General features: G+C 39.3%; 6 protein-coding genes across 6 annotated transcripts; 5 read left to right on the top strand and 1 right to left on the bottom strand.

Moving 5' to 3' along the window:
* Positions 1-12,014: 12,014 nt before the first annotated feature.
* On the bottom strand, positions 12,015-46,129 carry LOC140231767 (centrosomal protein of 131 kDa-like). Its single transcript, XM_072311918.1, has 21 exons — positions 46,023-46,129; positions 39,776-40,038; positions 38,576-38,648; positions 32,384-32,468; positions 31,710-31,812; positions 30,051-30,770; positions 28,306-28,593; positions 27,205-27,400; positions 26,697-26,925; positions 24,209-24,275; positions 23,384-23,569; positions 22,718-22,843; positions 21,301-21,407; positions 20,680-20,776; positions 19,368-19,585; positions 17,664-17,889; positions 16,541-16,615; positions 15,431-15,579; positions 14,368-14,539; positions 13,419-13,615; positions 12,015-12,162 (listed from the first exon to the last, which is right to left on the bottom strand). Exons 2-21 carry the CDS (start codon positions 40,013-40,015, stop codon positions 12,027-12,029), a joined length of 3,690 nt encoding a protein of 1,229 aa, XP_072168019.1. The 5' UTR covers positions 40,016-40,038; positions 46,023-46,129; the 3' UTR covers positions 12,015-12,026.
* LOC140231679 (uncharacterized) lies at positions 32,825-33,949 on the top strand. The gene has a single exon (XM_072311833.1). It carries the CDS (start codon positions 32,825-32,827, stop codon positions 33,947-33,949), a length of 1,125 nt encoding a protein of 374 aa, XP_072167934.1.
* Positions 35,044-36,785, top strand: LOC140231678 (uncharacterized). Its single transcript, XM_072311832.1, has 2 exons — positions 35,044-35,049; positions 35,625-36,785. The coding sequence occupies exons 1-2, from the start codon at positions 35,044-35,046 to the stop codon at positions 36,783-36,785; spliced, it is 1,167 nt and encodes a 388-aa protein (XP_072167933.1).
* Positions 46,130-46,493: 364 nt separating the features above from the next.
* On the top strand, positions 46,494-74,329 carry LOC140231454 (CCR4-NOT transcription complex subunit 3-like). Its single transcript, XM_072311584.1, has 17 exons — positions 46,494-46,635; positions 52,075-52,142; positions 52,644-52,718; positions 58,123-58,212; positions 58,787-59,011; positions 59,817-59,930; positions 61,334-61,442; positions 61,978-62,150; positions 62,457-62,659; positions 63,930-64,027; positions 65,033-65,197; positions 66,741-67,015; positions 68,021-68,126; positions 69,185-69,395; positions 70,689-70,821; positions 71,673-71,798; positions 72,588-74,329. The coding sequence occupies exons 1-17, from the start codon at positions 46,611-46,613 to the stop codon at positions 72,681-72,683; spliced, it is 2,292 nt and encodes a 763-aa protein (XP_072167685.1). The 5' UTR covers positions 46,494-46,610; the 3' UTR covers positions 72,684-74,329.
* Positions 74,330-94,883: 20,554 nt separating this feature from the next.
* Positions 94,884-99,751, top strand: LOC140232042 (actin-1-like). Its single transcript, XM_072312193.1, has 4 exons — positions 94,884-95,015; positions 97,428-97,667; positions 98,534-98,780; positions 99,234-99,751. Exons 1-4 carry the CDS (start codon positions 94,890-94,892, stop codon positions 99,749-99,751), a joined length of 1,131 nt encoding a protein of 376 aa, XP_072168294.1. The 5' UTR covers positions 94,884-94,889.
* A 7,341-nt stretch (positions 99,752-107,092) lies between these two features.
* On the top strand, positions 107,093-120,338 carry LOC140231982 (mpv17-like protein). The gene is made up of 4 exons (XM_072312134.1): positions 107,093-107,508; positions 111,264-111,364; positions 115,311-115,409; positions 119,561-120,338. The coding sequence occupies exons 1-4, from the start codon at positions 107,163-107,165 to the stop codon at positions 119,582-119,584; spliced, it is 570 nt and encodes a 189-aa protein (XP_072168235.1). The 5' UTR covers positions 107,093-107,162; the 3' UTR covers positions 119,585-120,338.
* Positions 120,339-125,691: the final 5,353 nt, after the last annotated feature.

Below are 125,691 nucleotides of genomic sequence, written 5' to 3'. Positions count from 1 at the left end.
CAGTATACCATGGTCAAGGGCTCTAATCTCGGTGATAACAGGGAAGGATAATCGATGAAAGGGGAAGGAGTGACCACATAACAGACCAGTATACCATGGTCAAGGGCTCTAATCTCGGTGATAACAGGGAAGGATAATCGATGAAAGGGGAAGGAGTGACCACATAACAGACCAGTATACCATGGTCAAGGGCTCTAATCTCGGTGATAACAGGGAAGGATAATCGTTGAAAGGGGAAGGAGTGTTACACTGATTCTCGATAAACAAGATATCAATGGAAAACTCTGCCACTCTGCCACTCGGGCTTTTACAATACTTTTATACTACAGCTCGAAACCTTATCAAATGGCTACCTTATGTAGCCAAAAGTGCAAGGTTTATGAAGAATCTTTATAAAAGCTAAACTCTCTTTCCAAGATTTTAGTCATCACTGAATTCACTTGAAGAAGTTAAAAAACAAAATCTTTATCATAAGTCCATTTTACATTTTTCCTTCTTCATATTGTGTTTCTTTTTAAGAGTAAGGGCCAAAAAAAAAAAAACATTGTCGATGATGATGATTATGGTATGGAATACAATGTTTCGACGACGAAATAACTTGTTTGCCTGATAGTCTTTCAATAAATCATATATACATCCTCCATGCAGAACAGCGGAATATTAACATCGTATCTTTTTGTCGTTGTTCTCTTGGAAATCATTATCTTTTATATATAACGTGAAATTGCCTTTTCTACATACGTGTTGGAGGGCGGGGGGGGGGGGGGGGTCATCCCACGAGACCTGCACTCACGAATCATATACCGCCGACGAGTTCGACAATGAAAACACGTCCATCATACAGCTCACGAGTCATACAGCCCATGAGTTCGACACTAGGTAAAAACAGCCCACGAGTTCGACAGATACAACACGGGGGTTTAATGTGTCAGTCTCGTGGGTCTTGTTTGCTTAGTGTCGAAATCATGGGCTGTATGACTCGTGAGCTGTATGACTTGTGGGCTGTGTGACTCGTGGGCTGTATGACTCGTGAGCTGTATGACTTGTGGGCTGTGTGACTCGTGGGCTGTATGACTCGTGGGTGTCGGTCTCGTGACGTGCACCCGTGATGGGTGCTGCATTTTATACAGGTATAGTCGTGACGAAGGAAAAGCTAACGGACGTTACAGTAGTTCACTTCAATATTTTTTTTTATTTATATTCCATATTCCACATTTCATACAAGTTTTATATTCCATTTGATTTTGAAGAAAAAAAATATCTTTAACACAATGGTTAGTTTGAAACAAAATTGCACAAATGTATAAGGACGTATAATTGACGTGTAATATGAGGAACCCACTAAAAAGCAAAGCTTGGATGATGTGAGTTCCAAAAATATAATATAGGCTTTTAGTACAGTATATCAATGTAAAAAATGACGAAACATGCAAAAGTACAAAATGTCGAGAATAAAAATTTACGGAATGTACAAAGCATTGTATGTGATGATGTTCATAATTAAACTTATGGTATCAATGCTAAGAAAAGTAGCAAGTTGATCAAACAAATGAAGTCATCCGAGCGAGGTGTGATTTTGAGTATGCAGAATTTTTTCAAGTGATCACGGCAAAATGATTAAACGTAGGATTTTAGAAAATCGGCTTTAAGATTTTGCTTAAAGAAACTTAGAGAACTTGATTGCAACCGAACAGAATCTAACTCATTCCAGAAAGAAGGGTCGGTCGAAGTAATTGTCTTATGGGCTAAAACTGTACGAACAGGGGAAAATGATAGGATTCACTGTGTCTTGTAGGGTAAGTATGGATATCACCGTTTGTAACAAACATTGAGGAAAATATACAAGGAAGATCGCCAGTATTCATCTTATACATAAAAATTCCAACACGAATATTGCCTTTAGGCAAGTCCTGACGAAGAACCGTAAAAAGATCGAAAGCTTGGCATCATTCCTGCCACGAGACTCCTGAAGAAGGTGGAGACCACCGAAAATACGAGTACAATAAACTCATTCTTTATTGGCAAAGAAAATGCATTACTAGTTTATTTCTGGATTCTTCGTTATATACGTATTTAATATATATAATGTGAGAAATAGTTCCCTGGGTCCCGAACGTACGCGGTGCCGCATTGTTGGATGCATATAGTTGAAAGAAATTGGACTATATATATACTATATATAACTATATATATATATATATATAGTTGAAAGAAATTGGACTGAGGCGGGACGTTGCTCTCGATCTTAGTCTCCCTTTTATTTGTCAAGCTTTCGGCCCATCATTGGGCCTTCGTCAGGACCTGCGTGGGACTCGTGTGGTTATCGTGCATCCCAGCACCGTGTGCTCATATTCTGTATGTTGGGCTGTATTTTGTCCTGTCTGGTCATGGCCAAGTTTTCTGCTACGGATGTTTTACTGTAAGTAAAAACAGACTTACAGTAAAACACCCGTAGCAGAAAACTTGGCCATGACCAGACAGGACAAAATACAGCCCAACATACAGAATATGAGCACACGGTGCTGGGATGCACGATAACCACACGAGTCCCACGCAGGTCCTGACGAAGGCCCAATGACGGGCCGAAAGCTTGACAAATAAAAGGGAGACTAAGATCGAGAGCAACGTCCCGCCTCAGTCCAATTTCTTTCAACTACATGCATCCAACAATGCGGCACCGCGTACGTTCGGGACCCAGGGAACTATTTCTCACATTATATATATATATATATATATATATATATATATATATTGATTGATTGATTAATATAACGTTTATTTACTGAAGAATGAAATAATAATAAACATTGCCAATATAGTAAAAATAATCAATAGTTGAAGAACACTGTTGCTAAAGAACCGGCATACACACACACATACACACACAAATATTTACATATACATGTATGTATGCATATATATATATATATATATATATATATATACATATATATATATATATATAACAGAAAAAGGTTTCTGCTCGGAGTCCAAGAAAATATTGGTTCACAACAGCAGTAACTAAGAAAACAAAGTGACAGACGTTGTTTTAACGAATTTTCGCCCATAGGGCTTTGTCAAGTCAATGGCAAGCTTTATTTTGAAGATAGTATAAATCAAAATAAAAGATGCTTCGTCAGTGGTAGAGCATCCATAAAAAAAGAATACGCATATATATCAACATATGTATATGTATTACAAATTGATGCGACGAAAGCGTGTGAAAACTATACAGATTTCGGAAGATAAAAATAGAAATGCCAAATCGTAATCATAAACATAATGATAGCTCTTGCAGAGCTTAATGTTTTAGAATGGCAGAATATACGAGCATACGAATTTGATATTGCTTATGTCTTTGCATTGTATTGTCAGCAACAAAAACGAAATACTGTCGTAAAAGAATTGCACTTTCATTTGATCGTTTATATATAAAAAAGAATTAAGATCAATTGAATTGAACCATTGAGAGTCATGATGATGTTCGGTTTTATCACCTCCACCAACACCAACCATTTTTACTTTAGTGTTATTACATTACAGGGTGTAATATCCCATTCCCTAGCCCATTTTGGTCATCGTAATGTTATGATCTTGGGAAAGGAAACCCACAAAATGAACATTATGCAGGAAACATTCACATACATCCACTTTACAATCGCACACACATACGCAGGCGCATTTTTTTTTCTTACCTTTAAAATTTTGATGTTTGATAGACCCCAGCTGTGCCCTATAAATCGCCTTGTTGTCAACATTCAAATTTCAGTACAGCTGTAGTTTGTATGACGTCAACTACAGTAAATTTTCATTTTATCGACTGTGTTCCTATGAATAAGAAGTGGTAATTTATGGCGTTGTTTGGACAAATCCTATTCCACGTGACAGCTATGGCGTGAAGTGTAATTTGCACTCTAATTGCTATACACCATGAAAACGTAAATACAGTATAATGATTTTGTTTTCATCAGTACTATGACAACATAACCAGCTGAAACTTTGCCTGGTGTTGAAGATATATTGGAACTTTGCTTAAATCACCTCATCGTTAATGATTAAATCGGTGTCTTGTATTAGTGCCTTCATAAACCAATAGTTTTACAGTGCTTTATGTTATGGCTCACGTGCCAGTTCTGTACCGTATGTTGGAAGCACGCACGTGCGTCCTCGCCTAAGTAAAAAAAAAAAACAACAACAACAACAAGAAGAAACAAATTACCCTCCTCGAGGTACGGTGTATACATCATCCGGTTCGTGGGAAAGCAGTAAGAGCACATTCTTCTTACTAGCTGATGAGTGTCTCAATCGTCTCTACTACAGAGAACGACTTGAAATTTTGTGCCAAGTATTCAGCCTCCAGTATTATGTCCAATAATTTAGGGACAAGAAAAGATGACTTATATATATATATATATACATGTATTGATAATCCATCTATCAAAGCAAACAAACATAACAAACCACGCACACACACATACGCACACATAAAATAGTTATATTTACGGAAACATTCGAGTGAATGTTGTATACGTACAGAACAAGAGAATATACTGTCATGGATACGAAAAACTTCGTTCAAACGGGACAGACGGGGAGAATAGGCAGCACAACGCAAATAGGAGGAACATGAGCGGAGCAAGTAGGAGGAGGAGGGGGAGGGGTAGGGGGAGGGGGAGGGGAGGGGGTGGTGGACGAGGTATGAAAGTGGGGGCCGTTAATGAAGGAAAATGGAGGTAGAAACGCCATCATGACAACTGCAACGTTAGGGAATGCTTAATGCCTTATTTTGTCACACTTCAAGCATGATTCTTGCTGATTTCCGCATCGCATAGCTCCACTATTATTTGTGGGAGATCATAAATGTGTCGAAAGCAAAAAACCTATTTGGCCTACTTGTGACATGCCTTCGTCAAAATACTTCTGCTGCTCATGTTTAATTTGACGACTTGAGGAATGTTAGTCGACGCCGGAATTTATAAGCTAGTCAAGATAATCACAATGAGAAAATTTGCTTATGATACAACCACAAACATACAGTTGTAAGAAAAAGATTTTGGTGAGTTTAATTTTTAAAGGATTGTCAACAATTTCTAAAGATGACACAGTAAACTTGGTGTGTTATGAAGGAAATTAAAATAGTGATGGATGTACACAGTGTATACTAGTACATGCCTTCTGTGTGGACATATATCCATCTCTACTCCCTCCTACACAAGCACGTGTTTACATCCACACTAACATAAACACACTACTCCTCTCCCATACATACATACACACAAACACACATCACCAATCGAGTCTGAACCTGAACACTGTACTATTTCCTGAGACAAAAGAATTCCCCCAGTCTTACACAATGGCGAGAGAATTAGCATGTTTATTACATTGCAGTACACTGAATTGTCTTTGCAACTGTTGTTACACATACTTAAGTACTAATATACACAAACTGCAAAATAGATTATGTACAGAAATTCATATTCTGAAACTGTAGCTACATTATCAAGTACAGTGTACTGTTGCACATCCTATCACATCAGAACAAACCTATAGTACAGTACTGTACAACAGAATACAAAATGTAAAACTTTGTGTATGACACAAGGATCATAATTCATAAACACACACACAATTCATTAGGTAAGAATACATTGTTTCTGTTACAGATTTACAACAATGTTACAGCTAGCACACAAATTATAGGAGATAAAAAAGCATCGGATGAAACAGAAATGAGTCTGCTCAAGATAGGACCCTTGATTTACAACTGTGCTCCAAACATTTGTAAGCATTCTATAGCAATTACAGATTGTATCTTACTAGTAGCTGATCAACATTAGATTAAATTGATTGTGGTCACTTGTATATAAGAATACATCACTCTTCTTTGAGATTTCATGAATACTAACAACCACTGGACACCCTGGCAGGCACATTAGGAATTTGCTCTAAAATGACAGTGCTTGAAAACTCTGAAAGACACAGCATAATTTTGGTAACGAGTATCCATAATTGTACAATTCCTTTAAGGTGGTTGAATACACTAATTTCTATACACTCTTGAAATAATGGAGAGGCAGAACATTGAAATTACACCTAAACATGTACCTGAAAACTGCAAGTGCAGCGAGCAACATATAGGTAACAAGTTCAAACACAGACTTAGCATAGCTGAAAAAGATCTTACTTATCTTACAAATACTTTGTCAACACTTTGGCTGCCTTCAGTCTGCACTTAGGGTGAGTTTCTGGTCCAAGTCATATAAACTTGTGACATAATTTCTTCTGTCAGGTGTCATTCACATTGTACCAGTTTAGATTTAATGGCCTGAATTCACGAAGGTGGTATAAATGAAACCATGGTTTAAACCATGGACAAAAACCATGGAGCGCCAAGTGTCGCACGGAATATTTCGTTACGAAATTGGTCATTTCGTCGACAAAATGACCGTTTCGTTAACAAAATCATCATTTCGTGGACGAAATGTTCATTTAGTTAGAAAATGTTGTCATTTCGTTACAAAATAATCATTTCATCAACGAAATGACTGATTTCATAACGAAATATTCCATGCGACACTTGGCGCTCCATGGTTTTTGTCCATTGTTTAAACCATGGTTTCATTTGTACCACCTTCGTGAATTTGGGCTAATGAGATTCCAAAGAGTATTTCTCACTCTATTTTCAGTAAACAGTTACAGTAACATTATCCTGGACACACAGAAAATCTGAATTTTCTACAAAAAGATAAAATAGGACTTCCATCCTTAATTATTCAACAAAATGTTTGATACAATTTGCTACCTTTTAAGGACTTTATTTCAAAAATTCAAGCATATTTTTCAAGAACGAGTAAAAAGCAAGGTCTTTTGAGGTGCATGCAATTATCTTGGGACATGCCTCCTGATATCTTCTTTCACAAATTAATTCACCACTCTAAGCACAACAAAAGTTGTATAAAATATCTCTATGAAACCACATATTCATTTTTGGACATGCCTCTAGTCCAGCTAGATACTGGTCGATTTTAATCGTCCCCATTCCCCACACTAATACATGCACGTACTCCACACTCGACGCGCTGAACTACTGATCATGACACTCTGGCCCTGTATCAGAATCGGTAATTTTGTGTAATTTAGATGCCATCAACGTCCGTGGTAGGGACACTGCATGCATGCTATAAATACAGTCAGGAAGTGGACTAACATACCTCCTGAAGGCAGGACTAGTTAATGATGGGCAGTAGAGATAGATCAACCAAAGACTGGATTGTCAAAAATAATATATATATATATTTACAAACTCCCTTCTAAAAGATTATTCGCAAAAATACGTCAGATTCATTTGGAATCCATCTCAACTCGGGCCCCAGTCACATATAATCACAGATCCTCAAGGATCTACCCGGTGATCCGGGGAGATCCGGGGAGATCCGGATCCGGGATAGTTTCGACCTCATGAAGTGTCGACGAGCGTTGATGTGACTGTACACATAGTATCAACACGGCAGCTACACGGACAAGGCCGGAAGAGCGTGGCATCTACATGGACAAACACAGCATCTGCATGGATCTGCACGGATTAACACGGCAGCCACACGGCAGCCACACGGACCATCCCGGATTGCTCTGCCAACACGGCAATCCCCGGATAACGGCGGATGTTTTTGACCTCCAAAAGTTGCCGTGTTGGCCTCCCGGATGTCGCCGGATCTACACGGACATACACAGAGGTCCAAGGATGTCCAAGGTGTCAACACAGATCTCTCCCCGGATCACCCCGGATCAGATCCGAGGTGGTCCTGGGTGATCCGGGATGTCTATGTGACTGGGACATAACAGACTAGAAATGTCGCTTTGGCGACTGGTATGCCTCCGCCATAATGCATGATTTTCCCAATAGGTCTAGATAGTACATGTGGACACTGTGTGATTACATTTTCACAAAATTGGCAAAATATTGGAATGATATACAAGTTTGTCACAAATGTGTTGAATGTTCACCTTCCTTGACGTACTACGTAGGTTTAATTGGATGAATAGGAGAGCATGTATCTAGGGATTTAAGGACTTTAACTTGACTTTGACCCATTCATACATTTAGGCATTGAGTAATTTTCAAGGTACAGGTGTGGAGAAAAAGTGCAATTTCTGAATTGAATAGTAAATTGTTACCATTTTCATCTGGCCCTTGACCCTAAAATTCATAAGATAATTACTTTCAGGTAGAACATGCATAATATGTACTAAGTTTCAAGGTAACTTGAGTCACTTCCGAGATATGGAGGAAAAAGTTAGTTCAGCAATTTCACTTGATCTTTGACCTTTTGACCTTTGAGGCAAAAAGAGAAAAAAAAACTTTCCAGAGAATTTCTATTAGGTTACACACGCATACACAAAGTGTAAAAAAACAACCCTGCTGGCATTGCATAAATATGAGGGCAATAGTAAAATTTTGAAGTCTTGCACTTGACCTTTGACCCCTGGCCTTTGACCCCACGAACCCTACATTCTCTAGATAATCACTTCCAGTCAGTACATGTATATACTATGTTCCATGAAGATACCTTGAACAATTTTCCAAGGTACGGAGAAAAAAAAGAAGTTTTACTATTTTTACTTGACCTTTTGACCTTTGACCTTTGACCTCATGACCCAAACTTTCACCAGAGAATCTTAATTGGGTAATACATGTATACACTAAGTTTCAAGAAAATCTCTTCAGGCATTCAATAGATATGGTGGAAATAGTGAAATTTTATGTATTTGACCCTGACCTTTTGACCTTTGACCTTTGGCCTCATGACCCAAACTTTTACCAGAGAATCTTAATTGGGTAATACATGTATACACTAAGTTTCAAGAAAATATCTTTAGGCATTCAATAGATATGGTGGAAATAGTGAAATGTTATGTATTTGACCTTGACCTTTTGACCTTTGACCTTGAGCATGTGCACCCAAAAGTTGATAGGCACAACTTCACCCCCTAATACACATACATGCCAAGTTTCATTAGGATACCTCAACAGGTTTCGATACTTACCTTGTCCACAAAATTCATTACGGACGGACGGAAGGACGGACGGACGGACAACCCGAAAACATAATGCCTCCGGCACCACTTCGTGGCGGAGGCATAAAAATGATTCCTCACAATACTCCATTGTTCAGGGCAGAGAAAAAGTAACAGTCAGTTGGGTCACAGCTGTGTAATAATTTAAGTATCAAGGTGAATTTTCTGGGACGGTTTGAACTCTAATCAAGGTTAGTGGATCTGAGGTGCGTGGTTTGCTTCTTCCATATCAATATCTACATCAACCTTTGACAATTACTGAACTGAAACACAAAATAGATCTTTACATCGCTTACACAAAATCAAATTGAACAAACACATTGTTTATGAAATATCAGTAACAATAGAAAGCATTTACAAAAAGGTATGACCTCAAGAAAACAAAAGTAAAAAAAATGCAAATGCAAATGAACAGCAATTTTACAGAAATTTTGTGGAAATATGTATAAAAGAAGACGAAAAAAGAATTACCCGTACTAAGCAGTAACAAGTACCTAATGCTTCTGGTACTTACAGAGACATGTAGCTCATAATTGATGCTAATACATGTAGTTGATGCTGCACAAGCTTTGCTGCTGATTGAAAAGCTGACAAATGACATATTATCAGACATATGTTAAGGTGAAACAAAAGTCTGATGGTAAAGAAAGAGAGCTATTAATGGGATATCATTGATAATCCAAAGCCTTCATCATTTTAGGTTTATGTGCAAAAGCCTCTGCAGAACATGAATATTTCAGTATTTACACTTCAATCGCAATGTTACCAGGTAACCACACTTTACGGAATCCTCACGGGGACAAGACAAAGAATACACCACATCTAATAGGATTTTTATCAAATTTTGGAGAGAACGAGTCAGAGGCAATACAACTGTCCTTCCACATAGTTATGTCATAGATGGATGTATCTTGTCAAAATTCTTAATCTCTGTCATGATATCCTGGTTGAGGGTGTTACAGACCCACGCAAAGCGCTCCCTTTGGGCTAGCAACACATCTATTCATGATTTTTGTCTCATCCACTTGCAAAGATTATACAATGGGTACCATCTGTTCTGCTGCTGCATATGGCTTGGCCAATGTGGTCTCGCAAAATACATCTGTCAAATTAAACCCACTGCACATGAAAACCTGGTGGAGCCTGTACAGTGTCTATGGAGAGTGCAGAATATTGTAGGTAACAGGTTAATAGACAGATGCAGTGCATTTGTGATAACATCATTCTTGCATTATACCATGGCAATATAAAACTTTTGTTCATGTGAACAACTAGAGTAACACACGTACATCTGTATATAAAACCAGGAGATGCCGTTTTCTTTTATTCATTCATGTACAATATCATCATTGAGCTCTCCAGTTTGAACTAAATGTCCCCTAACAAATTACATCTAGTGATAAAGCATGTGTCACATTTCTAAAACTATTAACCCTAAAAAGGCCGGTGGGAGGGGGGTTGAATCACTTTCATGTGCTGAAATCAATTAATTTTAGCATAAGTATGCTTAAAATAGGTTCTGTCATAAATTTTGCAAAAAAAAAAAATGATAAAACAAAAAGTCGAAAAACAAAGAAATGCATAAAAAATTCATAAAATAATAAAATACATCAGAAATTGATTTTGATACCAGATTTTTTCGAGTACATTGTTAGAAATGCTACAAAGAATGTTATCACCAAAAAATTAAGATTCTAGGAGCTTAACTTTCTGATTTAGAGCAAAATCTATGATTTTATGCATATATTAGCATAATTGATTATTACGACGCAAATTTCCATTTCTGTTTGTATAGTTTGGCAGATTATGCCACAGGTAATGCTCATGCCAATTTTCGTGGCGATTGCGTGATCGACGGCCACAGAACATTCAAAAAAGCCCAGCCTGGTTAGGGTCAAAACTGATCAAATATGGAAGGAGAGAGAAACCACAGATTGCACAAGTTTGTTCTACTTTCATTCAATATTATCTGTGCCTTTGACGCCTCAGAATGAATCTTTTAGAATACTTAGCTAAATGACACTTTATGACGACAAGTGTGAACACATGTTACACTCACACACATTTTTTGTCCCTCGCAAAATCATCATAGGCTGTCCACTACAAATACATTACTTGCATCTTTACATACAAAATCAATGCTTAAAACTGTAAGCTTGCTGTTGCAATAACACAAAATGAACCATGTCATGTGCACGATGTACCACACTACATGTAAAAAATGCCTCAAAAATATGAAATGGAAAGGAGTGAAAAGAGAATTGCAGGTAGGATTTTCAAATGATGGGAATATTTCAAGCATGAACTGCTGCAATATACAATGAGCAAAGGACATTTGAACATTGGAGTCATCGTACAATTGTTATCAATTACAATTACTGGCCAATCAACAGCTCCATTCCATATGTCTACTCTAGAGCTCATTTTCAAAATTCTCTTGAAATAGATAACTAAAGAAGACCTTTAGCTTGCCAAGGTAAAGAAACTAACAGATTTTCATCCAGTATCGGTTAAATTTTCACACAGGAACTGCTACATATATGCAAGCACGAGAACATTTCTGATCACTATATTCCCAACAAGACATTGCAAGTAAGGATGTGACCTAATCTGGGATTGGTTCCTGATTTGTTTTTGACCAAATGCTTTTAATTCTAATGGAGGGACCTTCTCTGATTAAAAGCGCTCAATGAACATAGCACATTTAACTGTCTCTTTCTGGGGGTCAGTGTACGTCTTCCTGTGGCCAGCTACACTGATGATGAAAGGGCCTTTTCCTGATGAAAGTTATGCGAGATATTTACCAGACGTAGGCTTGTTCCTCTTGGGGATCGTTTCTTCTTTGCAAGTAGCTGATCCAAACACTGAGTTGGGGCACTTTTCTGATCAAATCTGCCCGAGACATTCTGCGAAACACAAGAGTTCATACCTCTCCTAGAATCGGCGGCTCACTTCTTCTTCACCAGCTGCTTCCGTTGCTGCTCCAGAAGGGACTCCAAGTGGTCTGCCCTCTTCAAGGCTGCTGCGTGCTGCTGCCTCAGCTGGCTCACAGACTCTTCCTTCTTGGCTATCGCCTGCTTCACCCTGGAAATTGTTGGAGGATCAATGAGCATGTTCTGTTGTGAATGGTGGACTGGTAACTTAACCAAATTCAAATCTTACAACTCCATTCATACAAAGGCTTCCCTAAAGCTTGCTAGACATAGCAACAACTAATGCATGCTAACTGGGTTCCAAGTATAGGAATGCATTTGGTGGACACAATTGAATTGTAAAGCTGATTTAATGTGTTCTTCGCAAGTGTTGTCTATGTGTTGCAGCATACTTTTATGAGCAAATGTGTTGTGTGCTCACATTCAAAGTGTCAAGATGAAAATCATTGACAAGAAAATAACGCAATTATGATTGCTCTTGATATTGAGGATGCATGTACCTGATGAGAGAATGGTCTGTTCCTTTTATCAGAGAAAATACTTTTTTTAATCATATCATGGTCTACCACCACTCCTAGGAAGTTTTATCTTGATTGTACATGACATACATCTGCATGTGTTGTTGTATCTTCTATCAATCTCATGCAATCAAAAAGGATAACAAACACCAGTAGATAAAGTGACATCATAATGAGAAGAATTGAGCCAGCATCATGTCTGTTAATATGAGAGCCTTGCAAACAATATATAAAAAAGTTTTTTTTCAATGTTTGGTCACTTGATGAAGGGCTTGCCCTCTCCCCTGACACTACCCCGGGTGTGAAGGCCCACCCCCCCCCCCCCCCCATTAAATGAAGGGAGCAGCCAAGTGTCATATTTGTCAGTGCCACAGCCTTGCAAAAGACAAATCAAGTTCTGCATCTCTCGGCAACTACTCAAGAACAACAACAGCAAAAGCAACAGCAACAACAACAGCAACTACTCAAAAACACCAACAGCAACAACAATAACAACAGACACAACAACACTTAACCTTTGCAACTGATTGACAAATTGCCCTACATTGACGTAAATAAGCACCGAATTGATCAGTGTTTTCGTAGTAGCCATGATAAAAAAAACACGGGCGTACATACCCGGGCAGGATTCAAACCTACAACCTCCTGATCACCGGACAGGCGTCATCTCCACTAGACCCCCGAGCTTTCACCCTACAGCAAGTGTTGGTTCTAATCCTTATAGCATGCAGCGGGTACTGCGTAGTTATTCAAATTCATGAAATTCTTCCAAAGAGATGTAGGGCAATTTGTCAATCAGTTGCAATGAAAACATCTCGATGGAAGAATTTCATGAGTTTGAACACTTAACCTCTCCCCGTGCTACCAGAGAGGGTGCCATCATCCTCACCTCTTGTGCACCTCCTCCATCTCCTCCTCCTTGCTCTCCTGGATGCGGGTCAGCTCCAGCTTGTGCCTCGCCCTCATCTCTGAGATCTCGTTCTTGACCCGCTTGTTCTCGTCCTCCACCGCCACCAGCCGGTCAGCGAACTCCTGCCGGATGACCTCCTCCACATTGTTGCGCTCTTTGGACAGTCGGTCGCACACCTGTGGTCACACACGAACAGACAGTGAGAGTGTGGCATGGGTCAGAGCATTCTCGGAGGCTAGGGACTGTACCTCATGTTTGTCCAAGATTTTCACTTAAACGATAAAGGATAGATATCACACTGCATTCATGGCTGATACAATTGTCCGTATTTTGCAGCACTAATTTTTCACTTACACGAGGCTCAACACTAACTTTTTTTTTTTCTCTGGTACCCCATTTGAAACACTAAAATCTTTAAATCTCAAATTTCGGTGGCCCGAAACAAAATCAAATGTTAAAGATCCATTTTGAATCTTTGTTGCCCAATCGGGCCACCAAAACATGGCATCCCCAACTCACCTTTAATGGCCCCCAGCCACCAGGTCAAAACTAATGTCGAGAACTGGCTTACATGTGAGAAAGGTATACACAAATGTGTTGGTATGTTTCCATATTATAGTACAAGGCATGCTACTCAGCCATCTCATACATCAACTAATTAGGATAGAAAGACCTTTACACAACAAGAAGTTCTGAGCGGATACATTGCAAATTATAGCTGGATCAAGTTCATATTCACAAGGAATAGCACTCTAGCATCAATTTGTTTCACACAACTTTACACCAGCATAAAATAATCTGAATAACAGGGACCAGCTACATAAAAAACAAACAAACAAACAAACAAATAAATAAATATACATTTTCACATTAAAAAAAAAAATCAATTGAGTTAAAAATTCCTTGAATAGGTTTAAAATTGTCTCACCTTACGAACTTCAGCCACTTCATGTTCCTTTTGTTTGAGCAGACCCTGTATCCTGAGGTTCTCTCCCTCCACCTCAGCCAGTTGACCCTTTAACTCATTGTGCTTCTCTTGGGTCCTCTTCTCAGAACTCTCCACTTCCCGCAGCTCGCTCTCATACTTGTCCCTGATACGTCTGGGGGAAGAAGCAGATTATCAACAGATGTATGGTCAAATTCAAATTGTTTGAAAAGAAAAAAATACTTTGACCACCATGAAATTTCAATTAAAAATACCATAAAAACAGAAATTTTTATGGGCATGCAACTTCATGAGTTCACAAATTTTGCAAGGAGCCAAGATTCATGAAAGAAAAATGCATGCAAACTCCATGAGTATTTGTCTACACAGTGCTTTGAATGCCAGTGGCGATTTGCAAAAGTTTAATTCTGCAAAAATTGGCTGTCAGCTCCAATTTGCGAAAGTTTAATGCCACAGATCTTTTTGATTTTATCGTACATATGTGTAAAATAGTCCTTCTTGTGACTAGACTATCTTGATAGGCCATGACATTCTTGGCATAATAAAAAGACAATACATAACACCTGACAAGAAAGTCTTTATAACAGTGTGGTGTCTAGCCTGCTCTTCTAATCATTCCTAAGTTGTATGACATTTTCATGTTCATATGGAAGGAAGAATAGGAACAGGAATGTGAAGTACAAGTGGAAAAAGATTAAGAAGAGGAGTAGGAAGAGTAGGAGGAGGAGGGAAAAAGGAGAGGGAAAGGAGAAGAAAAAAGAAGAAGAAGAGGAGGAGGAGGAGGAGGAGGAGATGGAGGAAGAAGGTGGAGCAGGAGTAGGGGAGGAGGAGGAAGGGGAAGGGAGAGAAGAGGGAAAGGAGAAGAGGAGGAGGAGGAAGAGATGAGGAGGAGAAAGAGGAAAGGAAAAGAAAGGTGAAAAGTAAGAGGAGGAGGAGGAGCAGGAGGAGGAAAGGAGGGGAGGATGAAAAGGAGAAGGAAAGGGATGGAGAGGACAAGGAAGAGAAGGAAAAGAAAAAGAAAAGAAGAAGAGGAAGGATCACTTACTTGATCCTATTTTCAGCTGCTCTTTCTAGTTCCTCCCTGGAAGACTGGGCATCATCCTCCAGTCTGGTGATGACCAGTTCTATCTCCTTGTCTCGATCCTTCCTCACCTGCTCTTTTAAGTCACGCTCCTTGGAAAGAAGCCATGTTTCCTGTCCAATCGGGATAGACACATACATAGCCATTATTTCGGCATTGCAATAGTAAGCAATGCACATTCATTCAATGAAAGGCGAACATTTAGGAGGAAATTACACGTCCTTTCACACACGTGTGCTTAATTCATGTTCACTCTTGTTTCTAAGCTAACAAAAGTGATCATTCTTAATTACGTCCTGACCCCAATCACACTGTTTCTAATCAGTTCTACTCATTTTCACACACATATTTTCTCCCTCAATCATATCACACTGTCTTCATTTTTTATAGATATCACAACAGCAGCTGAAAGGAAAAAGATAAATTGCCTAATATTCTTACCACACGTAATTGCAATTCTGATTACGAATTGTGTTTCTACAATATGGCTCTGACATTCAAGTGGGTCAAAAATCCGACAGCACCATACCTTGTGTTACAACTCTGTTCTTAATGCTGGCAAGGTAAATCATGCTCAAAATAAGATACCTCTCTGGCTTATTAAGAACACAAAAATGAAATTTGATTTACTAAATCTTGAAAACTACATGTACATGTAAATAGCATCAGCACATAACAAGAGGACTCCTTTTGTGCTCTGACAGATCTTTAAGAATTGTCACCCTTGAAAAAATGTATTTGCAAAATGGTAACCACTGATCTACATTTTGACAACCATGTTGGAAAAAAAAAAAGGAACCAGTGGCAATCGAACCTGTCATCTACTGTTTCCCGGGCAGTGACACTACCACCAGGCTATATACCTGGTTGCCGGCAGTGACACAATGAACTTGGAACAAATACCTGGCATATTTTTTCCCAACATGTTTGTTAATATGTAGATCAGCAGTTCTGATCTTACAAATACATTTGTACAGAGGGTGACAATTAATGATAATCTGCCATAGCACATCTTCCCCCCTCTGCACCAAGATTCTCTTGGACTCTTTTTATTTCTAGATTTAGATCACTGACCTGTTTCTTCATGTAGTTTTCCTCCCATGCCTCTTTCTCTATCCTCAGCCTCTCCTCCAAGTCTTTCACTTCAGCCTGCAATGAAATGAAATGAAAATTGAGAATACGTGAAGATTAAACCTTCTTCACATCTTGTTCTGAGGTTTCAAAACAGAAAGAAGAAATACACACAAAAGTCAATGTAAAATTCCCCAGAATATTTCCTTGTTACATTCATGAAATGGAAGTACCATGTATTGTTATATAACAGTAACCACAAGTGCACATGTGAGCATAACTCATCGCGGCAGGGAATGAAAATTATCCACGTGAAAAAAAAAAAAACCTTGAGAAACACAACTGATAACAATTTCTGATCAGTTTAAAATTGATTGTGATCAATTATGTAGATTAACATAACCAATGGTAATTGCTCACACTTAAAGACCCACATCAAATTTGCTAGATTTCTAAAACCAATACTCTTTCTGCAAAGTATTTTCTTGTACCATTATCAAATACATCGGAGTAAATTGTACACTTTCATACAGAGTGAAACTACAAATACTGACAAAGAATAAAACAAGAGACCTGGGGATCTCGCAATTCACCTTCCACACATTCTTGCAGACTATTACATGAGTACACAGCAAACTTAGGGGGCAAGGGCAGCTTTGAGGGCCTCCAAAGTCTTCAAAGTTTTCTTTCCGACGCAATTGCGATCAAAGGGAGGTAAGACAGTAACCACCTCTTGACAATGGAATGTCTGCTCATAGCAACTTCCAGGATGTTCATTCTGACTTCAAATTCTGACTTCAAATTCGCAGAGACTCCAACCCGAAGCACCTTCTGATCTGAAGATTCTCCCGCCTGGAACCCCTAGCAAACGAGAGACTCCAACTTGATGCACGCTTCCGTACCACGTACGCACCAAAGACTACAGAAGCGCACAGAGGCACCGTGATATGATTTTACTGTTTTATTTCTTGATTCATGTTTCAATTTTGCCATGTTCAACACTGTTTACTTTGTATATGATTATACTGTTTTGGAAATAAAAACATGCAAACACCAAACAAACAAGAAGAAGATGATGATGTGAAAATTGGGCCCCAAATTGAGAGAGTGTAGGAAAGGGACTTACCCTATGCCTCCTCTCCTGTTCATCTCTGGCCTTCTCATACTCCTCCTTCATGGCACTGATAGCCTTGTGGCTGTTGGATTCCATCTGCTGCTGGAGTCGGTCCATCTCCTGCCGCTGCCTCCGGGCCTGCTCGTTGATGCGGTCCTTCTCCTCCTGCACCTCGCCGTACATCCTCCGCCGCTGCTGCTGGTAGGCCGCCTCCTCCTGCTCCAGCTGTTTCTCGTACCTGCGGAGTTCGCATTGCCAATTTTGTGAACAAGTTTCTCATTCAACATGCTCTATCCAGTATTGGTAATGCTAATACAGTACTCTAGGCCGGGCTATTTAGGTAGATCATAGAGCCGGGGGGGGGGGGGGGGGGGGCCTCCCAGGCCCTCCCTCCAGATCTCGGCCGTCGACCGCGCGATCGCGACAAAAACTGGCACACACATTGCCTATGATGTAATCTAAAGTACTATGATGTTAGATTTTTGAAAAATTGTCATTTATGCTAAATTATGCTAATTTATGCATAATGATGCATGAAATCAGACAATTTGGTATAAATCACTAAATAAAGCCCAAAATGGGCACATTTTTTTGTGTAAATATTCTTGTTAGTGTCCTAAGCAAATATAAGAGAAAAAAATTGAGCCATCCAAAAAAATTTCTTAAGTATTTTATTGTTTTTTGAATTTCTTATGTATTTCTTTGTTTTTTCGACTTTATGTTTTTCATTGTTTTTTCGATGAAACTTGTCCGCGACATTGTTCTGAACGAGAAAATATGTTATTAGTTGATTTTAATCAATAAAACCCCAAAATAATCATGCTTTTATGAAATTTGACTGTAAGCACAGTTTCCATTGAAATTGTACACGAATTCATGTTTTTGAGCAATTTTTGGTCTGACATGCGAGTACATATTTATGCAAAACTTCGGAACCGCGTGCCCGGGCATCGCAAATTTGGTGTCAAAAGATGCGGGAGACTCGACAGAAAAAAGTCATGAAACGTCGCGGCGATAGCTTTTCACGTTAGCGATACATCGCGCGGAACGTCGAGGGGGGGGCCTCGGAGGCCCCCCCCCGGCCTAGTTAGGGTTAAAGGGGTACCAATTAATTGGGTACTCCACTTAATCGGGTAAAAAAATGCTCTGTTAGACTCTGCCCGATTAATTGGAAACTACTGTAGCTGTGTCTCTAGCCTTTTTCTACTCTCTCTCTCTCTCTCTCTGCTCAAAAGAGAATGAAACCCAAATACATAATATGTGAATTGAGTCAATGCAGGAACATGAGTAAAATACATCAGTGAAAGTTTGAGGAAAATTGGACAATCCATTCAAAAGATAAGAATTTTTTAGAGTTTTTGGTGCCCCTGGTGGTGAATGAGAAGACTATGAAGTTTTGTGACTCATGTATGGACAACGATAAAGAAAATTCAACACATTCTCACTTTTCTACAATTATGAAAGAGCACTTGATCTGCCTTTCAGAATACAGTAATGCCAAAAACATTCGCGGCATGAAAGTCTCATGAATTGGAGCTGACGGTCTTTTTCACGGCATGAAACTTTTGCAAACTGCTGCTGGTATTCAATGCATTGTGTAGACAAAACACTTTTGCATACATTTTACTTTTGCGATTCTTGGCTCCTCGTGAAGTTTCTGTCATGCACACAAAAATTTCTGGTCTTACAGAATTCTTAGGATACTACACCCCGTACCTTTGCTTGGCTAGTTCCCTCTCCCTGCCACAGGCAGCCTCCTTCTCCTCGGCCAGCTGCTCCCGCACCTCCTCGATGTGCTTGATGTATTTCTGTCCAGCCCGCTCCTCCGCCTGCAGCATCTCTGCCTCGTGGATCGTTTTCAGCTTCTTGATCTCAGCCTTGTGGCTGGCGATGAGGCGCTGGATCTCTGGCTCCAGGCCCTTCACCGTGATCTCCTGCAATTTCAATCATGATCATTTACTGGAAGGATAAGGCAGTGAATGAGAAACTGCTGCACTTCAGTCTACAAATGAAGAGTTTTATTGCAAAATGAGCTAAGCACGATTTTTAAACATTTAAAAGTCCATCATCAAACACAGCAAAATTAAACCTTTCCAGCAATACCTCACTTGTGACATAACAAGAAATATTCTAGAAGTTATGATTAAAAATATCCTGCATTTTCTTATTATTTTCTTTGTTTTTTAGCAGTTTTAATCACAAATATCTCAACTTAACACGAATGGAGTCAGCTCGTTTTGTGATAAAACTCTTCAAATTTGGAAGATGAAATAATGTGAGACACATCATCTTTTATTCTTTCCCTGTGCGGGTTTATCCAACCATCTCCCACGCACAAGGAGACCTTTACCTCTTGAATTCAGGTAACCATACTTGCTATCCCTAAAATTCAGTAAACAAGAATAACTGGGAGAAAATAATGCAAAACTAGGAACTTGCATCCATCACACATACTTTACTATCAGCGGGTGGTGACAAAAATATTAAAGACCACAGGGTTGAAATAAGCTTCTTCTTTCCTATCAAAGAAATAGGAATTTTCCTATTAAATGGCTACCTTTGCAGAGACTCCAACCCCAAGGATCTTCTGATCTGGAGATTCTCCTGCCTGAAACCCCTAGCAAACGGGAGACTCCAAGTTGATGTGTGCGAAGTTCCTTGTGGCCAGGGTCCAGGGCCCGCTTAAGGGCCCTGGAAGTTCTAGGGTTGTAGATGCTCTCTCGTGCTATCTAAGGCTTATTTTTCAACATATGATGGTAATAAATAAGAAATCCTTTCCAACGGGAGGCGCAGAGCCAGGGCGGGAGAAATCAAATCTCAAGTGGGAGAACGGGAGATTTTACATAAATGGGCTTTCGGCGGGAGATCTCCCGTCGAAAGTGGGAGAGTTGGAGTTCTCTGCCTTTGCTAGGCATGCAGTGTCACTTCACAGTTTGTGTTTTCTACATTTTTCATCAAAGATTCTATTTGATATCTCTGTAGCACTGCATACAAAGAACACTGTTGTTTCTTGTGTTCTCCCACATACCTTTATCTTCTTTGTTTTCTCATCGATCCATTTCTCTCGGCGCATTTTCTCTGCGGCTGCCTGCACATCTTTGATCTTGGTGAGCTCTCGTCCATGGCTGTGGCATAAACAAGAGAAACACTGCCTCATTCATTGTTTATTCCTAACATTACTCTTTAAGAAATCTAACATTTAAAGAATCAACTTCCAAGAGAAGGACAAACCGTTTTCCATAGCTTCTCAAAATATAATTCTCCACATGCCTGTAGATGCCAGGACGTGTAAATGTGCAATCACTGAGAATACATTCCAATGTATCATGTCTTCTCCAGAAATACCCAGAGTGCAAGTTTCACATTTCCCCCTCATGTGTCATAGGAGCATCATAGGGAAGAGGTATTCTAATGGCAGTAATGTCAGACTTATGTTTCTCATTAATACAGATGGCTGAACCGAAACTATTGAAAGGACTGCCTGATTTCCCTCAAACTTTACTGGTATGTTCTACTAATATTGCTGCATTAACTCAACCAACAAATATATTTCGGTATCATTACCTTTAAGTTGAGAGCTGGGATGCCCTTCCCTTGACTATGCTCAGACACATCAAATAATACTTTTTATGTGTTTGAATTGTCTCACCCTTCCTCCAAATTCTTGATTTTGGCCTGGTATTTCTTGTCCACCTGTTTCAGCTCTGTGACGACCGAATCATACTTCTCACTCAGAGCCTTTTTGTCATCTATCAACTGAAGAGGAAGACGAGAAAAAAAAGAAAGAGAAGCAACATAGTCATCAGAGTGGACAGTAGACCAATGTCCGCAGAAAAACTTTATCCTAGAGCACAATGATAGGAGATATCTTTGCAGGATTCATGGATATTCACATAAAGTATGTATTGTGAGCATTGAAACAACTTGATCAGATTCATTCCAGAATTGGCTAAGTATGGGATTTGTTTTATTTCATTATAAACTTTCTGGTGTTGCTTGGAGCTACTCTCTGGTGCCATTGCCCAAAGCTCTAAAGCCAAAACATAATTCTCTTATGCCAGCAAAATTGTCAAATTTTGCTCCAAAATGTACACGTACGCCTAAGAAATGAGTGGAATAATGCTGTAATAACAACATATTTGTTGGGTAATGACCAAAATGAGAAATATTAACAAAAAATGTTCTATCTCAGAACTTACCCGGTAGGGGTCAGTTTAACTCGGACTCGGGGACAACTCGGCCTCACTTTGATGGCAGGGCCGAGTTGTCCCTCTGGATTTTACAGTGTTGTACTATGGAAGCGCTTCTCGTTCTGGCTGGTCGCAGTTATGGGCCGAGTTAATACAACGCATGCATCAAAGAACCTCTGGTGCGTCTCCAAAAATGGACGTGCACTTATGCATAGAATAATGGCGATCACGAACTGCGTATAAATTGTCTGAAATAGGGCCGAGTTGTCCCTGAGACCAAGTTAACCTGGACCCTTCTGGAATAAAAGTCGGTGTACCGACTTTTATTTATGATTTCAAAATACTCCAAAACAACTCATCATCCCGGCAAATCGCGTCAGCCAGGTAAGTTTCTTGGTGGACTCTTTCAATGTATTGCAAGCAAATATGAAATGGTGCATATCACTCTACCATGCCAATTGCCTGGCATGACTGTCTGACGCTACTGCCTGAAGCTATTGCCTTGAGCCATTTCTGCAGTTTTTTGCACAAAGTTTTTGTTTGAAGCTATTGCCCTTTGCTAATGCCTTTTGCTATTGCCTTGGAGCTATTGCCTGGTGCTATTGCATTGGAGCTATTGCCAGTGTATCAGAGACAGGAGCTATTGCTGTAAATTAAAAGTTTTTATTTGGCTTGGAAACCACTGCAGTGAGTAATTGCCCCAGGCTTATTGCCTGGAGCTTTGCCCAGCTTTTCTCGACAAATACTACTCCCTGACACCATATATTGCTTGGCAGCACTACAGCCTTGACACTATACATTGCCTGGAAGCACTATAGCCCTGGCACTATTCCCTGAAGCTTTTTGCCTGGAACCACTTCCCGGAGCCAGGATTACCTGATCAATGAAAGAGAGATGTCTCTTGATGGTTGATTCATATTCTTCCTTCTGGAGCTGGAGTCGCTTCTTCGTCTCCTTCTCCTGTTCCTTGGCGTGTCGGACAGTCAACTCCCTCTGCTGGTTCTGCATTCACAGCGAGACAAACTCGTATAAAGGAGGTGTTGTGGCTCAGGGGATAAGAACATGGACTATCAATCTCAAGGTCCCTGTTTCAAGTCCCTTAGCTGCAAGGAGTTGTGCCCATAGGCAAGGCTCTTTATGCTCATTGCCCAGTACTCTGGAAGGGACAAAAAGTGGTTGGTCTTTTGGTTGCTTACTTACAAACATACACTGCGTCCCAGGAAGCCATGTAAAAAAAAAAAAATCATGATGAAATAATACAAAATGCGGAGATTAAGAAACTACCAGTGATGTGTATGTACTGCCCTAAGGCCAGGCACTGCAAAGGTATGGATATCCACCCCGTGCCCACACAACAAAAGTTTGCTAGGTTATTTGTTTCTTTCCACATGCCCCATCACAAACTAATATGACGGACCACACTGAACTTACTCACCCACACAAAATCATCTTCATGATAGGCTTGCAGAGTTCTTTGAAGATTACCATTAAAAGGAGAAGAATAATTCTGGCTCTAACTTTCAAAGAAGCCTCCCGACTCACCAGAGCTTTCTGCAGCATCTTGATGCTGCGTTCCTTCTCCTCAAGCTGCAGCCTCTGCGAGAGGACGGTGTTGGTGACCTCCGAGGCGGCCGCTGACGCCTCCTCCAGCTTCTGGATCTCCTCGGCGGAGGGAACCAAGGCAACGGGAGGGACGCTGCGGGATGTGGGAGCATCAACATCGATGGCCTGGTGCAAGACAAGAAGAGAGGATACATTGATAATAATCAACATTAGGTCAACTCTTTGTTTTTTTGTCTTGATGTCAGCCACTGGAGCAGTACAATCTCTATTCGTAACTTCACATGACTTATGATGTAGACTCTAGTTTCGCCATTAATGTGATTTACATAATTTATGTATGTGAATTTCACATGATGTACTGGTCTAGGCAAGTCATGGACAAGAACGGCATTGGAACTGCTTCTTCAACAGACAATTTATTGACAACCACCATCGCACGTACAACCACATCCAATGCTCGGCATCTTTTTCTTCCACTGCAACAGTCTATTTGTTTTTCAGGCTCTGTAGATTTGTTACCATGTCTTCCTACTTCAACTAATATTTGATGAATAGCATACTCATGATTAGTAAAATATCAGTCTAGTAAAGCCATTAAAAATCTTAGAATTTTGTCAAAAAGTCCGCCCTCCCTTGTCATCTATAACCTTTCAGTTCCTATTCCAATCACCGACAGAAGAACAAAATCTACAGCATGTTACAAAAGAGCTTCTGTGTGGAGGTAGGTGATAACATCATCATCAAAAACAGGATTTATCCCAGATGAAACTGCCACAGGGAATCAACACAGATTTCAGGACCAACCTGTGAATATTCGCTGACAGTATCCTGCTCTGCTTTGTCCACTTCATCCAGGAAAGACATGATGTTCCTAAAGACAAAGAAACAAAGCAACTACAAATGTTTCCTTTTTTTTCCCCTTTCATTTTACTCCAATGGTTTCAATACTCATGTCAAAGCTACTGTAAAACGAGGAATGTTCGTGTGTATTTTAAAGGGACTGTACAGTACTGGTTGAGGTGGGGATTCATGTTTTGAACATTCCTAAGTGAGATAATGAGAAACTTCTTATGAAATATGAAAGAGCATGTAATTTTAAGAAGAATTCAACATTTATTTGATGAAAATTGGTTTTCAAACGGCTGAGATATCCCAAAAAATGATAATAATAAAAGGATATCTTTGTTTCAACTTGTTTTTGGATATCTCAGCCATTTCAAAACCGATTTTCATGAAATAATCTTTTAATACCCCTTAGAATTTCATGCTCTTTGACATCTCATGGAGTGGTTTCTGAATATCTCGCAAAATGTTAAATCCTCACCTCAACCAGAACTGTACACACCCTTTAATTTCACAAATTTCACGAGAGCCAAGATTCACAAAAGTAAAATGTATGCAAAAGTTTTTGTCTACATTATATGCATTGAATGTTAGAGGCAACTCGCAAAAATTTCATGCCACGAAAAAGGCCGTCAGCTCCAATTCGCGAAGATTTCATGCCGAGAAAATATCTTGTTTTACAGTACATTAAAAGCATACAATATGAAAGTCATGGAGGACCATCTCACTGTATCACACAGACTTTCGTTAACCTACACACATGAATGAAAAAATATTGAGAGAAAATAACTTTTCGCCAAGTAGTAAAAAGTTCTAGTATGATTTCTTCCAGATGTGAGAGAAGCAGATTGTAAACAGATCTAAGGCAACACAGGAATTACAAAAAACTACAATAGGCCAGTGGATATCATCAAAGGTTGCACTCACAAAATAGAAATAACAGTGAACAATGTAAATGTGAAGACAAATGAAGAGCAGGAAAATATTAATAACATTAGAAAAGCACTCTGATAGCGCAGACCTGCACAAAGCAGATACTTTCCACCGATGATCTTGCTCTTCCACAGAGATCACTGAAAAATTGCCCGATTTCCCAATGTAGAAGCCTTTGTTACGTCATAAACCCTCAGCTGTGCGGCGCACCTCGCCCTAGCAGAAACTAGAGCACGCACTTTTTTAGTGCGCATATGAAAACCTCAAAAATGCACAGCTTGAACTCCCACGTTCATTGACCCTACCTGGCAAAATATCCTTAAAAAGATCCATAAAAATTTCCCGATCACTACCAAAATTTAATCATCTGTTCCTTGTGTCATTCTCAACCTTCCCTGCAAGTTTCATCCAAATCCGTGCACAACTTTTTGAGTTATTTTGCACACGGACAAACAAACAAACAAACTACTGTATACGACTAATATTTCGGGAGGTTTTAATTTTCGTGAATTTTGCAAGTTGGGTGCTATTTGCGAAATTAAAGACATGCGAAAATATTGACTCTGATGCTGATATGAATGTGACGTACAAGTGTTTATTTCTCTGTTCAGTACAGGACTCCACGATCGCAAATTTAACCACTCGCGAAATCGTCGGGAATTCCTGATTCGCAAAAATTTAGACTCGCGAAATATATGGCATATACATTAACTAACTAACTAAGCTTAAACTAACAAACAAACAAACGGTAATAAAAACATAACCTCCTCCCTTGGCGGAGGTAATAATTTTTTTTTTCTGTCAATTTGGGGCAATAAACCATAAGAATTACTGTATACGCTATAATTTTCGCGTACATAAATTTTCGCGAATTGCCGCTGTCACACATTTTCGCGAGTGGTTAAATTCGCGATTGGGGGACCAGAGAAAATATGAAGTGGCAAAGAAAGTGTGAATTTTCAACTTACTAGCAAATAAGAATGATACTAGTTATACACTGCATGAAAAAAAACTTACCAAACTCTGCGAACTAGTAAGTTAGAATTCAACATTTTTGAAGTGGGTAAGTCCATCGTGCTAGATTTCTGACGAGTGGTACGAGGGGTTGCGATAATGGATTGGCTCTACAGTATTCATAAGTAGACGTGGACTAGCCCGACCACCCCCAGACGCTGTTAATACGCTGTGCTGTGCGAATGCTACTTACAGCGACTGGTTAGTAGGACGTGGACGTGCTATATGTACGTAAACAAGCTTAGCCAGTATGGTCTGTTCGGTAAGCCATGACATGGTATACTAGTACTGAAATGTTCGTATCATCAAGGCAAGGGATTCATTTTGGAAGGTAATATTTTCGCGTGTTGTTAATTTCGCGAGTAGCTCCCGACTCGCGAAATTCGCGAAAATAAAACCCACGCGAAATATATAGCGTATACAGTACATTGCTCAGATGTCAGATATGGTTAATAATGATAAACAGATGAGGATGCAATGACAGAGGGCCTATGTTTCCTACCTCAGCTTCTCATCAGTAAGCAAGGCGTGGCTAGCTGAGGCCCTAGGAGGGGGGATGTCCTTACTGTCGCCCCCTCCCATACTCTTCCTGACCACCTCGTGGATGTTCTCCTCCGAGAGGTACGACTTCACCTCGCCCCGGGGTGCGTTCACACTCCCCGATAAATTTCGACTGCTTGCTTGGGGCTCTGGCTCCTCTTCCTCTTCTTCCTTGTCATCGAAAATGTCCACTGTGACCGGAAAATAAAATTTGTCTCTTAGGTTTTCCCTTCAAAATTTGTTGGAGGCAAATCTGTTGAATACATAGGTCAAACAGGCTGCACTTTGCAGAAAAAAACAAAACCAAAAGCTACTATACAACTTTATATCTATTTTTTATGACAAGAATTCCTCTGCAGGTACGTATGAACATAGGCATGCCATGAAATTTTTTTTTTTTCAATTTTATTAGCAATCCTTTCAGAGGGAGGAATGGATTGCAGCTTCACAAAAGAATACTGTCGCCTTACGCCAAGCCGGTCCTTTCTTCTTCTCGGTCGGGCTTGGTATCTTGACCGGTTCCTCAAGGAGCTTCAGGGTGTCCAGGAGGTCATTCAAGGTGGTCTTGGTGTGGGTGTTGCTGGTGGTGTCCTGCTGGACCTCACTGTCCGTGTCACCCGTGTAGCCGTTGTCTGTACCACCTGTCCGATGAGTTGCTGGCTCACTCTGTTACAAAATGTTCACATGATATTCATCATAACTATTATAAACTAACACCCATAGAAAAAGGGGGTGGGGGAGAAACCTGGCATAAAGCTTTGACCAACATCTTATCATCAAAGTGTTTACTTGTTCATGTGTTCATTTTTTTTTTAAATCTCTCGCAATTCATACAAGGCAAAACTATCACAACAAAAGCTATAAGCACATTACTGCCAACCAGCCTGCCTGTGTCAATTACACCCCCTAATCCAATATCTAGCCCCCAAAGTGTTGTCCACTAGTAAACTGAGAAACACACTCAGGCTGCCTACAATGAGATAGCAGCAAAGATCACAATGACAGTGATCATCTTGCAGAAAGAAACTGAAAAACAACATTAGAAATACTTTCTAACTCTGTGGTTCCATCTGCAAAAATCACTTAATGGCCAGAAATGCCTGTTTCCCCAGTTAAATGCTACAATGACCATGGACAACCATGGATAATCTCAAATGTGACGGACATCAGTGAGATAGAAGTGACTTTGCAGACTTAACTAGTATACCACACAGCATTACTTGCAGTGGACAAAAACTGCCTGTATTACAACTTGAACACTGCCCTTCAGACATAATATTATAAATAATACATGAGTTTTGTGATGGATTACTACAGTATGCTATACTTGAAGGAATATTCCCTTTGTGGCAGATAGATGTATGGGCAGTGTTAGGGATGATTACGTGCATTTTGCACACCCTCTCCCAGCACAGAAGTATCATCACTTTGACAAACACAGCATCACTAAGTTATCCAAAAATGCTGTAAATGCAAAGCCATTATTATTAATTTTTTTTTTTTTTTTTCTACAGGGACTTGTCAGTTGAAAATCTAAAATGGAAAGAAATTCACCAAATTGATGTGCTCACTTCAAAAATCTCATCTACTTTTCGCCCCACACTGCTTGCAGTTCCCGGCCTCTGTTGTGCACTTGATCCCGGCCTTGATTGGTTGGGACTATGTGTAGTCCCACTTGCTGATTTTCTCGTAGTGTCCTGTGCGGGGCTTGGACCGGAGCCTGTTGATTGTTTCTTCACAGCTCCTTTTCTATTGCTTGGTTTCTTGCCGACTTTGCCACTTGCTTTTAGGTATCTCAGCTCTTCTTCCGCCTTCTCCTTTATTTCTCGCTTCTTCTCTTCTCTTGATCTCTGCAGGTCCTATTTATAAAGAAATATCACAGCATTTCCTTCAGCACATATTAATGAGCAATTTTTACCTTTCCTGTAATAGGCACTCATGTGTACACTTTTGAAATAAAGCATTTTTCATGAAACCTGGGGTAATTTTTTTTTTTTTTGGGGGGGGGGGGAACACAAAAATACTGCAAAAAAAGTAACAGTTGGCATTTCTGACTTCTTTAAATGAGAGCAACACAAAAAAGTGACTTAAAAATAATCTTGTGTCCATAAATGGCATTCATCGACGCTGCCAAATGAACTAGTGACTTTTTGTGACTAAAACAAACAGATGATAAAACAGTTGGAGGACAAAATACGAGCAACTAGCAATGCTGGGTCAGATATCTGTTTGAATATTGGCCATCCCTGGTAATCAAAACATTTGAATTTCTTGACAGTATCAAATACAACAAACTCACATCTGTTGTCTTCGTGGGCGTTTCAGTTATGATACCACAGCAAAGCCCTTAGTTTGTTATAAGGCATGTAAAATCTGCAAGATCTACACATGCTGTAAACCACAATACCAGTACATTCAAGGTTTCATTCTCATTGCATAGTATACTATGTTGTATTTTCGTAACCTCATTGTCAACCACCAGAGCAGTGCATATTTCCAACTTAACCCTAACTAGGCCGGAGGGGGGGGGGGGGGGGGGGGGGCCTCCGAGGCCCCCCCTCAACGTTCTGCGCGATGTATCGCTAATGCGAAAAGCTATCGCCGCGACGTTTCAGGACTTTTTTCTTTTGAGTCTCCCGCATCTTTTGACACCAAATTTGCAATGCCTGGGTGCGCGGTTCCGAAGTTGCGCATAAATATGTATGTGCATGTCAGACCAAAAATTGCTCAAAAACGTGAATTCGTGTACAATTTCAATGCAAACTGTGCTTACAGGCAAATTTCATAAAAGTATGATTATTTTGGGGTTTTATTGATTAAAATCAATTAATAACATATTTTCTTGATCGGAACAATGTCGCGGACAAGTTTCATCGAAAAAACAATGAAAAACATAAAGTCGAAAAAACAAAGAAATACATAAGAAATTAAAAAAACAATAAAATACTTAAGAAATTTTTTCTGATGGCACAATCTTTTTCTCTTATATTTGCTCAGGACACTAAAAAGAACATTTACACAAAAAATGTGCCCATTTTGAGCTCTGTTTAGTGATTTATACCAAATTGTCTGATTTCATGCATCATTATGCATAAATTAGCATAATTTAGCATAAATAATTGTTTAAAAATTAAACTTTGTGATACTTTAGATTACATCATAGGCAATGTGTGTGCCAATTTTTGTCGCGATCACGCAGTCGACGGGCGGGATCTGGAGGGGGAGCCTGGGAGGCCCCCCCCCCCCCCCCCCGGCTCTATGATCTACCTAAATAGCCCGGCCTAGTTAGGGTTAAAAAGGGAATGGCTATTTATACCTGGATTGCAGCTTGTCTGGCTTGCCTCAGCTTTTCCTCTCGTACCCGTCTCCGGTCCTTATCGCGCTGCTCTTTGGTCCTCTCCAATTCCTGTTCCTTCTGCAGCAGCTCTGACCTCTCCTTGCGCTTCTGACTCAAGATCTTCCTTATTTCATCCTCTCCCTCTTTCTGCCTTCCATCGAGGTGGCCCCTGTACCACTTCTGAATCTTACTGGCAGCCGCATTGACAGACTCGATGTACTCCTCCGCCACGGGGTGGTCCGTCGACGAGTTAGTCCTTGCCAGAGCCTTGGGGGCACTGTAAGTAGTATTGTAGGTTGGTGTTTGCGGAGGTACAGGGCTATGCCTTGCCGCACTTCCAGCGGTCGCAGCGTGGAGCCTCGAATCATCGTTCAAATTGAATTCATTCTTGCCCGTCTTATTGGGGCTGGGGGGCCGGATGTTCTTGTCCGAACCGTCCCGCATCGAGACGGTCCCATTCCTGAGCGCGAGACTGGTGTAGTCCGTCTCCGGCTGGCGGTACGAGTTGCGGGCGATGTGGTTGGAGTCGATGTCCTTTTCCAGCTGCTGTGTGAGGGACTGCAGCGGGGATGACGGCACGGCTGCCTGGTGCTCGTCAGCCACCTCGCCTGCAGCTGATCGCGAGCTGTTCAGGCGATACGAGTCCAGAGTGCTCGTGGTTCTGGCACTGATGGGAATTGCAAAAGCTCGGCCTGGTATCTGAAGAATGCAAACAAGGAGACTTCATCACCACAGGGAGTCACCTGTATAATGAATTCTTATACATGGCTTGCAAACAGTATTTAACAGTAATGTTGCAGGAGATGACATTCAAAAACTCCAATTCATGTGAAACTTGCTATCACCCTTATCATCATTATGAATATGATCATCACTGTTATTTCTTCATTATTATCATGATTATCCCCACCGCCAGATATACTTCATTATCAATATTCACTAAATGTACAACATGAAAATACAGCAAATATTAGAATCACTAATTGATGACCTCTGTCGTCGATGGGTAGATCTCTAACCAGGCCTTCAGGACAGCAATCTCCACATCAGACAAAGTCATCATGTTTTCTTCCTTTCCAGGTAATCCCACTTTATACAAAAAATACAAATACTGCTAATTACAAGAAACAGAAACAGAAGTACCATGCTGAATGAGCTTCAAGAGCCTACACTCCACAGCTGACATCGACAGTCGGCTAGCAATGGTCTACAAGATATAGTTCGACCTACGCTGTAGTTGATATTGATTGGAAGGACCACCTCACACCACTGACATCAAACACCAGAGGCCATGCTAGCCAATTCTGGATCCCACACTCCAGCTAACAAGTTTTCTCTTCATCCTTCTTTCCCTGCACCTGCTGCAGGGAAACGAACAACCTTAAGAAGGATCCTGCAATCTTCCCACCACTCAATGTCTTTAACAAGGCATTGAGGGAAGCCCTCATCTAGCATTCAGTCATGCCAATAATTTTTAGCAGCACTTCATACGTGCATAGTAGTGCACAACATATTTTTCATTCTATGTAAACAATGATTAGTCTGTTAGTGCTACGACGGCATGCACACCACTCTGCAGTGCGCTGATCTTCAACTATCATGAAGGATGCACTTCTACAGAAGAGAAGAAGAACTCACGGTTTCCTGAGTTTTCTTCTGTGTTTTCCTCGACTTTCCTTCAGATCTGTTCTTGATGACTGGTTGATGATCAGTGTCAAACAGAGCCAGGAAGTCAGAGGAGCTATTCAAATCAGATCACACACACTGGATTTAGTAGACAGAAATACATTGTTTTCTCTTCTACAGAAGTATGCAGTTACACTGAGTCAACTTATTATCATTTTCAATTGCTAGGTTTATACCCGAAGAGTTATATATTTTTGGTAGTAAAGCAATTACTTTAGAACCTGAATGATACAAGTGGATGATTGTTCATAGAAAATTGAGCTTTAAGGATATTTAACCACTTGATTTTGTGTCCTGAATACACAAGGTAATTTTGATGAAAAGATGATAGTATAAAACCTTTAACTAAAATGATTATAGTAACCTTCTAATTTGAATGAATACATGACAAGATCATTTTGATTAAAAAAAAAAGATGAGGGTATGAAACCTTGAAATCAAATGATTACAGTAAACTTCTAATTGAAAATGTTTTTTGACATGACAATACTGTGATTAACGACATATACTGCACTGACACACAATTCTGCACTCAACATTCGAGCACAAAATAATTATATGTATGTGTGTGTGTCAGCATGCTTACAAATTATGGCCGCAACAGATAACAGTGTATGTGAGCTTACGGTGGATTTTCCATGGCTTGAAGAACGGAATCTGAGTCATCTGTTGTATTACTGCGAGCTGTCGCCTCTGCATTGTAACTCCCAGCTTCAATGGAGAGGCGTTTTGAAAAGAGTGACAAAGTAAATATGAATAATACTTATGGAACATCATGGGAAAATAAATACCTGTCAATGCATGTGCATCCTTACACATTTGAGTGTTGCTTTCAGTATTCTAAATTCTATCACGTAATACTTCGTACAAGCTTCAGAGGGTTGCATATTCCTCGTGCTTTAGGCAGGAGCTTCACACAGGTGGAAGATTCAAAGTCTATTGTCATGATAATGAGTTTGAGTCTTCGAGTGTATATAAAGGAGGTGGATATTCCACGCCTCTCATCTTTTTCTTGTGTGAACGGCAGGAGGTTACGTCTTCGTCTTATCATACGCAGTTTCTCAACTATGGATATGTCGGAAGTCGGGGGACAGTCGACGGGCCCAGTCCCGTCCACAGCTGCTGTGCCGTCGATGGCGGATTTCGAACTGTTAAAAACGCAGTTAGCAGCTTTAATGGACAACCAACCATCTGACGCTCAACATCCCGCCGGGCAGCATGCGAAGCATGTGCCCCAAACTGCCGGCGGGCATCCTCGGCGTAGCCGTGATGATGAAGATGACTTGTTAAGCATCTTTGCGGAAGAGTCTGTTGTATCAGGCGTGTCGTCCCCCAGCCGTCAGGTCAGCTATGACCCAGAAGCGGACCTTGAGATTTTCTCCACCGCACAAGTGAACAAAAACACTGGCTTTGACTCTGACGACGAATTATATGGTCATGGCCCCGAGGTGCTTGGAAAGCCCGTTTTCGACGCACTATCTACCCGGCTAACAAAAGCCGTGACCATGCCGCCAAAGACTGAGTGTCTTGAAAAACTGGATAAGCAATATCTAACGCCTGCAAACGCCCCGGCGCTGTGCGCCCCCCGTGTCGATGAACAGCTATGGGCGTCCATTCCTACCAAAGCTAGAGCGGCCGACTCTCGAGCCCAAAAACTTCAAAAAGCCGTAGTACGGGGAATGATCCCTTACGCCCATATCCTGGCAGAACTTCATGATGCCGCCGACGACAAGAGGGCAGTTGATGTGAGCCGCGTCAAACGATTGGCGCTGGATGGGATAACGCTGGCGGGACATGCCACGTATGAAATCTCGATGAAGCGCCGAGAAGATTTAAAGCCATCTTTCAACCCAAAGTATCGGGGAATTTGCAGCCGAACCGTGCCAGTGGGTCAGACACTTTTCGGTGGTGACCTTTCGGCGACATTGAAATCAGTGGGAGATACCTATTTGGTGGGGCAGAAGATCGCCCCGTCAGTAGGAAGATACCGCCGCCGTTTCGGCAACCTCACGAGTGGCAGACGTCCGGCGTTTCGCCCGTATGACAACTACCGCGATACGCGGTCAGGCAACCGTCACGGACCTCCACAGAGATCGTTCCGGCATGCCACGATCTCTCGTCCTCCCCCTCCGAGGTTTCGGGAGACTGCTGGCCAGCAGCGAAATGCCCGTGACGACTCTTCAAAAAACTAGTAAGTTCAAAACATCAACAATTCCAGGCAGGAAGACTCAGGTTCTTCAGACACGCTTGGTCGGCTATAACATCCAATCGGTGGATAATTGATGCTATCACTGGCTACAAAATCAATTTTGATTCTACTCCCAAACAATCACGAAACTCCCTTTCCTTTCCTTTCTCCCACGAGGAGAAAGCTGCCATCGAAAAAGAAGTCAATTTGCTTTGCCAGAAAGGTGCAATTAGCGAAATTGCTAAGGGAGATGTTGCCTTCTTATCCACTATATTCACAGTTCCTAAAAAATCAGGAGATCTCCGACCAATTATCAATCTGAAGAACCTGAACGCCTTTGTAAAACATGAACATTTTAAAATGGAAACGTTCAGAGATGTTAAGGAACTGTTATCGCCATTCGATTATTTAACGACAATTGATTTGAAAGACGCTTATTTCACAATTCCAATGGCTGATGAGCATCGAAAGTTTCTATGTTTTTCGTGGAGTGGAAAATTCTACTGTTTTAATTGTTTACCTTTCGGCCTATGCTCGGCCCCACGTGTTTTTACTAAAGTCATGAAACCTGTCATTTCGTCCCTTCGATGTAAGGGAATTCGTGCAGTTATTTATTTGGATGACATTCTCATTTTTGCACGTTCCCAAGAAGAGAGCACACAAAATACTACATGTGCCGTCGAATTGTTGACAAACTTAGGGTTCCTAGTCAACTTCGAGAAGTCAAGTACTACGCCAAAGACGGCTTTGATTTATTTGGGTCTTCAGTTAAATTCGGTTGAAATGACAGTTAGTCTACCTCTCGAAAAAGTGGTGAAATTAAAGAGTTGCGGTCGAATTCTGTTATCATCAAACCGAGTTACTATCAGGGACCTGGCAAAGTTTATTGGTTTGATTATTTCCACTTTTGATGCGATCCCTACGGGGCGGCTGCATTTTCGCACATTAGAATGGTTCAAGACAAAGGAGCTTAGAAAATCAAACGAAAATTTCAACACTCATGTCCAGCTGGGGAAAAAGGAGCTCCGGGAGATAGTCTGGTGGGTTTCTCAGCCTATTGAAAGTTTTCAGACATGCTTAGTTTTGCCCGACATATCCATGACAGTGAGCACTGATGCAAGTAATTCAGGCTGGGGAGCCTTTTGTGAGAATGATGGCTCCTTTGTTCAAGCTAGGTGGTCGCAAGACGAATCACTTTTGCATATTAATGAGCTTGAACTCCTCGCAGCATATCGAGGAATCCAAGCGCTCTGTGATGTAACTACCAATACACACATTCACGTGAAATCGGATAGTAACACAACAGTGGTTTACGTGAACAAGATGGGAGGAAATACCCCAAATCTAGACTGCATCGCAAGGGAAATTTGGTCGTGGTGCCTTAGTAGGAATGTTTGGCTCTCGGCCTCTTACATACCAGGCATTCATAACATCGAGGCCGACACTCTGTCTCGAAAGGACATGAACAAAGAACTTAGCCTTCGATCACATATTTTTGCGATGGTTCTGTCTAGGTCATTTACACCTGATGTTGATTTGTTCGCTACTAGACACAATGCCAAATTGCAGATGTTCGTGTCATGGAAACACGATCCACTTTCATGCGCTGTTAACGCATTTTCTTTATCATGGAGTTCGCTAACCCCATATCTATTTCCACCTATTTGCATTCTCTCTAGAGTCCTGCACAAGTTACATCAGGACAGCTGCCAGATGGCGCTGCTCATCGCTCCATTGTGGAGAGCCCAGCCCTGGTACCCCATCCTCCTCGAGTCATTAATAGCCCCGCCCATTCTCCTCCCACGGGGGTGTCTAGAGCCCCTCCCCACGACGTTGCCAGACATCAGGCTAGTCGCCTGGACCATCTCGGCGAACAGTGGGAAGCAGAAGGTTTTTCGGAGGACGCTAGACGTCTTCTCTCCCGCTCATGGAGGGAAAATACCAACAAACAGTACGAGTCTGCTTGGTCCCAGTGGCTTCATTGGTGTAATAGACGATCGTTTGATCCGTTTAACCCAACTATAGTTCATGTTGTTAATTTTTTGTCTTCCCAAAGTTTGGGGAAGAGCTATTCTACAGTGAACTGTTATCGTTCAGCGCTATCATCTGCGCTACCACCTATTAATGGTTATTCTGTTGGAAAGCATCCGCTTATCATACGATTGATGAAGGGAATATTTAATGAGAAACCTCCGAAACCGAGGTACACGAGCACTTGGGAAGTTTCCAAGGTTTTGGACTATTTAAGTTCCTTAGATGTTAATGAAAATCTCGATTTACTCCTGTTGAGTGAAAAGCTTATTTCTCTTACTGCTCTTGTTTCAGCTCAAAGAGTACAAACGTTAGGTTTTCTTGATACATCGTACATGACTGTAAATGATGAATGTGCAAGTTTTCAAATTATGGGTTTGTTAAAGACAACGTCACCCAAGGCGAAGATCGCTTCCCAGTCGGTTGAATTACCAGCTTACACTCCAAATGAAAAAATTTGTGTTTTGTCTACTCTAAAGGAATATCTCAAACGAACGGAAGTGGCTCGTCAGGCTAATAAGGAGACAAAGCTTTTTCTTTCGACGAGGAAACCACACAACAAGGCGTCGAACGCCACAATAGCAAGATGGTTAAAGAACGTTCTAGTCAAAGCAAAAATAGATGCATCAATTTTCTCGGCCCACAGCTATCGTAGTGCGGCCAGTTCAGCTGCCTTTTGCCACGGTGTTTCGATCCATGAAATAATGGCTAGAGCAAACTGGTCAAACTCCAGAACCTTTAGGGAATTCTACTTTAAGCCTTCTACAGAACAAAATTTTGCGTCCAGTATCCTAAATCTTGGGACCTAGACGATCGTGAATGACTTTTGTGTATAAACTTGAATGTGGCGATATGTGTTCTGTTCAACATTGTATACAAGTGCCTTTATGTATAACCTCTGACATTATATACAGCGACTTAATGTTATTACCAAGATTATTGTAACAGCCTTGTATTGCCGCATTGCTATCCAACTTGTCAACTGATGTTATTATTTTTGGTCGTGGTTCTCATTGAACGAAAGTGCGAGTATTAAAACTGCTCAGAAATACACATGAATGCTACTTCGCCAGCTGTGTTTTCTTTCATAGTTGCCATCTGTACTGTATGACATACAAAACAGTTCCCGTGATGCTCTTTGAATTGTTATGCAACCCTCTGAAGCTTGTACGAAGTATTACGTGATAGAATTCCTAAATTATGCGAATAAATGAAGTATAATTGGAATTCTATCAGTAATAATGAAGTACAAGATGAGGAGGGTCCCGCCCACACGCTGCATACACACAGCATTGATAACAACAGGTCTTATTCCCTCCCCTTGTTCCGCACGGAAACTGTTTTATCATTCGGTTGAGATTGTGATTGATGAGTGATAATGGCATATAAACGCAAGGCCCCTTTAGGGCGAACATAATACAAAGTGTATGTGCCTGTTTAATTGAATGACTGTGGTGTCTTTGTTTTTCACGTACGTAGTCGTGATGTTGGAAAGGTCCTTTGTTCACACTTCGAAAGATGAGAGGCGTGGAATATCCACCTCCTTTATATACACTCGAAGACTCAAACTCATTATCATGACAATAGACTTTGAATCTTCCACCTGTGTGAAGCTCCTGCCTAAAGCACGAGGAATATGCAACCCTCCTCATCTTGTACTTCATTATTACTGATAGAATTCCAATTATACTTCATTTATTCGCATAATTTAGGAATTATCATTCATCTCTGCTTTTCTACACCAAAGAGAAGGTGACATCGAAGGAGATTAGCATAAACAACATCACTTTGATATTTACTTAACATTTCTTGTTTGGGACTGCTCAACTGCTTTTTTTACATGTGTGCATTGAACAAAAGATGAAGTACAGTCAGATCTACGTAAGGAGTTGATTCTTTGTATTTTATCATATGTAAGAATGTGAAGCCTTTGTTTTACAATACATGTACTGTATGCGAGGCAGAATCATGAGATAAAAGTTGCTTTCAAAACAGGGTGCTCCCATGTGACTTTCTTGTACCAAAAGTGTACACACAAGTAACATTATACTGCAGTCACACAAGAAGAAAAGCATTTTACCATAAACAAAGCATGTTATATCACATTTCAATATGGCAAACTGAAGAGAGTTTAGGCGGTCAGTCGAATAATTCAACTGACATCTTAAAGTTTCTGAAGATTTGTTGGGTACTGAAATTTTTGGATCTGCCATTTTGAATTCCATTCCCTTCTTTCAGTGACACTTTTTTGTTGTTGTCGTTGTTGTTGTTAGGGTTAAATCTCTTTTAGAGGACATATATACTAAAATTGTTACTTATGCAAAATTTTCTCTCAGCTGAGGGAAAAACAAAGAATAAAAACAATTTTTACTCCCCTGTTGACTAGGAGTCTTATCTCTGACAAAGCCAATGTAGTGCAATTCAGTCCTAACTGCTTCAGCAAATCAAAATTTTGTAATAATGTGGTCCAGTCCTTTACACATCCCTTGAACTACAAGATGCTTGATTCATCAGTGCCCATTCAAGGATTTTGCTATCTTTTTATACTGGATAAGATTTTAACACTGAGAGAACTAAGCAAGATTTGGTTTGTTCTCACCTCTTTTGTGTCTGGAGTCAGAACTGCCAATACCGGAACTACTTGAACTTCTTGTTAGGCCATTTACAGTGCTCTACAGTAACAAAATGAGAAAAGAGTGACACACACATATAAAAAACACACATGCACACCCAAAACACAACATAAACACACACAATGTGGAGTGCTTACTCTAGACAATAAATGTGAAACAAACAAAAAAGAATCAAACACTGACACAAACTCTGAGTTAAAATTGCATCACTGTAAATACATGTAATTTTTTAGTACAATGTACATTGTCAAAAGCCCAGAATATGTCATATGTAATTTGGCACTTGGTGTACCCAAGGTCTCATAACAGTATATCTTGACAATTTTTGTTTTAAATTAACAAACTGATTTATAAAATTATAAATGTGTTAGTGGTCCTGCCTATATGTTTGACTTCTTGAACCATATCATATTGGATGAGGCAAACATGTTATAGCTGAAACATCATTTTGTTGACAAGCATGTTATCATAATGAGCTGTTTACACTGGGGGGTATTTCACAAAGAATTTAAGTCGAAAGATTGACTAAATAATATGGTATGCTGTGTGTGTCTTCAATGTTGCTCAACTTTCTAATGAAATGAAGATTTTCGAGACATTTGTCATGTAGCCATTGAAAATACATAAGATAAATAACATTAAAAACAATGAAATTATTCTGATAACATTCATGATAATTTGAAGTGTGTGATGATTAAGCTAGTGAAATTGAACAGGGAAACAAGTGGCATACCATAACTTTTAGTTTTAGTCAATCTTAGATTAAGTTTGACTTCATGAAACACCCCCTGGATTGATTAGTCTGTAAAATCAAGACTTTTTGTCAGTATGAACATTCTGATCAAAAATAAATACAATACAGAGATTCAAGATGACTGAATTCACAAATGAAGACATATGTTTCAACTTGTCTAATGGCACAGATTCAAGATAGCCTACGGCATAAGCAAGATAGCCTACGGCATAAGTAAGATCTGAATATCACAATTCTTGGTAGTGATCTCAGAGCGTGATCTGAGTGCATGTGCATCCAAAATCAGGGCAGGTTTGTCCCCCGAGCTATACCATAATGCATCTAAAATGCTGCTCTGCGCACGGCACCTAGGTATTGGCGATACCGAGAATTGACTTGAATTTAAAGCCAGAGAGGGGGTTCAGTCTCTCACCTTGCTGTTTGTAGGCTTCGACCTGACATTTGCCCCAAGTTCTCCCCTCCCGGGAGACCTCCCCCTGGCGGTGGACCTGCCCGAATTCGGCCTGCTGCTGCCGGCTGTGCTGGGTCTACCCGTGGTGGGCCGACTGCTCCCTGGTCTGCCCGGCGTGGTGCCTCCGCTGGCCCCAGTCTTCTTCATAGAGGAGATCTGTGAGCCGCTAAGACTGAGACTCAGTTGTCTGGACTGAGACATGGCTGACAGTGTGAGTCAGTCACCTACATATGGGAGACAGAAATAGATAGAGAGAAAATTTATTTGATGCTCACTGTGGTCAAGAAGGAGTCCCTTAGAAGAGATTGGTAGTAAACTGCCACATTTAAGAAAAGTAGACATAGTGACTGCATGCAAATATGCAAATTTAATGATGAATATTTATCATCAACAAAATTGTATGCAAGCGAACACAGATTTTTATCTTTTTTTTAATACATACATTCGACAGAACCAAGAAGTATCACCTGCTAGCTAGTACATGTAGGCCATCCCTCCCTCAAGAATACATGTGTAAATAAACGAGAAGCTCATAACAATACTCAGGGATCTCGCCAGCGTATATCACCCTTGTCGGCCCCGACAAGCGTGCGGTTTGAAGAAGCAATTGCCGACAAGGGTAAAACTTGCCGACAAGGGTAACACCACGCGTGAACTTGCCGACAAGGGTAACTTGCTTGACGAGCTAAGTTCGGACCAATTTCTCGCCTTTTTCAGTCTTTATTATCTGGCTAGAAAAGAAGCTAGATGTTGAAAGCAGCAGCAGTTTACATACTTATACAAGCGCAAAAATTTATCTATCTACGCAGTCACCGCACCGATCACAACAACGCGGCTCAACAGAGCGACGTACTAGCTGATACACACCACATCACACACATGCTCACTCGCATGCGCTCTGATTTGGGATCCACACACACATGCACAAGCACCCAGCCGGCCACTTACAGCTGCCTGCGTGTACAACGGTACAGTGTATTGTGAGAGCAGGGAGGTGTAGTGAGAGGGAGAGAGAGGACGGAAAGAGAGGGTCGGAGGCCGAAGGAGGCTGAGGAAGGCTGACACGTGCTCGCTTGTTGTCACGCTTGTTGTCGGGTTACGCAAAAACAAACGATATGAAATGCATGCCCCCCTCCGCCAAAGGTTGTATTTTTTTTTTTTTTTTTTTTGGCTGCTTTGGTTTGTTTGTTAGTTTGTCTGCCTGTCTGTCTCTCTATTCGCAAAATAAGTCAAAATTTGGGAACAGATTAGGATGAAATTTTCAGAAACAGTTACAGTTGGTTGGTAAAATGGCGCAAGGAACAGATGATTAAATTTTGATAGTGAGCAGGATTTATAATACCATCGAAATTCACCGCCAGGATCCAGGATTTTTAGACTTTGTTTCGTATATTTGAAAGGATTCGTATCAATTCTTTAGGAAGCTGGCCATCGGCAATGAAGCAAAATTAGATGCGTTCAAAGCATTGCCGCAGAGAGAAAATTAACTCCATTTTTCGTTTGAAAAAAAGAAAAGAAAAAAGAACGTGCGATGGAGTAAGCAAATGCAAATTGTTATTTAGGTTTTGGTAGTTTCAGTGGGTTATTATTATTATTTTTTTTTTATCTAAAAAGCCATGCTTTCCATTTTAGCCTTTTCAATTTCCATAGATTTGTAAACGTCATTCGTGAATATTCCATTTTCCTTCTCCGGGCCGAAATTTATAGTAATTCTGTCATGATGGTCTTTCAAGTTCAACGTACGTAATGCTCCACGTGCTTCTGGGTTGGTTTGTTAAAAGGTGGGTTAGGGGGCCTTCATGGGCAGAAAATAAATGGCTGATCATTCATCAATATTCCCAGTTGGTTTACATGCTATGTACACGCTGTTTACGACTACTGAAGCAAGGTGGCAGTACGCGCGACATTCTTTATCTGACACCTGGCTTTCGTGGAAATTTCGTGGAAATTTCCACAAGCCATGATATCAAGTTTCCCCACTGCTTGAGGTCGTACTTTTTTTTTTATTCTTCATTACGAACATCAATTTTTTCAACTTGAAAAGTGTAGATAATTTGCTTCGAGGACGTGTTTCTTTCTTTTTTTTTCATTGCAGCGTCGGTAACATTTTGTTTTGTTCATCGTCCGTGCATGGCAGGGGTTCATGGGAGGAGAACGATAAGAATGACTGGGGAGAAAATAAACTGAAAGAAGGAAGCATCTTTTGAGCGAGCTGTCTTTGTTTTTCTCTACACCAGCATCAGTTATCGCCACCAAGGTTCATTTTTTTTTCGTTACTCCGACAGATTAATGATAAAATGATGCTAGATTCTTTATTCTGAAGGTTCGTTAATCCAAAAATGATTAAGAAAAAATGTCCGTTCATTTCACGACGAAATCAGTTTTGTTATTTCGAACGTTCTGCCAGTGAAATTTCGGAATAAAACGACGGCACAGAACAGCGTGTTTTCGTACTCTAAGGGTCTGTTATTCCGACAGAAGTAGTTATGATGAAATAATAAATTGTAGATTCTTTATTCTGAAGGTTCGTTAACCGAAAATTGAATAAAGAAAAATGTCCGTAAATTTCAAAACGAAATCAGTGCGTCATTTCAAACGTTTTGCCAGTGAAATTTTGGAATAAAACGACTGCCCCCAAACAGTTGCAATTTTCTTACTCTCAGGGTTCGTTACTCCGACAGATTAATGAAATACTAATGCTAGATTCCTTCTTCTGAAGGTCCGTTAATTAAAAAAAAAATGATTAAGAAAAAATGTCCGTTCATTTCACAACAAAATCAGTGTTGTTATTTCGAACGTTTCTGTCAGTGAAATTTCGGAATAAAACGACGGCACAAAACATCGTGTTTTCGTACTCTATAAGGGTCTGTTATTCCGACAGAAGTAGTAAAGATGACATAATAAATTGTAGATTCTTTATTCTGAAGGTTCGTTAACCGAAAATTGAATAAAGAAAAATGTCCGTAAATTTCAAAACGAAATCAGTGCGTTATTTCGAACGTTTTGCCAGTGAAATTTGGAATAAAACAACTGCCCAAAAAAACAGTTGCACTTTTCTTACTCTTAGGGTTCGCTACTCCGACAGATTAATGATAAAACAATGCTATATTCCTTATTCTGAAGGTTCGTTAATCCAAAAATGATTTTAAAAAATGTCCGTTCATTTCACAACGAAATCAGTTTTGTTATTTCGAACGTTTCCGTCAGTAAAATTTCAGAATAAAACGACGGCCCCAAAACTGTTAGTTTTCTTTTACTCTGAAGGTTCGTTACTGCGAAAGAATAACGATAATACTTTAGATTCTTAATTCTGAACGATCGTTAATCGGAAAACGATAAAGAAGAAATGAAAACGGTTATAGTTTTCTTACCCTCAGGGTTCGTTACTCCGACAGAATAATGGCAAAATAATACTCTACATTGTTAATTCTGAATGATCGTTAATAGAAAAATTATAAAGGAGAAAATATTCGTTTATATCCAAACAAAATCAGTTTTGTTATTTCGAATGTTCTGCCAGTATAATTTCGGAATACAACAACGGCCCCAAAACGGTGTTTTCTTATTCTGAACGTTTTTTTATTCTGAAACAATAACGATGATAGATGATAGATTCCTTTCTGAAGGTTCGTTGATCGGAAAATAAAAAAAAAAAAAAAAAATGCTTGTTAATCTTCGAACGAAATCAGTTTTATTTTGAACATTCATCTGTAGTACCGACCTTTGGTGTTGTTGTTGTTTTCGATTACAAACCTTCGAAGTACTCAGTAATGAATCGTTTCATTTTATGATTAAACAAACCTTCGGAATAATGACCATCATTACATTTAAAATTGTAGGATATCTCTTTGATGTCACGGCCAAACTACCGCAGTATACCCAGACAGGAAAGTGCAACGATGTCCCGAAAGTTCTCGATCGCTTCTCGCGCATCTGCATGCAATAGGCCTACCACGTGGTCGAGCAGACGGCGAGAAAGCAACACGGCGCGCGTTGTTGCGATGCAGAGGCGGCTAATTATTGCAACAGTGAAACAGGAAAGGCCTAAAAGAAATCGGAACCTCCACCATCGGCACCTACTTCTCTTTCATTTACCGGTATTATTTAGGAACTGCCGCTAACATAAGGTATGGAGTTTCTGCATTGTTTCTGTGAGAATATGCCCCTCATAACGTTCATTACATCTCCGTGAGAATGTCGCATTTAGTGGCATTTTAGCGGCGATTTATCTGTGTTGTATTGAGCATTAGCGAAGGCTTCCGCGCTTCGCGCGGGAGGGGGAACCCCCCTCCCGTACCCACCCCCAGAAAAGCGCGCATAAATGCCGACAAGCGTGAAGAAATTCCTGGCGAGAACCCTGATACTCTAATGAATATTGATGCAATCGCTCTTCAAAATAAATGTGCACGTACGCTGGAGATATATGATCTAAAAAAAGAAAGGTTTGCATTAAAAGTTATTGCATGTATAGTACGACAGAGAATTTAATTGAAGCTGAAATTACATATTTGTCCGCAATTAAGGTCTAACCCCGTGGGGTGCTCCACTATCTACACTCTTCGCGTTTGGGCTGCGGTCACACACTGTATGTGAGATCTGGAGGTGAATACAAGTTATATTTTGAAAGGGAAAGTTTTTGTGCAGATACGATGTGCCATGCCACCGATTGTGATTGATGTGGTTGACGTTGCTTACACTGTACAGACATCCACTGCTCCCTTAGCAGGGCTCCATGTAATACAAATTCAGAATTTAATTCCATTAAATTCACCATTTAGTCCATAACATGATAAATCAGTTTGGGTGCTTTTTTTTTCTATGGCAGGCCATCCGAGAAGTACCGACAATAATTTGTCCGAATGGTTGTTACTGAAAAAATAAATCTCAATTAAGTAGGACTAGCAGTGTCTTCATTCTCAGATATCACACCAGCAAAAGTTTGAAGTGCTGCTGAGAGTATAGAGGAGTGTCTACACTGTACAGACTAGTAGGCCTATACTGAAGGATCCAATAGCACATCATCCAATTCCAGCCCAGCAACTTCCCATTGTGTTGTATTGCATCATCAGCATCACATTTAAGTCTTCAAATTGCTTTGATTTGAGCCAGATTATCCCTCAGTCTAGACAACAAATCTGATGATCTGAAATGCATTTAAATTTGATTGATTGCATCTGCCTTCGCTCTGTTTGAAAAAAAAAAAAATACAGATAGGATGTCTAGGCCCAAGCAGGCCCTACCGAGTGTTTAATAATCAATGCGACCCAAGATTAGAACTTATAAAATGTATATACTGTATGTCAGACAGTGAAGGATAAAATTCGTTCAAAAACATTTTGACTGAAAGATTGGTCTGTATCTTGTCATCGTTGATATGTTCTGCGGAGACTGGCCTCCGGCTTCACACGAGAGCAATTATTATTATCATTTTTTCTTTTTTAATGATACGAGACTCCTCCAGACAGATGGATTTTACTGCCCAAGTCACATTATGTTTAAATTTTAATGTGAATTAGACCCCCTAAAAAGCTAAAAGGGCCCCATCGCTAGATGCCTATATTCAGTAATTTAGGTTTAAGAATTTATAACTCTAACGTTAGCCTTCATCAGTAAAAGAGGTGTACCCTTCATCAGTAAAAGAGGTGTAAAATTTTATGTAAGCCCTACATTAGACAATAATTCTACATACAATAGCATATAAACACAAGTTAGAGATTAAATTTATAACTAGCTAAAGTAAGTTTGTAAGACAATTTCAAAATCAAAATCAAATCAAAGAATTTCAGAGAATGAATATGATATTGACAGAGATGAAGAATAAATTTTCCAGGGATCATGATATGATATGCATCATGTAGCTTCGCGTTGCTTGATGTGGACAAGCAAAATTCGCTGCAAAGTTGACAGACAAAGGCAAAGCCATGGATTGAATGCCGAATGGTACTGGGCAACGACCACTGCACTGGATGTCGATGTCGCTCGCATGATTGCAGCCAGCCCTAGCGGGCCCGGAGCCGAAGCCTGCGGGAGTGCCCGCCGAAGCTCTGCAGTGCTGTACATTGCTGAGGGGAACATACAAGCAAACGTGAACACCGACACTTTGACGACGTTAAAAGTGTGCTAATGATACTACTTCTCTCCTACCAGAACATTGTTCTCTTCAAATTGAATATATAAAGTAGAAGAGTTGAGTAAATAAACAACTTACACCATATTAAAGCGAAAATGAGACTTGAGAGGTGAAAATCGCCCACCAAAAGAGTAGAGGTTAGTAAATATGTGGGACTACAGAACCTGTGTGTCACCACTCCATACTACAGCCAGTTGGAAGAGTGACGCTATGCCTTTGCACTGTGAGTGCAGTGTATAGCAGCAGCAAGTGCTACCTGCGACCAAAATATTGAATGAATGCAAGTAGACGATATCAATGCGCCAAGTCACTGTCCTGTATGTGGAGATTCAGATAATAGTCCAGACAACACTTATCATACTTTTTATGCCCAATACCCTCATTTAATACTCAGTGGAACAAAAAGGAAGAATTTGAAGGTAATGTTATGACAAACAATCTTTCCAGTTGTCCAGATTATAATTAACTACATTAATACGCGGACGCACACAAATCTGAAAGATGTAAATGCAGCGGGCAGCCATATTGAGAAAGGGGGCTATATTTTGTGTGTATCGGGACAGAGTGTAAACGAAGAAGGTTCCTGGAAAGTCACTATCTTCTGCCCTGGGATATCCGTTCCTCTCTATGTCTCATTCAGCTCAAGTACATAAATAGAGGTTTAAAATGGGTGACAAAAGGAAACTTCAAGGTGAGATGAAAGACGCGAGGCAGCTTTTCAATTTTTATCGAACCCTGAATGCTGAATGAATTTAGCATCTCGACGGTGGTGCGTAGGTTATTGTATTTCGCACTGCACTGCACACACAGACCATGACCAGGAGCATACAGGGGCTAGTGTGTGCATGAGAGTGTGTTGAGTGAATGGGCAGAAGTTAACCCTGAATGTTGCTTGTTTACCAGTAATATATATATTACAGATATAAGTGTGTAAGACTTCAATATTCTCCTAAAACAAAGGTAATGTAGAGGAATTCTGTAATATCTCATTGTAGAAATCTAGTAAAATTTTACAAAGTTTTACAAATTTATTTTTTTATTAACGTTAATAATAGACCCACTGCCAAATTGCCCAAATTCATTCTTTCTTGTGTTTCTGGAACCATCACTTACAGCATGCAGCATGGCAGACAGGGTCCAAGTGCGGAAGTGCAAAATGGCTGTTCATATGCAAAATTTCTAATAGAAATATTGGCTTAACTGCAGAATTCCCGTCACTTTCCAAATGTGTGTGCGTGCATCCATCCGCGTCCGTGCATTAGTAACGTAAGGTAACGACTAAGCAAAGGTAGCGTGCACGTGGTGGGTAATGGTACAACCCTGTAGCAGCACAGAAGTTGCCACTACAGGGCTGAGCTGAACCAATCATGATCTGAAACATCACCCAATTCCAACTGACAAGTCCCATCACAGTAGATTTTGATTTCATCAAATTACATATGTTACTCGGACCCATGTAAAATTTTTACATGTAGGGTTGGGGGTACCACCTATCGTCACCCTAAGGATCTGTAGCTTGTTTATTCTAAAAATATAACACAAATTCGCCTAATTCTTACCTCAAATATGCCATAAATACTGCAGTTTTGAATGTCGTGACCGTCTCGTTGATTATGAATCTCCGTTTTAAAATAGCGCAATTTTAGTGCGTGCGTTCCGTTTTCTTCGCGCAGCTAAAAAGGGTACCTTGCGATTGACACCCCCTCCCCTCCATGTAGGTATACATGTGAATTTCACAGCATAGGTAATACACGTGAATTTCACCGCATATAGGTAATACACGTGAATTTCACAGCCATGCGTCGATACAGAGCGGATGTGTAATTTTTAGCTTGGTTTGTTTGAGTTTGATTTTCGTTTCTTCGTTTTTATTGTCTTTATAGCTAATGACACTTAATCCCGCGCGTACCTTTTCGTTCTATACGCAAACAGCCATGATACGCTGGGTGCCGATGGGAAGGTGCCCTGCCGATAGGTGGTGCCCCAACCATACTGAGTCTGCAGAGCTGTATTTACTTTCTTGATCAATTTGCAATTTAGCTTCCTATTCGTCTAACGTTAAAGTGTGGATTATATAGACCTGTAGAACACAGAACTACACAATTTACAACCAAAAACGAAAATTTAAATATCGTATGCACACTGAATTCACATTTTTCTGCACAGTGTAGATCACGATTTCGCATGATTGTTGGTTCTCACAAGAGATTGCTTCCATTGCAATCGAAAGGGTTGTAAAAAATGGCCGCCTTGCATGCAGCCATACAAGCACTTATCTCTACAGAACAGTTTGCAGAGGTTTGTCCGGCTCTTTTCAATACACATGCTGCCCTCGTTGTACAGAACACTTCCATTTATGTAGTGACTAGTGTCTTTGGTCAAAGCTATTACGATATATATTTGAATTACTGTAAAAGTAGATATTTTCACGCGACTAATTTTTCGTGTGTCTTTTATGCCGCAGAATCAAGACATCAACTACTCTAAGATATGGCAAGCAAAAACATTTGCGTTCCTTTATTTTCGCGCTAGCTTCTGGTTGCGCGAAATGTGCAAAAATTTCAACACAGCGAAAATTTCCACTTTTATAGTTAACGCATAATGGTCAGGCTTTGCTGTTAGGAATATAAATTTTGCTCCACAGATATTGCGCAAGGGCTCACTATGGAATGATATATTTATACCATGTTCTAACTCCACATGAGTATTAGAACGTAAAATTTGTGCTAGAATGTAGACATTTTCAACAGTTTTGTAGCTGGGCAAGGGGTCTAGCTCAGTAGGTGTATGGTGGCTAACTGTTTACTAGGTACATTGTAGCAGTGCACTCTTGGCCCTGTACACCTGCTTACATTTTATGATTCTGCGGGGAATACCTGTACCTGCCTGCACATGGCCAATGGAGATTTTCTCTAGGAATCACGATGGAACAGGTTTTGTGTGTTGTATGTTGGCTATCATTGGGTGCGTTTATCAACTCTTTTTCTCGGCAGAAACAGGTTTTCTAAACGGCTTTCAGGGAATTTTTACGAGATGATAAACGCAAAACAGCAGTTTTGGAAAGCCTTTTTGAAAGCCGCAAATTTGTGCTTTCCGAAACAGGTTTCCAAAACAGGTTTCCAGAAACCTATTTCTAGAAGCCTTTTGAAGCAAGATAAATGCAAAGCTGTTTTGAAACGGCTTTGTACAGTGCACTCCCGTTATAACGAAATGCTCGGGACCGGCAGTTTTCTTTCGTTGTAACGAAATTTCGTTATAACCGAACAAATACAATATATAACGAAAACAAGGAACCACGTATATTATGTTTGCTGAATACTCATCATACACTGGGACAAAGCTATGTGAAATGTGATGGGATAACTGTATTACAATGATAAACGCAAGTTCCCCTCAGAAACTGTGTGTGACACAAGGAGCGAACACACAGTGGTGTGAAGCGTTCACCCATGCAGAGACGCTATAAATGCTTGTTCCGCTACGTATTTTCGAAAGCAATTCGCATTTCGTTATAACGGAGCACATTTCTTTTGTTTTTCTTTGTCTGTGGTGCTCGGAAAAGACTTCGTTATAACGGAAATTTCGCTATAACCGTGTTCGTTATAAGCGAATTTTGTACCATAGACTTTAATGGTGATAATTTTGGGACCAGAAGGTTTACTTCGTTATAACGAAATTTCGTTATAACCGTGTTCGTTGTAACGGGAGTGCACTGTACTGCAGTTACGAACCATGCACGCCTTATGTGACCTCTTCTCCTCGGGTCGAATTACGCAATGCAGCTGTGCAGTGACAGGCAAGTTATCGTGTTCGCGAAGAGTTGATAAACGCAACTACAGTTAAACTCGCCTAAGTCGACGTCGCATATGTCGAATAATCGCGTAAGTCGATGATTTTAAAAAGTCCCGATTTTTCCCCATTGACTTACGTGTATTAATTCACTCACAAGTCGAATTTTGTAAGTCGAATACTTGCGTAAGTCGATGAAATTCCAAGAACACTTTCACGAAAAAACCACTGAATTCACTGTGCCTAAGTCGAATAAGATTTTATCGTGTAATAAATCACTGTCATTTATTATTCATTATTTATTACTCATTATTATTTTGTTTGTCAGATGAGTTTGAGGTGACAAAAAAAAAATGATCTAAAGTATCAAAATTCAAAGCGATCACACCGCATGCGATCGTTGAACTCTCTTCGTGTTTGGAGGTCCGCTGGTACAGCCCTGTCAGCTGTCGCGGTACGTACGTACGTACGTACAGCGACTGGGCTGTGTATTGCTCCACTCGCAGTAAGGCATTCGTACAGTACACATGTGTTCATTTACATGTACAGTATAGTATTGAGCCTTACAGTGTAGCTTGGCATTTGCAGCACTGTGCAGTGGAGTGGTATGGATGAAGCTGCTGAGTTTTCAAAGCGGAAAGTAGGGGGAAAGATACGGGCACGGGTAAATCAGAATTGCACCTCTACACGCATTTCAAGCCACGGTATGGTAAACTGGAATCAATCACTGCTCAAATGTCGTTCATATTCACTTCCCCAAGGTTTAACAAGGGTGTAAAGTAATCGGACCTATGCCAATACCTAATGCACTGTCCATACAAAGTTAGCCGGGGCCCTGCCGGGCGACCCGTGCTGTGGCGCACCGCTCCAGCTCTCGGCTTCAGAGTAGACAACATACATGTACATCATACATAATGTACGTGTGGTGTAACTGTAAGTCGATTTTTTTTCAACTTACGCACAAGTCGAAAATCGCCTAAGTCGATGTGTTTTGCTCAGTCCCGAGAAGATCGACTTATGCAAGTTTAACTGTATTTTGGAAGCCGTTTCTAAAGGGCTTTGGAAACGGCTTTTGAAAGCCGTTTAAACAGGGGAAAGATGATAAACGCAGCCATTGAGACTGAAGATAGTCGTCATAGGGTGATGTCTTCCGGGGACTTCTGTTTGTCCCCCTATCCCTTCCCACTAATTTTGCCATACACACCTCTCTACACTACCCTTGTTAGTTTAGGCAAGCACATTTGGCAAGTGATGAGGTGTTACTATAATAGTATATAGCAGGGGGAAAGTGTGTCTGTGTGTAAGCTAACAAGGGCAGGGTAGTGTAGAATGGTATGGCAAATTATTTGGGGAGGGGAACTTGAAGTCTTTTTGATGTCTTCGCCATGTGGATGTACATGTGTTTGTACCGTAGAGTTTTTCTGTGGCATCTGCTGCCTTGCATACTGGTAACCTACAGTTGTAGCCAAGCGGTACAAAGCGTATGTGTAGTGTGCATAGTACATGTATGTTTGCTGCTGCCCATGCATGCTGTCATTTTCTCTTCTTTCCTCATTTGATAATAGATAACATGGTTTATGATTGTTTCAAATGCAAGTGCCACTTAAAAGTCCCTTTCATTCATAACATGTCAAATTTGTATAAATGTCCAGAAGTGTGTCATTGAAAACAGAACTGAAAACATACTTCATATATAATAGTTGTATGCTTGGTGCAAGTGAATGAATCTTACCGTATCATGTATATCACTGATATGATTAGTGATGAGATACTGTGAATATGACTGAATATACAACTGTATGTAGGATTAATACCATGCCTGATCACACAATTTACATTTCAACCAAAATTTTCTCGTCATATCTTTTTTCTTCTTTTCGTTTTGATTATAAAAAAAAATCTACAGATCCTCCAATTCCATAAGAAACATTTGGCACATGTTCATCTGTAAGAACAAGCAGTTAATATGCATGAGCAGTCAGCAAATGACTTTGCAGAAGGATGCTCTTTGGCCCCATGTTTGACAAGGGAGCTACAATGTGCCTCAGACAGTTCTTACAAAGAGACCACAGTTCTGGCAAGTTTACGCAATCAGCATGGTAGCACAATTTACAGTTACCCTGGTATACAGTAAGTTCTGCCCTTTGTCTGCATCACAAGGATCTCAAGACTTGTTAGGGAGGATGATTGCTTATTCTTCTAGGTGAGATGGAGGGTTTCTGTGCTTCATGTGTCCTGTGATATTTGTGATGTTTCTTAATTCAAGGTATGAAGGGATTAAGGTATAGCATGCGTTTAAATTTCTACATACTGTTTTCATCCTTTTATTTTACCATTCCAGGGGAAATAGAGAGATGTCTCAAGAAAGTCAGTGAAGGAGTGGAAACATTTGAAGACATATGGCAGAAGGTAATATGCTGAGGTTGGCTTCTGTATTGTGTGCATTCAGAGAATATTAAATGTCATTCACAGAAGTAGTATGTTTTCACAGTATACATTGGACAAATCGTCCTGTAGGTACAATTTATTTTGTGTAAAACAGTAAGAAACACTTGAAAAAGTAATATATGTCTTGTGAATTAGTGTTGCAGCAATACTGTACAAGCTGATCAGCCAGTAAGTGCCCTCCATAAAGCATCATGTGTGAAACTGAGTGTATGTAGTCCTTGTGGTTCTTGTTGATGTGGATGCAATACCTTGAAAGCAAAAGGAACTTTCATGGAAATAAGATTTCATTAAATTCCACAGGATTGTGCTTAGAAGTAGGCCTACGTTATTTGTAAATACTGGTATATATAAAAGAAATATTAAGGAGGCGCAGAATAATCTGGCTTTACATCTTGCCTTCCTACATGTATGTTGGACTGTCTTCTACATGTACAGTGCATTTTTCTTTCTGTTGTGTTAAAGGTACACAATGCTACCAACAGCAATCAGAAGGAAAAGTATGAGGCAGATCTGAAGAAAGAAATCAAGAAACTCCAGGTAACGTTATGATAAATGATAAGTTTTAGGACTACTCAGCTATGTAGCAAGGAGACAAAAGAGCAGCTTTTGGATAATGAACCTTAAAATAAAATCATAAAAATTTGCAATTTATTCCTTCAGCTATTATTACTGATGCATAGTTCTTAATTAATTTTACCACATTCAGAACTGTGGTTCATTTGTCATTGTACATTGGTATGTCTGCTCATGTTGGGTTTACTCTAAGATGGACAATTTCAGTTAGTACAGACAGATACTTGACACAGACCTGGATGATTAGCAAAAGGATGAAAAGCTGGGTGGAGAGTTTGAACCATGATGCTGTGGAAGAATGATGAGATTGTTATGGACTGAAAGAAAATCAAATGCAGAAGTGCTGCAGATGGTATCACAGGAAGGCAATCTGCTCATGTTTGTCAGAAATGGCAGATGCAACCTCTAGGACACATTGTTAGGAAAAAAGCAGACTGGGTATCCAGCCTCAACTGGATTTGTAAATGGGAAAAGAGCAAATGGCTGACAGTGTCTTACTTTCATGTCTGCATTGGCTGAGATCAGTGGCAAAAGGCCATCCACAATGCTGCATATGTGCCATGACTGAAAAGGCAGGAAAAAGATTACTGGGTCAATCCACGTCAAATCATCCAATTTTCAGAAAAGTTGTCACCCGACCCCCTCCGATTTTCTTTAAAATCGCACCAAATGTTCCCCAAAGTGTCTGACGGAAAATCCCAAAATATTTTGCCCCAAGGTCAATTGGTTGCTAAGATACAGCCTCACATAGCAACCAGTGCGCATTCCAAAATATTAGTTAAAAGAAAATGAGGCATTTTTGATTGACTGTTTTAGCATGGATATTAATGCAAAAATGTTCATTATCTGGAAATTGAGAGAACTTTATAGTCTTTGCAAGAAAAACTTACTGTGACGCGAAATTGACTTTTCGTTAACGTGCACGAGGTCACCGAAAATTGTGTTAAATGTTAATTTTGAAAATTTTAATGCATATTTAGAGGCTAATATCTTCCACATTTCATCACCTTAGGTTCTAAAATATTATGCTGTTGAAGGCTTTGACTTGCTCAGTAATTTTGAAAAAAATCAGCGCATTCATGCGCACCGTTTTTACGGAGAGCGCCCTCAAAGTTGACAAAAATGAAAAATGTGCCAAATTCAAGGTCACGGATCACCCTTCGTCCCACCTAGGAATGGCATCAATTTTTGTGTATTGATAGACATTTACCTATATTATCTTGGGTTACCAAAGAAATTTTGCTACCGAAATGTTCAATGGCAAATTTACCCCACCGAAAATGGTCGTAAACGGCCAAATTTCCATGTAATATCACATATTGGGTTTAGAGGACATTTCAAATGTCCACACTTTCAAGATGAAAAGCACTAGCCCTGTGATATTTGCAGTAGGCATAGTCTGTTATACATATTTCAGTAATATATACCACAAAACACTCTTATTACTTAATAATGACCTTGAAATTTAATCCAAAATTTGATAAAAACAATAAATTGCTCCATTTTCCTCATTGCACTGCACATAAATACGTGTTTTGAAAGACATTTCACAGAGCAATATTTCAAGAATTATGAAAGCTGAAAGCCTACCTTATTAAGGTTCCAAAGTATTTGTGCTCTTCTTTCAGATTTAGTGTCAATTTGATCATGAATGTTTTACCCTTGACCTTGAAGCCCTTCTAAAAATAGCTGTAAATTTGTTAACTACAAATTACACACACGACAGGTGTATTATGGCATGATATACTTGTGATTCTTTCACAAACACAAAAGCTTTTTATGGTGTAAATGTATATACTGGAATTAATCTACACTCATGCTTGCAAGATATGTTACAATTAATAACTTTGTTCTGACAATGACCCTCAATGTATGACCTTCAAAATCATGAGAAATGCCTATTCCTCTCCATAAAGACCTGTATTATGTACTGAATAATAGTTGATAATAATTGGACGTTGCGCCCAACATAATATAGATTCTTATTCTAGCCTGTGAAACGCACATTAAAAGGACTGAGAGGGGGATTTGTTCTATACCTTATGAAAACTTCCAAAATCATTTCAATTCTTATGTATTTTCTTGTTTTTGGAATTTCTTATGTATTTCTTTGTTTTTTATTTTCTAAAGCATAACTGTGTTTTCTTTTATTGGAAATTGTCACGGGCCACTTTTCTACCATAACCAGAATAAAATTAATCAATCAAAGTGATAGATAGTAAAAATGGTCAAGTTTTTATGAGTTTCCAAACAAAGCACTGTTTTCCATAGGAAATGCACACAAAATCACAAAATATTACTGTCCCCTTTTTTGATTGAAATTGAGGGTCATTGTCAGAACAAAGTTATTAATTGTAACGTATCTTGCAAGCATGAGTGTAGATTAATACCAGTATATACATTTACACCATAAAAAGCTTTTGTGTTTGTGAAAGAATCACAAGTATATCATGCCATAATACACCTGTCGTGTGTGTAATTTGTAGTTAAAGGGTGTGTACAGTTCTGGTCGAGGTGAGGATTTAGCTTTTAACATTTTGTGAGATATTCAGAACCCACTCTATGAGATGCCAAAGAGCATGCAATTCTAAAGGGTATCAAAAGTTTATTTGATGAAAATCGGTTTTGAAATGGCTGAGATATCCAAAAACAAGGTGAAACAAAGAGATCCTAATAAAGTTGTGGCATGTCGCCTTTTATTATTTTCACTTTTTGGGATATTTCAGCCATTTCAAAACCAATTTTCATCAAATAAACGTTGAATCCTTCTTAAAATTACATGCTCTTTCATATTTCATAAGAGGTTTCTTATTATCTCACTTAGAAATGTTCAAAACATGAATCCCTTACCTCAACCAGTACTGTACAGTCCCTTTAACAAATTTACAGCTATTTTTAGAAGGGCTTCAAGGTCAAGGGTAAAATATTCATGATCAAATTGACACTAAATCTGAAAGAAGAGCACAAATAACTTTAGAACCTTAATAAGGTAGGCTTTCAGCTTTCATAATTCTTGAAATATTGCTCTGTGAAATGTCTTTCAAAACATGTATTTACATGCAGTGCAATGAGGAAAATGGAGCAATTTATTGTTTTTATCAAATTTTGGATTAAATTTCAAGGTCATTATTAAGTAATAAAAGTGTTTTGTGGTATATATTACTGAAATATGTATAACAGACTATGCCTACTGCAAATATCACAGGGCTAGTGCTTTTCATCTTGAAAGTGTGGACATTTGAAATGTCCTCTAAACCCAATATGTGATATTACATGGAAATTTGGCCGTTTACGACCATTTTCGGTGGGGTAAATTTGCCATTGAACATTTCGGTAGCAAAGTTTCTTTGGTAACCCAAGATAATATAGGTAAATGTCTATCAATACACAAAAATTGATGCCGTTCCTAGGTGGGACGAAGGGTGATCCGTGACCTTGAATTTGGCACATTTTTCATTTTTGTCAACTTTGAGGGCGCTCTCCGTAAAAACGGTGCGCATGAATGCGCTGATTTTTTTCAAAATTACTGAGCAAGTCAAAGCCTTCAACAGCATAATATTTTAGAACCTAAGGTGATGAAATGTGGAAGATATTAGCCTCTAAATATGCATTAAAATTTTCAAAATTAACATTTAACACAATTTTCGGTGACCTCGTGCACGTTAACGAAAAGTCAATTTCGCGTCACAGTAAGTTTTTCTTGCAAAGACTATAAAGTTCTCTCAATTTCCAGATAATGAACATTTTTGCATTAATATCCATGCTAAAACAGTCAATCAAAAATGCCTCATTTTCTTTTAACTAATATTTTGGAATGCGCACCGGTTGCTATGTGAGGCTGTATCTTAGCAACCAATTGACCTTGGGGCAAAATATTTTGGGATTTTCCGTCAGACACTTTGGGGAACATTTGGTGCGATTTTTAAGAAAATCGGAGGGGGTCGGGTGACAAGCACTGGATGATTTGACATGGATTGACCCTACTGCATCAGCAATCACCAATGAGCAGTGATGTCAATTGCAAAGAAGAGAGAAGATATTGTAGTATCAGTAGCAAATGCTCAAGTATCACCAGAGTAGGACATTTCAGCAGTATACATTCAAGAGAAATTCTTAATGATTTGAGTCTTATCATTAAAGTTTCTCGGGCTATTAGACAAGACAGGTATACAACCAACAGTCATTTTGCATTAGGTATTCTTGACTGTGTCATTTTGGGGAACACACAAATCACATAAACTTATAGTAGATGTGTGTGCTTATAATATATACTGACACATCTAAATTTAACATCAGGAATTTCTGGCCATCTGTCAAGTTGAAAGGATGTTGTGGCATATGAGACAGTTGGCTCAGCAGGATACATTATAGGTAAATTTTGTGTGTTTGCCAAGAAATCAATCAGGTCAGGCTTATACAGTGTACTTCTGTGCCCTGTTCCACTAGAGGTAGCAATAGTCTGTACAATATTACAGTTCAGGGAGGAGCTTTCCATTGATATGAATTGCATTGCATATAGTGTATTTCAACTTAATCAAATGGGAATCCGCAGGCATATAGTCGGGCAAATACGCAGAACTGGCCGTGCTGGCACACACCACCACACTTCCTTGGTTGTGTGTTCCAGCTTTTATGATCACTGGAGATGGTTCAAATGCATCCATTTACAGTGTCATTTCTTGGCACACCTATGTAGCATAATCATCTTAAAATACTGTTGGAGTGACAGTTTCTAATGTGTGAACTGAGTGATTCATTAAACTGAAATACTGCGAGACTGTACATGAAGAGAAATTTGCAGATGAGCTCAATGTTTGATATGTGAGAAAAAAAAAGACAAGCAAAGATGCCATAGTAATGCTTTTTAGGGAGATATAGGTACCTTGGTTATTACTGTATGTATTATTCATGAAATAAGTGTGAGTTTTTAATCTCTCTGCATAATTCTTTCTCTGAACTTACCTTTGTCATATATGTGTTATAGAATTTCTTGTGAAATGTTTAAAAATTCAAATATGTTTAAAACTGCCATATTCTGCAGATGTTGTCCAGAGCCAAAAAGTAAGAGCTTCTACATATTATAAGGGGAGTCTCAGGGAGAAAATGTCAGTTAGTGGAACAGCAGTGAAACGAGAAATCATATGACCTCATTGAAAATTCAAGCAAGAATTATAGAGAACTTTGTTTACACAGTCCTGTTCTCAGAATTTTCTTTTCAATATTTGTTGTGCAGAGCAAAGTCTGAAGTACTGAGATATGATTAATTTGTCTGATTTTATGATCTGCTGCTATGGTTTATATTGCTTTTATTCAAAGAGAATGGTTGATTTTGTGTGGATAACATATTTGTTCTTCATTCCTTGCGCAGAGGTTAAGAGACCAGATAAAATCATGGGCTGCATCAAACGAAATCAAGGACAAGCGGATTCTGTTAGAGAACAGGAAGTTAATAGAAACGGTAAACCACATTTCTCCTCTGTCATTTTGATTCAGAGATGTAACTTTATAAGAATAACACACATTGATATGTAGGCTGGTAAGGTACAATACCTACTCCTATGAGGATAGTCTCTTTGTGTTACCTTTGTCAGGTTTAAAAAAAAAATAATAATAAATGAAATAAATTGAAAGGGAGGTCAATAGATGCTCATTTATCTTCATCCAGATATGGAACATTGTTCAGACTTTCTTCGTACAAAATGGTACACAAAAGCTTTAGTTACAGCTGTTTTTGTCTTTCATCCATGATCTTGTTTAGGGAAGAGGGTTGGTGCTTGTGCTCACTGTAATCGGGCTCTATCATCCATAATTTGTAATGATATGAATGACTTTTTCTAATGTCGTAAATTTCAGGCTGATGGAACTCGAGGGATTCTACACAATTGATATTTCTTTATTGCATGCTTGTAACATATAATGTGTTGCTGATAAGTCCATTCCATATCATACTATATTGCTGGTAGGGTGAATGGTCATCTGTAAAGTGTGTAAATGCCATATTTTTTAATGCTCTTTTTCTCATGTGTGCACAGCAAATGGAGAGGTTCAAAGTGGTGGAAAGAGAAACGAAAACGAAAGCTTACTCCAAGGAAGGTTTGGGGCTTGCAGCGAAGGTTGATCCCATCCAGAAGGAGAAGGATGACATCTCAACGTGGATGAGGGGCAGCATCGACAAGCTCAATCTCCAAATCGACCAGTTTGAGCTGGAGGTGGAGAACATCACGTCGTCATCGAAGAAGAGGAAAATCCCAACAGATGTGAGTTATAGCTTTGCTTGTGTGCTTTCCTTTCTTTTCTCATTCTTTGCTCTTCTTGTGTTGTTGGATACCGCATTAGTTGACAGATTTTCTTCAGTCCGTAGCCTGTTGACTTAAATATGCAATGTTTACTGTAAAACATGATATATTCGCAGCATGAATTTTTCACGAATTGGAGCCGACGGCCTTTTTTGGGCATGAAATTGTCGCAAACTACCACTGGTATTCAATGCATATAGTGTAGACAAGAACTTTCGCGTGCATTTTGATTTCGTGAATCTTCACGCTCGCGAAATTCGCGAAATTAAAATGCACACGAACATTCCTCGTTTTACAGTATCGCATTAGAACCAAAGCATAAGTTGATAGTAGTACATGGAGAAGATGATTTGTTCACATTCATGCATATGTGTATGTGTGTGTGCTACACACATACTTTACTTTGTGTGGATGTTTGTCTTTTTGCATTGTATATTTATCATCATTTGATACCCATGCCTTCAGGTTTTGATTTGCTGGCTTATAGGTTTATTGCCAGCACCAGAAAAGGAGTTTCTGTCAATTTATATTTATGTGTAGATATGTTTTAGCAGGTTGTTTTGATTGTACTGGTGTATGAGTCCATGCAATTTCTTTGTTTTACACACACTATAAAAAATTGAAAAAAAATAAAAATAAATAAATGTGTTTGTGTGTGTGTGTGTGTGTGTTAGTATAGAGTAGGATGTAATCTTGGTTGATGTACTGTTTTCTATTGTCTCAGCATTCTGTGCTCATTGAACTCATGTATACACTCCTCCCACAGAGACAAGAGAGACTGGATCAGCTGCAAACGTGGTTGGAGAAGCACAGGTTCCACATCAGGCAGCTAGAAATGCTGATGAGAATGCTGGACAACAGCACAATAGAGGTTGACCAGGTACGCTGCACACTTGACGGAGGGACATCATGTGATTGTAGTGCAGTCTGGTGTTCAGACCATTGTGTGCCAAGTATGAAACTTTTAGGCAGCTTCCAAATCCCCCTGATTCTGCAAGAAGGCACTCTGCCAGCTTTAATTTCTCATCATGTCCTTACAAGAGAATTAACCAGTGCGTAATTCCACTTTACGCATGAGCAGAAAAGGGTCATTTGGACCAACAGGCATTTCAGTTTGTTAATTCACTGAGATAGCATCTGTGATGTGATGATTAGTCGTGTGATCCTTATCTAAATGGTGCTTGGTGGCACATCCACCTAATAGCAGGCTTGATATTTGGCAGTTTCAAAAGAAAAAGGTTGTTATTGCATTCAATACAAAACAATGAAATGGACACCTGCTGAAATGTCAACTAACAGATTATTCTGATCACCTGGTCTAAACCTTCTTTGTTTGAACATGAATTCCATAAATTGTTACATCGGGCAAGCTAAATGCATTATGCCGCTTTAAAAATGAGTGAAATACCTAACCAACAGAGAAAAAAATAAAGGTTATTTGTACCAATGTGTGCATGAGCTAATTACAAACTGGCTTATACACAAGTGTCCCTGGTTTGACAATAATGTTTGCCTTTAAAGGGGCAAGTAACACTCAAGTATCTCCCTGATTGCCTTTTAAATACACATTGATGTTGATGTTGAAAATGGTAGCCCTGAAACTCCTTGACTGTCCCATAATGCAGTACAGTGAAATAGAAAACCTTAGATAACTTAAGATTAAAGTATAGATATGAACAGCTAGTACTTCCAAAATATATGTAGTTTACCTTAAGACCAGATTGAGACCTATCTCATGACCCAATAATTATCCCTCGGATAGGACATTAAATGGAGGTCCCGTGTGTGTGTGAGTTAGCCTCGACACACGGACGTAAAAGATCCAACTTCATTCATTCATCGCAAAGAGCAGGGTGCCAACCCGGTGAAGTGGTCCCCCTACCCACCCACACAAGAAAACAGCGAATGATGCCGACCCCTCGTGGTTCGTCCCAGGTGACTAGAAATAGTCAGCAAACGGTATCAACCAGGCACACTGTGCCATACACTTGAATGAATGAACCCAATAATGTACTCCAGCAAAAGGAAAAAAAAAAAAGACTTGGCTAAAGCTGCAATTTGATACATACGAAGAGTGTGTGGCTTAACAGTGCTAGACTTTGCAACATTTTAGTAGTGAGGTAAAGATTTCTGGTAGGTAAACCCACAGAAAACTTGAATAAGCTTCAGCTTGCATATCCTTGGGACTAGGGAGGGAAGGCTTATATGCATGCTCAGGGTGGATTTGTATCATCCCATTGATTCTGTGGCTAAATTCCTCTGGTGATCTGCTCTCGATTCCAGATAAAGAAGATCCAAGATGACCTAGAGTACTACCTCGACTACTCACAAGAACCGGACTTTGAGGAGAACGAGTTCATGTACGACGAGTTAGACATTGATGAGAGTGAGGGTGAGTAACAGGATAGGAGCTTGTGACAGCACCTCTGCTCTTTTTGAACTAGGGTAGCCAACAAAGCACTGTATTCAGTACAATCTTCACATTAGGGATACAGCCAGATTCTAGACTTGCATTTGCTTTGTGGACCTGCAGGGCCCAGATGAGAGCGTGTAATTCTTGTAATCAGTGGAAATAAAAATCATATACATTTTGAAATGGAAAAACAAAAAAACAGAAGGGGGATGGAATATAGGGTATACTTGATATATCAAAGTGAAATATAGAAATGTATATGTCCATGACGACATACTGGAAAAAGCCTTAGTTTTGGTGCATTTTTAACGGTTACAGGGTGGTCCACAACTTGAAATTTTAGCATGCTGCAGGGGGAAAAATTGATCTTGCGGGTGATGTGAAGGTTAAAATGTCTTCATCCCACAGGGTTTTTGTTCTTGATTGCTGTTGTTTTTGTATTTGCTTGCTGGATTCTTCTTCAAATTTTTTTTGTATTTGTTAAAATCCCTTCGCCATTCTGCAATGTTTTCAGTTGGTCCTGGTCATCTAGCCACTTCGCCCGACGACGATGTCCTAACGAGTTTGAGTGACACACCGCTGAGCAGCTCGCCCGTTGTCAGTAGCAGTCTGCCCACCTCATCTAACCATTCCAAAGACAAGTCGGAAGATGAAAAGAAGACGAGAACGAAGTCCGTCGATGCTGACGTGAGTGGCACTTTGCAAACATGACGTGAAATTCTATATGTCAAGTCTCTTTAGATTGGGTTGCAGGTATGCGACTCCTTCAAACTTCATCATCAAGCTCTACTGTCTTTCCAAGTCAGTGAAATTATAATCAATGTGACTTTTTGTATCTGGGAATAACTGGTCACAACCAAACCTTTGTTGTTTCTGTGAGAAGTATGTCTAATCTTCTTCGTGGTATTCGGTAGAGGACAGAGTCAAAGTCAACGGACAAAAAAGTTTATGATTGGTCAGTGGTGATAAGTACGTTCATTCATTTATCAACAGCAATCATCGCCAAGGAAAGGATCGGGTAAGAGTGCAAATAGCTTATCATCGTCAACGTCATCAACGACAGCATCCACGAGTCAGAACAGACCAACCATCACGAGGGTTTCGTCATCGCCCGGTGCGTCAACAACGAATACGACGGCGGCAGCATTCGGAAACTTAACGCAATCCTCCAAGAACAGCCTTAGCAAAGCAAACAGGTGTGTAGGGATACATCCAGCAGGGGCTGAAAGTGTTGTAAGCCATTTGTCTTGATTTCTTGTCGGGAAGAATTCTAGGGTGCATTCTTGTGCTCTCCTAAAGCGAACTGAACCAAGCCAAAGTGGACCATTTCCCAATGTGCTCCAAAAGGGTACCAAAAGCATACCAAAAGTTTGTGTGTGAAGAATGCGCGTATCATGCACATATATGTCATAATGCAAAGAGTTCATTCTCTTTGTTCAGGTCAGCAGTAAGTAGTTTAAGCACACCGGGTGAATGACCCTCTTGCTACAAAATGTGTGACCCCCTCTAAAAATAACTTGTGAGGTATGCTTTCGCATGTGAAGAATGCGCATATCATGCACATACGTCATAATGCAAAGAGTTCTTTCTCTTTGTTCAGGTCAGCTGTAAGTAGTTTAAGCACACCAGGTGAATGACACTCTTGCTACAAAATGTGTGACCCCCTCTAAAAATAACTTGTGAGGTACGCTTTCTCAACAGAGAATCAAACGCTCCAAATTTGGCACATTACATTTTGGTACGCTATGGTTAAGTTTGCTTTGGTTCACTTCAGAGCACTTGAACACGCCCCTAGTCTAAACATACCATTGTCATGAAGAAGCAGCAGCTACTGACAGTAGAGGAGGTAGTGTACTTGTATTAGGCAGCCACTGAGTAAGAGGAATTCCAGAAGCACCTTGTGACATCACTTGAACCTTTGTATAGGATACCGTATTCTCCACATATTTAGTGACTCGCTATTTGCGAATTGGGACTTAGGGACAATTTCACAAGTGGTTTAATTTATGATCATGCAGTACAGTATTACACCTTGTTCTTGTACCGTGTTCTGTGCACCAATGTATGTAGGTCACGTTCATGTTGGGATCAGACTTAATATTTTTACTTTTTTTTTTTTTTGATTCAGCTTTAGCATCCGACTTGCAAAATTTTGAAAAATAAAAACTCTCCGCCGTATATTGCTTATGCTGTAGGCTGTCCTCGTATTTCATTGGGCTTCTGAGATTTGAGAAAATAGACAAGTTGAGTGACGATGTTGAGTATTTAAAATGTTCTGCCGAGTAGAATAATTGAGTTGAGTCGTAAATTCTCTTGCTTGCAAGTTGATAAAATTGTGTTGGAGATGTACACCCGCAATGACATAAGAGCTTGATAAGTACATTTTTAATTAGAGTGAGACATTCCAAAAGCATCTTTGTTTTAAACTGTAACAAGACACTTTATTATATGTCTGTGTTTGCGCAGTGTACCGTCAGTGACAACACCGCACACAATAGCACAGCCCCCATCAGGACCTGCCTATGCAGTGGCAGCCGGCGGCCAGACACATAGCAGTTCGCAAGGTGAGAGACCTGTGCTCCTAGTTTTGCCCCCTTTGTAGTACGTATGTGCTTACCCTCTGGCCGAGCGTAGGTGTGATTAGTTTCATAAGCCTGCCATGTAAGTCTTCTTGAGAACAGTCTTTTAACTGGTGATAAACAACTCATGTTTTCTTTAGCAACATGGCTTAGTACTTGTAAGAGTAGAGAACTTGTGACAGGGTTTGAAAAATTTCCAGCCTAAGTTTTTTCTTGGATGTGGTCTGATACAATTGTCACCTGGGCTCACATCCTCTGCTTTTTTAGTCTGTCAGACACTCTGATCCTCTTAGATGTTCCGCAAGAAATATGCGTGGTATCATGAAAAACCTGTAAAGTCCTAGACGAAGATCGTAAAAGTGGTATGCTTATGTTCAAAGGCTGGATAATATCTTATACTGTATGAGCTGAAATTTTCGCGTACAGATATTTTCGCAAATTGCTACTTGGAGGACATTTTCGCGTGTTGTTAATTTCGCGGTTGTGAGGGACTAACTGAACTTAGCTATTCGTGTGTTGTTATTTCGCGGTTCAAAGGCGATTCGCGAAATTCGCGAAAATAAAACCACCGCGAAAATTTCAGCTCGTACAGTAATAACATTCACCAGAACAAGTAATGTGTTTATGTTTGTCAGCAATTGGTCTTTAAGTTTGACAGTTCATATGGTGTGGTAAAGCTACTTAATGTTAAAAGAATGTTTTTCTATGTTTGACAGCAGTTGGTCTATAATGTGAACAATTAATATGATGTAATGTATTTATGTAATGTTAGTTCACCCCCTGGTGGGAATAACAGGATTGTGATTATAAGCGCAAAGCATGTATGGAAAAGTTCCCTTGTCTTCCTTTTTTTTCTTCGCGTGCTCGCTTGTGAACTATTAAGAAGTATGTAGTAATAGGGCATAGAGTTGCGGCTGTACAGTGCAGGATGCCCCCCTCTCCAATAGTAACATAGCAAAGTCGTGCTTTGTCCTTTGATACGTTTGCCAGGATCGCACCCCACCAGTCGGGTAGCGGCGCAACCGCCCGCAGCGTCGCAACACATGATGTCCAACAGTCTGTCTTCGAGTAGCTCGTCCATGGCGCAGTCAACGACAAGTGTTCAGCACACCAACACCCAGCAGCCCAGACCAGACATGAATGGTCCCCACCAAGGTCAGTGGTCTCTCAATATTTGTGGGTTGGTAGGAGCCCAGTGGATAACATGGCAGACTATCATTCCTGAGGCCCCCCTGTTCAAGTTTCTTGGAAATTGTGGTTGTGCCCCTTGGCAAATCACTTTAACCCTATTCTAACTTGGGGCTGGGGGGGGGGTCAAATTGACCCCCCCCCCCCCCTTGACGTTTCGTGCCACGATTTCGCAACGCGCAAAGCTTTTGCCGTGTCGTTTCACGACTTTTTTCATTGAAGTCTCCCGCATATTTTGAGACCAAATTTGCGACGTCCGGGTACACCGTTTTGAAGTTACGTAATGTTTTGCATATGTATGTCAACCAAAAAACAGCTCAAATTCATGATATCGTGTGCAAATCCAATGCAAATTGTGTTTTTTGGTTAAATTGATATAAATTAGATTATTTCAACTTTTAACCATTGAAATTAATCAATTCTAGTGTAGATAAGCCTGAAAGTGTGCCTGCAACAAGTTTTGGCAAAAAAAACAATAGAAAACAAAAGGTTGAAAAAACAATAAAATACATAAGAAATTAACAAAACAATAAGAAACAAAAGAAATTAATTTCAATTATGCTAATTTTTTTTAACGAAAATTGTTTGATGTGTCTTGAGGAATTCTGACACAAAAATTTAGCAATCCTTCAGTCTTTTTAATGGAGTTATAGGTAAAAATATGATTTCATGCACAAATTTGCATAATTAATTTATTAAAAAGGTAAGGCAATATTTTTCTATTGTATGACGATGTAATCTTGTAGTTGACATCCAGCTCTATCTTCAGGCAAAATTTCGCGGGTATCGCGCGATCGGCGGCCGAGATTTGAAGGGGGGGTCAAATTGACCACCCCTCAGTAAAAACTTGGTCTCAAATAGCCCAGTTAGAATAGGGTTAACCCCATCACCTAGTCCTTCAGAGGGAACTTACAGTCATCAGTCCTGCAATGGCATGTTTAGAAGTATCCGTTGCTTTCTCAACTGCCACTTAAAACAGATTATCATTCCATTCAATTATTCACTTTAAGAGAAGTTGTGCTGGTGCTGTGGAAGACATTTTGTGAAGTCATCATACATTATTTTCTGTCAATTGTGCATGTGACCTGTTGATTGTGGCAGTACTGGCTGTATTGGAAGTCTGTTGGCAACCCTCATGTTGGCTCCAAAACGGTCCAAAATGGCATATCTTGGAACATTTTAATGGGATGCGATTAAATGAAAGTGAGCAAGAATGACTTACCATTATGAAAGACATTGGAGATTTGCACATCATCCACCACTTTGAGCGGAATTACTGCGTAGTTATAAGAACCGGGAGGATGTCATTGAACATGCCAAGTATTGTAGAGTTATCTTGTGATATTCCCCATGCACATGCTCTACTCCTGTGTGACAGTATTAGCACACAGTTTTGCTTTGGCACTGTCAAGTAGGTATATAGTGATATTCTCATCAGAACAAGATAGTATGGAATTCAGTGTGGTGATGAATGTTGAATTGACCGTTTTCTGTACATTTGACCCTCTAGGAGGATTCAGCATGTCATCGATAGAAAACTCTGTGGACCATATCACCAGCAGCGTGGCCAACATGTCAACCAACAGCACCTCCTTCTCCCACGCGGCCCACAGCGCGCCGCCTGCAGCCTCCACCGCCTCGTCTGTCCCTTTCATCTCGCAGCCCAAGCCCACGTCTGTGGTGGACTCGGTCGCAGCGGCGACGGCGTTAACGACCAGCGTGACCGCACCGACGAAAAATTCCGACATGATGGGCAACGGTCCAGTCAGCCCGGAAGACAAGCAGGTGAGCCCCGAGTCTACAAAGAATGATAAGATTGCTGGAATATGAAACCCTTCCTTGTACTACATAAGGACTTGTTTTGTCACCACCTCTGCTGTGCATATTTATGAATCATCTTTAGAAATGAATATCAATTTCAATTGTTGTTTTGTCAGGAATGTGTAAATGTCATAAAGAACATTGTAATGCTCAACATTCCTGTAGAAGAAAATAATAAAAATCTGTTCATGAGGTTTTATCCTTCCACTGCAGGTATAAGAGTTATTCTGATGCATGCACTATGTACAAAAAGTTAAAAAATGGAGACAACCAGAGTGTAATGTGCATGTTTTTGGTTATTTAGCCTGTAAACCCAATTTATGTCAACGATAGAACCTGCCATTGTGATGAAATCCATCAGAAGCTTATTACCTTCACTTTATTGCGCTCTACCTCCACTAGCAAATATACACGTTGTACTTATCAAGGCTCAACACTTAACTTTTTTCTCTGGCAGGCCATTTGAGCCGCTAAAATCTGTGAATTTGAAAATTTTGGTGGCCTGAAAAACAAATGTAGTGACCTGAATTAAAAGAAACAATTTATTTTGAATTTTATCTGCCTGATCGAGCCACCATTAGAAAACCTTTGGGAAATTTGCTGGCCGGATATCAATTTTTAGTGGCCCTGTCAAACCAGGCCACCACTAATGTCTAAGCCTGTGTATATGATATCTGGAAGTAGCTTTTCATGCCATGCAAAAGTCATCATGCACGTATGTAACACACACGCAGTTTGGTATTTCAAGCCAAATGATATAACAATCACTTCATAAAAGGTGGAACTGAGAGAGAGTCGATTTGGGTAGCTTTTTTTTTATTATTATTATTATTATCATTTCCTGGGAGTTTTCAGTTTATTTCATGTATGGAGAGTAGTGATCCAGGTTTTGATCCATTATGGCTTTTTTGTTCCTTTATTTCTTTTCCCCGCCTGAATCTGCTCCCGATGTCTCTCGTCGTACCTCAGGAGGATGACAGCAGCTCGATGTCCACGCTGAAAATCATGGCCCAGAAGGTCATCATGAGCTCGGGGCTCGAGAATTTCCAGTCGGATCTCATTTCAGAGAATAGGGGTGAGATATTCCTAACTGCTCACGCACACTTGTGAGTGGTGTAAACCTCACATATCTTCCCTGCACGATAGGCGAGATTTGTGTTGACTTGTAGTGGCGGCAACAAATGCAAAAGTGTAATTTGATGCTGACATTCGATAGGGCACCGGAGGTATTTTGTTTTTGGGTTGTTTGTCAATCCATCTGTTCAGAATTTCTTTATTGTGACTTGAGACAAAATGAATTTTCTTATGACCTTGCCCAGGGGTGTAGATAAGATTTTGGGCAAATTCCCTGAAGGTCAAAGGGCAATCTAAGGTAACTTAACTTTTGCCAGAAATGTCATGTTTCAGTTTCATCTAGGAATGTCACGTAGCAGTGTAATTGACAGTATGGGTAGAAATAAGTAGGCAATAATTCACATAAAAGGATAGTGGTGATTGGTTAGAGGTCACTGCACTCTTGTTTGGGATATTACATTTCCTGCCATGTATATCCTGCTAACTATTTATTCTTTCATCAAATCCAAGATGTGAATTGAAATTTGCCTATTCACATCATATTTTAACATCCTCGGATGAGAGGAGCTCCACATCTGAGAACCAGAAGGATATAAATGCTGCTCAATGTACATGGAATCAGCACCCTTCTCGCTCACAGATGATTTTTTTTTTTTTTTTTTTTTTTTGGGGGGGGGGGGGAGGGGGTTGATATGATGGTATGTATACCCTACCCATGTATGGATGTGCACATGCTGGCATATGCTGTTTGCAATCTCATCATTCTTAGGTTGGCTAGTCTTACCCAAAGACTACCAGATGGATGGTAGTCTAAATAGTCATCTGTAATGTACAAGAGTGGGTCAAAAAATAATTAGGTCTGTTTCCAGATATGAGTGAGTCTTGTGTGGTGTTTCCTCAGCAGAGAATACTAAGGTGCTTTCCCAAACTTTTATAAACTTATGAAACATACTCCTGGAGCTTGAACATGGTTGTTTGATCCATTTAGGATATAAGTCGAGTGTCCGTCTTTCCTCGGGTAATGAACGTCTGTGTCTCCTCCTGTTTATTTGTCAGCAGTATACAACAGTACTTCCAGGAGTGAGAACCAAGGGCAATCCATGTCGCCGGCAAGTAGCACGCCCCAGTATCAGGAGACCACCATCCCGCCGTTACTGGGCGTGGCGCCCCTGGGACCAGTCACCCTCACCAAGGAGCAGATGCTGCAGCAGAGCGTGATGGAGAGCTGCTACCACCACCTACCGCACCCCTCAGACTCAGAGAGGCAAAGGTAAAGAAGAGATGAAAGGCACAGTGATTTGAGGTTTGGATATTGTTATGAATATGCCAATATGCTAATTTGCATAATCATGCATAACTCGCATGATGAGAAGTTTTGAGAGATCGGACAGATTGCACTCGAGGAATAAAGTTGGGTCTTCTTGTTTCCTCCTAAAAAGATCAGTGGTGATGTGGCCTCATTATTGTCCAGTGCTACAGTAATGATGCATGTGAGGTCGATTGTCATCATCTCCTCCTTGAGGTCTTAATTTATGTTTGATGTCAGCATGAAAAGAGTGACTGACAGTGAATTTATGGATTCATACTCCTCCCCATTAAAAGATACCTCTCAAACAAGAAAACTTAAAAACAAAAAGATACCTAGTCAGAGAAGAGTGAATGAAGGAGACGTTTGTTGTATTTATATTGAGGTACACCTGGCAACTTCTGCCAGGTCCAGGTGACACAATAACAGCCAGGCCTTAGACTGGTGTTTTCTAGTCCAAATTAAGATTATTTTCCATATTATCAAATACCTCTGACATACATTTGAAATATTTCAAGGGAAGTAGATGACATGGCTAGAAACATACAAAATTTGTCTGTTTTGGCTGTAGAAATGCCTCGAGAGTCAGTGGCAAGCATTATTTCATGTGGATATATTGCTTATTGTTACAAAGCATTATAATAATTATTATTTTCTATTGTAGAAGCGCTAGTATTACTGATAGTAGCAGAAGTAGTTATAGTGGAAATAAGAGAAATTATTACAATTTTGAATATTTCATGCCAACATTGGAATTTGAATTTAAAACATTCATCTGACTTGGTATCAATAATGATTGTAAAATAAGTTTCACTTCAAAAGAAAACGCACAAAGTCTCGTATTTAAATACTGTGTTCCAGTTTCTGCCATCACTCTTTGTAGTTTAATGCTATTCTCTTGAGTTTCCAAAGTACTAAGAATCTATGGAAAGCACCTTATACAATATAAGTCACTGTTGTGAAAAAACAAAACAAAACAAAAAACCTGATGTTGTGCTTTGAATAATATTCCTAAGCAGTGATTCTGGACTGCAAGATTCAGCTGCAATCAGCAATTTTTAGGATTTTTTGCAACATTTCAGTGAAATATGAGACTGTGAAGTAGTTCTACCACTTTCGTTGTGTACATCTGTCCTTATCAGATCAACCATCTGCATTGCGGCTCTGAGGTCTGTCATTGCTTGACTGTGTTTTTTTTTGTGTGTGTGTGTGTGTTTTGTTTTTTGATTGATTGTTTGTGTTTTTGCGCTTGGACAGAAATTACCTGCCAAGGAATCCATGCCCAACCCCCATCTACCACTGTCAAACGATGCCCCTGAAAATGGGAAATTTGGAATTCTTCATGCGCCTCTCAACGGAGACGTTATTCTTCATCTTCTACTACCAAGAAGTAAGAGCTCTGGCTTTGAGAAGGATGGCTGTGGGTCAAAAACTGCTGGTGGTTAATATAACTTGGTAGAACATGTTAGTACGGACATTATGCAAAATAGTGAATCAGGTTTGAGACAAAACCATTATCAAATGCTGAAAAAAATCACAACTGTGCTGTATATAATCTGAGTACATGAGACATTCATCATTGCTGAATTATAATTTAGAATTTGTCTGGGACACTTAAATTTCCAGTACTGTCATGACTGCCCAAAGCATTCAAGAGTCCCATGATATCATTTTGTACCCTGATAAATGTTGTAAGCACTGAAAGAATGAACGCTTCCAGGCATCAGGACTTAGTGGCTTGGATTGAGCGGAACTCTGGCATTGAATGTTTGTTGTTCACATTTCTATCATTTTGACACCAGTTCTCTACTTGTAGTAGACATAATAATGATAATAGTAATTATACAATACATTTATTAGGCGCTTAATACGGCTGTTTCTAAGCGTACGATCTACCGGAAATTTAAGATTTAATCCAAAATAATACAAAAATGTGAAAAACCATAAGTAATTCAAGCAATAGATACAGTGTATAAATATGATAAATAGAGTAGAACACAGAAATGTACTCTAAAATTAGAAAATCTCTTGCCATTGAAATTTCACATTCTGTCACAAAAGGGGGACTTGACATATTTTTTAGTAAAAAGTGCTGTTGACAAAAGACAACCAAAAAATAGATAAGAAATACAAGAACAAACCCATGCATGGAAAAAAAAAAAACCAATTTCTCTGAAGACGTCATAATTTTTTGTGTGTGTGCTTGTATTTTTGCCCTTCTTGTATCACCACTCCCCAAAGGGAACCAAGGCCCAATACCTGGCAGCCAAGGCACTGAAGAGGCAGTCATGGAGATTTCACACCAAGTACATGATGTGGTTCCAGAGGCATGAGGAGCCCAAGACAATTACAGAGGAATTTGAGCAGGTGAGCTTTGTTTGCAGCAACAAAACAAACAAACAAACTAAAACTAAAACTCTGGAGGCTTGTGACACAGCATAACGTTGAATAGATGTAGTGGCTATATTATAGATTGTGTTACAGTAACGGTATTACATTTATACAGTGATGCAATACTGCTCCTACATTTGAAGAAAGGCAGCACATACAGTATTACATTGCTGTTTATGATTAATGTAATTAATATAACGATGATAATTGTCATTTTCGTCATCATTGTCATCATAAACATTATTATTGCCATCAGCACTATTGTTATTGTTACAGGATGTACAATTATGTGTAAGTGTACCAGGTGCTTGTAAAAATGCTTCCAACCATGCAACTGTGATTTTAGTGTCACATTCTTTTTGTCATCATCTTTTGCCCATTTTCTGGTGATTGCACCTCTTGGCCCAAATTCACGAAGGTGGTACAATCTTGTCCATGGTTTAAACCATGGACAAAGACCACGGGGTCCCAAGTGTCGCATGGAATATTTTGTTACGAAATCAGTCATTTCATTGACGAAATGACCATTTTGTTAATGAAATTATCATTTTGTCTCACGGAATGCCATTTTATTGCAAAATAATCATTTCATCAACGAAATGACTGATTTCATAGCAAAATATTCCGTGCGACACTTAGCGCTCCATGATCTTTGTCCGTGGTTTAAACCATGGACAAGATTGTACCGCTTTCGTGAATTAGGGCCCTTGGGTTTGTGATATGCAAAAACAAAACAAAAAAGTGTGTCTCTCCATTTCCCTGCAGGGCACATACATTTACTTTGACTATGAGAAGTGGGGACAACGGAAGAAGGAAGGGTTCACATTTGAGTACCGGTACCTTGAGGACAGAGAGCTCTGAGTGTTGCTTGGGAAGGACCCTCCTTGCCTAACCCCCTGCACCTCCCCTTGATGGCGCACGCTACCTCAAGGACGAGTGGTGTGTGTCGTGTGACAAACTCTCTATTCAAAAAAACATTGCTCGGCAATCTTCTCTGGGAGTTGGGCCGCGCGTGCTCAAGCCCAACCTGTGGTCTACTCCTCGTCGTTTTTTTGTCAACGTGTACAGTTTGTGAATGAAGAACAGCAAAGTGAGAAGAAGAAGAAGAAAACAAAGTATGTCTCGGGAGTAAGAATTCCAGACACGTTTTATCTATCTTGGCATAATTTTACAAGGATATGATGAAAAAATGATAAAAAAGATGAACTTTTTTCTAAAAACTTTTAGCCAAGCAGTATCGTCAAGCTCTATGGTCATGTAAGTTGCCCACTTTATTCTTCCTCTATCATCTTGTCTCATTACCAAAGTTCCAGTATTCTGTTTTACTTCTCTCTATTTTTTTTTTATTTACTAATATTTTTTTCCCGTGAAAAGTGATTTGTATGGTAATCACTCACTGCTAAATCCTGTGAGTTCAGTGCTGTGTGTATCTTTTGCAGGGAATACTTTTTCGGTCTCTGTGGATTCGCCCTGCTCAAACGCGAATCTTTTTGTGGTATTATCTCGAACGTTGCCTGCTACTTTCCTGCTATTCTGGGAAGTGGCTTACCGTTTTCCCTCCCGCTGTTGTCACATTCCAAAAATAGCTCCTGGCCTGGGAGGATAATCGTAGACTGCAGTGGACGGAATCATTAATGCTGCACCTAACATGTATAATCCACCACGACTGGGTCTATCGGTACATCTCTTTGTTATTATTCACTGTTGTCCTTCCACGGATTGAGTATATATCACATGATAATCGGGGACAGCAAAAGTTGAGAAGCGTATGTGAAATTGCCAATTACACAAAGTGCAATCATAGTGTATAGCCTGTAAATCTCTTGTGTTCACCAAAGTGCATGCATTTCACCCAGCTTCCTCTCTACGGCAATCAGTCTACCTTACCAGGAGTTTTCTCGCGCATGCCAGTGTGCTAGACATAAGCGTTTACGTGGAGTACATATGTCACCAAGAAGGCTGATGTTTTCTAGAATCACTTATATTGCTCTGTTCTGAAGGAGGTTGAGGTACCTTTGTGTTCATCAATGTTTGCGTATGTTCATGATATTTTTTTTTTTTTTTTTATTTGATGTGCAGATTATTTGTATTATCATTTTTTTTTTTTTTTTTGAAAGCAGAATGGGACTCTTAGAGTTATGGAATGGTATCATGATGTTTTCACTTTACAGTACTACTACAAGCCAGTCGCAGGAGTATTGGTTATCCAGAAGTATTTATCATTATCTTTTGGGGATGGTGGCCATAATCCAAGTTCAAGGGAAGGCATTCCTGCGTGGAAAAGTACACATTTCTGGAGAAGTACTTTTGCTGATTTTTGAGACATGAACTGTACAGTGTAGCAGTGAGAGTCGAGCAGACGCAGGAGTTTGCTATGAACTATTTGCCTTAGGTTAAATGATGCGGCTGTTTACTGGTGTGGGTATCCGTGCGGAGATACGGGCTGAAAGATTCTATGAATGCAAGCAAGCTGTAGAGAAGTCCAAAACTATGTACAGAAGAAATACCCCCAGTAAACCTGATCTAGTCAGCTATGTAAATTTACCCAACACTTTCGAGTTCTCTATCGCTCACTGCAACAATTCGACCATGGAGTGTGATAAGTCACAACCATGGAGCATACATTTCTTGTCAACTTAAGATAAAGTTGGTCTTCAATTCATTGCATATTCCCATGATAAATATTCAAACGTGGGAGTTCTAGAGAGAGGGGGTCACCATGTCAGTCAGGTGAAGCGACAGTGCTGACAGTGTTTGCTGCCTTTCCAAGAAAACGTGCAATAAGTCTTCATCTCTACCAATCAGCCTTTTTGTTTCCAGTATTGCTACAGTAGGTTCACGCCTAGTGAACTTACCGTGTCGAGATAATATCACAGTGTTTTACTGAACCAATTCTCAGTGCATGATTTTAGTAAACGTCTTTCCTTACCCATACACACACACGCACACATACACCCTGCTATAGCTTCTGACCACACGAGCATTGAGAATTAAGGGTTTCTGGGACAAACACTGTACTAGGACTTTATATAGCACAGTCGGTAGGGCACCGGGCTAGCAATCCGAAGGTGTCGAGTTCGAATCCCAGTGGAATCCCATTTTCTTTGCTCATTTTTCCACCAATAAATTATATTCATTTCTGGTCAGTTTCCCTCTGTTTACATCTGTGACATACTCAAAAAGCTGCATCACTTTGGTGATTCCTCGCATTTATCCCCAAGTTGAATTATGCTTTGGATTTGTGTCAGGTTTAAGTGCGTGCGTGTGTATCATGCACACACACACACTGCTACAGCTTGTGACCACACAAGCATTGAGAACTAAGGGTTTCTGGGACGAACACTGCACTAGGGCTTTCTGCAGCACAGTTGGTAGAGCACCTGGCTAGCAATCCGTAGGTCTCGGGTTCAAATCCCGATGGAATCCCATTTTCTTGGCTCATTTCCCCCCCCCCCCCCCCCAAAAAAAAAAAAATAATAATAATAATAATAATAATGAACAGGAACAAAAAGAAAAAGTACGGGAAGCAAGTTCATCTGTCACAAGTGACATAAGAGCAGTGGATTTTTTTCCCCCTTTCAAACGTGTAAACACTTACGCATACACAATTTGAGGTAAATTTCCTGCAAAATTGTCTGTGCCACATTTGAATTTTGAAGGAAGAAAAATCACCAAATAGTATCCTTTGGTTTAGTGAAAATGAAATATAGAAATGCAAAGAAATCCATCAGGAAGATTTAGGTTGCGTGTAGTAGAGCTTCCCAACCCCACCAACTATCGCATCGATAGAATACTGCTTGCCGAGTGACTCTAGGATATTCAAATATCTATGCAGGCTTGTAAAGTGTTTGGAAAGATTGCTTCATGTATTGGAAGTGTACACAGTGCCAGAGACAGCCTTGTGAGTATAATAATGCTGGGCTCAACATGAGTGGCCAGGGGCCACCAAACTTGGTAAAAGGGTATCTTTTGGTGCCTTGATTGGGTAACCTAAGATTCAAAATGGATTGTTATGTTTCCTTATATTTTCAGACCACCAAAATTTCAGATGTAAAGAATTTAGAGGCCCTCATAGGCCACCAGAGAAAAAAAGGTAGTGTCGAGCGAGCCCTGGTACCGTAAGCACAGAATAAGTCTCCCATTCCATCCTACAGGAATTTAACAAGCATGATTTCTAAATTCAGATATTCAGCGTAATGGAACAATTGCAAAATTAGCCTTGCATCCTTCTATGAATGGCACAGAAAATCTATTCAGAGAATATTTTGAAAAAAGAAACACTCCAAGAAGTTTCTGTCACTGGCCTTTGCCAACTCGCAAGGTAGCTTGAGCTAACATTTCACATTTTACCTTCCATAGTGAGAACAAAGGTATATGTGTGCACATGTGCATGTATTGTCATATGAGATTTGGTTGATAGTTTATGTTTGTGCAGAATAGGGGGTGATACCTGCATCACAGATGCCAACCACTCATTCATACGTGGATTACGGCCATTTACTCGTTCATAAATGACAAAACTTTCAGAACTTGCCAATCTTCATCCTTTACCAAGTATTACTGGTCAGAGTCTTTTGCTGCCCTACACACAAGAGGCTTGATCATACTCATCTCTGTAAAGTGAGATGGAGTTACAGACTTTGCCTGGTTGCTCCAGACCATGCATGCAAGAGCAGGTCAAGAAATCGGACACAAGTCCCGTATATCACATGCAACTCTGCAGTTTAATGCAAGCGGGCCACTTCTATCCTGGGAAATACGAGTTCTAACATTGAGAATAGAATGCTGTGGTACACAGCTGAGCTAAGTTGTCCACAATGATGCTTTGTTTGAAGGAAAGAAAGTGTATGTGAATAAGGTAGACCCCCCCCCCCCCCCAAAAAAAAAAAAAAAAAAAAGGTGTGGAAGGTTAGTGTCAACCAAAGAGGTTATATACTTGCTACCAATAGAGGGCAGAGTCACAATGAAAAGTAGAAGTTCCTTCGTAATAATGGTGGACTTCGCCTTGGGTGCGTGTGCTCCACGCTCGCAAAGCAATTGGACAGGGCGTGCTGTAAGTCCACACTTCTTTCCTGCTCCTTTTGCACAGCTATGAGTCTGCTAGCAAGGAGTGCTGTCCACCAAGAGTGGCAAGCCTAGCGCCTCACTCTGTGTGCTCACAGAGCAATTGTACAAGGCATATTGCAAGTACCTGCCGGTAGGCACTCTATTAACTATTACAGTATATAGCCTCTTTGGTGTGAACACATGGCCCAAGCCTGCACCATTTCCAAGTTGCGTGAATTGTGTGTATGTGTGTGTATGGTTCCATTTCGTCTACAGTTTGCAGATGAAGTGTTGTGAAGTGTATCTACTTCACAACACTGCTGCAGAATCTTCGTTAGCTTTGTAATGCCCCAAACATCGAAGTAGACCACAAGATGTGGATGTCTGGATATGTATCTGTCGATAAAAGATAGTGAAACTTGATGTCTTGGTACAGTTGCACAGATCTGGAGAGAATATGCCCAGTCAAGTCAGCGAGAAGATTGATCTGGGTTGGGTTGAGAAGAAAGCAGTACTCTTCACGTGGCCTTGTCTGTTCATTGATTTTTATTCCCATTATGATAGTCATACTTTTCTCTCTTTGTCCTGTGTTTTTCTTGTAAAACTGTACCATTCTTGGATTCAGAGTAAATCGTCTCCATGTCACAGGCTGCATTGATGTGTGAATGTAACTTCAGAACCGTCACATTCTGTTAATGAAATTGACCTTTACTTTTTTTTTATAAATTGTAAAACCAAATACAAATTTGGATCCCATGATGCAATGTATTCATGTATTAGAGTATAAGTACATGTGATTGTTAAAATAAGAATTAATGGAGACATTTTTGTAATGTAAAAGCAATCATTGAAATAACAGTGTTCTTTACAGATTTCTAGTCTATGGACGTAATGGTAAGATTGTGTCTATTTAAGCAAATATGGACAAAACTCTTGTCACAAATATGAACAAAAAAATTCAAATGAGATTTTGTATTTACAGTTGACAATCAGAATGCGTTTTAAGCTAGGAATGTGGCTGTGGTATTTGGAAACATTGAACAAGAAGTTTACCACAAGAAGAATATTTGAAATTTTGTTAACACAGTGAAGCAAATGCAGAAAACAAGTGGGAAACAGAAATGAAAATCTGACAGGCCTATGAGTTCTTCATAGAACTGCCTCGTGTCGATGTTCGAGGCATGTTTCAATTACATCAATTTTCCTAGGTGAGGATGTTGTATGTATGTGTAATGAATTATTCAAGTCAGTTCCCAAGTGCAGCTTGATCTGCATAGTATTTCAAAAATGGCATTGTCACACCCGGCACTGATTCAACTTTCTTTTGCTCATGCTCACCATGCAACTTCTGAATTTGATTGTCGGCCTCCCGAGTATATTCACCTCGTCACGCAGTTCACATGTTGCTTGGAAACGTGCCATATATTCACCTATCTCACAATTCATGTTACAGGGATGTGGTGAAGGTTGGTAATATGTGAGTAACAGTGTGGATCCGAGTTCAAATATGGCACAGATACATTGCACCTTGTGTTACATATTTTGTTTGAGCTTGGGGTTTTTTTCAAAGGAATTTTTCTGCCAATTTATGGATTTCATGAAAGATTTGCATCCTGAATATTTTTCATTCCGTTTTATTTTTCTCTCTCTTTCTGTTTATGTAAGCATGGTAAGGCGGTCTTTGCTCAAAGTGCAGTGTATTCCAAACTCTTCCTCTTCCACTGGATTTGGTCAGCATGTAACTCTGTATAATATCTGATTTCCAGCACTGATGCATGGATTCTGGGTGTGGTCAAGCATTCCCTATTCAAATCATTGGATGATGCGTTACCAGGGCAACCAGCCTGTGGTTCTCAATCCGTGCATTGTGTTTCCTAAAGTAGGGGCCATAAGGGAGGAAGATGGGAGGGGGTGGAGCAAGTTACATTTTGCATGGGAATACAAATGTAGTAATAATGTTTGCTTTGGATATCAGTCATAAAGTGTGGTGTCATACGCAAAAGATGCTCTTGAATGCACACAATGTTGTCAAGTGCACGTTTCTTCAGATTTTTAATCACCTCACATCAAGAATCCTATGCAGTTCCATGGTACTCTTTTTTTTTTTTCATCTGGAGAAAAATTCATGGTGCAATCATTGTGTCTTCACAGGTTTTGTTGACTCGTTTGTAAAGAGGGAAGCTTTTTTTTATTGCGAACTATTTTCAGTGCCTCCGCGATCACCTGAGCAAGTATTCCAGCTAGTCGAAAGGCCAATTTGTTGCCACGTAGTGTTCTGTTTAAGAAGAACCGTTGATGTACTTCTTTTTAAATGTTGTTCCTGCGACAAACATGTTGGTTATAGTATATATGTATTATATAGTGGTGAACATCTTGCTATTTTAAGACCACAGAGTTTTATGTTCATTGATACTCTTAATCCAACCCTCAACAAGTCACAGTGTTTACTTGTGAATGAAGGAACTCTGTCACTCACATATTCAAGTGTAACAGCGCTTCTTAAAGGTGACCTGAGTAATACCACTCACACTATAACTTTCATGAATGCTTTTCTAAAACTGAAGTCTAGTGCATTTATAACCTGTCTCAAGGTAGGACAAGATTATGCAAGTGTTTTAGGTTGCTAAGGATTTTTGCCCCCCAGGTTCACAGAATTTCAATACGTAATGGAACTCCCTTATGGAAGGATTCCTTGCCTACCCCCCCCCCCCAAAAAAAGAAAACGCACACACTACAACAACAACACACACACATACACACACACACACACAAGCAAACTTAATGCACTGTCCCCATTGCTTTTCAGGGAGAGTGTTTACCTTTTGCAAGAGGGTGGTTGATTAGATTTGATCCAACTCCAGTGGATGAATGAACACTGCTCCAAAGTCATGTCAGATTCAAATGTTTTAATTTTGAACTGCCCAAATGTAGACAATAACATTATCATCAGCTGTTGTGATATTCACTGAAATAAAGAAGACAGTGTCTTCTATTTACATTGAATGCATTCTGACATTTCAATCATTTTCAGACATCTGTTTTGGGTTTGTTGGTTTTTTTAAGGGGATATGCTGATTCTGTGTGTAATGTGTTGTATCTGTGTATTTGAGTTTTCTTGAATGACTCTGCAATTTAAGCAAAACCCATTTTCCAGGTTCACCATTTGTCTTCAGACAAGTATGTCTAAATCTGTCACCGAATTCCCTCATGTTCCATGTATAAATGAGCATCAAATTTGAAACAAAGAGAGAGAGAGAAAATATATATATATATACGTATATGAAAAACATGATGATCTGTGAATTGGTCCCTTGTCCAGCACCGGATCCGAACTTGAGCATCATATTTGTGAAACTTCTTCATCAAGTGAGAGTTCTTGTATTTTTTTTTTTCTTTCCTGTCGTTCATTATGATCAACCTCTTTATTTTCCTATATGTCTGTTTTTTGTTCTTCACAAAGTGGCAACGATATGAGAGATGTATTTTCCTTCCATTGAGCGGAGTGAGAAACACATTGACGGTATTAAATCTTTGCTGGCAAATACATGGGTGTCCATTTTATCTAATCCTTTGTCTTTTTGTTTAAATCATAGAAGTGTATTTCTTTTATTTTTCTTAAGTTCCAAGTATGCTGATGCATGCAAGGTAAGGTGATAAAGCCTGTGATTTGATTATTGTATTTTGTGTGTGTGTGTGTGTGTGTGCGTGTGTGCGTGTGTGTGTGTGTGTGTGTACACGTGTAAATTTTAAGTCATTTGTGTGTTCTTTTGCTGTAGTAAAATCAGATGAATGAGATGGTCGAGAGTTCATCAAATCTAGGTCTGATTGATCAGAATATTTGAAATTGTGGAATTTTGACACACCCTATGCTTTCACAAACCAAGTCAGTCGACGTGACCGCATACATGTATTCCAACTGGCAGAGGAAATATTGTCATCACCTCGACTTGCCAGTGAAGTTGTCGCATAGCTTCACACAATTTTTTGTCAAGACATGGAATCGTGAAGTACAAGATGGATTCTGTGCATCAAGTTAATGTAGTTTTGTATAACAACAGAACCTTGCAACAGAGTGCTTTTAGGAGGAAAGGGCTAACAGTTGGTAAATAAGTATCGACCACAAGGCGCGTGATGTTAAGAATAGCTTACTGTGTATAGTTTACAAACCAGTGATAGTTTGCGATGACTTCATTGTTTTGCCCAGTATTAAGCGTGTGTCGGGATGAAACGTGAAATCTAAAATCCACCTCGAAGTTACACTTTCATAAGGGAGGGAAAACAATTCCATGCAGAACAGTGCAAAAATGATCAAAATCAGAAGAAATAAGGAAGTTATGACATTCTAAAATTTCATAATCGGAAAAACACTTCTTGACGAGTCCGAGTATTCAAAATTGGCACATTGATGTCGTCATGCTCTCACAATTTCTTATCTAAATATATCATATTTTCATATTTTATATACAACATTCTTGAAAAATTGTGAGGGCTTGACATCATCAGCTCGCTCATCTGAATATTCATAAGAACTGGTCAAGAGATGTTTTTTCCCCAAAAATGTGAAATTTCAACATATGCCATGTACAACGTATTCCTTATTTCTTATCCGATTTTTGCCATTTTGAGAACGTTCTGTAGGAACAAGAGAATATAGAATCCCCCATGATTAGCACGTTTTTTCTGCTCATTGCAATGCACGCAACACATCCATCTCCCTGCTCGTCTTTTAGAATTTGGATGTGTGTAATGTTGTTTACCACCGCACACTCGTGATCTCTTAAATTTACTGAAATACATGTGACGAGACTCGGGTATATGATGGGTACCTAGCAACGCGAAGGTAATAATAATGACAGGGCCTTGTGGTAGAGTAGTGGCAACACTGAAGAGGCTACCCTGGGTAAATAAGACCTTATCATCATCATCATCATCATCATCATCATCGTCGTCGTCATCATCGTCATCATCGTCATCATTGTCATCATCATCATCATCATCACTAAGGTAAAAATCATTCAACGTCTCCGCTGCGGCCAAACTTGCATACACAGTAGGTCCTTTAGGAACACCATGATCACACAGGGATTCCACATTTTTACGTGTAATGATGGTGACACGACATTTTCTCCTGCGACACTTTCTTCGGTGTTATTTTAGGGTAATGTTTGTGGGTAGAATTTATGTTTGACTTAGCGTGCAGATATTTTACGGGAGCTATTGTCGCAGGAGGGAGCAAATGACATGGAACCGTAATGATACTATTATTTTCTCATTAGTATTACACGTTCATGTTTGTACACACGTCAGGCCGAAAACGTGCGTTCTCCCAATGATTCGTCATTTGAGATTGTCGACTTTTTCAAAGACTAGCATGTGTAGTAGGTTCAGGGTTTTTCCAGCCGTCTCTAAACAAAAGTGTCTCCTCATGCATGTCTGAAAGGTACACAGATGATCGTTTGTGTTGGTTGGTGTACTTTGGACCCGTAAGTGAGTATTCGTCATCGAAAATCTACGCATGGTGCTGACGACCATAAACGCCCACATTTCATTTTTTTTTCTTTTTCACAAAACTTCTGCTGTTTCAGTTTGATCTGGCGGCTTTCGTTGTGACAATTCTGCATTTGCACGACCTTTTCACCACCATCCGTACTGAGGCTAAAAACTCTTACCGTCTTACAGATTAAACACAACTATCATGTTGCAGTGTACACTTCTTGATGAGAAGTATAGCGCCGGAACAAATAAAACGGCAGGTCAATGTATATTATGCAGGAAATCTGCGGGGTGGGGTCACAGATTGTCGCCAAATCTACGCCCTGAATTTTCCGTGTCATAACATTTTATTTCAAATTACATGTGGTTGGGATAAGAGGCTTTTAACAATATTTTACCGCACTTCATTTTGACAGAGGGTGTATCTCTGTCACACACAATATTGTATCCCATCTATTGTGGGATCGGGTGGGGTGCCAAGGGGGGGGGGGGGGGGGGGCAATAAACGTCCCTGTTGCCCCCCCCCCCCCCCCCACAGCCCTTTGGTCAAGAGGTACAGGTTGAAGGTGTGGGGAGGGGAGCGGGAGGGACGGATGGACAGATAGTAAGAGATGGAGAGATAGAACAATTAATGAAGAACGACATAGTGAAATGTACAGATAGAGAGATTAAAGGGATGATGTAGTTTTGGTAAGATGGGGCTTCAGGTTTGTAACTTTTTTGTGAGGTAATGAGAAACCTCAGGTGTAAATTTCTTCAATTTGTCTCCCTCTACAAATTAAATTTGTTTAAGGTCGCAACTGCTGATCTGTAAATTAATTTACAGATCAGCAGTTGCAATCTTAACAAATTTAATTTGTTTGTAGAGGGAGACAAATTGAAGAAACTTACACCTGAACCTTCACCCCTCTGAATAATATCCATTGAATGAGAAACCTCTTATGAAAGGTGAAAGAGCATACAATTCAATTCATTCAATTTTTATTTTCCACTCATGGGGTACAGTGGAACACCCTCGTCGGCCTCAGGCTGGTTTTCAGAGGGCTCCACACAATAATTTATTAGAGGAATTGATATTTATTTGATGAAAATTGGTGTGAAATGGCAGAAATATCAGAAACAAAGAGATCGTAATAAAAGATGGGACCCAACTTTCATTACGACCACTTTGTATTGCTTTTCTGATGTCTCAAGAGAGAGAGAGAGAGAGAGGGAGGGAGAGAGAGGAGAGAGGGAAGCGATAAGGAGTAGGGAATACCCTAAAAATGCACTTTGATATTAATACACACCCGATCAAACAAACTAAATCTCGATAGATTATTGTGTTCTCCGCTTTGTGTTTGCTGCCACGCCATTGAACGTCTGATGAGGTATTGACATACACAAACTTCAATTGAATATTGTGTAGATTTTCTTCAAAATGGCCTGACGTAAAGATTGCAAACACAGTACCTCCGGCGCACCCTTTTAGAACGTAGTGTAAGCAAACAGACGCACTACACCCAGAGAAGATTCTGTTTGAGTTGATGAAAAATGTGAACATATCGCTGGGTTGTTGTTTTTTCACATTACATCCAATTTGCCGCCAAGCTGTTAGAGAAAAGGTAAATAGTCATCACACAGTTGCATTCATATTATACATACAGTGTGCAAAGGGCATTGTATCGATAAGAAATAACTTGATTGTGCTCCGTCAGATGGGGAGCTCCAGGTCACAGAACTAACCCTTTTACCTATCTTTTGTTGTTTAATTACAATCATACGCATGATATTTATGACGTATCCTTCTTAACCCCTCCTCTCCTAATGTGATTCTATACATACGGTTTAGCATGTGTCTGTAGTGTCTTTCACTGGTAATTTCTCAACGGTTATATTTCTTTCTGCATAAATGTGTGGGTGTTTTTGTTGCTGTCTTTGTTGTTTGTGTGTGAGTGTGTGTTTTGCTGAAAATCCCGAAGATACCGCGCTCGCCCTGAAAGCTAAACCACACAATGAAGTTCCCAAATAAAAAGGTCAGTGGAACGCTAGCAAATTTAGTTCAGTTGTGATCAAGTTAGTAAACAAATAAGAAAAAGAGGAAAAGAATGAGAAAGGGCGACGCATTGATTGTACACCTCACAATCTGTGATATACCATGGAGCAATAACCTCCATGGTAATACCGAAAGGCCGACATGTATTTTCCCGCGCGTACGCCAAGGTCGCATCAATGAGCAGACACTTATAGTTCACACGCTCCACAGAACGTCGCCTTATCACCCCACTTTGACGTTACTCGGTTTGCAATTTATTTCCCAGCTCGCCGCCGGAGTAGGCGCCGCAGACGATCGAGCAGCAGCCGTGTGACGAAAAGGTAAGTCACCTTTCCCGTTGCTTCGGGTAGCATCAATCCATAAGTGGTTCTTTGGAGGGTTTTAAATTATGATGGTCTAGATGATAACCAGTTGATTGGCCGTCAGTGATTTCTGCTAACATTTCTTCCGATCCAACTGTGATTCGTATAGTACAACATGTTGAAAACGTATACGTTTATGCCATAAGCTATATATAACAGACAACTCCATGGTACTTTCAACAAACGATTAGTGACTCGGCTGAAATCGGGAGAGCATTATTGGTCCCTGATGTGTTACTGAGTTTTCATAGGCCTACCACCTTCCGTATATTATAGTTGGTATAATTGTGCAAGAATATGCCGATGTGTCAGTAGTGGGATTGCCCTGTCATGTACCTATAGATACCATTAGAGCAGTTAGCATGAGATATGCTATGGAACAGGATGTATGCTGTATAATGTAGAACAGATATTTCACTTTCTTTTTCCCACCGACACTCCTCCGTGATCGTCATAGGCATGATAGGGCCTATCAAGACTGCGAATTGCAGTGGACTGAATTCAATCCAATCCAGTTCAATTCAATAGAACTTTATTTTCATTACCATTCGATAAACAGGAATAATTATAAACAATGCATTAACAGAACATATTTGTAATAATTAAAAAAAAACGTGAATTAACAAAATACATATATGATCATGAGTAACAACATAATTGCATTTTTAAGGTATACATATGCGTAGTAGAAGAATGGGAATGGAAATAGAGGGTGCCACTAAAAAGAAAAGGTTGTGTGGTATATGGGATAATCAGAACATACAAAAGTGTAAGAGAACGATAATGACTTAATGAAACTACAAACAGATATATGAAACAAAACCAAAGAAACGAATGCCAACTGACATTGGTGTCTTTGATTCCATGGTCGCCCACTTTATGGTAGCATGAGTTCAGACTGATATCAGGCCCAGATGGCAGAGTCCGCACTATTTAACCTTATAACGAACGGAAGGGTTAATGTCATGGCGACATTAACCCCGTTGAGTGAGTGAGTGTGTCTCTGTGGGATCGTTAGTTGCCTAGCGAGGAGACTTATAGATTCGTGTTCAGATTTATTAGGCCTGAAGGGCTTGATGTGGGACATTCGTAGGCGGCTTTGAAGACACGCATGGATAAACACGTGCCCTAAAGGAGGTTAATTGTGTTGGCAATGTCGATGGCAATCAATGGACCGATGAGTAAAAAAAAACAAAAAACTGCATAAATTATTAATGGACAAGATGTTCAGCAAAAGATATGAGAAAACCGTTGACAAGGAATATCAGATATAAGTAAAAATTTTATAATAATCTGATTCTTTCATACCTAAATCATGTAGGGATTTCGTGCAAAGAAAGAAATAAACGGGTATCATTCATATTTTGATTATATATATATATATATATAGACGATGAAGACAAACAAGTTGACATAATGCATTAGAATCCAACTTCATTTATTTGTAAACCAAATTTTCGACCCTTGCACGGATCTTCCTCAGGGTAACAGTGATATTGTATTTGAAGCTCAGCACTGAGCTTCAAATACAAATATCACTGTTACCCTGAGGAAGATCCGTGCAAGGGTCGAAAATTTGGTTTACAAATAAATGAAGTTGGATTCTAATGCATTATGTCAACTTGTTTGTCTTCATCGTCTTCATGCTCTTATTCCAACACGCGGATAATAATACCATTATATATATATATATATATATATATATATATATATATATATATATATATATATATATATGTATATGTATATATATATATATATATATATGTGTGTGTATATATATATATATATATATATATATATATGAAGAGTTTATTTGCAAAAGGGGCTAGATCCACTTTTAGTACTTTGGAGAAAAATCGGTTTGTTTGTGAGAATTTGTACACAAGTATATGGAAAATCAAATCTTATTTTGCGATGATGTCTATTGAAACGGTTGTCTGGAGTTGAAATTTTCAGTGTAACTAACTCAAATTGAATTCTGTGCGGTGATGCTAATAACTAAATTTTCATCAAAAGTGGATCTAGCCCCTTTTGCAAATAAGCTCTTCATATATATATATATATATATATATATACACTCTATATATATATATATATATATATATATATATATATATGCCTATAAAATTCATTCGCTACATACAGGCCTAACGCATATAAGTATATGCAAGTAAGATAATGACATAATAGAAGTAGGGCTTATCTTATAATATGACATGATCATACTTTCAGTCTACGGAGTTTTCGAGCAAAAACAAACAATCGGCGAGAATGCTATTCATTCGCTTATGATATACATTACGTGTGTATATTCAAACTGCAAAAACACGGTGAATAGTAATCCTATATGTAAACCCGGTAAGTCCGAGATTGAAGGGAACACCTGTTGAATGAACTTTGAGCCTGTCGACTCTCGACATGTTCGTCAATCTCTTTAGTAGAACCACAGCATGATGACTTGCTACAAAAGGTCACGGGGACGGGACACCAATATACATCTCAGTGGAGGATCCAGAGGGGGCGCAACCGGCGCAGCCCCCCTTTATTTTTCGTTAAAAGTAAAAGAAATAAAAAGGAAAAAAATGAAATGAAACCCGGAAGTGGCACCAGATAATAATATAGTTGCGCCCCCCCCCCCTCCTCCCTTTTACAGAATTCCTGGATCCGCCGCATCTAACAGTCCAGAAACAGTTTACTGCATTATATCTATTGGTGCATGGTGCTACTTTGACTTTATTATGTTGTCTCCAAGGTGCCACTGATGTATCCTTAAAGGCATGATTTCATATTTGCAGATAACAAAAACCCCAGCTTTAGTGCTTCAGAATAGTTCTAAAAATATATGTGCGTTAGGGATAGAAACAACCTTGAATGTAAATATGTTAATAAGCATAATCAATGTCAAGCATTGTAATATAAGCAAAATGTGAATAATAGTTCAATTGTTTCTATAATAAACCGTCTACAGTTTTGGTTTATTGAGAAAAGTGGTGATATCTCCTCATATCTTAGGCTTTATTGCGAAATGTTTATATGATAGGATGTTTTGTGATACAACTGACCTACACATAATATGCATCAAATGTGATAACTCGAACAATTTTTTTAAATCACTGCTCCCAAAGTTTAAAAAATACCTTTAAGATCAGAATATCAGCAATCTTACCCTTTTTGAGCAATGTGCTACCAATTTGTGTGGTGTTATCTTTTGCGTGAGTACTCTGCACTCCAGCGTTTCCTCATTACATGTATCTCATTTCTGTAATAGGCCAATCCCAATAATCAAAACAATTTGGATACTCTGATACCCAAACACATGCATCGTTAAAAAGTGTCATGCATATTTTATGATGTGACAGGGGCCCCCGGAAAAAAAAAAAGGGGGGGGGGCGTGTCGGCGCAGGGGGCTACAAAGGTACATTGAATATTAGTATACCGATTAGTTTATGTGCCTTTGTGTCAAAATGCCAGATGGCTCCGTGGGTTGTGGCATGCACGCTTAATATGTTGATTCTGAATCAATTTAAGTCAATAGTCGGAGAATGGCTGTTCAAGGATTCCATTATTCCAAGCATAATGGGGTGCAACGCGGGTATTAGTTGGCTTATTCACGCTTAGTGCAAAGAAGCGAATCAAAGCCGCATGATACAAAATAGAAGTTGGAGCATGTTATTATTGGTGTTACCCGATATTTTACCTTATAATCTGCCAAACAATTCGACTTCTTATGTCTTGCAAAACATATTTTCAGATCTGTTTTGTTCTTTTTTTTCTTCTTTAAGTGTCATTTGCTTTCGTCCCTTTTCTACAGTGTCACCTATTGCTTCTAGACGAGTCTATTCTTCTACGTTTAAGTCGATCACCCCAACAATAAAAAAAAAATCGTCGTGTCGATGTCCGATTTACAAACGTATGAATTTCGTCTTCTCTGTTCATAGTTGATAATCTGCGCTCTTTGCTGTACCTGAAAAAAAAAATCATACGCGGAATCTATTTCCTACACAATAGCCATTCAGGACTTATGAAGTTTCTTAAAGGAGAACAAAGAGATTAAAAGTATATATGGTTATAATAAAATGTCATGACTGTAGAGCGATTAGCAATATAAAATATAATAATGATAACTAGGCCCTATATAGTATGTAATTCCGACCTTTCGTTCATTCAACAATGTTCAAGTGCGGTTTTCTTCAACACAACCAACGAAACAAACAAGCAAACAACTTTAAAACTCTGGATATTGACGCGATACAATTTCCCATCATCGTTGATAATTATTCCGTTACAAAGGATGGAATCACCAAGGCCAACAGGTCCCATCTATCTAGTCGCATGAAAAGCTTTTGTAAACATTTAGCTAAGCGATGAATGTGATTTATTTATTATTAGACATGGGAAAACACAAAATTTGCTTTCACCTATAACACTTAACAGACAGTAGGCCGATATAGCGCCAGTGATGCAAGATAATACGAAGAGCAAAAACAGCGATGAAAGACAGTTCATAATATGGTCTAAATCCATCAATGGACTCGGAAACCATCAGTCTTTTTATATTTGTGGGACTGAAAACAATAGACCGGTTTTCCCAGGTAGTGCATGATATGTGGGCAGCTAGCTAATAGCAACAAGCAGGTATGGTGTCAACATAGCGCACCCAGCAAACGAAAAAAAGAATGCAAACTATGTGACGAGGTGATAAAAACTCGCTTCTGTGCAAATACCGTGAGGCTGGTATTCAATCAGAAGTGCTCTAAGGATGCGAAAATTAACGTTGGTAAATATGTGTACAATAAGATAGCACACTCGGTAAACACGTCAAAGGTTATAACCGTTCGATTCTCTGAGCAGGTGCCATGCACAGACTGTATCATTATCTCTTTCATAGACACCACTCTTGTAATGGTCGCTGGGCATTCACTTTGGAAACCGATTGGCATAAACAAGTTTTAATTCAATCCTTTTTTGCAGGCATCTCGATGGCATGATATCGTTCCTGTGTCATCTGAAGGCTTTTCGTCACGGCAAACATATTTTGAGTAAACATAGGAAGGATACCTTTTGTCTTGTTTTATTTTCACTTTTTTTAACCGATTCTGTGCTTGTGTGATATATACCGAACTGATATATGCACCTTTGGGGATGCTGATATTATATTGTATGGCTCAAAACTGTCAGAGAGTACGTATTTATGGCCATTGCAAATTCAGATTTCATTAGGTCGATGAGGGGTCGCATGAAGATCTGCACTTATTGTCCCACTTGAATGACGTAAAATGCAAATGAGCAAAATATCTGTATACAATGAATTGTTTACGTTGCAAATGTCGCACATGACTGTTTTCTAAACGTTTCAAAATGAAAGCAGAATGAAACTGCATTTTAATAAACAAAAACATACTTATAAAAACAATAATTTTAGCACAAAAAAAAATCTTTCAGGCAAGACTAACTCTTGAAGTGATATATTTAAGTAACACATCCAGCCACATCAGAATAGTGACATCTATACAGATCGTTTTGTTAGAAGTGTGTGAGAACGCAATTTAGCCTACTTCCGCATTTAGGCCCTATAATGACCGATGCTCACAATTCGGAGGTGTATAAATACGGTCTCTAATTTTGCCATTTTCTGTTTTTCTCCATTCAAATTCTCTCGAAATATTCGGGGAAACTGCTGGGATATAACAATTAGGAATAATTATTTTATCGCAGCATTTGTAGCAAACATTAGATGTGAAGGGATTTGTTGCAACAAACTCATGACAGAATCGTGTTTTTTGACAAAGAGAGGGATCTGTCCATTCCTGTAATAGGGACATCAAACATACTTTTGATAGAGAGAGTAACAAAAAACGAAATCCAACCCAAAACTCATGCAATTTGATTACGCAAAACATGAGATGCTCAGCCAACGCTGGAGTCTGATATGCTCACAATATCTTGTATACAAGATTATCTTAATAAACCAAAAGTGATCTTGGTTTCCACATAATATCTGAGACTATCTTCCGTAGATAACAACATGGCATTACCAAGTCATGACTCAAATACTGTACCACATCATTGATGGAACCAAGCGCCCACCGGGTAATGAAATCTCTACATTAAACATGACACACTGAATTGCATCGGATTTTTGTGAGCTCCAATTACAAAGACGTGTTTTCAGTATTCCTTGTTGATGTTCATTATAGTTATTCCTCATGTGGTCTTTGGGTGTAACTTACACAAATTAATATCAAACAAGTTAATGTTATACCAAAGTACCTCCACGGTTATGCATAAGTCATCTAATACGGGGGAAACTATATCGACAATTTTTTTTATTTATTTATTTTTTCTTAAGCTTCAAGATCAACCAATGCCTTGGCAATGAAGAAAATTGATTTTGCATGTTTGTGTCATTATGAAATACACCCCCTTTCTTACTAACTTATTCTTTCTTGGGGGTAGGCCTACAGGATAGCAACAAGCGTATTGTTGCTGAAAAATCATACAGGCTAAGTAGTTATTGTTTTCAAGTACGCTGTCAAAAAATGATAGCAATACAGTAAGAAACGTGGGAGGCAGTCGCATGGGATCTACCTGCTGTATTCATTGGTCTGTTCACATTGACGGAATAATCCCCTCCATTCAATCTTACACTGATAGAGAGCCTCGTTCCATATAGCGATCTCTGTACACAGCATATTAGTTTATCAAGGACGGTGCATGCTTCGAATAATCAATGCACTATTTATAGACGATATCTCGCCTTGAATACGTCTTCATTCTGTGACGAGTATTTGCACACTCTTCATCTTTTTCTCAAACGTACTTATAAGAACTCGTTGTAAAAACAAGACTTTACTATGCGCTTGAGCAAGTATATACGCAGAAGATAATCACATGAGCATACATGTCTTACATAGTTGAGAGGATGTGTGTAGGAAATCCCGTAGTGACTCGAAGCATTTTTATATACATTTGAATAGGCTCTTAATGCCATGCACATCGTTTCTATACAGGATGACTGCATTAGACGTACAGATCGTAAATCATGTATATAACATGCCACATATTCGTTATGGTAAAGTGCAGGGAAGGACGGTTAGCCAGAATGTCCATGTCATCGATCCAGCCTCTCTATTCTGATGTTTATAAAGTCTTAGATCTTTCAGAAACTGATCCGCAGGTCTGTCAGCGTCGAATGCACACCCGGCGTGTTTTTTTTTTTTTTTTTTTTTTTTTTTTTTTTTTTTTTTTTTTTTTTGTGTGTGTGTGTGTTTTTTTTTTTATCAAATCCTACAAGCGTTCTGCATCATAAAACCACTTTCAGGGTATGTCTCCAGGGAGGCTGAAACAACCTTCCATTCTCCATGATGCAAATTAATTCGACGATCTTTTTTTTTAATATAAATTATGCTTTTCCAATCTCCGATTCTTCTTATTGCAATCTATATCCTGTCATCAGATCCTATACTGTTGTTCCTGTCTATGTATGTATGTATGTATGTATATGTCTTGTGTGTGTGTGTGTGTGTGTGTGTGTGTGTGTAGAAGCAAATGTACGTGTGTATGCATGTATATCTGTTTTCTACTATGTTTCTCTTCCTGCCATCCTCCCCCTCCCCCCCCCCCCCCCTCCTACCATTCCTAACAATACACCCCTCTACCTGCGAAGGATTATATACGCACCTCCTTCAATAGTACCATTGTTCTTTTCTGGTTTCTTATGAATGCTCTACTGAATATCTTGTGGAATGTGACGGGATTTTCACGATTAGAGTATAGTGAGTGCTATAACGCTCTCATACCTCACAGCACTCAAAAAGAAGAAACTCGAAGGAAGAAGTGCTTCTTGAGGGATTATCCACTCCTTCCTCAATTCTTCATTATAAAAAAAGTAAAGACAATTGAACGGAACAATGACAGCTTCAGTACGATCCTACACTCAAACGAAGAAAACAAAAAGAAAATTGCAGGAACTCTTCTTCATGAATTCATATACTTCAGAAAAAGAGGCATTTAGATTTGTGTTCATTTATTGTTTGTTTGATTTCACGCTTTGTCAATGGCAAAAATTGAGCATGAAATGGTGCTTCCCTTTAAGATATTCAGATAAAACTTCTAATAGACATTCATGCTGACATACGTTTGTGTTATCTGCTTCATGATACGTGGATGGTGAAGAACACTTCGACCAAACAATATCATGACATTCGATCCGTGCGCACTTTTCCACCTCTGACTTCACAAAGTATGGCAATTTGAGGGCAGATTATGCCATAAACATAATCCGTATACATACGTCACTTCACTCGAAAGTAGGATCCTTAGCAACGAAATTTCGAAAAAATGGCAACCTGATATCCAACATTGAAATAATTGACTGAATAAGTAATATAAACTAAGTAATCATAATAAGTTATAGAAATCTAACTTGAATTGTTAAAATACCTATAATGAAAAGTGTGTGGCATTTGCAGTGTTTGGATGTTGAATACTGTAATACACATGTACTTCTGACTTTCGGTTTTCTGCAGCTACTGGCCAGGTATATACGCTCGCTGCAAAGATGAGATCATTTTGCTTGTACTCATGTGTGTAAGCTAATACCGATGATGTGGTTTTATGCATCATGCGAAGTCTGGTGTGTAGATTGTTTAAGAGGTCTCGTGTCTGGTTCTGTCTTTTTATTGTGTAATCAAGGTGGGTCTGCACAGACGCGTACAATTTAATTGAGACCAAAATCATAGTCACATCATATGGTTAGAAGATGTCCGTGGTATACTTTTATTTTGATAGCGCAGACCTTGATAAACGCGAGTACGTCAACAAAATCGTGTGTGTTTATGAATAGGTCCTGTGTATATTGGCGTGTATGACTGAATATGTGTCTTTTGTTTGGGTGCATACAGGTATTATTAGTCTACTCGTGCGTCAAACCGACACCCTTGCAACACTCAGTAGACGATTTCGGAGGTGATTTTCTTTCCATTCTCCTTGTCTTTCTTTGCTACCTGTCTTCCTTTCTTCCAAGCTCAGAGCGTTGCTTTCAGAAACACACGCTCAACAATTGAATTCACCGAGTTGATGCAAGTGTGAAACGCGATTCATTCTGGAAATCATCGGAACAATGCTGAGGCACTTCTGCCAAGTCTCGGCGAAGCGACGCTCGAGTGCACTTCTGCAAAACCAGACTCGGCTTTCACATCGACTGTGATAAAAAGTCTCTTTCTTCCGCTCACAATGACATTTCTTTGTTTGTTAACCCCAGGGTAGCACCGTTGTACATCGGCCGTGCTGTATATCTGTGAAAGACGCCTGTATCTTGGCAGATCGAATTTGGAGAAGAGAGTGCATGTTGTCTACCAGCAGGGATTACCTTCGTTCCAGCAAGAAGTTTTATTCACACGGATTGTCACCGATCAAGGTGAGTCGACTTTGAATCCTCTTTCTTCGTACGTGTAACGACATGCAGATGTGTGTGGATTTTCTACCTGTCACTGCACATAGGTGTTAATGATATGAAATCATGTAACCTATGTAGGAGTCTCATATGAGCGTGCCTTTGTCTTCATCTTACAATACGTGACATCAATTGATTGACTTTTGATATACCTCCTATAGGCTTGCGGTGAGTGATGAACCGTGATAAAGGTGTAACGGTGGAAGTAAATTAAAAGTGGGAGGGTATTACAAGACTATCGTATTTTTCCAGGGGCCCGACAAGACAGCATTTTTCACGTGTAATGGTGCGGGTTCGATGTAGCGCTTAATTGGTAGGCAGATTTCAAAAGTTTTATGCAGGATGTCAATACATGTATGTATATAGGCCTATATATCTTATGTGCATGTGTACGTATAGTATATGCGTATACTGATCTCCCCCATGCACACATTAGCATGTGCAATGTATGTCTTAATATGGCATGTAATACCAGGATATTATAGATAAACATAATTATACATACAAGTACCTGCAAATACATGCGTTGTGTTAACCCAGAATGTAAAGCAGTGTTGTTGCAGATGTCGCTTATACTTTTCTCTATTTTTGTCCCTTGGTCCCCCCCCCCCCCCCAAGAAGATAATAACTATGACTGACACGCACGTCATCGAGGGTCTTTAATCGCAGTCGTCATGGACCTCGATGAGGTGGAACCGATCGTCATCGACAATGGCTCGGGGATCTGCAAGGCGGGCTTCGCTGGGGACGAAAGCCCGCGATCGGCGTTCCCGTCCATCGTCGGCCGACCTCGGCACATGGTGAGAGGATGAATTAACTCCACTCGATCCATTCAACTGACCGGTGTAGTTTACTATTATGTGTACACATATATTGATGAAAATATATAATTCCCCTTGTGAATCGGACTTATAAGGCGTCATTGAATTTGTTTGCCCTGTATAGTAAGTGATATAAGATTTATATTCCCACGGGGAAAGTCGATTGAAATTTAGTCATTATTATGACTAGTTGCGTGATGTTGAGTAAAACAACATTCATTTGTAAGATCAGCCTATGGTCTTTCACTGAGACCTTCTTACATGAATACCAGTGAGACCCTCTGAAATCGTAGCAGAGTATATTATGACAAGAGTATGCAATCAGTGTTTTAACATCTCTCAAATTGATTCACGGTGCAATACTTCCCACCTCCAGCGCATGGTCACGAAAAACAAGGAATGTCATGCCAATTCCAGTATTCAACAACGGTGTGTGTATATCATACTTTGTTCCAAATATGTGAATTTCTAAATCTGTGATTTCAATCAGTAAAATGTCTCTTGAGATGAATTTGATTAATAAATCCTGTAAATTATGGAAAAGTTGCAGAAACATATAATAGAACGAGAAATGCAAGAGTTCACGTTTAGAGGACGACCACATTAAAGTATATACGACAACAGACTTTAATTTTCTAAGCAGCTTACAATGTGATAAATGTAAGATGACCTTGACCCTAATCCTTGCATGTACCCTACAACAGGCAATGATTGTGGAATGACCGAAGGGTAAATACACTACAGAACCAATGGACTGTATCGCTATTCAAATATATGAATATTTCTTTCACCCCTCCCCTCATTAAGCTAGAATTGAGCTATTCAATTCACAAATAATATCGCTCCAAATTCTACATACAGTACATGTCAATACATGGAATATAGTTTGCTTGCATTGACTGCTGCCATGCAAGGTTGCTATGTATGCCTACCTCGGGCAAGCTTGCCGATTGTCACGAAATCTTTTATAGCATTAAGACACGATCAGTATTGAAATATGCCAGAAAACCCAACCCCTGATCTCTGATGTATCAATTTGTGATAACGAAAAATACCATAATGATCGTGCACGACGGGTTGTTCCTAAGGGTGGGATTTCACGGAGCACGCGAACGATTTGCGAAGGACGCGAATGACAAAATCCAACATTCGGAAAAGTTTTTCTCCGAATGTTTTCCGACAATGAAGCCGAAAACTATTCTTGCGAAATTTGTGCGAAGTTTCCACGACGTATGTGCGAATGTCGTGTGTATCATTGCTAAAGTACAGCATGTTACGTACACGAAGAACACGCGACGGAAATGCGAACAACGAAAAATTTTCAATAATCATGGGAGAAAATGTACCCAAGGAGAGGTGGAAGCTGTCTTGAGTTGATTTTTTTTTTCTTTCCTCTATTTCTCCTTTCTTTTACTCTCATTTCTCTATCGTGTGCTTGCCTACATTTTTTTTCCTAGGACATATCTCCACTAGTAAAGCCTTTGATCTTTTTTTTTTGTTGCAGTTCCTATATATCCTCTATAGTTCAAATGAAATTTTACATACTTTAGATTAATTTTAAGTGTATTCTACGATTTTTTTTTTGTATATCAAACATTTATTTCTCCTTGCTAGTCTTTAATTTCTTTTGTTACTATGTTGTTAATAATTGTTTGATGTTTAGATGTATGTTACGATTTTTATTCGTAGAAAACGTATAGGTCATACATCCCCCGAACGTGCGCTAAACGTTCGCAAGAATATCTCAAAAGGTACGCGAACAGTTTGCGATTACGTCGTAAAATGATCGGAAAAACTTCGCAGATTTCGTGTAACATACGCGAGACATTCTCCAAAGTTTCGGAGTCTGTTTGGGGTTTCACGAACATTTTGCGAACATCGCGCGTGTCTTGCGAAGGTCTTGCGCATATGACGAGGCTTTAAAGACACTTTCGAGAACAATTCACGAGCAAATCACGACCAAGTGTGCGGAAAAGGTTCGCAAAAAATTTCAAACTTTTTTGAAATTCTCGCCGAAGTAAAAACGACATTCGCGAACAATTGACGACGCTTCCGAACCCTCACGTTCGTTTGGCGATCTTTTGCAGACTAAAATACGAATGCTGGATTTTGCAATTCGCGTCCTTCGCAAATCGTTCGCGTGCTCCGTGAAATCCCACCCTTACATACAGAAAGATTGCGTGAGGATTAAGGCGACGGGCCTTTTATGCCATGAATAAAACATCGTACCACTACAAGTAGATCGGATCCACCTGCTTATTGCAATACGATTGAATTCTTCTTGAACGGTATCTTTGGCGCCTTTCTGTGTAGCTCAACCACTAATTAAGATGTCACGAGCCAGGGTATCAACCTACTTTACACCTCCCCTGACTAAAATATCCACTCCAGAATGTCATGACGGGCACGGTGCTCCAGTCGACATTCGTAGGTTCTGCGGCTCAGGAGAAGCGCGGCATCCTCGCCCTCCGCTACCCGATCGAGCATGGCGTCATCATCCACTGGGACGACATGGAGAAGATCTGGTCCCACATGTACTACAACGACCTCCGTGCCGTGCCCGAGGATCACCCGTTGTTGATGACGGAGGCACCGCTGAATCCGAAGGCCAACAGGGAGATCATGCTTTCCGTAAGCTTAGCTTGAGATGTTGTGTTTTACTCGAACAGTAACGATTATACTGGACCATCAGTTGATACTATTAATGCTACTTACCATATTGCCAGATGACAAGTTATCACAAGGCTATATAGACACCACCTACTGAGCGTTGGCAACTAACTGTAGCTTATTTACATAATGCAAACTTTCACATTATTTTTCCAGTTTTAATATATCAGTATTGTCATCATAAATGTTACTTTCTCTTCTTGTATCATTATCATAAATGATAAGTGAAAAAATGTGAGCAAAGAAAATGGGACTCCATCAAATTCATCGTTTATCAAGTTATAGTCATGAAATTGTTCCTTGGTCGGCATAGTTGACACAATCATGGTTGACATAGTCACTTTGACCAGTGTAGTGTCATCTACGGTGCTACGCAAGTGCTACTCCATAGCCGTTTTCCATTTTCTTGATCAAGAACTCGTCAACCTCGACTCTGCCGTCGTTCTAAACCTAGAACACCAAGCTTGCTTGAAACGTTATATCAGGCCATATAATAATAATAATAATAATAATAATAATAATAATGATAATAATAATGATAATGATAACAGTAACAATAATAATAATAATAATAATAATAATAATAATAATAATAATAATAATGATAATAATAATCATAATAATGATAATAATACAATACATGTATTATGTTTCTAAGCGCACAGTATACTGGTGTAAGACGTTCAGTCCGCTTTTAAGGTTTTTGTTTGTAGTTGACATGCACGGTCAACGTGAACGAGGTCCACGTCCACACAAACTTCTGAATTGTTAAGTGTCTCGTTCTTCATACTCTCTGATCTTTGACCCTTTGCTTCCATCATGCGTAGACGTTGTTCGAGAAGTTCAACGTCCCCGCCATGTACGTCAGCATTCAGGCGGTGCTGTCTCTCTACGCCTCAGGCCGCACCTCGGGCGTGGTGTTCGACTCGGGTGATGGCGTTACTCACACCGTGCCTGTCTACGAAGGTTATTGCCTGCCGCACGCAGTGGGTCGGTTCGACGTGGCGGGAAGGGACCTCACGCAGTACCTGGCCAAAATTCTCACTGAGAGGGGACATTTCTTCACTTCATCAGGTACTAAACAAAGCCTTTGTTCTCAATCGAATTGCCTTCATTCCACTCCTCTCCATCCTGCATACAATTCTGTCTACAAGTTTGCATGTTCCATGCGATCTTACATAATGTCAGTCATTTTCACATCACCAACCCTGGACATCCATATAAATATCTCTTGAATGATTTTAATGTTTAACTATGTACTCTCTGTAGCTCTCTGTTTAATACGATATGTAAACGCAGAGATAGAGAGACACACAGAAAAAAAGGGCAGTTCATTGTAAGCAATGTTATCGTATTGTACTGAATTGATGATGCTCGTAATATTACAGCAGAAGTGCAACATAATCCTAACAAGATTATTTTGACCTTTCTGATGTACCATTTATACCACTTGTGACAAATCGGAAATTTGTCAATTCTACTGCATAGTTTAAACTACTTGTTTCCGAATGTCCTCTTTCTGTCCAGCCGAGCAGGAGGTCGTGCGAGAGGTCAAGGAGCGGCTGTGTTACGTCGCCATGGACTTCGACACCGAGATGGAGCGATCGAGTCGCAACGTCAAGTACGAGGCTCACTACGTGCTACCCGACGGCGAGCATCTAACCATCAACGACGAACGCTTCCGCGCCCCTGAGGCGCTCTTCAAACCCACCCTACTGGGCAGGGAGAACGTGGGTATACAGCATTACCTGTATGGAAGCGTGGCTGCTTGCGACGTGGACATCCGCAAACAGCTGTACGGGAACATTGTGCTCTCGGGTGGGAACACCATGTTTCCGGGCATCGCCAACCGATTGGAGCTGGAGATGAAACGGTTGTCGCCCTCGCAGTGCCCGGTCAAAATTGTCGCTTCGAAAGACCGGCAGAACTTGGTGTGGGTTGGTGGTTCCGTGCTGTCTTCACTCCACACGTTCGCCACGATGTGGATCACGAGAAAGGAGTACAACGAATGCGGAGCGAGCATCGTGCATCAAAAGTGCTTTTGAACGTCGGAGTTGGAAAGCACTAGTGATGGCGCCCTACCGTTCTAAAGAATGTCTCTTTGTATACAACTCACTATAAGAGGCTGACTGGGATTGATTTTGCGTGGTTGATTGCTCTTATCGCATGTAAACCATCAGAAAGGATTTTGCTTAAGAGTATGTAATTATCATATTCAGATGCAATGAAACCTCGTCATACCAAGGACATTGAGACAATGCATCAAAATAACCTTGCTATATTGAGGTTAAAACAAACATAATAAACAAAGATAGTAATAGAGGATTGGGGTCAGCAAAAATTACTTTATTAAAACAGGGTTTTACTGTGTCAACAGCGAGAATTAGCTAAAAAATTGCCAGTTGAGATGTCGAGCTATGAAAGTTCCAACTGCATTATTTCAGTCGCATTAAATCAGAGCCAAGGTCTATGGTCTGCAATGGTTGAACTAGAGCTCGTGTCTCAATTTCACTTCTCTCAAAGTGCAACGTAACGCAACGCAACTTAGCTGTCATGTAATATTATAGCTTCTGGGCCCTGTTTCATAAAACTGTTCGTAAAGTTACGAACAACTTACGAGTGACTTGTGATCAGTTCTGATGTGCTATACTTAACAGAATTTCCATAATTCAGCACAAGAACTGATCACCAGTCGCTCGTAAGTTGTTCGTAAGTTTACGAACAGCTTTATTAAACACCCCCTGGACTATTTTTACTCGTAGCGGTGATCAGTGTACGCGACAAACCGTAGGAGGGCGTGACATCCGAGGATTGCGATACGCCGAGAATGGGCGCGCAGTCTCATGATTATCGCAATCAGAAAATTTAATTTTTCGCTCTCTCTTGGTTTGTCGCAATTGGCAAATTATCGCACTCAGGAAAAAGGGATCGAAGGAGCCCAGACTACCAGTCCTGTCTTACAGCTAGGGTATTTAAACCTTCGTGTGCCTTGAGTGCCTATTGGTTCAGAGAATCCTATGGTGTTGTACACACTGATCAAAGAAAACTGGCCCAGAAAGGATTGAGCCAAAAAGTTTGAAAAGGAACATTAGAGCCATAATATTGTCGAAGACCCTAATTCTGACGACTGCTCCAAGCCTGGAGTCACGAAACTCTTGTATGCAAAGTAGTATTGAGAACGTACATATAGGGCCTACGTAATAATTTTTATAGTCTCTGTTTCTTGATAAGCTGCTGTACATGACAAACCAAAGGATATAGATTAGGGTGTTTTTCCCCTAACAAATCAAACTTGGAGAGTACTTTGGGAGTAGGGCCTAATTTTATCAAGTCTGATGACAAAGAAAGAATCGCCCATATTTTGTCACGGCCTCCGGAAAGTTTATTGAATTTAAAGTGATTGTGTACTTAATCTATGTGCTTGTTACTGATCGTGCTTGTATCTACATGTATGTATGTCTGTGTGCGTGAGCTTTAGAGATAACGGCTTTACTTATAGCAAACACTGTGGCGCTAATTTTGTCGGTTCAGAAGACATTCCTGTCATCTTGACTGTTTCGATTTTCTTTTTTGGGGGGGGGGGGGGAGGGTTAGGGTGGCGGGGGTCGATATCAATGCTGCTATATGCTACTTATAGTGTTATAAAACCATATCGTATTGTCAATAGTAATGAAATAACGTTCCTTCGAGGCCAGTATGCCATCACATTCTTCGGAGTTCTTTTCGGCTTTGATGATATTAATATTAAGTACATTTTATACCAGTGAATGCCACAGTATTATGCTAGCATGAATCGTTGATGTCAAATGCACGCAAATATTAAATTAGTGTATGTATGTGTTTGATTCTGCCTCCTATAATTTCACTCAAATATCCGATTCTTTTGCATTCGTACGCATGATGGAGTAGATTTCCGATTAATCTATCGACAAAAATGCTTTGCAGAAAAACACCAAACTGTTGTGGGGAAAAAATATAGGGTCTATATTATATGTGTATGTTATGTTGTCATCTCGTGGTCATTATGTCTAAATATTCCCGATGGTGTGTATTGTGTTTATCGGAGACGAACCGCATTGTCTCGGACGTTTTCTTGTTATCACCAGTAATAAACCTGTTGGTTTGTTGTTAGTGGTGTTTAGGAGCAGGGGATATATTATATCTAAAAATTGTATGCGTTTATTGGTACATTGTTTCCCTCTGTCAAATACGTGAAATCCAAAATTGTTATAGAAATTAAGGAATACACTTCTCAATGAGTTTGAGTATGGTTTGAGTATGCAAGTGATGTTTTGAATATTACTGTTGGACGCCTTAGGTCCATCATTATCCTTTAAATGTGATTTAATGAAGTATTTCTTGATATGCTTGATTGCCTTTTATCACATTCCTTCATTGTCATTATATCTTAATGATTATGTTTCGTGTATTCATCTGTCGTACTGTCAGATAAACCCATTAATTACGGAATGCGGGAGTGCCATATGTTTCTATGGAATATTATGTATCGTATAAAATCAGCACAAAGCGATCATGTTATGTGGTATAGGTTGACATCATGCAATAAAGATGATTTTGAAAATCTTCAAGGAATAATTATATTCCTTTTTTACTCTTGTCTGTACTTTGCATGTATTACTTGTTGCTATATCGGACAAGTCTATGACCAGGGCCCTGTTTTATGAAGAGTTAAAATTGATTATATACATGTAGTTAATTTCTATCATGAGTCTATGGCAGCCTGTGTGGTAAGGAGATTTATAATCGATTATATCTTTTGATAAAATGGGGCCCAGATCGGACAAGTATCTGACCAGACGTAGACAAGCTTTCAGGCTGCCTGCAAAAATTTTTGTTCCAAGGGTATGCGTACAGTACGAACATGTTAGTAAATTGGTTTATAGATTCAAAACGCAGACGTATTAAATATAATATTGTATATGCTATAGGTTCCAAGTCGCCTTTACACGTGTCTATTGCGGTTTGGAAGCGGCACAATGTAATTCCTCGTACGGTTGAGGGCGCCTTTCACATATTTGCGAAAAGTTAGATAAATTATAACGTCACTAGAGGTTTTAATACAATGCAAAATCGACCCTGTGAAGTAAATGAAATGATATTGTTTCCGCTGCTTTGATTCTTAAAATACGACATTTCAGATACATGTTGTACTTGACTTTTTTAAAAGAGTGAAATCAGATGAACAAATTGGCGGAGATTTCATTAAACTTATCAACCATGTCAACTCTGCCCGATATGAAAAAAAAAAAAAAAAAAAAAAAAAACGCATTAGTATAAAGAGTTACAAATTTGTGATATTATTTGCATGTAATCACACATTGATCATGGTTGAAGAGATCATGTCGTTACTTCCCAAGCCTCATTTTATGGCTGAACTGAACCACAGAACGTCACCAAAAGTCCTTTGCTGTCATAAATTCACTGAGTAACAAGATATAGTCTATTTGTGATAACCCTTACAACAACTGGGTTCTTGATAGGCGAAACAGCGAACTTATGTGGTGATGACAATCCAGGTCATCATTGTCACCTCTGCCATAATCTCATTTATTTTCACGTATCGACATGATCCAGCTAAAACCTGTCCAGCTAAACTTCAAAATGCCAAAACTGTCCTATTTTGTGTCCGATTTTGATGGAGCTTCTATCAGATATGGGTCTGATCCTTTTCCATTAAATTAAACAAGAAATTGTGGGACTTCACTTTGAATTGCACTATAATTAAACATAAGAAAGCAAACGCACAGGTAATTTACATTCACAGCATTGAAAACTTTACTGTAAAAGATCAGGGAGTTATGAAAGGCTTAAAATTAGCTAAATAAAAAAATGGTTCTTGAACAATTGATATGAATACGCAAATGAGTGATCATCTACCAAAAAATCGAAACTTTTAATTTTCCTCTACAAAAGTGCAAAAAAGCATACTGTTATTACTACATGGTTATTAACTTTTAGATATTAGGATTTGCTAGATTTGCGTTGGACCCCATCCCCCCCCCCAAAAAAAAAAAAAATACAGAAAACGAAAATGAAATGTCGAGATTGTGAGGCGGCAACATCTACTCACTCTGAATTTGCATATTCACATTGCCTGTACAAAAACTGTTTCGTGAAAATAATTAAAACTTAACAATTTCACTCAGTGCTTGTAAAACGGTACCCTTTCTTTTCAGACTCCAATTGTCTTTTATCTCTGATTGTATTTTCTTGATCCATTTATCACATGAAAAATTGATTATGGTATGGAATTGTATGTTTTAACCCCTTAGCAACTGAAGATTCTGTCAACATAATGACCTGTATCAGAACTGGTTCCTTGAAAGGTATAGCAATGAGCAGTATTGCTCTGATTTCAACGATTTTCTTAATCATGTAAAATATTTTAATGGATGTTTATACACATATTTGTCTATTATAAGTTATGTTTATTTGGAAGACTATAAAGACTTTATAAAGAGAACGGTTTGTCACAGAAATAATTCTTACATACTTAGTGTTGACTTTAACCTCTTTCAAGTTACATGATTATATATTCTATATGAATAAAAAAAAAAATGATAAGGCATAATAACAACTATTTTAAAAACCGGGATGGATGGTGTCGGGCGGTTTCTGGCGTTTTAGTTACTGATGGGTTAACACTGAGCAACTGAGTTTTTATGAAACCCAAACTGAGGGAACAACTCGGGCGACTTTTGCCCTCCAAGTTCCTTCCCATCCCATCCTCTCTGAACAATTTTACTTTCAGTCACAGTGGAAATTTACCTCATTATGGAGTCGCCGATTGTGTTATTATTAAAGACAAGGTCATATTGACGATTCATTTAATGTCAGCAATCGCTATAATACGGAACTTTTCAGCAGACCTTCTCGTGTACTTCAAAAATAAGGCGTAAGCAAAGTCCTCGCGAAAAAAAAAAATCAGATACTGTAACAACAGACACCTGTAACAGACTCCTCCAGAACACACACTCATACACACACACACACACACACACACAACACACACACACGAAACACACACGCACGCACACACACACACATATATACACATACATGCGCAATAATATGAATGTATGTATAAAATATAATAGGCCTTCATTTCGTGTACATACACAGGTTGATTGGGCGCTTTTTGGTTATGTATGCCCTATGTTATTTCGTAAGACTGAAGAAGTTTTCCACGTAACAAAACGAGGCGGAAGTTGATGAGAGGAAGGGAGGGGTACTAAATCCTGCTTGTGTTGAATCATGTTCTTATTATTCGTCATTGCGATGAGTCCGTGTGGGGAATTTCCTGATTGATATTATGACGCACAAGTTTTCAAACAATCTCACGACAGGCACCCCCTCTTATCTCATCTCATACAAGCTGTCACTGCAGTATACCGTATGAGAGATTTTTTTTTTTCGAAATGTTTCAGAATGTTCATAATGAGACCTCAGAACTCAAAAGGGATCAAATAAAGATGAAAATTTCATATAAATTTCATGAATTTCATAACGTAAAATGTTCAAGTTATTAATCAAAATGTTTCAGACATTTCATAACCACATTTTTGAATTTGTCGGGTGTCCAAAGAGAAAGAGAGTGAAAAAAAAAATTAAATGCACTCTCATTTTGGAACACTTCTCGGACCAGATTCCGTCGCGCGAAAAATACAATGTACCCCTTTTTCGGAGTTTTAGGAAACATGGATGCATGTGATGGTCCCCCGGGAGTGGGGTGACGATACTATAATAAGAACAACGCATTTCAGCAACCATCTAATACACTGATTGTCATGAAGTATAATGGCATGTATATATGGTAATGATCTTCTCAGTGTCCAACCAGACTTCGACACTTCGGTGACCTACGTGTGAAATTATTCACACATTTTTTTTTTTTTGTAAATAGTCTGTGTTTTTAGACCATATTTTATGTTTAACCTGCCCCTATATGTTAGTAATGTATCGCTTTTCAGATTTTATGAACTGTCTTCCTACAAAAACCTTTCCCGACAAAACACTAACCAATGCATACACACCATATTTCAAACACTGCAATGTCTAGACTAGAGCAGGTTACCCGAAATACATCTGACTGATAAATTCTCGAAAGTATTCATGCAGTGGAATAAATCTAGGGACCTGCAACTTGGCTCAATGGTACATAATTAGTAAGCTAACCTACCAACTCGTGAAAAGGATGCGTTTCCTGTTTCGGACAGTAGGGTTGCACTGCACCGGAGGGGGGCGCAACCGGCGCACGCCCCTCTTTATTTTTCGTACATTAAAAACAAAAGATATAGAAAGAAAGAAAAAAAAAATGAAATGAAACCCGGAAGTGGCACCAGAAATATTACTTGCGCCCCCTTTACAGAATTCCTGGATCCACCCCTGGGGTTGGACCAGGGAGGTGGGACAACCTTTCTGCATGGTTGGATAAGTTTGGCGTGACGCCACGCCTGCTCTGCTCAGAAAACCACAGTTTAGCCTTCATACTGGTCCATGCAGTTCAACCAGGGACGTGGGTCTCTCGATCCCTGCAGGTTCAACCAACTGATATTCAATTAATTCCAGTAAGAGAACCGGTTCCAATCTAGAAATGGGAATACTGGAATCACACCGCAACTGGAATCCAGTTGACAAAAACAAAATGGTAAAAATTGCCAACTAATCAGAAATTAATTGAAAGGTTTAATTGTGATGTGGGTGCCTCGAGGAGCAAACCGTGAGACATTGCAGGTGCAATACGCCAAGGCAATGTTATGATACTCAGTACATTGTATGCACTAGCTCTCAAAACAACGATGAAACGCTAATTGTATCAAGGAGGTGGAAATCCTCCCTGATTGTTTGGAGACATTCAGCGGATAACATTCAATATACTCTTTTTATTGTCTCCTACGCCACCTCTGAATCCTGTTTGTAAATACAGTATAAACGTGTAATCTTAAAGGTCATCAAGGGCTCTGGTTCCACGTAAACATTGCAAATTATGAGTTACTCGAACAAATGGGTCAATCCGTGCGGGCGTATGATTAGTGGCCTTTGCAACAAGGCGTCTTAGTGTTAATTTGAAAGACCACTGTCAACACAGTGGTTTGGGGGTTGTGTTTCATTTCTATGGTTTTTGTCTTACATTTTCGACGGAGCCTCTCATCTTGCGCGGCTGAACATCATACTATAAATGACATTTGATACAACACTGCGCGCGCAACATACACACTCATACACGTGCTCGCTGCCAAAAGAGTATGCCGGTAAATTTCCGTAATGTATTATTCCATTCATCAGCCAACTGATGTGATCTGTTAGCCGTGTGAGCTACAGAGTTCAGCGCTGCATGAGTGAATGAGCCGCACGAGACAACATGTGTCGCACGGACTTCCCAAATTGTCCTGATTCTCGTCCTTGATTTTGGGATGAGACCGCGTGGATGTCGCAATGGCGTCGACATCGCTGCTCGTCGCCTTACGGACCAAAGTCAAGCCGATCACGGTTTTCGCGCGCAAGAATCCCATGCTGGCCAACACCATCACTTACGCCGGACTCGGCGGGCTGGCAGAATTCACTCAGCAGGTCATCAATCGGCGCCCGGGAGAAGATTTCGAATGGAGGAGGATATGGCATTTTACAGTGATAGGCGTGTGCTTCAATGGACCTGTAGGACATATTTGGTATCGATGGCTAGATCGATTTATAGCGACAGGGACCAAAATGGCTCTAGGGAAAAAACTGCTCCTGGATCAGTCGATATGTGCCCCGACATTTATTGTTGCCTTCTACACAGGTAAATTCCCCACGATTTGAGGTTGCATTTGTACTAGAATATTTATCTCCATCCGTTGTCTCGACGGTCGTACTGAGGGAGGTTTCGGTTGTGTGTATAATTTATACACACGACTTCCGCAATAAGAGATACCAGTAATGACCCCGATCAAAACTCATCCTCATGTCGAGCTTTCTCTTTCTGTACGTTTCTGCAAATCTTTTTTAGGCTGCAAGAGCACGATCTACGTGGAGATGTTGAATATTATTACCAGAAATTTATACTACTATCATGCACGTCGATTATCGGCGTCTGTTGTACATGCATTATTATATTATCGCTTTTTTTTTTCGTTTCCGTCAAGTACACACCCGATATGCGAAATTATTAATGGTGATTCGTTATTGACGATCGAATTTCAGTGTCGCTAGTGTTTCATCCAGGATCTCTTCGCATTGACGAAGTCACACATATTAGGTTACGTATACATCAAGTTAATATATATTTCCACCCCATGTTCAAAATAGCATACAAAATATTCATTCAACACTCATAATATGCTTATTTGGGAATATGTTATTATATTTTTCACTGAAAATGACAAAAAAACATAAATCAATGATGTCCACTGGCCGCCAAAATTTTAGATTAAGAGATTTCTGACCATTTTAATCCCATTTTCGTCATAAGCTTCAACTCTTTACTTCCAATTTTTTTTTTTTTAAATCTGACATTTTTTATCTCTGATATATTTTTACCTCTGACATAATATGTCTCTCTCACACACACGCACACACACATTATTATACACGTGTGTGTGTGTGTGTGTGTGTGTTTGTATGTTTGTATGTTTGTGATTTTGTTTTGTTTTTTTTAACCACTGACATGATGGTCTCTGCCTGGCCCAGCACTAGGCATCACACGCGTCGTTTAAACGTGCTATAACATTGCTTGCACTCGACGCCAGTCTGTTACCCTGCAACATCAACGTGACGGCATAACAAATCGTCCTTCTGTTATTATTCACAAGAGCCTATAATATTACTGGCGCAACGACATGAACATGCCTTTTTCGTATCAACGGCGTATCCCAAATATTGTTCAGTAAACGAAATGTTTTTAAAGTACCTACTTCGGCATTAAGGCCGTGTCACACCTTTCGCGGGCAAGCCTTGCGGGCGACTTGCAAAGAACAATTTTTACTACCCGGAGGTCCGCGTAGATGATCCGTACATGACAGTACCTAGCACGTATCTCAACCGTAGTCGCCCGGAGGTGCGCACGCATATTTTTTTTTTTTTTTTTTTTAACCCGCATCCGTGTTTAGGCCCTGTCACACCTTTCCGGGCAAGCTACCCGGGCTTGTTACGTGTAGGGATTTTCTAGCATACCGGACATTCCTGGGGGCGGAAAAGGATTTGAGCGAGTCAGCGCGTGTGTCTTACTTGCTGGACGCGTTCTACAATAAATTATACTTGCGGGTATACTGTCTGACCTTTGTACCAGTCGCGTGGGGGCTTACAACTCAGTGAAGGAATTCCTCTGATGGAATGGCTGAAATCCCACAGAATTTCATTATCTTGGCTGCATACGGGACTGCGAAGTACCTACGTGGGAGTTGCCTGGGAAGTGCTGCCGCTAAAGGCCTCCTACTGGCGTTCTGCGTGGACCTCTCCGGGCATTCCCGCGACTCACCCGGAAAAAGTTTTCGTCATGCTCAAAACTTGGTTGCGGTTAAATCGGACTTGCGTGAGCACCTCCGGGCAACTACAGGCGAGATACGCGCTAGATACTGTCAGGTGCGGACTAACTGCGGAGAGCTCCGGGGAGTAAATTTGTTTCCTCGCTAGTCAAGCCGCAAAACCTCCCCAGATACGGTATGACAAGGCATGAATGAAAATTGCAAACATTCTTGTTCGCCCGCTGAAAATCTTCTACGTGCTGGAAACTACCTCCTCGCCACAAGCCCGCGTAGCTTGCCCGGAAAGGTGTGCTTTATTTTCCAATATTAAATTGTGTGTGCGCACGCGCTCGTGTAATCATTGAATCGAAATCAGTGTTTCAGTTTCAGTTTCAATAGTTTATTTCCATCATCACAAAGAAAAGAAAAGAAAAAGTTGACATAATCCAAAGTGATACAATTTTTTTTTCATTTCTCTTACACTCGTCCGATAAAGGATTTTTTCAATACAATATAAAGTATATCATACACGAATGATGTCGTAAAAAATAAACAATGCACTTTGTCATGGCAACAAAAATAGTAAATAATCACAATGATGGAAAACAGTGTTCCACTAAAAAAGCCACGCTTGTAAAACGTGGAACACTGGAACAAAACAACAACAGCACCAATTTGTTATACCAATAAGACATATTCATTTTAAATTCTTCTATATACTATTGTACATTTTACTCATTGATATAATGATGTTGATACTATGAACAATACTTACTAGGATTTTAGGATGCAAACGTATAAACTATATAACATATCACATTTGTGGCACAGACACTATGGGGCCAGGTGTGCCAGGAAAATTGAACGGAAAAGAAGATATGCAATCGGCCACAAAAAAAAAAAAAAAAAAACATGACGACAACAACAACAACAATAAGACAATACACAGAAATAACAGAATTTGAGGAAATGCACTCAGACAGATACTGGACAACGAAGAACGAGGAAAAAGGAGCAGGGAAGAATAGAGAAGGAAAAGGAGAGGGATGGAAAAGGTCTGTGGACACACTACAAAATCTCAAGGAAAAGTGAAACATGACGGATTTTTTCATTGAACAGAATTAACTGGTATATTTAGAAAACAAATATTTTTTGAGTTTATACTTAAATGTAATTAACTTCACAGATTCTTTTAGATCATTATCTAAGCTATTCCAAAATCTGGGTCCGGTATAAACAAATGTATTTTGAGTGTGTACAGTTCTAACTAAGGGAAGATGAAATTCTTTAAACTGTCTAGTAGGATAATTATGTACGTGGCTGTTACGGTGAAATGTGTGAGAGTGTTTCCCAGCTGTTCATCTAAAATTTTCTTGGTTTTTACTCATTTTTGTCAGTCAATGGTTTATCTGTCTATTTATTTTCTGGTTGTTGTTTCAAATTCACCATCTTACCAATCTTATATAGGTTACTATTTTTTTTTAATCGCAAATCAACAATTTCACTGATGACTAACTTTATCAATCAGCCTCGATTTGCAGTGATACAATGCTTGACAACAACTATACTAATTAAGACTATAATATTATCATCTTTACCGTGGTTATTTTTTTTTTATTTATCACTTTTAGTATTGTTATATAGTCTTCTTCATCATCATCATCCTTTACATCATCACGTTTGTTCCGATATCAAAAGACGGAGAATTACATTGCCAATATAATCAGAAAAACCAGGTTATTGTCGTAAATGCTAGTTATTATATTTCGTTTCATTTTGTTTTCATATCGTTTTGATCCGTTTCCTTGAAAACCTGCAATTCCTAGACAAGCTGCAGCTTTCCTGTATAGGTTTCCATCTCTCTCTCTTTCTCTCTGTGCTTTTTTTCATTCGCAATATCAAAATAATGTCCAGTGATATGCACTTTGTACTGTATATTTTAGTGAAATATATTTTGTGTTACCACAAAGTATTGTTTACTTTTTGAAAAATATGAAAATAAACTAAACTGAAACTGAAAGCTGAATGCATTGCAAATACAAACCGAGCACTCCTTTTTTCCGTGTTTCGTTATACAATCTTTGTCATCCCGCAGGAATGAGTGTGCTGGAGGGACAAAAAGACATTCTACGAGAGCTCAGGTCCAAGTTTGTGCCCACCTACAAGGCAAGCTGTTGCTTCTGGAGCGTTGCTCAGGTACATTGTATACCGGCATCTGACGTTGTCATTGTCATCCTTTGCTCTTCCCATGTCCATTCTTGTCATCCTGTTTTGATGTCTCGTCGACTGTCGATATTGTTTTAACTCCCAAACGTTATATTGCCTCGAGGGTGTTGAAGTTTTGTTTTTTGTTTTTTGTCATTGATTGTTTACATGTATGTACAATCATGGGTCATGATTGTACTTGTCATTGATTGTAATTGAGTCGACACGCGTGAATACATTATTGTCTTCTAACTGAGAGGCGTAATCTATAATTTTGTCATTATTTTTTTTTTTTTTTTATGGAAGAGGCGATGTCCTCTGGAATCGAAGCCGCCAGAGTGGAACAAAAGAGGTCTAGGATCCTATCAAGAAACTGCACAACCCGACCCTCTTCCGAGAGAGAGAGAGAGGGTCGGAACTCTTTCAAAACAGCACCCTCCAAAAGCAGCTGAACACTTCTAAGCAGCTGCTTCTCTCACCGCGCTGCCAACATCATCGCGCGCACTGTCCGGTTGGCAACTGCGTAGGGGTGTTGGACAGTATCGAAGAAAAAGAAGACTTCTTTTGACTTTTCAAAATGGTATTTTATTTACATCACACTTGCATACCATTCACATTGGTGCATTATTATATATATACATACAAATCATTTAAAAAGGGGGTAACATATTCGCCCTCGACTTTTTTTTTTTTTTTTTTTTACGGGTGGCTTGCCGTTTGTATATGCAGTAAAATCGAGGCATTTATACAAATCAGGAGTTTCAATCAATGGTAAATACAAATGAACTGGCTCTATACGGCCGTCAAATCAAACAGTTAGTGACTGCTTTGCAGTCGGCACGATTGCATCGTTGTATAGCATCTAGAAGAAGAAGAAGAAGAAGAAGAGAGAGTTTGTTAGATAAAGCCACCGGTGAGAGCCTTAACTGCTCGCTATTCTCGGCTTCAGCTTTCTTCCGTCGATATTCGGCGACACAAACAGCATGAGGACCGGTGAAAAAAAGGGCTATGATTATAAAGGAGCAATTAAGGCAAGGGCAAGGACAAAAGTTCCCAGTAAGGCTGACCACTGTGTATACAGACCGATATGATAGGAATAGGAATTCAACCTTTCTCTGTTACTGGTCTGTTATCATGGTTATATAATCGTGTTATACTGATCTTGTTGATATAGGGGATAAACAAGATTTTTGTCATGATAGACGTCTAAGACATGCATTGTTTTTTGGTGTATCTTTACTATAGATCATGAGTATTCACGTCTCTTTTAGTAGGTCCTATTTCGTCAATACATGCAACAATAACAACAACAATATAAGCACACACACACACACTTACACACTTTTTTATTGGTCCGTATAGTACGTGTATACAGGTTCTTAGATTTTTTTTTTCGCTTTAAATAGACAATATTCGGATATGCCAACTTTGTGAATAGATGTGGCTATGTTTAAACGAAAGACGCTAGCTTATAGTTCACCTCCTGCATTTTTGTCAGAAGAGTTTTAACTGAAATCGAGCAAAATCGAGCATTGATGTCCCCACAAAGCAGAAACACCCTTATGCAGCATTTCAAGGAAATTGTAAGTCGCCTCTTATGATCCGTAACGAGGAGATACATTAGGTTTGCTTAACTTTATCATGTACATTAGGCACGCAACTTCCTTATACAGACGTGGCATGCATTAACACTCTTAACCAGATTTTCATAATACGCAGATTTAGTACAGACTGGAATGTATTCCCCTCCACGAATATGATTATCACTTATGGCGATGGCGACGAAAACTTCATAAGACTCGTCAGTCACTGCCAGTGATCTTTCAATGTATAAAGTGGTCCTGGAAAGGTTAATGCACTTCTATCTCGCTTAACCACTTGTGTGTGTCTGTACGTGTCAGAACTGTTTACAATCATCAGTTTGAATATTATGCCAAGGAGGCATCACCTTCTTGCATAGTAGGACCTATTATAGACATATTATATACACATGCACACGCATGTTGTTATATAGGTCTACATTCATTTACACGTGGGTACATACATCATGCGCACATATACGTACATATATTATGTACTATACACACATATCACTATACTAAACATACACATGATGTATGTGGTTGATGGGAATGTTTACTTGTGGTCGGTTCTGCCCTTGATGACCTAAAACTTGGAGAAAGCTAATCTGCAGGCTGTAGCCGTTATCATGTTCCGCCATTTCCTCCGTGTTGCATGGCCTAGGCCTGTAGAATTGAATATCGGTTGAGAATGATAAGGGCGTTAAGTTGCCACTAAACCCATAGTGTTCAAGACCACTTAACGCCCTTCTCATTCTCAACAGACGTGATCATGCCCATAAACACAGCGGTCAGTGCTTCGGTTTTTTTTTTTCTGGTTTGTTTTGTTTTGTTTTGGAATAATAGTAATACCAAACGGCGCCCTTCAAACAACCGAATGGACACAGGCTATCGGTTATGTAATGTACCATGGACTTAGTAGGCCCTATGTTGATAAACACTTTGAGCTTTAATACCAGGAATGTTTACACTGAAAGGTCCGTCCACAAATCCAACGTTGGTTTGTGAAAATCAAGTTTTCGTATCGCGATGCAACACCAGATAAATCCTTTGTGTGAATGCCTCTTTCTCATTAGCCGCATTCACACTCACACACACACACACACACACACACACACACACAAGTTCTCACACGGCAAAAGAAACAAAGAAAGAAAGAAAAAACAAGCTCTTCTCGCCTTCTGTCATACCAAAGCGCTTTGTACCTCATTAAGTGACCCAACCGCCCAGGTACTGAAACTCTTTAATCATTTGCCCTTTTTTATATACTGAGGGTTTACATCACCATTGACACGAATGTTGCAGTTCGGGTTATCTGTTTACTTTGAAAAATACCATTACAAATGATTTCCCGTTGTTTATGTCTTTGCCTTTCTCACCATACTTTCCTGCGCTATAGGTTATATGCAACATCAAATATTTTCTATACTTTCTGCTTTTGGTTGAATTAAATTAAATTAGATTAAATTAAATTTAATTTGATTTAATTTGATTAACTTAAATCAAAGTTGATTTGATTTAATTCAATTTAATCTAATTTAATTCAGTTTAATTTAATTTGATCAACTTAAATTAAATTAAATTTAATTTGATTTAATTTAATCTAATTTAATTCAATTTAATTTCATTTGATTTAATTCAATTTAAATTAATTAATTTTTCTTTCCGTCAACAGTAATACGTAATACAAAGTATGCATTTGTCAGTTCTTATTCTGTTCCAAATGAATAATCTATCAAGATGGCTGTACATTGTATCATCTGCATAGTGAAGAATTTTCACAATGTTACATCCCACCGACAGAAAACCCCTCTATCTAGATATTTCTCATAATCAGTATACTTATAAGCTGCTATTTTCGCGTGCAAATACTTCCGTTAATGAGGCGGACACGGACATTTTAGACGTTGTTTACGCGAATTGACACATGCTATCGTAAGTGCACTAATATATTAGTGGATGGCAAAATTTTCGCGTGTCGTTAAATTCGTGATCCAACAGTAATTCTCTAAATTTGTGTAAATTGAACTCTCGCGAAAATAATATCTTATAATAACAGATCCGGCGATGATTATGATGCAGTCTAATCGTGTTAACCGGGCCCCTCCCCCTTCTTCGCCGATATGCGTATCTACGTATTGTCTGATTACTTTTCCATAATTGAATCTTTCAGCTGCATGTTGGCACCATTGCAAGTTTTTGATATTGACGAAATGATTATAGAGTGATAACGCAAAACCTTATCAATAATTGTAAAAAAAAAAAAGAAGAAAGAAAGATAATAATGATGATGTTGCACTTGCCCTCCTTTTAATCGGATAGAATATCTTTCTTATCATCATTTTACTCCCCTACAGGTATTCAACTTCCTCCTGATTCCCACGTCACTGAGGATTGTTTATATCGCTTCCCTCAGCTTTCTCTGGACCAACTTCCTGGCTATCATGAAACGAAGGGTGAGTGGAGGAGGCCGGAAGAGGCCGTATGTATACGATGAAAAATAAAACAAAATGAAACAAAACTAAACAAAACAAAACGAAAAGATAACAAACTAAAATAAAACCAAACAGTGTAGTATGCACTGGAGACTGGTAGCTCGTCCGCCTGGTGATTCGAAGGACCCGTGTTCGATGTCTCACTGAGCAATGTTATGTGTAATCAGTACCATCCCCTCTATAGAAGAGGCAAAATACTAGCTCTGTATGACATAAAATGGAGGTCCTGTGTGTGAGAGAATCACAACTCATGCACGTAAAAGATCCCGCTTCGTTTATTCATCGCAAAGCAATGAAGTGGTCCTGCCTGACTTCCAATATTGGACCCCATGGAAGACCAGCTATGGCAGGACTATCCAGCCATCTTCTCAAATGGAAATGAAACAAAAAAAGGAAGGCTATAGTAATTGATTTGTATAATAATAATTTCCTTTCTGAGGCTAGATCTCGGTGTTGTGTGTTATCGCTTTCTCCGATGAACTGATGATTATTATAGTTTGTTTGTTTGTTTGTTCCGTCTCAGAAGATAGCTCGATAGCCCGTGATACTTATAGCAGCAGCTGCACTAGCTGGTCTTCCACATGGGTTCCAGTTGGATGCGAGGCGGGACGACTTCGCCGGGTTATGTATCCTGCTCTTTGTGATCAATGAATGAATGAATGAATGAAGCAAGATCATTACGTGCTTAAGTTGTCACTCTATCACACTCGGAACCTCCATTTTCACGTTCCTTTCTGAGGGACAGTTATAGGACTATTTTCATTATGTCAGCATTTCTCTTGTCTCGACTATTAATCTTCTTGATAGGTTCGCAGATGTACCATGTCAATGCATGTAAACTCCGCGCAGATAGTTGACTTGATTTGATAAAGCAGCACACGATAAGATGTACAATACTTTCAGAATATTGTCGACGGCGGTATATCATTTGTACAGTATACACGATGACTCTTTCTGAACTATCTGGTATATATTTGATACAAATAGATGTGAACGTGTTTCATACGAGCGTATTCATTCTGGGCAATCGAGTGCAACCATATTATATAGCTCCAACCTGGTATATTGATACAAATAAATGTGAACGTGCTTCATACTAGCGTATTCATTCCGGGCAATCGAGTGTAACCTTATTATTTAGCTCCAAACAGAATGACGCATTCATCGTTGTTGCTATTTTTTAATCAGTGTATAGGCAGCACTCACACAATACTAAGTTGCACGCGTTATTCCCCCGTCTGATACAGGATGCAGCCTTTTATGTTACATACCATTCATTCAGCGGTTACGTTAGCGTCGCTCTTTTTCCCAACCATGTCGAGTCTGTAAACTGCACTTCATGCCCTATTTGGTCGCACTTTGTTCCAAAGCTCGTCAACGCTAATATTGCTGGTTCTGACCTGAAAAATAAGCAAACAGGTCTTCGTTGTTGCAAATAAATCGTCATGTTACTTTTGTTGTTCTTTTTTTTTTTTTTTTTTTTTTTGGTCTAAACCATACCCCATTTATATAGCTTTATCATCAATATTTGAACGAGAAGAAAAGCAAACATGCAGCTCTTGAAATCAATTCGTGGTATCTTCCAGTGTCATAATTGCACGGTGATAATCTTTGGTTCTTTCCTCACGTCCATGACAGCATCTTTCAGATATTTTAATTTGAAGAACGGGTCATAGGTCAAGCACACTTGTCAGTATCTGCTGGATAGCCGTGAATTTTCATTATCCTAGATAGATAAAGACAGTTAACGCGACAACATCTGTTCTTTGCCCTCATAAAAGCCACCATAAGAGGAAAGAGAAGTGTGTATCATCACTTTTAACTTTTATCAGTCCAGTCCGCTACTATCGATAAGGCTGCCTATTCTTATCTGCAGTATCATCCCAATTATCATGTGGTGTCAATTGTACGAACGACACCCACTTTATAACAAAATGAATGAAACAACATCTGTAATATAGAGAGTCGACAAACTAAACGATACTGTAAACGATACTGTAAGTTACATACGGAATGGTATAACGGCTATATTCCTTGGGTGACATCACAATGACAAAGAAGTAACCAATAGTGATAGCACATGGCATAGTGGTTCTATGACATTGCTCGAACGACAATTGCTCCCATGCAATATTTGCACGCTGTGAGCAAAACATAAAACCTATAATCACAAACATAACCCTAACCCTTATATCCTCACATCAAAACTAAAACCCTATCACAACCCTAACCCTAAGTCCAAGGAGAAAGTAAGACCGGAGCATTATATCGCAGGAGCAAATGTCGTGCCACCAGCACAGTAACCTGCATTTACCCAAAGACAGATACGGAATGACAACAACTTATAGGCAACATTTGGAGAGCATAAGTTCTGTTAAACGCATGCATGCTCACAGCAACTGGTCATATCTATAAATACGGAAGTGCCATTATTGAGACGAGGTGATTTCTTGCCTTGTCAACATTTTTCAGTCCGAGAAGACGAAAAGGCTAGATCTGAGATCTCGTTCATTAACTCCTTGGATCCGAAGAAATGAAGAAATCGAGGTGCGAATTCTCTCCTTCTTGCCTTTTTGGGCCCTAGAAGGCGAGAAGTTGAGATGCGAGATCTCGTCTTCTCGACCATTGTTGACAGCGTAGGTCATACAGCCCACGAGTCACACAGCCAACGAGCTAGACATTGTGAACAAGGCCCATGGGCTCCACACTAGGCAAATAAGATACATGAGATCGACATTAGGCAAACGAGGCCCACGAGACCGACACTAGGGAAGAGAGACCCAGGAGCTCGACACTGCGTACATTAAAGGACAAGTTCACCTTCATTAACATAAGGATTGAGAGAATGTAGCAATATTAGTAGAACACATCATTGAAAGTTTGAGGAAAATCGGACAATCCGTTTCAAAAGTTATGAATTTTTGAAGTTTTTGTGCAGTCACCGCTGGATGAGAAGACTACTGCAGTGTATGATGTCACATGCGTACAACAATATAAGGAAAATATGAAGAGAATTTCACAAAATTTCATCTTTTGAAAAAATTTCACATTCCCTTGACTCGTTACTGACATATGTTATGGGTAATATTATTCCCATTGCCTTTAGAAAGAGGCAAGTCAGGTGCTCTTTTATTATGCGAAAAAAGTGAAAATATGTTGAATTTTCTTTACATTTTCTTTATACTGTTGTACTCATATGACATTACGAGCCTTAGTAGTCTCGTCATCCAGCGGTTCCAACACAAAAATTTTAAAAATTCATAACTTTTGCATCGATTGTCCGATTTTCCTCCAACTTTCACTATTGTGTTCTATTAATTGCTGCATTCTCTCAATCCTTATGTTTATGAAGGTAAAATTGTCCTTTAAACCCTGTGATGTAATGTCAGTCTCATGCCCCCCCCCCTTTTTTTTTGCTTGTGTCAAGATCGTAAGCCTTGTTTGCCCAGTGCCCAGCTCGTGGGCCTTATCAGCCTAGTGTCGAGCCCATGGGCCTTGTTCACTTATTGTCTAGCTGTACGTGTGACTCGTGGGCTGTATGACTCGTGGGTCGTATGACTCGCTGTATAACTAGTGGGCTGCATGACTCGGGGCCTGTATATCTCGTGGGTTGCATGACTCGTGAGCTGTAATTCGTGGGCTGTATGACTCGTGGGTGTCGAGCTCCTACGTGCACCCGCTATCTCAACTTGTTATGGTCGGATAGACAAGAAGGTGAGAAACGAGATCTCGTCTTCTTTGAATTCCTTGATCTAAGAAGTCGAGGAGATGAGATCCGAGATCTCTTAATCACATTCTCTCCTAGGACCGAAGAAAGCGGAATGACGAGATTTTAGATCCTGTGTTCTCGATGAACCCTATCGTCTTCTAATACTATACACAAGTCTGCGCTAACTCGGAGCTTCAAAGGGGACATACACGTCTTTGTAAAAACTTGTTTGAGTGAATATGAGAGAGAAAGGAAATCATTTAACCATTTGTATCGAACAGAATCGCGTTCGATACTGAGTACATCTTTCATGTTGCCTGAGCTAATCATGCGGCGATTTGAAGAGTTCATGGAGATATACACTTTGATTCGTGTTTGTTTCGTATTGTTTGTGCATCTTCAGGAGTTTCCGAACGACGAGGCATAAGGCAACTAAGTTGACCAATTACCTATCGCAGACTTGGCAGACTCGTGCGGCCTCGTCGTAGCTTCATCGCAACTTCATCGCAGACTCATCATCACAAACACATCACAGCTTACCTTATTCATTACCACATCATCGCAACGTCATCGCAATTTCGTCGCGACTGCATGGCAGCTTCATCAGAGTTTAATAGCGCATTCTCATCTAAACAACCACATCCAACAACGAAACGGCTTAGGACCACTATCTTATAATGCACTGTCTCTCGAAATGTACCACCTCAGCCGTTTGGGGGTTTCGTTTTGGTATTTAGATACAGTACATTGTTTCACGAAAGAGGTTCAGCAGCAATATATTATTTGGTTTCTTTTCTTAGTATATAACACAACTTCAATAACATAATTATACGTCTCTGGATGTTCTTGCTAGACCGTCCTGTAAAGCTCGTTGCCGAAACGTGTAAATACTCACAATAAGATTTAGATGTGCGCATTTTTACAGAGATAAGAAAATTCATTCGATCCACATTTATTACACACCTTTTTACACAGTGTGGAAAGGTGGATTTTATCATGGATTTATCATGTACATGTTAGTATAGGCAGACTCAGAAGAGACAAATAACACAGTTTAGACGACCTTCTATACTGCACTATTATTAACGCTGTATACTCGAAAACTTATCGCATCGCGGTATAGTCAGAAGTCTTTATCGTGCGTTACATAATCTGCGACGAGTGTTACTTTTTTATTCTGGTTTAAGTTTGTTGAGCTATCTACACGAACCAGTAAATTAGTACGTAATCATCGATGCTTATCAAAATTTCGGCAGCATTTTTTTTTTTAATGGGCATAATCTTTATCAAAATTCGACTGATCTCACGTGAGGTTCAAGAATGAATGTTTGTATCACATTTGTGCCAAGAGACCAAAATGAAGCAAAAAATTTGATAAGTTGTTTTCTTTGGATTTTGCATTTCTCTCTTTTTCAGCCAAATTTCTGAGGAGATTATCATTAGGTTATGCAATTTTAAGTTTATCAATTGGTTCCCATTGTTCTCTGGATTTTATAGGGGGTGGGGTCCTATGGCAGTATCAGTGATTACTGCTCTCCCCCCCCCCCCCCTCTCTCTCTCTCTCTTTCTCTCTCCCTCTATATCTCTCATTCTTTCTTGTGTGTGTTTGTCTGTCTGTGTGTTTGTTTAAAATGTGCTGTGATTTTGTTGTTAGTATGAATTTGATTGGATTTTGACAATATTGAGAAGTCACTTTTGTTTTACTATATCCTTTGTATTATGTAATATGCATGTCACATATTTTGATTTTACCAAGCTCGTATACATGTACATGTATATAAAATTGGACGAAGTTTGTAATTAACATTCCTCGACTATGTCGACGTGTTATATAAATGTCATGCTCAGGTTAATGCTATAGACCATCTCTAAATCTCGTGGGATTGGTGCTCTCAACCAACCAAACGGTCTCCTTCAGTCACGTGATAATTATGATTATGATACGTAACCTAACATACCAGGAATTGTACTGGAAATAAAGAAAGCGACACGTTCACACTGGCTCATGTTTTCTGAGCTCTAAACTGCCAATTTGCGAATGATAAACGAAACTTGTGATAATATTATGTACTCTCTGCAGTGGACAGTCTCTCCCACATCATAATTATGATATTTAGCCGTAATGGGAGCTTGAAAAAAATAATGTGCTCCATGCTTATTTATACTGTATATACTGCATACAACACGATCTGTTCATGTGTAGAACACGTATAGTCTCTGAATACATCTCTCTCTCTCATGATATTATTATGTATTATATACATGTACTGTGTGTGTATGTGTGTGAGCGTGTGTGTTTAGATAGAGAGAGAGATTGGGGGGGGGGGAGACAGAGCTAGATATAAGATAGATAGATAAGATATCGGTAGATAGACAGATCGTCAGATAATGTTATAGATAAAAGATAGATATATACTTAGGTATGTATCAACATGAAGATATCACTGCTGTGTCATAGATACTAGTACATGTACATGTGTTATATTCACTACAATGGTCTTACCCATCGATGATGCCTAACATTCTCATACAACCGTATGCAATGTATTTTTCGACTCTCATTATCTTTTCGTGAAGCTGTGCAATCGACGAGCCACACAGTTTATGCTGGTCGTCAATCTTCACAGAGTGCCTACTGAATATGAAAGATGCAAAAAAAAAAAATAGTGGGCAGGGATGTTACCTTGAACTGTAATTGTTACTTTGTCTGCTTTTTTTTTCGTAATCTCAAAAGTTATGTCTCTCAACGACATTATGGCCTGAAATGTGACTGCGCTTTTTCCTAGTGCCTAACTGATGTATATGCCGAATGTATACTGGGACTTTCTGGTATTATTTGTATGTCGGTTTTTGTTATGTTGTTGATACTGTGTGGGTTATCTCTTTTTTTTTCATAATAATGATTTCTATCAAGAACGGTTACAGTCTGTACGTGAATGCACTGTTTCTTTGTGTCTGAACTGCCTTTTCGCGTCAAAGTACAAAATAAGAAGTTGAAGCCTGAAATTATCATGATAATGGCTAGCAAAGCTGTTTTAGTGTTGACATCATGGAACTGATTAGAATCAAGGAGCATTATGCTTCACGATAAAGGCAAAAGAACAAAATGAACAAAGTTACTAGTGTGTTTATTACTATTCATTTGATGGACCAGTTCGCGAAAAGATTTGGTCTATGTGTAGAATGCGATCGCGAAGTGAAAGTACAATACTGTATATACGCACTATTATGTACCTACCTTTACTATGTAAAGTTCATATCAATAAAAACGTTTCTTTTAAGTCATCGACATTTTGGGAACTAAAACCATTAAGTATTTCGTGCATCACGAATGAATGTTTTCGTACATCTTCAGCTCCCTTTTTATGATGATGATGCTATAGTCCTAATAAATGTTTACAGTCTTGTTAGAGATTATTATGGCCCGTTGCCAGCTATACCAACTTTTCCACTTGAATGAACTATCGAAGAGGAACATCATGTTTGGAGCATCCTGTTTTAGGATGTTGAATACCAGATTGTTTTCCAACTCGGGGCCTCTGACAGATCACCTACATACCATATCCAGCGAAAGTAGCCATCACACTGAAGGTTACACCGAGCATTTCCATGGCGTTGAAAGTTGTAAATTGAAATTCTCAACAAAATTATGTACCATGTAAACGATGTAAACCTTGTTTGCACACCTTGCGATATTCCGACACGGTAAACTGTGCGAGATTGGAACATTTTCGCTCTTCACCTTTGTGTAATCACATCGTTTAAAACAATAAAATTTGTCAGAAAAACTGTGTGCACTTTCGAAACGTTTTTATTGTCTGACAGTTGAAAAAACACCTCTGTGGCATGTTTACGTTGTTGTTGTTATTTTTTGTATAGTACATATGCACATGTGAAACATTTTTTTTTTCTTTGTGTCAGCATGCACAATGTGGACCTATAGGAGAAATTCCGACATAGTTCACTTTGCGTAACCTTGGAGCATATTCGCTGTTCACTCGTGATTAGTATCAACGCACCGTGTGAAACAGACCACCGCCACCACCACCACCACCAACAACAACAACAACAAGAACAACAACTAAAACAACAACAAATCGCGTACGGTCCACACACTGCGAAATTCCGACACCGTAAAGTTTGTGTGACTTCCGGAACCTTTTGTGTGACAACTGAAAATATATGACTGTGTATACACATGGTATGTATGGGGCGACAAAGTGACATTGGGATTATATTGTATGCCTGTACATTTACTGTTGACCCTATGCCTACCGTGAGTATCAACTTTTACTCTTAAATATCCAACGAGACACAGTGTTCAAATTCATGAAATTCTTCCGTCGAGATATTTTCATTGCAACTGATTGACAAATTGCCCTACATCGACGTAAATAAGCACTGAATTGATCAGTGTTTAAGTAGTAGCCATGATAAAAAAATCATGGGCGTACATACTCGAGTAGGATTCGAACCTACGACCTCCTGATCACCGAACAGGCGTCATCTTCACCAGACCACCGAGCTTTCGCCCGACAGCAAGTGTTGGTTCTAATCCTTATATCGAGTATGTACGCCCATGATTTTTTTATCATGGCTACTACTAAAGCACTGATCAATTCAGTGCTTATTTACGTCGATGTAGGGCAATTTGTCAATCAGTTGCAATGAGACACAGCGTGTTTGGTATTTTATGTCGTTCCCACACTTTCATTATGGGAAAGTATTTCTGAGTAACTGTAGTGTCGTCACACTTGGGATTAGTGAGTGTTGGTAGAAAAAAAAAATTATATATATATATATATATATAATAATAATAATAATAATAATAATAATAATAATAATAATAATAATAGTAATAATAATGATAATAGTAATAATAATAATGATAATAATAATAATAATAATAATATTATTATTATTATTATTATTATTATTATTATTATTATTATCATTATCATTATTATTATTATTATTATTATTATTATTATTATTATTATTATTATTATTATTATTATTATTATTATTATTATGGGAAAGTATCTCTGAGTACCTGTAGTGTCGCCACACTTGGGATTGTATGTATATATATATATATATATATATACATTGTATATATAATTATATGCATATACATGTATATATTTCCTGTTGCTAAGGAATTAAATTCCACAAAAAGAAAAAAACAACATCAACAACAAAACAAAGCAAAAACAACACAACACAAATATCACACGTTGCTCTACCTGTACAGTGTGATTTCCCATTATATAATTTTTAGTTTAAGCACCTCCTTGTTTGACGTTAAAGTGTATTCAAAATGTGACAATGTTAGCCCGCTTTTTTCAAAATTTTACGTTACCATAGCAACATGTCTTTTCACACTGTTAATGGCATTTTAGATTTGAAGTGTATAATTCACTGTGTTCAAGTTGGCTTTGATTCATAAAGTAAAATAAGATGAACGGTATGGAAGAGGTTTCAACGGACTGGACGCGCATAACGAGAAAGACCAGAATTTATAAAAAAATTTACTTTTGATACCTCCGCCACGAAGTGTCGCGTAGAGGTATTATGTTTTTGGGTTGTCAGTCCCGTCCGTCCGTCCGTCCGTCCATTTTTCCCATCCGTCTGCGCCATCCGTAAGTCAAGTTGTGGACAGCTTATCCTGATGAAACTTGACATAAAATGATAATGTATGAGTGGACGAAGTAAAAATGCTCAAATTCCTGACTATCAACAATTTTAGCCATCCATCCAAATAGAACCTATAGTTCAAGGAAAGTAGACACCTAATACAAATTTTGTGACAAACATGTCACGTCATGTCATTTTTTTTTTTTTAGGCCAGTTATGTAAAACTGTCATCTCACATTGTGAAGACCTGCTGTAGACTTATTGGGAAAATCATGTGGAGGCATATACCAATCGCTATATAGCGACTAGTTTTTATTTATAAAATTGATAGAATTTGAAGTTTCACATGTTTTCACAAAGCGGTTATATTAGGAGCAACCACATGAGCTTATAGGACGGAGTGGTGATGTCTTAATCTCAAAAGACTCTTATTAATCTGTATGTAGACCTGCATAGTTTAATATGCAGCTTGATCGCAAAACGGCGAAAGGGGGCATTCAAGGCGATTTTCATAATTTCACATCATGTAGCCCTAGTATACATAAATCCTTTAAATGCCGATTTTAAACAATAAAAGTAGATACATCATCAATTCATCAGATAGAGCAAAATTATGCCTTTCCAGTAATATATTTCTATATTAACAAGGAATATTCTTGAAATTAGGATTAAGAATATCCCATATAATATCATTATTTCATTTGAATTTAGTAGCTTTGATAACAAATTTCTCAAAATTCACAAGAGTTTGGATAGATGGACTCTAGATAGATGTTTTAGATAGATGGTATCCATGACTGAGTAGACTTCCTTTCTTCCTTAACCTTTCTTTCTATCATCTCTTATTCTCTGTGCACATAGGATGGATGTGTGAGTGAGTGTGCATGTGCCAACAAA

Source organism: Diadema setosum, chromosome 8 (genome assembly GCF_964275005.1).
Source record: "Diadema setosum chromosome 8, eeDiaSeto1, whole genome shotgun sequence".
Lineage (NCBI taxonomy): Eukaryota > Metazoa > Echinodermata > Echinoidea > Diadematoida > Diadematidae > Diadema > Diadema setosum.
The sequence above is the reverse complement of the archived record's forward strand: the minus strand, read 5'-3'. Positions and strand labels throughout refer to the sequence as shown.

What these genes read in the sequence shown, in the direction of transcription:
- LOC140231454 (XM_072311584.1), top strand. Translation starts at nt 46,611, where the DNA reads ATGGGTGACAAAAGGAAACTTCAAG. An exon ending in GCACAATAGAGGTTGACCAG is followed by an intron (nt 59,931 to 61,333) that starts GTACGCTGCACA and finishes TCTCGATTCCAG; the next exon opens with ATAAAGAAGATCCAAGATGA. An exon ending in TCTCATTTCAGAGAATAGGG is followed by an intron (nt 68,127 to 69,184) that starts GTGAGATATTCC and finishes ATTTGTCAGCAG; the next exon opens with TATACAACAGTACTTCCAGG.
- LOC140231679 (XM_072311833.1), top strand. Translation starts at nt 32,825, where the DNA reads ATGGATATGTCGGAAGTCGGGGGACAGTCGACGGGCCCAGTCCCGTCC.
- LOC140232042 (XM_072312193.1), top strand. Translation starts at nt 94,890, where the DNA reads ATGGACCTCGATGAGGTGGAACCGATCGTCATCGACAATGGCTCGGGG. An exon ending in ACAGGGAGATCATGCTTTCC is followed by an intron (nt 97,668 to 98,533) that starts GTAAGCTTAGCT and finishes CATCATGCGTAG; the next exon opens with ACGTTGTTCGAGAAGTTCAA. An exon ending in ACATTTCTTCACTTCATCAG is followed by an intron (nt 98,781 to 99,233) that starts GTACTAAACAAA and finishes CTTTCTGTCCAG; the next exon opens with CCGAGCAGGAGGTCGTGCGA.
- LOC140231767 (XM_072311918.1), bottom strand. Translation starts at nt 40,015, where the DNA reads ATGTCTCAGTCCAGACAACTGAGTCTCAGTCTTAGCGGCTCACAGATC. An exon ending in CCAGACAAGCTGCAATCCAG is followed by an intron (nt 28,594 to 30,050) that starts GTATAAATAGCC and finishes CTTTATAAATAG; the next exon opens with GACCTGCAGAGATCAAGAGA. An exon ending in AGATGCTGCAGAAAGCTCTG is followed by an intron (nt 22,844 to 23,383) that starts GTGAGTCGGGAG and finishes CTGTGAATGCAG; the next exon opens with AACCAGCAGAGGGAGTTGAC.
- LOC140231982 (XM_072312134.1), top strand. Translation starts at nt 107,163, where the DNA reads ATGGCGTCGACATCGCTGCTCGTCGCCTTACGGACCAAAGTCAAGCCG. An exon ending in GCTTCTGGAGCGTTGCTCAG is followed by an intron (nt 111,365 to 115,310) that starts GTACATTGTATA and finishes ACTCCCCTACAG; the next exon opens with GTATTCAACTTCCTCCTGAT. An exon ending in TGGCTATCATGAAACGAAGG is followed by an intron (nt 115,410 to 119,560) that starts GTGAGTGGAGGA and finishes GTGCATCTTCAG; the next exon opens with GAGTTTCCGAACGACGAGGC.